A 142,727-nucleotide genomic window follows, 5' to 3' on the forward strand; every position below is an offset into this window, starting at 1 on the left:
ATATCAGACGGATTATCCAATTAATAAAACGATTACTAAGAGACTTGGCCTCTATTTTGTTTAATAGTTTGTGCCGTTGGGTGTTTTACAAGTAATTAACAATAATTTAGTCTTATCAGTAAAGCTTTGCTCAATTCACTTGATTCGGTTATATGAGGCAAACTTGATTCAAGCAGTTGATGTTGCATCAGCATCGAGTATTTGATGACATGCCTGATGCCCTGCAGACTTATTTACCATATTTACCTTTTGCTTCATTCAATTTGAACTTCAAAGCTGAACTTGACTGATAGAAATGTGTTTTTATTCCAAGACAATTGCTTATTTTTCTTTCCAGTGTGCATATCCATTTCCTCAAATCTATATTGATGATTGAATAGTACTAAACAAATTGTATTTGTTTTATTGCTTCTTATATTTTGAATTGAAGAAAGTCATTTGAATAGTCTTTCAATCATAAACCGCTCTTCCAGTCATGAATGAAGAGTAAAGTTGATCTATTTATTGACTTTGAACAAAATAAAACATTCATGCCAGTTCATGCATTTATAGTGATATAATATCCGGTGCCTGGCACACTTGATTGTTTGATTATCAATGCAAGGTTTCATGTTCTCATGATAAGACCCGACTAATCGAACGATGAAACGCTCCGGACTCCATTAGCCGTGCTAACCAGAGGCCACACAAGTCTGAGTGAGCGGAGTTCATTTTGTGTCAGTCGACGTTCGGGAAGTTCGAGCCAATCATTGTGATTATTTGTGAGGAAGACAATTCCTGGTGAGAACCAGCGGCTCTGCAGAGTGTAACTCGGGCCGATTAAGTTATGACAACAACCCCACTGCGTCCGAGCCGTCCGGACTTCAATGCCTGCAGAGCCGCGCGCCCTCTAACGGAGATAAACACCTCTTCAGAACCCGTCATCAATACAGAGACTCATAGAAAGTAGCACAGAAATCTACTCGGGTGAATTGGCTCCAGCTACTTCCTTTCCTGTCTGGGTGCTTAATGCACTTTATGTTTTTGCAGTATATAGTACACATTGTTCTGGATGAAGCCCTGTGCTACCATGAACCATGCAGGCCCTTCTATAACGTTGATCACCATGGTGATATCTATGTTATTGTCACAGAAAGCCGTTTCCTTTCACCTGCGGTTAACAATTATCGTTTAGTTGTCTTTCCCCAATTTTTCTGCGTGGGCCGAGTAGTGTGGCGCTCCGATGGCTGTGTGTGTTATCTCACACGTGCCATGCCGTCTTTGTGTGGCGTATAGTGCGCACGGGAGCTGTAGTGCTTGTGCGTGAGGGAAGGTGCGCACTGGTTTGTTGCGGTGATGTTCGCTTCCCTCTTCCCAGCACCTTGTGTTTGCACGTCCCTGCGCCTGTGTGGAAGTTGTGTGGGCACCCTCTGGATTGCCTCACCGCCGAAGCACGCCGGACCCTGTTATCCAACAATCCATCTGTGTTATTGATTTCTTATTTTTTTTTCCCCCCTCTTTGTAGAGTTTCATCTTTCCTCCACTTTTCTATGGAACGAGGGAGAGCGAGAGAGAAGGGAGGGGCGAGCGAGGGGGGAGAGCAGAGATCTGAGAGCTGGTAGAAGAGGGGGAGGAGGAGGAGGAGGAGGGATGGAGCAGCGGTGGGGCTTCTGAGGGTAGGGGTGTAAGAGGTGGGGGGGGGGGCACAGCCTGGACTATGGATGAGCAGAGAGAAAGCGGCGCTCTTGAAGTGTTGGAGCATTTTTTTTTTCCCTCTCTCTTCGTTTCTCTCCATTCTCTTGGGAGCGCCCCTTCCTCCTCCTCCTCCTCTCCTTCCTCCTCCATCCTGCTCCAAGGCGCCTCTGGTACACACACTCCACCCCCCCCTCCTCTTCCTCCTCCTCTGCCTCTCGTTCCGTCCGCCTGCCTGCCGTCTCTCCTTCCCGGGGGGGCTCGGGCAGTGCTGGCGGCGCAGCCGTGATTTGCAGGAGATTTGTCTAAGTGAGAAGCAATTAGTGCGCCTAAGCACTGCTAATGTATGCATGCTGGGGCCGCCGCGCCCCCTCCCCCCATGGTGGTGCCAGGCCAGACCAGGGCACCATTGGGGTTCTTTCTCACCGCCTTCCCTTGTCTCTTTTCATCTGCAGTCCGTCATCTGGCTCTCACTCTCCTTCAGATGACCCGGCCCTCCCTCTGATCAGCACCATGATTAGTAAACCAATAGCACCCAAGAGTTTGCTCTTCATTCTAAGTATTTCAATGTATGCCACGGTGTAAGTAGTTTCTTCCAGTCGAGAGGCTTCTCTAAAAATGTCTGGGTGAGAGTGGGGTTGTGAACCGTTTACCTTCTTAACTTCATTGAGGCAATTTCTGTCTCGACCTTCTCGTACATGTTCTTCCATTGTTGTTTTTGGAGGAGGCTCAAGTAAAGCGCGGAAATTCAAGTCCATCACACACCGATGGTGAGTGGTAGCACGTTTGAGTGCAATAATCCATACTTGAATACACACTCCAATGAGCACACGTGCACACCGCAAACACACTTGCACAACAAAGTGGAACAGTGGTGGGCGGCAGGATTCCCTTTGAAACCCGCGGCGTAGAAAGGCTTGTTTGCGAGCGTGAGGGGCGTTCTGCACGCTGCGACTACTTGAAGATGAACTTTGGCCTTTTCTACTCGTTCACTTTCTCTTACTTAGACAAAAACAAGATTAATTCTACTCATCTCCACGCCACATTGACTGCCTTCCAAGCGGGAGCCGACATGGACCGTGGGTGGTTTTGGAGCGGGATGCTCGTTAATTAAAGATAGGCTAATTACTGGCGCTTCTTAGCCTGGCTTTTGCGGGCGCCGATAAGAGGATAATCCTGGAGGGAAAGGCGGAGATCGAACAAGTTCCCGGCAGACCAGGCCTCCTGCTTAACTGGACTGGAAGAACCCCCACCCCTCCCTCCACACACACACACACACACACACACACACACTCCCCCCCGCAACGCCTCCAACCCCCCCCCCGCACTGCTTCTTTAAAGGAAAGGACTGATATAGAATATTCAAGCAGGCTGTACTCCACCAAGAGGAAGCCTACATAAAAAGCACTAGCCGTTGCTTGTTAGTGTTACTGAGGCTATTTTAAAGCCACATCCTCCGGTTTTAGCTGAAATTGGCAAAATAATCATTTCGTATTGCAATGTAACGATGACCTTTTGATTGGGGAAAAATGAAACCCAATGAGGAATGTCTTAAATTCAAAGTCTACGATATCCTCCCTCAGACATGTTTATTTAGCACATTGATACATTTGTCCGTTAAATTGGGTACTTGTTAATGGTTTTGTTGGCTTTTGTATCTGAGCCTTTGCCTTTCCCTCAGTATAAACAAACACGCATGCATGCATCGAAGTAATCACATTTACAATCCACCTTACACTCACACGACTCAAAGGTTGCAAGACCCCACTAGCACACGCATGTCTCTAACCCATATTTTGTCGTGGGGAGTTAGCCATTAGCACTTGCTGGGCTGTTCCCATATGCTGGGCCTCCACAGATCTATAATTCAGGGGTGGCAGATGTCCCCATGCATTATTCATCAGTGCCGTTCCATGCCGGGCTAGCAAGCGGGCCAGCGGCAGAACCGTCACACGGTCCTTGCGTCTAGGGGGTCTTTTCCATGTTGACCTGTGAGTGCACCTTCTTTACAAGTCCTCCTGCAAATGGACCACAGTGAGCCTTTCAGGGGCCGAGATCAGCAGGTTGCTCTCTCAGATGACAGAGCATCATGGGATTCGGAAGCCACATAAAGGCTGTTGATATTCTGTTTACTTCTTTAGAATTGTGAAGGAGTCGGGAGTTTTTTTCTTAAAGGGACACATCATCATTATGTTCGTCTGTCTAGTAGTTGTAAAATGTTTTCTGGGGCCCCTAGGGGAGCTTGGTCAATCTAAGAAAGTGTGTAGCATCCAGTATTTGGTGTTCTGGACATCTGGCCCATCGTTCTTTTTTTATTTGGATGATGAGCTTTGTGGAAGTATACTACCTCGGTGGAGGGGTGTTTTTTAAAGGGTTGGTTCCCCAAAATGAAACAAAGGAAAGCATATTTATCTCTTACATATTGTGATGTGAACTTGTGTCTCCACTGCACGGAAGATTAAAAAAAATAATCCTAGCAATGCAGATAATACATTTACGTTCAATGTCCCCGATGATCCACCAAAGTAGGGAGTAGAAAATAGTTTGGGGGACTGTTGGTGCTTGTTTTTTGTCATTTAGGTTTTAAACTCTCCATCTCTGCTTATTGAGCCTGAGACTGTGTAACACGGTATAGAACATTCTAGCTGCTTCTGAGCAGAGGTTGGATTTTGCGTATGTGCGTGAGGGAAGCATCTCCGTAAATCACACCTACATACCTACAGGAGACAGCGGTGTTGTGTGCTGATACCCTCAAAGAGTGGGAGATAAAACACACACGCCGCTCCACACACACACACACACACACACACACACAGGCCCCCAAGATCACAAGCTGCCGCCAGCGCCAAGCCTGGCCGGCGCTGATCCGGGAACCCGATACCTCCTCCGGAGCCGTGCGGAGGGGGGAGTGTTGCTGTGGGAGAGAGGCTTCCATAAAGTCTGTGCCGCCGGTCGGCCGTAACCTGAGCTCCAGCAGACAGCCGCGGTGCCCTGCAGTCAAGCACAGAGAGCGAGGTGTGTGTGTGAGGGAAGGGGTGACATGCTACCACACGCTTGCTACCACGCTTGGTGTAACACCTACGTGCATGCGTACATTGCAAACATCCTCGTTGACTTACGGTCTTTCTGCACACTATTACTCAAATACATAAAATTCTTCTTCCCGTTCGCGCTTCCTCTCCCTGAAGTTGATTCAGATAACTGGAACCTTTTGGCTTTAGACCCTTCTGCCAGTATCTTCTCCCTCTTTACCGCTGTGTGCTTCCAACGTGACCGTCATCCAAAACATCAGCGGGCAGAAAATTGCCGTCGGCGGCCATATTGGTTGCTGTCGCTGCCGGGGTGCTGCCAGGGTGCTGGCCTTTACGGATCTGAACGTGGGGTGAGCTGGATTGAAGGAGCAGTGTGTGTGTTTGGGGAGGTAGGTGGGTGGGGGGGGGTGCGTGTCTCTGGTCTGGCAGAGGGACACCAGCCTTTGGTGCGGTTGCAGTGGGTGAGGAGGTTAACTGAGCCACAGCAGAGCTGCCTGCTATATTGACAGGTTGGAACCTGAGGGCTCCTGCAGGATAGGAACTCACTGCCAGAGGCTTGGTTACCACCACTGCCTACAAGGGAGGGAGTCAGAGGGGCAGAGATGGAAAGACTGGGTGAAGAGAAGAATCTGAGATTTAGTCTGCCAAGATGACCATGGGAAGGAAATGACATGAAGGATTTGGTTGGTCTGTATAGTTAAAAATATCAAATTCATACAAAATCAAATCTTAAATATAACAAAATGGGATCATTAGAGTACGATGCTACTGAAAGTCACTTAACGACGGCATTTGCCCTAAAGAGTGATGCAGATATTTGGTGATTTTAAAGAGACAACATGGCTTAATTGAAGCGTGACAACTTAGTTATCAGCGTTTAGTGGAGGATTTGTTGTTGCTCCACCTTTGCTGCCTTCACGCGGTAAGAAGCGCACTTGGTCTGTGTGGTTCAGGGTCATTCGCCATGGTAACAGTGGACCAGGTCACAGAGTGATTGGCTCAGCTGAGGAGGGTGCTGGCGGCTGTTTGTTGATCCTCTGATAGGGGTGACCTACCCCTGACCTCCACACAAATCAATACTGCCTCCTTAAACTTTCATTTGTCCCGGTTTGCTCGTGCTCACCTCTGATTGGCTCTAATTAAAGTTGAGTCTTAAATAAACACGTTTTTAGCCTAAATGTGATACCGATAGGGAGGGTTTTGTTGGGAATAAATGCAAATTACTTGCATTCTTTTACATACATTTTGTATAGCTTCACTGTGTGTCAATATATCATACAGCACACCACACATACATTTAGACTGGAGCGGCCTTTGTATTGAGTTAGGTGAAGTTGGTAAATTTCCACTCGCACTATGATTTCAGAGAATGCTCTTTGTACTGTTTATAGAGAACCTGTGTGGTGTAGGGAGTCCCTCCAACGCAGGAAAGCCTTTGAGAAGCTCCTTCCTGTCTCTTCACCTCCTCCTCATTGCACTTTTTCTCCTCTCACCCCCTCGTTTCACTTTCACTACCTGTCAATCCCCGGTGATGCCTACGAGGTTACTGTGCTCCCCGGCTGAGCAGCAAGGCTGTGTGGGCTCATGATATTATGGGGCACCTCCGCTCCATTCTGGGGTCACCCTTTTCTACTCCTCCACACAGGGAATCCCCTCATCGAGAGGCATTGTGCCTGATTTGGTGGGTGGTTGCACGGAAACTTTACAGTCTTCCGCTGTGTGGAGGGGACATGCTGTGCTGTTAGCTCCCAAAACTGACAGGTCAAAATAGAGTTTAAACCCGAGAGCAGTGTTACTGTGGATCAAAATAAGGCTTCGGTACTTTACTGCCATGTCAACGGCGATAGCAGGAATTTACCTCGGTGCGTGAAGCAGACGGCAGCCGACAAGTCCACACGCAGCAACTGTCGTCCTCCCAACAGGCTCTCACAGTGGATTGTATGTCGAATAATCCTTTTGAGTGACAGCAAGTAAATGCTGTTTTTGTCACATTACTACAAACGTTTTTGAAATAAGTAAAATATCACAACATACGTTTACCTTGTGTTACACTGCTCCACGTTATCGGTTATTTTTCATACAAGGGTAGGTATTGAATTGGATCAGACAGGCAGTTCTTACAGATATAAACATTTGCTCCTAAGGAGTAGTTTACCAGTTTGTTGTTCACTTCCGTCTATAATAAATAAATATTTGAAAAACATATATATTTAAGAGGTAAGATAAGATAATCCTTCATTCTTCCAGCGGGGAAATATACAGCATCCCAAGTGCACACAGAGACAGTAAAAACAAGATACAAAGAGTTATGAATAGCAGTAATAAAAATAGATATAAAATAACTAAAAACAAATGAAATAGTATATATACAGTAGATTTATTGTTTTTACTGCGCAGTATTTCAGTTTCCTTTGGTCTTGGAGCAGAGCTTTTGTGCAGCAGGAAGGAAGGACCTTCTCACAGCGGGGGTGAAGCTGCCTGTAGCTGAAGCAGCTGAACGGAGCAGCCGGGGCGTCCTGCATGAGGGGAGGGATTGAGGGGGGGTCGTCCATCAAGGATTATCGCTTCACCATCATCCTCATGTCTCCCACCACCTCCACCGTATCCAGAGGACACCCCAGCACACTGCTCGCCTTCTCAAGAACCACAACTCTGTTGGATACAAACATGTAATATTGTTGACACGTATTTGGAAATCACAGATTAAGAGTAACTAGCTCTAGATATGATCCATCACTTCTCCTTGTCCTTTAGATCTGTAACATGCCGCCTTAGCAGGCCTCTGAAAATCTTTAGCAACATTGATCTGCATCACGTTATGAATAAATGCCAGGATCCAGCCTTCTGTGGCTGCTTTCAGTAGACGTGTTGTTGGTGTGGGTTGAAGGATCTCCAGGGAGTTTGGCTGTCGTGGCGTTGGAGGGCTGCGTCGTGGCCGTGGCTGCGTGGAGCAGCAGCAGCACAGGAAACGCGTCACACTGCCGAGAGCTAACTGGAACCAGATGTATGAGGCTGCCGGCCGGGGGATTCTCACCGTGGAACAAGAGCATCAGCGGGGGAAGTTCACTTCCTCCTCACTGTTCAGCTCGCCTCTATCGCCTCCCTCTCAGAACCTTTTGTCTTTGGGTTGTTCCTTTCCCCTCTGTCAAAACGACTCGACCGATCAGTAGTTTGAGGTTAAAGCGGGTGAGCGACTGCAGCAGGAGACGAGTAAAATACTGACGGGGGCCAAGAAAACCATATATTCTTTATTTCCTCTTTTTGCACGTCCTGCATAATCAAAAAAGCAACACCTTCCGTCCTCATTCAGAAACGAAATGCAGACATAGTTTCAAACATTACTGAAACTAGTTTTATCATTCAAAAAATACAAATATGCCGTTGTTTTCAAGATTCGGTGAGTGAGGCAGTTTTCATTTTCAATACCACACAGCGGATCATCTTGATTCAACCAGCAGTGCTCCACCATTTCTAGTTTTACTTCCCCGTGTCTTTGAAGCTCTCCGTAGTGGGAGATGGAGTTGGCCTGCTTTCTATGCCTGGGAGCGTTGCCTGCCCTCCTCCGCTTCACTGCCCCCTGACTTTCTCTCACACATACAGTTCAGACACACACACACGCACGCACGCACATTTGCGCACACGTGCACACACACACTCAGGCATACACTTATCTTATTCACCCATGCGCAGCAATCATACATGGCACGTGCACACACACATGGCGACCGATGCGCCGCCGAGGCTGCGTGTGCGAGACTCCAGCTGAGCCTCCAGTCCACCCGGGGCGGCCGGAGGCTCGCCTCGGTCCTCAGTGTCTCTGCCTTTGGCGGATCCCCTCGCACAGGCCACTAGGCAACGGGGACAACAACACACGCCCGCGCAAACTCCTGCGGTGACAAATGTTCCATAGGATCAACTCCCGACTGATGGGCTGACAAACAACATCAACCTGCGTGGCACGAAACAATTAGCGACCGTTAACGAAGGCCGGCGTGTTGCGCGTGTGCTTGTAGGTGCGTGTCCACCAGTGGCAGTGAGATCAATGATCCATCACTCTTTGGCGAGAGCCATTTTATTTTTCTGCGCCGCTCGGGGGGGGGGAATCGGCGCAGCCTTATGGTCGTGGATCGCTCCGGGTGAGAGCAACTTTCAGCAGGCTGTTAGTCTTATCATCACACACACGCACACAGACGCACACACAAAAACCACGCTGTCCCCTCTGACCCGGGCCGTTTCCTGCCCCTGGCTGATCTATTGGCGGATGCCTGGCCTGTGACTGTAGAGAGGGGAGGGGAAAGAATGTGTGTGTGTGTGTGTGTGTGTGTGTGTGTGCGCTTACGGCCTGTCCCAGCAAATCGATATCCGTCTCGTATCCGTGAGCTGTGCCTGACCCCTGGCCGACCTTGCTCAGCATTGGTGGTTTGAGTGTTTTTTTTTTTCTGATGGGGTCTGAAAATACAAGGTGCACGTGGAGTTTTACCCCTTTGCTAATAGAGGTCCGGGGGCCACGGAAGAGTGTGAAAAGTCTTGACCTAAAAGCGCCGGTCCGACGGGGCAGCATCTGACCAACGGTAAAATTACAGGAATTTCCATCATTTCAAAATATAGTACAAAGTGATCATGAACAACGATGAATATGAGTAACGTATCTCTGCGGAGACGTCGAGGTTTTAAAGCTAGCAGTGGAATATTTCTCACCTACATGTTGTAGATTTAGGAAAAAAAACAGAACAATTTACCTCGATTCTAACCTTAAATTTAATATATTGCTGTTTTGCTCAGGGTTGAGATACCAAAAGCCTCTCAGCTTGTGTGTGTGTGCGTGTGTGTGAACACGTGCCTGCATGTGTGCGGCCAACATAGAACTTGCCTTGACGTCAGTTCGCTAGTTGGACTCAGCCTTGCGTGTTGTTGGTGTGTGCTGATAGAGGCTCCGGCTCCCGGGCTGAGCGGGGCTGCGGGTGCTTGCCGCCGCCGGCACTAATTGAACCCTGCCGCTAAGGTAGGAAGGGGGGAGGGAGGGGGGGAGGCTGTCAGCGAGGGAGAGAAAAGAAAAAAGAGGGAAGGAAGGGAAAAAAAAAAGCGTGGCGAGGGCGAAGTGCCCCTGGGGGGTTTGGGTCCCTGCCTGCCTTTCGTTCTCCAGCTCCCCCCTCCTCCCCTCCTCCCCCCCCTCCCCGTCTAAATAGCCGTGCCGGCGCTGCAGGGCTTCCTGCGCCTTATCTGCTGATAATTGGGCACTGGAGCTCCACAGCTCGCTTATGAAATATAGATTCCTGACGGAGAGGAAGGATGGGGGGGGGGGGGGGGTAGGTTGGCGGAGGGAGTGTGCAGGCAGAGAAAGGCCCCCGGTCGTCTTGTAGGCTCCTCGGTGTTGCTCTGCCTCGTTTGCCACATCCCCAGCAGTGAGGGCGAAGGCCTCCGCGCCGAGCAGCCCACACTGTCACAGACAATTGAAAAACAACGCTTTGTTCCTATTGTTCGTTGCAGCCACAGGGTTCAAAGAGCTAGAAATTGCGGGGGCGAACGCTTGTTGTGTAGTTTGTCGCAGGGCGCGCGGAACCGTCTCAAGCGATTTCAAACGGCGGAGAATCGGCCCACGTGCAAAAACTCATCACCGCACAGTTCGTGCTGACAATTTGTACGGACACCTTCCGTGGTCCGCAGTGGGAGCGGTGTGTGTGTGACGCGTGGCCACGCTGTCGTTTGAATGCCCCGACGAGGGTACGGAGTGTTATGACACTTGGTATTCCTCTGCGCCTGAATGGAGGGGGATGTTTTGTTTTTTTCCTGCAGCGAGGTTTGGATGCTATTTGCAGTCTCATGGGGGAATGTTATTGGATCACAAAATGGAGACCGAGTCCCAGAGAGAGAAGCAGCAGAGGTGCTCAACACATGGATCCCTCTTCGGGACTGCTTTTGCTTTTTGCTTTGAACATGGTTGTTCATTTTCTAAGCGTTATCTATTCTAGAAATATATCGTGGCCTCAGACGATACACTTGGTCTGTAAAAATAAACCGCTTTGTGACTAGATGCCGGTGCTGTACTGTGCTGCTTGGCTATCGGCCGAAAAGCTCAGAACTGTGATGATTTACAGTTGTCATTTAAAAGGCTCTTTGTTTGGACTTTGCAGAATGTATTGAATCAAAAAACCATAGCAGCTTTTGGCCTTTTGTTCAGAACTATTGGACATATCCTCAAATTCAATTGATTTTGAATACACACCTGCGCTCACAGGTCCGTGCCCGTCCCAATTAGTTGGTGAGCGGCTGGGTTAATGAGGAGGGAGCTGCCTGCTCGCCTGTGGACGCAGGCTGGAAGGCTGACATCTCCACATTTTATGCATGACGATTTTCAGCACTACGTTTGACTAAATGCAGGTTGTGTAACTTTTCTCAACCTCACCAGGTAATGTTTCACACTTGTTTGTTTTGTGGCAGCAGAAGAAAAAAAAAAAATAGCCCGTGCCAAAGCAACCTCGGGATTGATTCCCCTCTGCAGCCGTGACTCAATTTAGCTCACGTCTAAACTGTGGCCAAAAGTCAAATGAGCCTGAACCCTGAATAACCGCTGCATTGTAACATTTGCCATGGTAACCAGGCGATTGTTATTTACCAAAACGCCTTTTATATTCACACAAACCCAAACCCCAGCCCCGTGGTACCGGTGATCCACGGACACGGCGCACTCTCGGTATCGTTTCCCTTGGATGACTTGGGCACTATTGGTCGATAGCAGTTGGAATCTGCTCTATGGGCCAGACAAATTCATTTCAATTACAATTAGCATAGAGGCCCGGTGGCTGATTTATCGGCTTGTTTTCCTTCCCGTTCGTTCCCCCGCGCATTAATCAGCCCCGCGCCGGCCCGTGTGATCCTCACTGTGCCGCCCTGCCGTGCATTCCTGGAGCCCCTCCCCACCTCCTCCCGGCCCCAAACCCGCCCCGGCTTCCCCGACAGTCGGTGTTCTTAAATTGCGCCTGACTCAGACCAGGGAGCAGGGCTGCATTTAAGCCGGGGCGTCTTACCGGCAGTCATTTATCACGCGCAGTGAACAGATGGTCCCTGGGAAAATTGCGTGAAAAGCAACAGTTTTATAAGAACACCAAAATAATCGTAATAAGTACAGTATAATTTTATTTTCCTGAATTTGACCCTGATGAATGCAGCATGAAATGTTTCTGCAGGAAACACACCTACATGAATGCATAAATCGATAAATAAAAGATAAACCAGAAGCTTGCTTGCTATCAGCTCATTAACATTTTCATTTGTATGTACTCTGGTCACGTGCCAGAACCCACGTTTAGAATTTTTTATGTCTCGACTGGGAAAATCCGTTCCGACCGCCTAACAGTCGCCTCCCTCACTTGACATTTGGTTGCCATCGGTTAGCGATTAACGGGCCTATTTCCGATAGTCTGGAGACTGTTTGGGACAGAGCACTGTCTCTCCACTCCTCCAGCGCTGAGTCATCTAAGGCGCGACAATGCGCCGATCCTCGGTGGCCGCACTCCTTTGTTTATTCGGCCTCCTACAGCAGCTCGCTTGCTTCCTACCTCCGTCCCCTTCCCTGCTCCTCCGCCCTTTGACGTTCTACCTCAAAGGCTTGGCGTGTGTGTTTTTGTGGGCCGGGACGTATTGACCAAGGCGGTGGTTTCTCTGTGGAAAGCCAGTGAATTCAGAGGGCCAATAAAAACATACGGCAGTGCGCCGCTCAGGGCAGACTAAACATCTGTTCGCACAACTTCCTGAGTGGAGCGTCGCCGGTGGGTGGGCCATGCGAAGGCGTGTGCGTTAACCCCAGGTAAGAATCAAGCATGGATCATCCATTCGTACGTTGTCACTGTATGTAGTTAAATAAGAAGTTAAAGTCTGTAAGGCTCCTTATTTAATCTGCAACTAACTGTGTCAAAGGGATGGATTTTTTTAGCTACCTTTTACTAAACTCAAGCTAAACCACTGCATCATGGGAACGCAGTTTAACACCATCAAACCCTTTATTCAACCAACGTAAGTTAACAAAGGTTTGCTCTGATATTATGTAATATTTATATCAGGTAGTTAACATAAGAGTTTTTTTTTCTTCTTTTTTGGTCATTTATCGTGGTTTCATTGTTTTTTGAAAAGACTTCTGTTATGAGCTCATTTTGTTAAATAGTGTCATAAAACTATTTTCTGTCCCGGGAGGTGTCGTGTTCACCTGACCTCTCTGTGACCTAAGCAGCCCCTCTTGTTTAACACCTGGGTGCTGAGTGAGGAAGTTCAGTCGCCCCCTCACAACAAAGAGCAGAGGAATCGGGTGGATAAGCAGAGAAGGGGGAGTTAAGACCCCCATTTCTCACCCATCACCGCAAGCTGTTGGATAAGCTGAGGAGAAAATTTAGAGTGAAATTAATGTTGCCTCTGCAGCGTTTGAAGTATTTACGAGGATGTTCCAACTTCTCTCTCCCATCAGCCCAGGTAAAATTATTTATATATTATTTCACCCAGCGGCCGACAGGTAATTTACCCATTAAATGAGCGTGGAGGATCTTCTCTGATTCAAGGCGTCCTTGCAGAGCAATTTTCATATTGCACGGATCAAACACAACCGCTTCCATCCCTCCCGTAGATGCCCGTCAAGGAAACCGTCTTTTGATTCGTTCGTGTTTCAACCCAAACAAAACCTTTTCCTTCTCTTACACCCACACATTCACAAACACATGTAGACAAGCACCGGCGCACACGCACTTTTCCCAGACGGAGAGAATAGAGGGAGTGCTGTATTGGGTTTTCTTCAGGAAGTGCGGCTCCTCCAAAGCTCTGGTCAGATGAAAGGCGAAGAGCTGTATTGATCGGGCCCGGAGGGGTGGGGGGGGTGGGGGGGGTGAAGCGAGTGGTGTGTCTGCCTGATGCAGGGCTGCCAGCCAGGCGAGGAGCAAGAGGCCGGAGAGGTGCTGTGGGCTGTGAGGGGGGGCGGCGAGTTGTCGCTGTGGCCCCGTGGCTTCACCATAACCCCCCTGGCCCCTCACTGGAGAAAGAACTGCGCACACACACACACACACACACACACACACACACACACACACACACACACACACACACACACACACACACACACACACACACACACTCTGCCAACGCGGGAGGGAGGGAGAGAGAGAGAGAGAGAACCAACTAACTTTGCCTGGATAACATTTGGATTTAACCAGGATTATGATGACAAATTTCAGCTCTCAATCCATATTTTTACCTTCTTGCCGCAATCATTAAACTTGTTAAGTTCCCAAAGAACCAACTTGCATGGGATTAGATGGGACACTCTGTACTCTTATGTCAAAGAATAAAAAGGTTCTTCATAAAAACGCTCTGAGGATCTAAAATATAGATTTAGTAAAGCAGCTGACAATGGAGATCCAGAAGTAGAGAACGTTAAGCACTGGATAGTCACTCCTCCTCTAGGCGATTGATGCTATCGCCACGGGAACACGTTTTCTGGAAGGGCTACTTGCATAAATATAAGTTAAACAGTTGGCGGACCACTATTTCTCATCTCAAAGTCATGTGAAGTGAGCGGTTTCTGGCTCCGGCTCGTCCGGCGGCTCCGCCTGTGTCTCCAGCGGAAACGACCCGTGTCAAACAAACTCTTTTAGAGGCTGCGGTTGGTTTGACCTCTCGATACATACTTTTTTTTTTTTTTTACTTTGAAAAGATGGAGAAAGTGGAGAAATGCTTGATTGTACAAATTTGCCCTCGTGTCTTATCAGATCCATCGAAGCCAACTCGGGACCATATGTGGGCTCGTGCTGGGCGTGCCCGACCCTCTGCACTTTGTGCCCCGGGGGAGAGATCGGCCAGGGCGGCTTGCTAATTGAAATGTGTTGGCGACTCATCGACGTCTCGGCTCCGGTTTCAGGGCTATTTTGAACCGCAGTGCTGATTGCTGGTTTCACATCACACAGGGAAAAAAAAAAATCAATAGTTGCTTGGAGAGCGAGGGTTTATTCTTTGCAAGCAGACGTTAATGCTTTGCAGAGGAGCTTTTTGATATTTATCATTTATAATTTCTTCTCTGCAAATTAACATGAACCGAATGTGTCTAAATAGCTGAAGGTTCCCAAAGAGATGTTGGTTTCAGTGGGTCTGGATCAGCTTTCTCAGTCATTGTGATTATTTATTTTACATTTTTTCTCAACTTTCCTAGCGCTTTGTTTTGTTTTTTCTACAGAGAGACCCACTCTTGGGCTTTGGCGATCACTAGAAGCGGCTCATGACGTCCAGGGACTTTGATCGTGCTTCTGGCGCGATTCAGAATGCACAATCTGTGTCTGTTGTCCTGTGAGTGAGCACGTAGGCAGCTCTTCGGTGTAGGTTGTTGGCTGTTGTTGGCTCTTTTTTAGAAAGGGATCATTTTTCATCAGTTCAATGCACGGAGCTTAGCTCATTTAAGATTTTTGAACTTCCTACAAAAGCTTTTTCACAAAAATAACAATGTAGTGGTAATTCTTTCAAATGTTGGCGCACACTGAGTCCGCTTTGATCCACTTTTAGAAACAATTGAATTTATCAAACCTAATTTAATCTTCAAGTCCTTCCCACTTTGATCATCAATTATTCTGCAATGCATTTGTTGGGTTCTAGTGGCCTAATTTGGTATTAAGTTATGGTCATTAACGATACTGCCCCTATCAATGAGTTAGGTTCTTGTTGAATTGCTTGAGATCACCAAGTCGGATCTCTTGGAGGCTAATGCAGCTCGCTATCTGGGCTCCGGCTGCTGGTGCTGCTACCCTTCAAACACCGAGTGAGGCCTTTGAAAAATGGATTGCGGAAGAGATAAGAAATAATTTATGTTCCTATCACTGCCTCGCACAAATATGGCGGGGAATACTGTGCCAATAACTCCCACAAACTCGGAGAGGCACGCTATCTTTTACTGCACAAATTATTAACGGCGCTGGGGAGGAAGGGGAGACGCTGTGCATTTTTTGCTAGACCTGGCTCATCGCTCGTGGAAGCTTTGAGTTCACCACGGTGCTTTATGACCAAAGATTAAGGACTACTGAAGTGAGCACTGAGTAAACAGTCATGAAGGATTTCTAATTTTCATTATTTCTCACCTCGGGTTTAATTTAGACAAAATGAGAAGCTGTGAAGTCCTTATTTTCGGTGTTTGTGTGTGTGTGTGCGTGTGTGTGCGCGTGCACTGGCCATGTGCTGTGCGTTTGTGTGTGAACAGGGAATAGAAGGAGGAGGAGGGGAAGGTCCAAAGGGGAGTGTTGAGGGAGGATACTCGGGGTCGGGTGTCCGCTCGCCTCTGTCGGCTGGCGTTGACAGCCACAGACGCTGGTCTAAAATGAGAATCCTCCTGGGCCGCCTGCCTGCCCATCCAGCAAGAAAATAAATCCCATGTGGAAGAGCCGCTGTGTGGGATCACAGACAGCCGCCTGACCCCCCCGGATCCGCCGGGGGAGGCCAAGGGCGCCGCCACGACAGCATAACACCCCCCCCCCCCCTTCCTCCCCCCCTCCTCCCCCTCCTCCTCCTCCTCCACGCCGTCGCCTCGACCCCCGGCTGCCTGCGCGCCCGCCAGGGTCTAATGTTACCCTTTCTGCTTGCCAACTCTGACATTTTGGAGTTAGAGGACCGCGTTGGTCCCACGCTAGTTCAGTTTTTAAAGGGTTTTTTTCTTTCTTGGTGGACATTTTTGGTCGGGTGCTTAGGTGAAGATTTAGCTTAAGGCCGAGGTCGTACCACATAAATAACACCCAGGTCTGTCTGCGCTTACAGGGCCGTACACTGAAAATGTTTTGAAACCTAAAACGAAGGGGAAATTTGACTTAAACCGTTTTGGAGAAAAAGGCAGTTGCTGGTGTTCAGCGACGGCACAGCTGAGACATTAGAGACACACACTACCAATGAAAAGTTTTGAAATACGATGTGGTGTTTAGCGCCTTCACCAGATGGAGGGAATTGAAATGCCGAAAGTAGTTGTTTCTCTCGTCAGAATTTCAGCTCTCTAATCTACATTTTCTACCCCTGCTAATGATGTTTCTCCGTGTCTGCTAACTGCTAAGCACACTCAAAGCCCACAGACTTTTGCGGATATTAAATTCCACAAATTCCAATTCAGGAGAGCTAATCCCCCGACCGGGACCCCTGAGAAGTATCATGTCCAGATAACACGGGAATGAGTCAGCAAAAGGCAGCAGGGGAGCGAATAGATTTAACGAGTTTTAATGACTACAAAAGGAGGTTGGCGTGAAACGAGAGGCGCCGTCTGCCTGTTTCTACTCTGATTTGATCAAACTGCAGAAATAATAAGTAGCGTGACGCCCAGCGAAGAAATGTGAAATGTAGCCACAGTAATGGGTTGGTTATGCGACATCTTCATCGTGACACAGATTTCGGGTACATTATATCCGTGCTGGAGAAGGTAATTGGGCCTTGACATGGTCGGGCAGAGGTGAGGTCGTGGAGGTCTGGGGTGTGCGAGGGCGGCGCTTACAATTCACACAGGAGACCGCAGTTTGTGTCACAGACCTGCTATTTTTTGTTTGGCTAATTGTTTGATTGTAACGTTAGAAACAAGTGTTTCTATTGCCATGACTAAACGATCGTGTTGCCTGACATGTCACACCGTAGTGGCCGTGTCATTTTTACCCAGCGATTCTCGTTCATCTCCAAACCTTCTTTACCTCCACATCGATACAACGGAAGTCAATTTTTCACAGTGTCTCCTTGTCAAACAGGTTCATGGATTATCTTCTGTGGATCCGCAAGAGCAATTTGCCATGTAAGCAAAATTAAATTCCGCTCTTCATTTGAGTGATGATAGAAGTCTAAAAAAAAAAAAAAACACGAGTCTTCAGACCCTACAAGCATTTTCAGAAGTGGAGCTCCGCTCGACGGTGGCCGCGCTGACGTCAGTACGTTGCTCCGTCGTTCAGAGGCTCGAAGTCTGACAATCAGCTTTGTGCACGTGTGAGCTGGTCTGAAGGGGACATCTCGGTCTAGCGACAGGCTGAACGTGCTGCAGGTCATTTGCGCCGCACGCTGTCATGATGTTCCAGATGGAGGCCAGAAAAAAAGAGGGCTACTTCCGGGTCCCGGCAATAGTTGTACACAAAGGTGAAAAGTTCAAAAAACATCTCGAGTCATTGGCTTCCTCCCCCGTGAACAAAAGTCAAACACACAGAAACAAAACATGGACCATAGTGATGGTATTGAAGGATAAAGGTCCTGCCTGCGATACTGTCACGCTAGAAGGAGTGTTTTCTTCACATCCTGCCCTTTTTTTCGGATTTGTGCGTGTTGTTCGAAGTACCGTGATTTGTAGGCTGCAGACTGAATTGTGTTTGAACCGACATACTAGTTGGCTAATAGGAACACATTTTAAAAGAGCGGCATTGTCAGTGACTAAACACAAAATCATTTCATGCAAAGGTATTTATAATTGAATATGCTAGTTTGTCATTTGGCTAAACTGGCTCCTGAAACTAGACTACGCTCTTGAAAAATCTATATAAGTTGAACTTGTGTCAATTGGCATGAACATAAACACTAAACACATTAATCAAAACATAAGTTTCCTTTTTCTTCAGGCCACTTCCTGCAGCGACTTTATCTGCTCTTGGCTTTATTTCTTTGGGGGAAATTGGAAGAGACGGACTGCGTAGGCCTCTTAAAGAAATTCATACTCTGCTTTAAATAGTTAATTACTCTCGCCGTGTCTCCGGCGGTGTCTGGGTGTGGATGGCGGGAAGGGGGGGAGGAAAGCGAAGGGAAGGGGGGGGGGAGACTGAGACGGAGACGCTTCTGTCCGTCTGTCTTCCTTTCTTTTTTTCCAGTAGGGGCAGGGGCCTATATATTTTGCAGCTCATGTCTGAAGGGCTGGCTCCAAGCGCCAGGGGTGGGCTCTCTCTCTCTGATGGTTTTCCAGTGAGTATTTGTCAGGTCAGACTGTGCACCGCCCGGCGGTCTCCGCTCCTCTCCCCGGGTTATTTATTACCTCTCTCCCCCGCCGGCAGCGCTGCGGCTCCGGGGCCGCCGCCAACAACGGCGCAGGGGCGGGGGCCGCGGCAGGGGGTTTCCCGACCGGCGGGCGGTGCAAAGGAATGGACGTTAAACGCGAGGTCGAGGACGGAGAGGATTTCAGCCGGAACTCGACATTTTTACTTTCTAGTTTTCAGACTGAGTTCGGAATGAGGGGTGAACTGGTCCGAATGGTTGGATTGTTTACCAAGTTCAGTCCTGTCGCTGTGCTTTTGTGACACCTACAAATGGTTTGAGATCCTCCATTGGTGCTCAATTAATATTAATTGATAAAGAATTCCCAACAGTGGTGATACCTCTATTGACAAAATGTGCTTTTCTTATATAAATCAGATATTGTTGTGTTTTGGACTGTTGTAAAATGACATACATTTGGAGTTGTGTTGCATGGACACTTTTAGACTCTGCCAACATTCTAAATGGGCTAAATGATATTAAGAACATACAGATTAATCAATAATGACAATAATCATCATAGTTGATCACCATACTTTGCCTGTGAATATTGTATCCATGCTACTGCAGTACAACGGATTTGCATTGCATTTGTAAACTGCCAATCACTATAAACAGTTCTAATTGTCAGTATGTTCTTAGAATGGGGAAATGTTCTTCCAGTGTGGAATAAAATGCCGAAAGCAAGACTCAAGAGGTCATCGTTACCATTCATTTTAGCGGTATCGTTTTCGTTTAACTTTCAGTTCACTTTTCCGCAACATGAAGTCCATTTCATTGAAAAGGTATATAAACATAAACTGTCAAAAAGACAGGTAAGTTCAATTAAATTATCTTGAGATATAGACTAAACACATTGTGATGTTGACGACAGTGTAACATCTGTATGTGAACATTAATGTAACATAATAAAATAATACACAATGGAAGGAACCAGCTAATCAAGTCTCTTAATATTTATTAGCCTCAGGTTTTTCATTTGAGTAAAAGGAAAACTTTTTCTTCCTAATTCATCAGTCTTTCTGTGGAATCTACACGTTGTATCACAGATATCACTAAAAGGACCTGATTGTTGGAATCAATGCTTGCAGGCTAATGTCTCTGCACTAAACTGGTCAACATGTTGGTATGTCTTTCAGGTGTGACATGTGAGGGACACATAATAACCAAAATAACAGTCATAACAAGGTGCGTGTGACTGTAACACGGTTACTGATATTTCCTAATTCGTTGTAAATTCACCAGATGTATGAGCAGGTTTAGTTTTATTTCTGTGCTTGGTTTTTGGTTTCTTTTTAGATACTCAGAACTGTGCCACACAATGGTGAAATAAGCAAGAAAAGGTTGAACCACATGTTAAATAAGGTTTCCACATTAGATCAATCGGTTTTATGAAAGCGATGATGGAAAAATGTGTTCAGCTGTGCGCCGCAACAATTGTGTCATTACTGTAGAAGTTTGGGGAACACCTCCGCGATGGTCCAATGAGTCAAAGCCGGCTGTGGGGGCGGGTGTCCCCTTTATGACCAGTTTCATCAGGGATCTCCCTGCGCTGCAGCCTCCGGCACCAACGCACACGTCCACGATGTTTCCATCGAGACATTTCGATGTGGCGAGGGCTGGTTTGATAAAGAGAGAATCAAACCGCTTCTCGTCTGTAGTGTTCCACTTCCTGGAAAACGGGTTTGTAAACACACGCCGTAAATGTCAGCAGCCCATGATTTATGTCCCTGCCGGTTGGAACACTCACCAACATCGCAAGAAGTGACATAATTGTTTGGTTGAAAAATGTTGCCTTTTTTTTTTTTTTTTTTTTTAAACAGTTCAACTTTAAAGCTTAGTTCTTGGATAAGTGATTCCAGGTCCCTTTTTTCCTTTACTTTTCTTTAGTAGTAAGTGTAAGACATGTCTTGGTGTCTTCCTGATCAACCAATTTCCATTACATTCCCTTGAGACATCACAAGTCCCAGCTTCATTCCCAGGAGGAATAATGTCCGTCTTCGGCCCGTCCCTGTCTCTGGGGAGGTAGCTGGCGTGTGTTTTTCTAAGTGTCTGCTGTGCCGGCTGCTGGCATCATACTGGTTCTGGCCAGGCTGTGGTCTCTCGCCTCCCCGTACTCTGCTTCCGCCTGCGGTGTGGCGGGCCTCCTTCCTGTGTGTGTGTCAGTGGCAGTTTGGCCTGATTTATAGGCCCCTGATCCACGGCGTTTTGGACCCCACCTCCGCTGCTGGAATGGCTATTCCGTGTGTCGGCGGTGGCTCCACCTGGGTGGTTCTCCACTGATGGGGGTCAGATGTGGTCCTGCTCACAAGCTCCAGGAGCTCAGGGGAACGTAACCTGCAGACCGTCTGGAGAGAAAGTGCTTTCAGAAAATGTGGTTCCAGGCTGAGGAGGTTTTACTTTTATTTAAAGCAACAAGCGCTTGCAATATAACGGTAGCCGATATTTGGTAACTTTCCTTTTGAAATATTCTTTATCTTGATTGAAACCCAACATTAAAACAAAATACATTGAAGTTCAGCTTTTACTAGAAAGAGTTCAACTTGTGAATATTATATCTCACCTGCAGAGAATTTCTTCAAATGGGGCGCAAATGGCCAACTTGTATCGAGGATGAACTGGTCCCATTTCACAGGTCAAAGGTCAAGGGCACTTTGACCTTCAAGTTTCTCTCATTCTCATGAATATTGCCGCAGCAAATATCAAATTTTGGACAAATGTCCACCCAAACTCAGGACTGAACTGGTTAGTATTTGTTTCATGGGTCACTCCAGTCATAAAACGCGTGTTGTGGTCTTAACGCTAATTAAGATCAAACCTTTATTAGCCCCAGAGTATAGAAAACATATAGTGAAAACTTAAAAGTATAATAAATTAAGTAAATCTTCAAAGATCAGCAATAGTTGAAAATAATATAGATTGAGTGGTTATGCCTGTTATTTTACATATGAGGTGGGGGATATAATAAATAATTATAATGTGTGTATTGATATCGCAAATGAATACATGTATGATCTCATATTGGGGGGGGGGGGGACTTTTAATAACTATTATGCTTTTATAACGAGTTTTGGATAAATTTGCAATATGACCGTTAACTTCCTCATGCTCTCGCAATGCCGTCCCTCCATTTTACGCACCGACGCGCCGCCCCTCGCAGTCCCCCCTCCTCTGCGCGGCTCCCGCCGAGCCTCCGCTGTTTAAATGGGCCAAGTTGAGAAGCGGCGGAGAGTGCAAATCTTGTTTGGTCGGGGTCTGTGAACTTCAGCGTGACTCCAACGACATACACAGGGGTTAAAAAACAACTCTTTGCAAACTTCCAACTGTATTAATGCCGAGCAAATACTACTTAAGAATATTGAGCCCGGTATGTTTGGCTTGTGGTTCTGGTTAACGATACATGCCACTCATTGTTTTGAGGAACAGTAGAAATGTATCATCAGTTTTTATTTTTATTGTCTTCACCGTCGTTGAATTTGGTTTTTGGCCACATGTAAACTCCCCATAACCGAATCCACGTGCTTGTTTTCGAAGACGGCACATTCGACTACAAATGTCGCATCCACTCGTTAAATATATATACGTTTAAAAAAAAAAATCTCCAGGCTACTTTTGATTTCCCCAAAGGCAAAAAGAAGAAGAACAAAAAAAAAGACGCGCCGCCTGCGATTGGTGACGGTCACCACAGGTAACACAATGTCCGGCGCGCAGGGCTCACCATGTCAGGTATTAACACACCGAGTGTGATTAAATGTGGGAGGTGGAAGCTGCGAGGCTGGCAGAGAGCGCTGCCGCCGCTGCGAGCTGGAAACTACTGAATGGGAATCTATCCGGCAACCTCACCAGACCGCTGTCTCACGGCGACGCGGGGTCTCTGCGTAAAACCAAGCGGCGCGTCTCCAAGTCTGGCTCAGCCCCACTCGCAGCCGGAGAGGACGCTGAAGTTGGATCGGGCGAGCAGCTCCTCACTTGTTACCGGCGCTCGGCACCCGCGAACATGCCCGCGATCAAGAAGGAGCGGCTGGACGGGGACGACATGGCGCTGACCGCGTTCAACCGGTCTGAATACCTGGCCCCTTTAAATGCCGCCGCCATGCCCGTGGTGACCCCGCACCCGCCGCCCTACGACCACATTTTCGCCCATCACCGCGCGTACTTGGGGCTCCACGACTCGGCGCTGCACCACCAGCACCTCCACCACCACACGGACGACTTGATGCTGGAGAGGTTCTCCTCCATCCCCGACTTTCAGCCCTTCTTCGACAACGGGGAGCCGTGCATCGAGGTGGAGTGCGGCGAAAACAAGGCTTTGCTTTATATCAACAAATTGTGTCAAGGCAGTAAGGGACCCTCGATCAAATACAGGGGCGAGTGGCTCACCCCCAACGAGTTCCAGTTTGTCAGTGGACGCGAGACCGCCAAGGACTGGAAACGCAGTATTAGACACAAAGGTAAGGACAGCCGTCGCCGTTCTCACGGCTCGTTTTTTTGTAGAACTTTTTTTCGGGCGCTGCTTATTGCGGACACAAAGTTGGGTTGCCGGGTTTCGGAGTGAAAGGGTTCCAGCGGTCGGTGCGCATGGTGACAGATCCTCCGCGGCTCGGACACAAGAGTTTTGGCCAAACCGGGCGCTTGGTTGAGGCTGCGCCGTGACCGAGGTGACACGTTAGACGAATAGACTTTGATGCGCGATAGTTGAGATGTGATTTACTTCATTATTGGATGAATCGTCCCGGTTGGTGCTGCGGCACTTTTACGCATCGCATGCCATGTTCCAGTATCCTGTATTTTTAAATTAACGCGTTAGTTTGTCAACTCAGCGACACTGTTTTGGATACATGTGAAGACGTGTTTTTCCGCAAACATTTCCATTTCTCAACTAAATATTTGGCTCATCTGTTTATCTGCGTTTATCCATGGAGGGGTTCTGTGGGTGTAACCTTGACAGCAGTAGTGATACTGTTCCGTTACTCTTATGTGTGGACATTTGCACATTATTTTTAAACCATAATTCCGCATGGTGCGCGCTGCTCACCCCCCCCCCCCCCCCCCCCCCTCGCCGCAAACCCACGCGCACACAAGGTTACTCAGGCAGAACTGACACGCGTTAAGACGTGTTGGGGGAGGGTGTCGCCCCCAGGTCAAAGATGGTAGCCTAATAGTTTAATGCACCGATTCCTATAGACAGATGACAGTAGGCTGCTGTCTCTCTGGCTCACTACACTACGACCGAGGCAAAGAACTCAACTTCAGGACCGAAAAGTTGAGGCATAACTAGACACCTTCAGAGAACATGTGACTTTTGAGTCCCGACAGTGTGGGATGAAGAAAAGGGGCCATTCTCAAGCGAGTTGATTGCCTGTCATGGAGGAGATGAGTTTGCTGGCTGTGGTTGATATTTACTCTTTTCTTCTTTGTTTTTCCAGGGAAAAGTCTCAAGACTCTCATGTCCAAAGGAATCTTACAGGTGCACCCGCCGATCTGTGATTGTCCAGGTTGTCGAATTTCATCTCCAGTGGTAAGAACATTGTATTGGTGTTACATGTGTGTACTTGTAGGGTTGATTTGTTTAGCTGTGTGGGAAACGAGTTTTAAAGTAACGTTGGGGACGACGTCTTTGTTCTGGATATTCATCACATAGAACATGGAAGAAATAATCAAGAATTTGCCTCATCGTTGGAGGATGCGAATGTCTTGTTTTGACTTGGCTGTGATGAATACCATAATAGTCTTTTTAATCTGTACTGTTTTTTCCTAAATGGCCCACATTTCCTATTCATTTAGAATAAGTTAAGAGGCGTACTTCATTCCTCTACGTGTTTGTGTTGTGTCACCCAGCTTTACGTACAAGTAACAGTGGGTGAGTGTGGATCGGAGCGCTGTCTTTGTCTGTAACCTTGGTGATCAAGACCCTAACGGGCACACACGCCAACTTTGATGGTAATCTTTCTCAGCATGAATATCAAATCCACTTTCAGCCTTTCACTGACGCTGAGTATCAAACCGCCTTTTAATCCGGAGCCATTGAGCCGCCCGGTGTGGCCGTTTGACGTTAGGCGCCGTTGGTCGGACTCTTCTGTCCCGTCGTATCCCGTTTCCTCACCTGGCGGCTGAACTTTTGTTTGCCTAGTGCGCCCTCCCCCCCCCGTCCGCGGGTCCCCGGGCCAGGGGCACAATGCCAAACCCTGCAGGCCTCGCAGGTGTGTCACGATTACAGCATCGCCTCCCTGTTTGTTTGTGTGTCAGCTTTGAGGGAGCGCGCCGCCGGCTCACCGTCGCTAAATCTGTTCACACAGGTGTGAGCGTGCACGTGCCTCCCGCGGGCGCGTGTGCTCTTATCGCCACGGAGCGCATCTGTCGTCGCTCCCAAGCACTAATCTTGAGGGAAGGGTGTAAGAGGCTTAGCGAGCTACTGAGCGTGGCTACTGCTGATTATTGTGGGCGAGGCACGCAAGGCGAAGGCGGTTTAGATAAGCCGGAGGTGTTTGAGTGATACAGGTAAACTGGTGACATTTCTCACAGCCACAGATGAAGACCTGCACCCTGACACACGCGGGGTTCCGCCGTCTGAGGGGAGGGAGGCTGTTAAACCAGCAGCTTGCATAGGTCTCCATTTTTTTACTGGAGGATTCGAGCGTGTTCGCTGAAGTTCAGGTTCATCGCAGATATCAAAGCGATTAGATTTTGGCTGCGGCTCCTGCAGCTGAGCTTCAATTACAGCTGTTACAGTAAAACTTAGTTATTTATTGACGTAAGCAGCGGTAGGAGAGCTTCAAGGTTGTTGTTGTTGTTGTAGCTCTCTCTCCCTTTCCTTGTCTGGGGCCGAAGCCCGTAGACTTACCCACCAAGTGAATACCAACATGACACTTTTGTATACGCGCGCGCGCGCGCACACACACACACACACACACACACACACACACACACACACACACACACACACACACACACACACACACACACACACACACACACACACACACACACACACAGGCTAAGTATGTTGGCAGCGAGGCGCTGAGGGTTAGGCGGAGGAGGGGGAGGGGGGGTTGGGGGCGGCAGAGGGGATTGTGTGGCCTGCACTGGCGTCTCCCTCTCTCCCCCGTGACTTCCCCTCAGGGCAGCCAGCACTCCCCCACTGATGAGCTCTCTCTCTCTCTCTCTCTCTCTCTCTCTCACTACCCCCTATATGCCGGCCTGCTTACACAAATCACCTCATGCAGTCATTGATTCTGAAAGTTTGATGGCTGAACTTTGAGTGATCCTGTTTCGCTGTAGGCCCGACGAAAGTGATCATGAAAAAGCAAAGCCGCTGATGGGAAGACTTCTCACCTGCCTCCTCCGAGCTCGTGGAAGTTAATGAGCTGCGTTGACCCCCGCTCGAGCTGTTTATAACGGAGTACAATTTAATGTGCCGATGACGCTGTTTATCCACTCTTATTGGCATGTGGATAACTACCTTTCGAAGCTATTAACCATGTTATGTGATAATCAAGTGCTTAAATGAGTTCTCAACTTAAACTGTTATCTAAGTGGCCCATTGGAATTGTTAGCTGTGGCGTATTTTGTGTGTTTTGGACCGGATGTCATTCTTTTGCACGAAAGAATACTCAATCTCGTATGTACTTTTTTGGTCTCGGCTCTGTATGTACACACTGTACATATGTGTTGCTTTGTTTCTGTGTCGCAATACGTGCATGCCGGTGATTATTCGTACACCCTCAACGGCTGGCTTGACTTGCCTGCTTGCTGTGTGTGTGCGCATGTGTGTGCTCGTGCGCGCGTCTCCTCCCGGGAGAGCTGGGCTTCCTCTGCTCTGTTATTTCAGCGGAACCGGCGGAGGCCGGGAGGAAATTACACTCCCCTCCTCCGGCTCGTAAAGACCTCTTTCAATCAAGGGCTCCTCTTGCAAAGTGGAATGAAATACACACACACACACACCCATACACAGACACACAAAGACACCCATATACACAATTCTTGCACAAAAGTATTTTCTATCATATTTTCTTCATTTTCATTTTAGTTTTCATGATGTTCATGTCTACCCCGTCTCTCGCCCGACTGGGCTTGGATTGACCCCTGCCCCCTCGCGACCCTGTATGAGGGATGAGCGGCGGCGGTGATGACTGACTGACATTTTCATGATGCCACTTCCAATGGTGTTAATGGGGAAAAAGAGAATTAAAATCAAAGTGCAAAATATTTATGGAAATAACAGAAGTTGAGCGGTTATGGGATTTGTTGAGTTGTCTTTCTAGATGAACTACCTACTGTACACTGCTTCTGTGTTGTGTATTTGTGCTTGCATGTGTGTTGCTGAGGTTATGTTGCTATGGTAACACTGGAAGCGGTCGTTGGCCCAGAAGTGCACAGAACTGTGCTCAGGTTGAGTACGTTTATGCATTTCTGCGTCTGTTTTTGAGTATTGGACACATTTGAGATGATATAAAATGATTATATAAAAACGCTAATGTTATGTGCACTGTAATGTTGCTTATAAAGATTAAGACAAATTGGAATATATTGGAATATAAAAAAAACTCACTAGCCAAAACTCTTGCAGTCTAGCTTGTCGTTCTATCCATGAATAACTCCATTAAAATAAACAGTTCAACAAGCCTTTAGCCGCTAGTGTCTATCAGCAAATGTCAGAACTCCATGTGTCTGCCTGTGTACATGAGCTTCTTCTTAAAGTGTCGCTCTCTATATGAGTGGATGTGTGTGTGTGTTTGGGTGCAGGTGCGTGTTAACAGGCAGCTAAATTAAGTTGGAGCATCTGTCTATTGGCTAAATGCGGCTTATCACCACAAAGCCAAAAGCAATATTTCTAAAACCCCTCCTCCTAACATCTTGTGTGTCTGTGTGTGTGTGTGTGTGTGTGTGTGTGTAACTGTAGGTCGCCATGGGATTTCCTGATAGTTAAATGCGTGTTCCGTCACATCAGGCCTTTGCAGACAGTGATGTTCTGTCGTATGTGTACTCGTACGTTGATAAGTACACTGGTTCACTACATTTTATGTGTGGTTTATTGGCGATATGTAGGTGTATTACAATTCTGAATGTGTTGATCGTCATATTTTGGATGTATGATGTGTATTTAAACCGTGGTAAACATATATAGCTTCCACCCTTAGTGTGTTGTTTTTGTCTGATACTAATGAGCTAAAAAGTCTGCACGAGAACAATTGAAGACTCATAAAGGGTACTTTTTAAAATGCTAGCATTAGTGAGGGTATTCTCAGTTTATCTTTGCTTTCCTTCCCCGGCGTAATTCATGCTCATTGTTCAAGTTGTGTATATGTTTGTGTATTTATGTTTCATAGATTGAGCCCTGATACATGTTAGACCGTACTTTGTACAACGTGCTAGTGGATTCAAAGAAGCTGTCTCAAGATTGTTGATCTTTTATGTGTCATACTAGTTATTGTCAGGATCAAATTGGGGCCCACGCAGGAGAACAGATGAGTTGAATTTACCAACCACGACCTCCACTTCCCCCGTGTTTGTCTGGGGGGAGGGTGGGGGGGGGACGGCTCAGTCGTTACCTGTCCATGAAGCGCTCCTGGGGAGGCGTCGGTGGGCCTCCCCAAACACAGCGAGACGAAGGGAGGAGGGAACAAGAGGGAAATGGGAGAGACAGAGGCGCGCTGCCACGCTTGACTGCACCGCCACTGACCTCCCAGCGCCGCCCGAGCAGCCCCCCCTCCTTCCTCCTCTCCGCCGCCACTCGCTCTCTGTGCACCGCCCTCCCCCCCACACACACTACCCCCTCCCCCCCAACCGCCCTGTGCCGCTCCACTGGGCTGCAACTGCCCGCTCTGCTCAGCGCGCGGGGGCCGAGGGTGCAGGAGTGTGTGTGTGTGTGTGTGTGTGTGTGTGTGTGTGTGTGTGTGTGTGTGTTTGGGGGGGGGGTTTAGTTGGGGTACTTGGTCGCATGCCTGTCTGCCCTACAGTGCTTTCTCAGTTTTCTTCCCCCTGTCTCTCACACAGCCTTGAACTGAATTTATTTTGTGTGCAAAGTGCGAAGTAAATTTGCAGTTAAAGGATTTTTACTTGATAATGTTCATTCTCGGTCTCAAGGCAAATTTATTGTGGTGGCGCTTTGTTCCTTGTGCAATATGTAAAGTATAATGTGCATATGGCTGCATGTGAAACCACTCAGGCGGTGCTGCGATATAAAAGAAATGATACACATCTACCGCCGCCGGAATTCTTCAAAGAATTTGACTGAACATATAAAAGCTAAGCGCTGCAGTGCGTTTTAGTTACAGGTGACCCATAGTAACATGGCACAAGACGCCCTGCACACAAAATGACCACTTTTAGGTTCTGAGTCACACTTGTTGATGTACCAAATGTTTAAGAAGATATAGTCTGTGTGTGTGTGTGTGTGTGTTTCTGAGAATATTGAACAGTATACTTTCTGAATGATGATGGTGGCTGTTCTAAAATGTTTGTGTGTTTTGGTAAGTGTGTGTTTGTGGTGGAAGAATGTGTTTATTCCTATACCCCCTGTAAATAGATATGCACGTTATATTCTAATGATAGTCTGTCTCTAATTACATAACAGCATTTTATTCACACCCGTTCGTGATACTTCCTGACCTGGCAGATATTGCGGTAAATGTGTTTTGGCGGATTATTAATTTGATTACAGCCAGATATGGCAGATTTAAGGCGTTCCGCTTTTCTTCGGCCTACACAGTATTGTGTGCCTTTGTCTGATTTTGTTCAGTGTTTTGAAGCTGAAAATGCACCAGCAAGGTCACAAAGGGCAGCGGATGCAAATGGGTGTTTATATAAACAAACATTGTAATAGATGGTAGTGAAGCAAAAGAAAACTGCTAAACTATTTTGGGATTATTCATATTATAACAACTATCTCAAGTAAAACATCTTGTATAAAGGCGCACGGTAAATTTAATCAAAGCAAAAAATAAACCCAGTCTCTCTGTCCTTGTTGTCCAGTTGAAACTTTTCTACCGGCGACTACAAATCCTCAGACATGCTTTGAAGCACATAATTTACACAACACAACTGTATTATTGGGCTGCTGAGTAAATCTGGTTACTACGAACCACGTAAACACTATAATTGATCTATTGCTCTAACCTGATTATCCACAGTAATCAGGTTTGCATACCGAGCGATCTCCATTTGACAAGTAGTAGCTAATCACCTTCTATGGGTGCACCTGTGAAGAGTTCAGCGCGCGAGTCAGAGGTGAGGAGACCGAACCAAGTGACGATGCGAGTCGCGTGAAGAACTTGATCTCAGGCGCGCGCAGGTCGCTTTGGCCTTGTTACGTGAGCACGGTAATGACTGCTTCGTCCCCCTCCGCCTCCCTCCTCGCGCTCATTCTTATTTTCTCTCGCTCCTTCTCTGTCGTCTGCTCGTCCCCCCTCCCCCCTTTCCCCCTAGTGTGCTCGCGCCAAGTCGGCCCGCCATCCCGCCTACACACACACACACACACACACACACACACACACACACACACACACACACACACACACACACACACACACACACACACACACGCTGCGAGGTAACGGCAGACAGGCGCGTGACTCATTAGGCATTCGTCCCCCGGGGAGATGGCTGGGGGGGCGCGTGCGAGGGAGAGAGAGCGCCGCAGCTGCAGGAATGTCACGGGCGGCTACCGCTGTGTTTGCGCGCGTGTGTGTGTGTGTGTGTGTTTGCATGTGTGTGCGCGCGTGTGTTTGTGTTCGCACGCTCGCTAATGCTCGTTGGAGCCAGCGGCAGGGCGCTGCACCTTTCAGGAAAGACGCAGAGAAGGAAGAGGAGGAAAAAAACACCTATTAGTCCGCTTTTTCCACCAAGAGCTCATTTGAAAGTCTGAAATAAATTTTAAAAGAAAACACTAATTTCCTTTTAATTCCTGCTTGAAATTAACGCCTTTGCTGGCCAACATGTAGCCCTTGAAATTATCCAGTATCGTTTTTCAGGACAAAATCGTTTTGCTGTTTTTAAAAGCAAAACCGTACCATTGAATAGCATGAAAGCATTCATTACGCCAACCTAATGACTAAAAGAGGCGTATATTGCTGTTCAAACACATTGCCCGGCATCGTTAATCACCAGATTGCTTTTATTCAAAATATGAGCCCTTTATTACCCATGTCTACCCCAAAGAATATATGCAGATTATGTCCCTCGAAAGACCATATTAAAGCGGTCTACGTCTCAGGCCTTTTCTCAAAACCATTTTCATAGGATTTAGTCAACCCAGATTAGTGTATCCAGTGCTTCAGTCTTCAATCCAACAGCATTCCGTGCCATCCTGTATGATAAGGTAATTTAATTTAAACTTCCAGTGTACAGAACATTCAGTGGATCAGTGTATTGCGTGAATATACGATGGGACGTGTTTCTGAATGTTTTTCGTGGCGGCCTTGTTGGTCAGTTTGTCCCGGTGCAGACGCATCGATAGGTACGTGCGTCGTCTTTTGGCTGTAAATGTGACGTCCAGATATATTTCTTGGCCGCCAGACTGCCAGAACGCGCGGGAGGTGATATTCATAGAGGTGCTTTTAGTGGGACGTTTATGAGAGACTTTTTTCCATGGCCGAAAAGGAGGTTGACCACACACAGTAAGGTTGCCTCAGCTCCAGTGCGCATGCTTGCGCGTGCGAGCGTGCCCGTACGTGCCTGAGCGCTCAGGCGCCCTTCCTCTGAGCGCCCTACGTGGGCTGCCAGGGGTGTGTTTTGCTTCGTGTTTTGTTTCGGAGAGCCCTCCCCCGTGCTGCGGAAGTGTTGCCGGAAGCAGTGGGAGCTCACCCCCGGTTCTGCGTCAGTGCCACTAAAGAAAGGATTGGGGCTTTCCGGGAGGAGGGAGGCGGTGTGGGGGGCGGCGGTGGGGGGCGGGGGGGGGCTGTCAGCCTGGGTACGTCACGGCCATGTGGGTGGTTGTCTGCACGCTCGCACACACTCGCTTCAGTCACGACTGGTCCATGAGGCAAACTATTCTTGTATACAGGGTTTTGCTGGCATGCTCCAAGTAAAATCCCCTGCTTTAGTTTGGAGGGGAACTCTAAGGAACAGCAACAGGTGTGTGTGTGTGTGTGTGTGTGTGTGTGTAGGTAGTGATAGTGTGTATGTGCCGTTTTATGTTTCCCTGACAATGTGAAGAGCGTCGTGCTTGAGTGTGCCTGACGGATGAAACGGCGGCGTTGTTCTGATGCGATGTCACGCTCTGGTCTCCTCACTCGGCCGCGTCCGGTTGGAGCTCCGGCGGTAACGTCCTGCAGCAGCGCCTTGTGGGAAAGTAACATAAGTATTAGAAAGGGATCCACTGTCCTTTTAAACGCTGCAGCAGAACTTAGAAAGCTCAGCGGCAAAAGGAGGGAAAACCTTTTTTTTTTCTGGCAGAGGCACGATAAAAAAAATAAAGGAGAGAAATGTGCAGAACTCTGTGACCTGCTCATCCTAGGGGATGTTTTCATCTTTCTCTTTCTTCCACCCCCCCCACACTCCTTTTAATGTCTGCCATTTGAGAGACTCCAGAGGGGCTGCACCTGTTTGCCTCTTGGCTAGGAGCCCCCACATCCCTGCTCCTGCCCCCGCCTGCCACTCATGCCGCCGCACTTCCTGGGATGGAAGGGGTGAGGGAGGGAGGGAGGGAGTGGGGTTGCGTGTGGTGGAAGGGATAGCTGGAGGGCTTAAAGGCGTACGGGAGGAAGAGATGTAAGCACAGAGAGGAGAGAGGGGGGGATGTAGTTTCAAATGTAAGTCCACTCCACACCGGGCAGGCCTTACTTCTGTGCAGCTTTCTCTCTCTCTCTCATGTTTGGATTTGAATATTGGTGTTTTCTCTCACCCACTCTCACCCGTTTGAGTCCACATCTGCTCGTTCCCTCTCTTCTCTGTTAACTTTTTCTCCTTCCCTTGCTCCAATTTCCTCCCCCGGCTCAATCTCTCCCTTCTTCATCTTGTGTCTCCACTCCTCTGCTTGGCGCTCCCTCTCCTATCTTCTGTAATAGGACCGTGTTAATCGGCAGTGACCTCTTCAGGTCACATTAAAGGTCGCCCAGCTTCGCTGCCTAATGCCCCCAAGGCACCTCTCTCCTCTTTGTCCTTTCTGTTCTCAGCTTTCTCCTGGCTGCTCGGGAGCAAAATTAACCAACTGACTTTTCTCCACTTCACTTTGGTTTTAGAGTAAAACCAAAAGTATGAAATACGGATTCATGTGGAAAATCCTTTTTTTTTTTTTTTTTTATTACATTGAAGTCTTGATTTGTCCTGTTTACATTTCCAGAGAACGCAATGTGCCGCTATAGAAAAAGGCTCTTTCAAATGGAGAAATGCTTTGTCACTAATACATATATATTATATTACATATATATTAGTCACTAATACTTTGAGGTTATACAAAAATGCTTTTTGCTGAAGTCTCCCTCTGCCGTGTGCCTTTCCGTGCAGAACCGAGGACGCTTGGCAGAGAAACGCACCATCCCCCTTCCCCCCAACCGGGTGCCCAAGAAGGAGCTGGCCTCCATCTTCAGCAGCGACGACAGTGAAGGCAGCGATCGAGCCAGTGGGGATCATACCCACATCAAACAAGAGGACGAGTTGCATTACAGTATCATGAGAAAGAGGTGAGGCCCCTGGGAACAAGGCGTGTTTAATGTTTGGGTCCCATGCCAGTATTTGGCCAGACACCAGTTTATATCCTAGACCGCTTAAATGTCTTTTTTAAACGGTCTGCTTCTTCAAAATAATACGAAACACTCTTTCCTCGCATGACAGGTCTCAAAAAGACTGAATATCTTTTTGAACACCTTTGTTCCTGTTTCTGTGTGTGTTCAGTGAACACTGATGCATGTTGCAATTGCGTTGGCTTTTATGGTGCCTGAAATGTGTGCGTTGTGTAGTAAAATAGCCACAGGAAGAAATGACAATGCTAGTCGCCTATTTAGTCAAAAAGTACTCAGCGCAATAATTCCCGTTTTGTCCAATTTTTTTTTTCCCCCCAAAGCAGGACCTTTTTTTTGACACTTCAGAAGTCACTAAAAGATATTTTTGGGATAATTTAGAGGTGTCGGGGACTCATTTTGAGTTGTGCAGATGAAGCGTGTTTCAAAAATAAACGTACAGCTTGTGATTTTGGACGACTTACGGAACGGTGCGTCCTCCAACGTGCTAATTGGTTCGTTGGTTTGCGTTCGTTGCCCCCACCGAGTCTCCATGTGTCTGTCTTGACACGAGTCTGTCTCGAGTCTGCTTCATTGCATATCGTGCTGTGCCGTATAAACATTTGAACATGTTTAGGAAATGGCTAGCGTTGGCGTGACAGACTAAAATGAATAGAGATATTATAATATTGCCTCAATATTCATTTGTAAAACCAAACCCTGCATTTGAGTGTGCATCAGTAAATGGCTGTTTGATCACAATGGATGAGGAAGAGTTCTCAGGCGTTGCAGTAGTGAGTTTGTCATAAAAATGTGAACTGCATTTAACTAAAGGCCAAAAATAGTAGTAGTTTTGAGAGGCGGCGCTCCCTCTTTCTGATGGCGTGCAAGCTGCTTCGCTACAAATCGGAAAATATAAGAATTCCCCAAAAAATGAATTTTCTCTCTTTACAATCGTTACTTTGATCCATTTTAAGTGACAGGAATTGAGACATTTTCAAAAATTGCATAAGCATCACATGGATTTGTGATAACTTGGTTTGTACATGGCAGACCACGGACAGATATGATGCAGAAGCTGTTCATTGATTAACCAGAGAAAGTCCCCAGCTGCATTATGAGCAGCTTGTGCAACCTCATTACAGACGGGGCGTTTTTTTTTTTTATGTCTTGAGACTTGGCGTGTGACACGGCGGACAGCACAGCAACTGTGAAGCTTTAAATGGATCTGCTAACCTCATTTGCAGGGCTTCCCCTCCCCCTGACACTTGTGCCCCTGGCGTGTTAAGATGATAATGAATTTAAAGAACACTTATGACTAATATGTCAGGCTTTTACCCTTTTGAAAGGCGACGGACTCGCTGGAGCCGCAGCTCCGGTCTGTCCTGGGCATCCGTCTCGGCCCTGCTTTATCCCCCCCCCATGCGCGAGTCTGGACGAACGGGATAATGGGATGTCCAATCACGGAAATGTGATTTCTATTGACCGCAGCTTCGTAAGTGAGTCGTAGAAGGGTCTTAACAAATTGGATTTGGCCAACGGATGTGAAAAATACAGGGCGTCTGTATGGATGTGTGAGTGTAACTGCGCTGTCTCATCCACACATCGTCGAGGCTGGCGGCAGCACAGAAATTGCCCTTTAATCTACATGGGCCCGTCAAAGCAGCAATCAGCATAATTCTTCAGCATATATAATTAGATATAAATATATGTATATGATGTTAGCTGTGCAGTAGATTGTTTGGTTGGGTCGGGGCGCTGGTTTTGCATTAAGAGGATCGGTCTGTCCGTGTCAACAAGTGCTGCTTCCGTTGCACGTTATTCTCATCCGGACGTCCTCTCAAGTTCATTACACACCGGCCCACCTTCTTAATTAACCAGATTAATGCTAATATTTGCTGGCTTTACAGAAAATTAGTTTACACGGTGCTCCATAGACCTGCGGTTGTCCTGCAGAACAAGCATCTACAGACTGAAATACTGCCATCTCACGGAGCCAAACCCATTATAATTGTTATCAAAATAACTTGTGCACAGAAGCTGCTTGGGGTGTCAGAACCAAAGTTTAATGGGGCTCCTGTGAAACCCAACAACGGAAATGTGAAAACTGTCTAGTTTTGTTATCACTTTTTGGGGTATTTCCCTGGTGTCAGTGCTGCAGATTGATTGCATCGGACTTTCATTAACACTCATATATGGATTCATCTCGGGGACTAAATATTTCATACGAGCTGCTGTCTTACTCAAGGGAAAGCATTACTTCAGTGTTGGTTCCAGTTGGCCGTAGATGAATAGGCTTTGATTGAAAAGTGCTGACTGCGTCTGGGTAATTGTCGGCAACCCGCATGGATTTTAAGGACATCTGTCTTTCAACTTTTGCCTCATAGAAAGATAAAGAAATCCACCATGCCCAGTTTTAGCATTCACCAAAACCGTCAAAGCAGTTTTTCAGTTTTTAAGTTGGTCACTTCCTCCGCTTCCTCCTACAAAAGCCGCGACATAGAATGACTGTCGACGGCAAACGCTGATGAACCCACATGGATGGTCCATCTCGTCCTGTGCTCTTGCAATTGGAAGGGAGTGAAGATGATTGAAACAAGCAACATACAGAATTCCACAAAACCTACTAACAACCCATCTCATCATTCTGTGTCTTAAGCAGAATGGAGTCTTTGTGGGCGTAATTTTGATGGACGCGGTTACACCCGTGAATAGTTGTCCGCTTGATTGCTTTACTTTAGTTTTACCCCAGTTAAAAGTTAAGGGTGAGCTTTGGTGCTCATTGAGAGAGAGGAACCACGGTGGGTCTGCTGCAGGTTTTCATGCTGATTGGAGGCTGATTTGTGAAATTAGAAGCAGCCGGAAGCTTAAATCCATAAAAATTAAACGGAATCTGATATTACTACTTAGCATCCCAGTGTTTTTCTAGTTTCACTTTACAGTCCATCTATCAGTGTGAAAATCTCTACTTTCAGGGAGCAGCATTGCATCCCATTTGTTAATAGTGCTCTGTACTTGCTAGCTGTGCAATAACATGCAAATACCTCAGAGAAAGAAAGGCCGCGATGCTCAGTTAGCTGCTGTTGCGTTTGACATTTTGTCCTCTGGCTTTATTGAACAACTGTGTCATTGCCTTGTGCCAGTCGGAGGTCAGGGGCAGTGTGAAATGACTGGAAATGACCCTCCCCTCCCCTAAAGCACTAATTAGTGAGCTCGGAGGTTTTATAGCTTGCTAGCGAAGCTTTCCGCTTCAAGACTTTTTGGTGGCGTTTACACGGGCGGGAACCATGGCAACAGAGTCACAGCAGTTTAGTAGTTGATTGGGCGTTGGCCAGCAGCTGACATTCGTTGTTTCCACGCGGGGAGCTAACAGACAAAACCCTGCTCTATCCAATCAACTAGAGGATGGTCAGCACAGTAATCCGTGGTTTGTCTTAGATATGGCAAAATAATAAGGATGAGAAAATCACCAGTCAAACCGGCAGCGCGTGCGAGGCTGATTGCAGGGGAACTTAAATGCAACATGGCAAACTTACCGAATTCTATTTCTATTGTACTTTTCTTTCCTCCCTTGGCTGCCTTATCGACTCATGTCAGCCTGTACAGCAGAAGAACAACAAGGAGAAGTGAAGCTTGGCTACTCTTAGTTATTTATGTATCTATTTCTCTATTTATTCATTACCCTCCTCTGCTTGCAGGGTTCCCAGTTGCCTTTCGATCCAGCTGTGAGCCGCATGACAATTGTGTTTCCGTTGCTTGTAGGAATCAGACAAAGCGTAAACCGTGTACGGAAAAGATTAATAATCCTTCAAGCTTTTAGGTATTTCCTAAATAAAATACTTTTTTATTAGGATTTCATTCCCGTCGGAGAAACTTGATTCCTTCTTTTTGTCAGCACTTCTCAGCACCATATTTTTGTGGTTGATGACTATTACATATTGCCTGGTACTATTTGAATGTCGCTGTGGGCCGACTGTGCAGGTTGGAGTTGGCTCCGTGTTTGTGCTGATGTCTTCAGAGCAGACGAGGGTACATTGTAAACCTGCGAGCACCAGATGTTACACAGCGCTTGCGACCTGTCTCTCTCTTTTCTCTCTCTTTCTCTCGCTCTCCCTCCCCCCTCCTCCACCTTCACCTCCCTGCTGTCTGTCTGTCAGCACTTTCCCAGTGGTGGTGTGAGACATGGCGTCAGGGTGCCTGGTCTGCCAGCTTCTGCCAGCTCACACTGTGACCTCAAGCGCCGCCACCTCAGCGCCGCGTGCCAAGGCCACAGCAGGCCGCCACTGGGCATTTATACCGAGGCGACAGCCTTTGCCAGAAGAACAGGGTTTTTTTTCATGTTGTTTGAACTATTTTGCAAAGAAACTGCAAAAGTAGAAGTAGAGCCCAACCTCTTTTTAACAAAAAAAAATCAAATCAATATTTGTTTCTTTTAAATGTTTTGAAGTAATACATGATTTATAAATTATTTAAACGTGATTCAGATACATTATTATTGTCTGAAATATATTGACAATCACACTTCCAAGCATTGAAGGCTTGTTCTGATAGTTAGCCATTTGCCTTCTTTGATCCGAATCCTAGAGCAGTTCCATTTAGAAGTTTAGACAACATATTCACTCTAATCAAATTTTACTTGAAAAAGGGCTTAACACATCTATTCCCCGAGCTCAGTTTATTAAAAATGGATTGTTTTGCCATCGCTACATAAACTATTCTTTTAATAATTGATAAGAAATTGATGGAGAATTAACCGCTAACCCTCGTAGGTGTCTGATAAGTTGCACAGGTTTTGGGGCGTCGTCTCAGTAAAACGGGTGTAAAGCATGACAGACGTTGAGGATTTTCACTTATTGATGATTCTCAGTATCTTCCCAGTGTCTCGTTCTGCGTGCCTCTTGCTGGAGATGAGAGGTGCGGCCCTGACCGGTTTAGGGATGAGCTGAGGATGAGATGATTGGCGTGCACCTGGCCGATAAGACGGCTCGTGTCCTCCTTTGGTATCACGCTGGACTGCCACAAAATATCCCCCACGCCGCCCCCATCCTCATCTCCATCCTCTCCGCCGCCCCCGTCCTTCCCTGCTAACCCCCGGCCTTAGGAGCTCCTTAGGGAGCGCTGACTCAGGTGACTGGGTTTTAAAATACGTCTACCCCACCCCCCACCTCCTGCCCTCATCTTCCAAGGCTTGAGAGTGACCTTGCCTCCACCCAGAGAAAGAGGGGGTGGAGGGGTTGAGGGAGGGCAGAGGTGGGCAGGGATAGGGCCAGGACCTCATTAGCCCGAGCCGAGGCGGGACGGCTCAGGAAAAAGTGTGCTAATCACCCGCGACTAACAATGTCCTTGCCGTTCGTGGCTTAGAGCGGCTACTTTGCCGCCGGGATAACAACCCCATCACCTCTCTGAGAAGTTCACGATGGCATTATCGTGATCACTTTAAATGACGGACAGAGGGTGGTGTTCGCAGCTAGCCGGTTGATGGATTCGGCTGCAGTTTCTTACAGTGGATAGAGTGGAACTGCAGTGTGTGTGATGTGTGCTGTGTTGTCACCACGTGACACAGATGCATTATTACATGACTTGCATCTCATTTTGTTTTTGTAAAAACTAAAAACATTGGCATCGCTTCTAATTTGAGTAAGTTCCACTCTAGAAACACAAAGTCACAGCCCAATCAAGCGTCTCCTTGCTTAGCAACAGGTAGTAGATTAGTCGTAGATTGTTTTGTCTGAGTCATTGGTTCTCTATGACTGAAAGGTGACCGGGGAAGCCAGCATTAAGGCCCTCCAGGCTTTCCTCCATCTTTTCTGTTAGCGTGTGGAAAACAGCTTAGTAACCGACAGCCTGACATTACAGCAGGAGCCTGTAATCATGGGACTGTAAAAACCCAAATCCAGCAGCCGCAAATGGTGTGGCCTCGTCATAGTGGTGGCAGCTAAGAACCCTTCACCGCTTCTGTCCCATAAACTGGGCTCGCTGTGTCATACCAGACCCCCATCGGAGATGATTCTGCGTTCAATAAAGTTGCTGGTTAAGCCTTGAAACAAAGTTCCCACTGACACGAGAGGATGCTGATACCAACTGAATTAAATTTCTGGTTCATTTGGGCTTCGGGATGTTCCTCTATGTGGTAAACAGTAAATTATATTTAGACACCCGAAACATATTCAACCCTGTATCTCTCCTACCACACAAGCTGTTTGCTATTACACTGTAACTTCACAGTTGCTGCACGGCTGCCATTCTGTATGCTTTCCATCCATTTGTAACCAGGATGGTAGTCAGATTACAATAAAATACCTCCATGACACAGTTGTTAGAGTCCACTGGTGTGGATGGAGGTAAGGAAGGCGGCTGGTGAAGCCTTCGTGAGGGCAGAGTGGCTCTTCCTGCTCTTTGTTTTGGTGATGAAGAACAGGAGACTCTTGGATGGACAGTTTTGTTGTGAAGGACCCCGGGTTGAAGTGCAGGCATGACAGTAGATAAGAAGACCAGAGCAGTGTCATGTAACAAAGGTTCATTGCTTCATGGATGCATGGATTATTCAATTGCCATTTATCTCTAAAACAACAGTCGGCGGCCTAAGTTAAAAAGAGCAAAGTCCGATTTTACGCTGCAAGTGAATATGTTCGTTAATACATCTTGGAGTGGAAGGTGAGCGGGGATGAGACCCAAAAGTGCTGGGTGCGGTAGTCTGTCAGAGTGTATTACACACCTCAGCGCTGATAGGACAGCCACTTGTAGCTGCTGAGTCTGTGGCTAGGTATGCATTTTAGAAAGTTTAGACTGTGCTGTCTGGATGGAGGATTTTTGTGGTAAATAGTGCCCGGAATGAGTATGAATTTATGCGCTGCTGATCTATCGCACACTGGTTTTGACTGCATTGTTGAATTAAGGTTGTTTGGGGCTGCTTTTAAGTGTGTTTATCCTCCCTTCTGTGTGTGTGTGTGTGTGTGTGTGTGTGTTACAGTCGTGACAGTGACCTCTCTACAATCATCTCCAACCTGCACCACACCAGACAGCACGGCATGCCCGAGGGCCAGTCAGCCTCCGACCACAACACCAGTACCGGACACACAGGTAGGACCCCCAGTGATGCTGCATGTGTGTTTAAAGGTTCGCCGGCATGTGGTCTTTTTTTGTTCTCTGCCTCTCTATTTTCATTTCCATTTAGACTGAAGATATGCCTTCCCTTTACATCTCCTCGTGTAAACATTTCATTATCCACTTCATTTACCCTAATTTGTTTGATTTGGGGGAATTTAACATAAGCGTATTACTCATTTCTGGGGGTCGCTCTCAATTTGATCACTTAATGGTCTTCCCACATTCTCTGCCACAATGCAGGATTTTTGTTAAACCCCCTGTTTTAAATTACTTCTGAATAAATACCATTGTTTGCCATTAATCCCATTTCTTACGAGCAGAGGAACCATGGTGTGCACATGCTAAGAGCTTTTCTGACGGCTTACATAGAGAACACAGACAGCCTTTAATCACAGCTATTTGTTAAGTAGCTTGCATGAGGGTATTGTTTCGCCTTCAAAGACATATGTTTGTAAAATCGCCTTGTGTTTAAGGATATTTTCAAGACAAATGTTCTTGTCGTGTACCTTATTTGAACAAGGTAAAATGCTTGCTTTAATTGCATATTTTATAATCCTCATACTTGACAATATGACAGATACAAAACAGATTTGAGCTAATATTTGAGTCATATTTAGGGTCTGAGTTTTGTGGATGATTATCAGCTTTGTCTCAACAAATGGCTAAAAATAGGCTCTTGTATAATTTCTTATTTAAAATGTGTGTCTAATTGTCTTTTCTCAACGCTCAACCTGAGGAAATCAGTTTCAAAACAATTAGAAAAAATATTATCACTATAATAGGTTATGTATTCTAATATTTGCTGACTTTTGCAAACAGGAAGCATGAAAAATACTGATCATTAATAAGAAAAACAGATTTGTTGTAAAGATCCCCTCATATTGTCCAAATGTTTTTTTGAAATTCACCCCTAATTAAATCAGTAAAGACCATACCTGGCTCCAATGTCGCCCCGGGATTCAACCTGTCCCTTATTATAACATTAGCCACAGGCACGGCGAGGACCATATTCAGTCCAGACCCGACACCTCCGTACCAACCCTATGTGCGCTCAGCTGCTCCGTCTGCCAGATTAATTGTCCATACGGTGCCTGTGATATCAGCCGAGGTGGGTGGAGGGTGGAGGGTATCAGACTGCTCAACAGCCGACCCCGCCAGTGTCTTAAACCCCGGGTTTGTGAAGGATTTCCACCCAAATACCTTCCTAATCAGCCACTGAACGTAATGGGGAATAAGAGCCCTGCGTAGTTATTGTAATGGCGGAAGACACAAGGGGATAGAGGTGGGTGGGTGGGTGGGGGTTGATGGAGGAAAAGGGGAGCACAGTGTGGCCAACGCTAAGGGGGTGTGCGACCCTAAAATCTCTGCATTTGAGCACCAAAGGGAGAATTAACAGGCTGCCTAAGCTGCTCGCAGCGCGTCTGTAAACAAGGCCAATCCGATCAGCCACTGGCTCCAACCCTGTCTGCCAGTGAAATTAGACGCACACACGTTCACAAACGCCCAATTACACACAAATAACACATAGTTATGCAGACGTGTGCCAACGCAAAAATCACCAAAGGTTTAAATTTGCATCCAAATAAAGGTGGGTGTAATGTGCCTGAAGTTTAAGAGCGGGGGATTATTTAACTTTGAGATAAATTAGACAGTAAACGCACAAGATTGTGTTTACTCTGTTCTGTCAGTCACTTCACCTCCACGAGTCGTTCTATAAACTGTGGAGAAAATGTGAGAGAAAGATAGGAGGGAAATTAAGGATAACCTAAAGGGAAATTCTGCAACGGAGGCTGAGATGCATTGATAGAGGAAACATTTGGGGAGAGAGAGAGAAATGGAGAGCGAGAGAGAGAGAGATGAATGCGGTGGTGGTATCAGGGGAGGGCAGGCGGCAGCTATGGCGGCGGACGTCTTTGTGTGTGTGTCTGTGTGTGTGTGGGTCAGGAGGAAAGGGAAGCAGGCTTGCCGGGTCGTCTCCGCGCCGTAGTGGGCCGTTAATTAAATCTGAGGGACAGACAGGAGGCCTGCCTCCCTCCTTCTCTCCTTCCCTCCCTCCCTCATTTGCTCTCTCACTCCCCAGCCGCTGGCTATACGGGGGGAGGGAGGGGGAGAGCAGGGGCGCCGACGCTGAGAGTCTGGCTGCCTGTGGAGACTGTAAACCGTGGCTCTGCGGTCAGACTGGAGACTCAAACGGGCAGATAAGGTGTTTTTGGGCCGCCGCTCTCTCCCCCCGCCCCCCTCCCCCCCGCCCCTCCGCTCCCTGCTCTCAGACTCCCGGAGGCAGTTACAGCTGGTCGGTGTGTGTGTGTGGTTGTAGCATTAGTTTGGGGCCTGAGCACATTTCTGTGTGTGCACCTTTCCATGTGTGGTTTTAAATGCCTGGTTTTAGATGTTTGCTCGCGTGTGAATCTGCAGCGCAGCGTGTTTGTGCAAGATCTGCTTTTTCAAACGGACTGAGAGTGAGGATCGCTCGTGAGATATTACCAGCTACTTACTCGATTAGCAATGTAAGGCAATTCTAAGTAAAAGTAAACACGCCGGGATTTCTACGGTTGTTAGCTCTGTCATACACAATCAAAAGCAAGATTTGAGAATATTTCTTAAATAATATTATAATAGATAATATTATTAGAAATGTAATTCCACTGCCATAACAAAATGCTTTTTCAGGTTTATTTATTGTTTTGTTCCTAAACACAATGCTAATGCTCCTGTCAAAAGACAAAATTCACAGGCGCCCAAATAAAGTGCTGAATAAATATTGAAAATACGAGTTTCTTCTTTTCAGAGCACAGAAGAGAAGTTAAAATACAGAACGTAATTTTCTTTGTTTGTTTCTTCCCTTTATTTGATACGTAACATAATTCTTTTATGGTACCTTTGGAATAAAAAAGAAAAATAATTGTAGGTAACACCAAATTACTCAATTTCCATCCCAAAAAATATTTTTCCTTCCTTTTCCTATATTTTCTTTGTATGTAAGCACGTTCAGTTTTGACAAACTCAAAAGGGGCTCGTGCTGCACAAATTTTAATCCCCTACAAACGTTACATTTTCAAAGTAACTATCAGAACTTTGGAAAACAAAACAATGATGCTGGAAATCATTTTTTCTTTAATCATCAGACCTTTACAGGAAATACGTACTGCTGCACCTGACCAAGGCCTATAGGGCGACAACAATAAAACCTTCTCTAAATAGCCAGTAGGTTTTAACTATCTGCTTTCAAAGGGGGACATTTATTTATATGACAATGTACTATATTTTCACTTTACGGTCACTCGTACTTTAGTCAGTTGACACAAATCTTTCTCCATGATTCTCTTTCTCCTTCTATATTTGTGTTCTTCTCTCCTCCTCTTTTGACTACTCTCTCCCTGTTGAAAAGACGTAGAACACGACAAACAGTGGATCAGTGTTACTGAGTGTGCACATTTGCACGTGTTGGAGGTGGCACATCCTCTCCTCAGCGTGAGCAGAAGCGCCTCTCTCCCCATCCACCACCCCCATTCCTCCCCCATCCTCCCCTCACTCTTCCCAGCTGCATCGGCCTGTAAGCCAATCAATGGCAGGGCTTTCAGGGCCGGCGGAGGCCCCGCCGCACGGAAGGGGGGGGGGGGGGGATCAATAAGTTATTAGCACCATTCTGTCAGCTGTAATGTGGAGATTGATCGGGGGGCTGCGGCTGGCGGCCCACCCTGCGTCCCCGCCTGTCACCCCCGCCCACCCCCACCGCCCCATCCCCACAGCCCCCCTCACCGGCCTGATAAAGATGACAGATTAACGGAGTAAGAGAGGAATTAAGGAGTCTGGCTGTCGGAGCTGTCGCCGCCCTGCATGGGATGGAGGGTGCAGAGGAAGACGACTAAAGTTTGAGGGAGGAGAGGAAATCCGAGAGTGAAGAGGAATGCTCGCGTGATGGTTCGCCCCGGTGGTGTCACATGAAAGACGGGGATTTAAGTCCCGCGGCTTCCTCTTTTCTCTATCCGCCCTTCTGTTTTCATCCCTCTGTTCGCCAAGTAGGAGGAACTGCAAATAGGGAGGAGGTTAACTAGCAACGGGGAACTAAGGGAAAGGCTAGAATACCGGGTGGTTGAAAAGGAGTCAACTCCATAACCATTAGTTCTCCAGCAGTATTAACAAGCAGGTGGTAGGTAAATGCCCGGGGTGGCAAACTTGACTAGTAAAAGTGTTAGCATAGACGCTAGCAGAGCTCAGGGTTCGGCGTCAAAAGGGAGCGGCGGTGCTCTAAGATCCCCATTTAATTGGCTTTAAAAGCTTTCCGCCCTCAAATGTCTGGCCCTCGGGCGCTCAGGAGACGAAGTGTCTTGAGTGAGGTCGGCTCATGAGACGCCTCAAGTGTATGCGTTTGATCATGAGAGGGTATGTGTGTGTATGTGGTGTGTTTGGGGGTTTAACTAATGGGATTCTCGCTTTCTTTGTTAATATCCCAGCAAAAAGACGGATGCCGTATTTTTTTGAGTTATTTTTTTTTAAAGAAAAGCAGTAGACGGGATTTGAAAATGAGAAGAAAAACAGAATGAGATGTAAAGGTTCTGACAGAAAAAGTAGATATACATTCAATAGGCGTGTGTATGTCCATTAGCGTCCCGCCTTCCCTGCACTGTCTCCTTAAGATGGTATATAGGGAGTGGATCTCCTCAGGACCTGAGAGGCAACATCAAACACTGGATCATTAGTGAAGCTCACTCTCTCCCTTTCTTGTGTGCTCGCTCGCCCTCTCATCAACACTGGGGTTCCTTCAGCAGCCAAACAAAATCCTAGGAGTCCCGTCTACATGTCTCTCTGCCTCGCTGTCCCGTCCTTGCCGATCCGTGTCTTGTCATAGTGAAGAAATAGCATGGGTTTGGGTGATAGGTTAGGGGTTAAAGGTCAGACTTCACTCCTCTGTCGATGACTGTCCGGGTGTTGCTAAGGTAGCAAGTAGACAGGAGTGGACACATGACAAAAACTGCCAACTCAGTGTGTTTACATGATGGTATAATTGGAATCTTTGCTTAGTCGGACTATGCTATCTTTCGGGGCAAGTGCTATTATCCCAATATACATGGCAGTGAATAAATTGAATCGTTGGCCGAAAGCAAAGACGCAAAGTCCAGTTCCTTATCCGATTCACCGTTACATGCCGCAATAGTCAAACTATCAACTGGTTCGGATGGAGTTATCCAGGGGTGTTAGTCGGATCGTAGTCGGACCGCACATAGTCGGACAAAGGTGTTTACATGAAACGGATAATTTGATTTCAGTCCGACTAAGCCAGTTATTGGAATCCATGTAACCACGCTGAATGTTTGATTGGGTATTGTAACAAAATTACCATATAAAAAAAAACAAAGGCTGTGTTCATTGTTTCTGTGCACTGTTTACACATGCTGTGCAAATGGTGAAAAATTGCTTTGTTGAAAAAGAGACTGAAAGAGACAGGATTTGTTCTCCGTGAGGGAGGGGGCAGTTGGGAGGGGGGGGGGGGGGGTCCTTATAAATACACACTGAGAAGTGAGAGAGAAAGTGTGAAAAAAGAGAAGGGAAGCAGTTGCTGCTGCGGCTTGGCCGTCTGTGTGGAGGAAGAAACCAATTCGGAGAAAAAAAAAAAAGTATCAGATTGAAAAAGAGAGCGCAATGACAAACAGCCTTTTCCTTCCTTCCGGCACTGCATGCAATGTGTTCTGCATCCCCTCTCTCCCTGATTAGGCCCGTATTGATTCGAGGTGTGTATGGGGGGGGGGGGGGGGTAGGAGGTGAGGCGATCGGGTGGGAGGGAAGAGAGGGATGAGAGGGGAGGAGGAGACGGCGGCGGCGGCAGTAGGGGGTGCCGTAATTGTACACTAGATGCTCCTCTTTGGCGGCAGGGGAGGAGGTAGGGGGAGGTGGGGGGTGGGGGTTGGGGGAAATGGGAGGAGGGAGAGAACTCCTAATGGGAGGAGGTTTCAAGCACACCAAGAGGGAGAGACAAAGAAATGAGAAATGAGGCAAGACGATCAGAAGTGTGTTTGTGAGGGGAGGGCAGCAACAGGAGAAAAGGGAGTATCTGTTGTGGAGGTAGAAAACCCCCCAAATAACACACGCTGCAGACGTGATGTAGGCTGAGAGTGATTTCTCAAGCAGCTGAGAGGCTCTCGCGCACTTAAGTCCAGTCAGACGGAGCTTTTTGTGCTAACATCTGGAAAAAGGGGAAGTGCCGAGAGGAGAGCGGCAGAATAGTGATAACACTTTAAGACGAGACGTTGAGGAGAAACAGAGAGACGGAGCCCTTCTTCAAACAGACGCACCCACGTGAATGAATGAGGCGGATCTGTCATCCACGGCGGTGCCGGCCCCCCCCCCCCTCACACCTGACCGAGCAAGCAAATCTCCAGACGCCAGTGGCATCCTTTACCTGCTCCCTTTCTCTCCGTCACGTTTCTCCCTCGTCTTTTGCTCTGTTTCACTCACTCACACGAGGAGGCATAGAGCGGAGCTTCAATGTCGAGCTTTTCCTTTGGTCATTTCACTTACTGCTCTTTCTCTCATTGTGTAGATGACCTTCTAGGAAAGAGAAGAAGCTTCTCCCCCAACAGTAGCAGCGAGTGTCCCTCTGACAGCAAGAAGTCGCGTAGCGTATCCCCCAAAGGTAAGACCATGCACGGTGTTTGTGACTTTACACGTGTGCTTTAATGAAAGTTCTGTGACAGAAAAGGGAAAATTGTGGGAAATGCGGACAGGACTGCTGGGTTAAAGATAAAGGATGGAAGCTACAGAGTGGAGAGGGAGACATGCAAGTTTTTACCTGCTGATCTTTGACTACTACATTCTGCTGCCACACCAACAGCCCTTCAAAAGGATCATTTGTGCTGCTGAAACAATGAGAAATGACAATAAAAACGCTGAAAATTTTCTGCAACTCACAATTCCTCTGGTCACTCAACAGGCCTGTGTGACTACATCAGCAGTGAAAGCAGAAAATAGTTCCAATGACAACCAATATTTTAACAAGAAAACATATTCTACAGGGTGGGGAAAGGCCTAGGGTAACTCCAAACACCGAACACACTAATATAGTATTTAAATGTTACAATAGGTTAGACAATGGCCCCTGTTGATGGAATATACTTTTTGCTATAAAATAGTTTGTTGTCTTTTCATCGGCTCTCTATATATGACATGGGAACAACATAAAGACATACGTTAGCAGGACAGTTCCCCGCTGTTGCGCTGCGATCCGGTCGCCATCCTCTATTATTCATATTTCCCTCATGCGGCGAGAAACCAGGCGCCCAGCGAGGAGCCGGCACAGCCGTCCCTCTGGGCTCCTGCGGAAGACTTCCTGACTGATGCATTATACAGCAGGCAAAACCGCGAAACCAAGGGCAGCTCACCGCACATCCAGCCTCATCTCCGGAGACAACGGAACAACGTTTACACACAAAGACACACACTCCCCAGAAGCACGTGTAAGCTTCACAAAAAAAAACAGTAACGTTATTTTATTTTGGTTAAATTCCGTGTAAAAATGAGATGGGTGATGGTAATTCTGTAAGTGCATATTTAAGTGTGCAGCCTAAGCCTGGAGTTAACCTTTGCCCCCTGAGTGACCTTTGACCAACATCAGCCCGCCCGTCTGTGGACTCTTTATCTGAGTAGGGGAGCACTCATTCCCGGCCATTATGGTCATATTTAGTTTCAACTCAGCTTCTGAAAGATGCATGGCTTCCTCTTAAGGCAAATGGGGCTTGTGTGTTGTGCTCCTTTGCCTGCATGGTTTGGTTTTGGGCTTTTAAAGAAAATAGCTGAATATGCCTTACATATCTCCTCAATTTTCTATATATTTAGGTAAGGGCTACTGAGGAAGTGTGTGTGTGTGCGCATTCTGCTGTCCAGAGAAGCTGTCCAAGTTTGACGACAGACACTATCCTTTAATGACTAATAGAGAGAGAGAGAATTGGATGCCGCTGTGTAAATGGTGTCTGTTTTTCTTTCTGTTGCAAAATCGCTACCCCATGCTGTGTTTAGAGAGCGAGAAAACTTCAGACAGTCACAGACTAGGTGTGTGTGTGCACACACGCATACACTTCAGGACCTTGGGTGAATTAGCTGAAGCTTGGCAGTGGAGACGGAGATGCTTGCGTGCCTGCCTTCTCCGCCGCCACCACCTCCAACCCACCTCCACGCCTTAGCGCCACTCCTGCTCGCCTGCCCGGGGCCAGGCTCAGGTTTCAATAAGAGGGAGGGTGGTAAAAATAACCCCTGCGTTCCTCTGCTTCTCCCTCCTCCTCATCCTATTTCTCCCTCCTCTAAGTCCCAAAACACCTCCTCATTGCCCCCACCACCCATACCTTAGATCATGTTACTATTGACAGAGAGAGGGAGGTCAGGGAGAGAGATTAAGTATGGGGACCGATCGCTGGATAGATACCATACACCGCATGAACACAGATATGATGGAAGAAGCAGGGCCTTTTATGTATTCTGCGTTAGGAAATAGTCAAAATACAGAAGATCCCAACTTAACGCCTTTCACAGCAACATTAATGTTGTTCTGTGCTTTCTGGTGAGTTCGTCCTGGGGTCAGGCGCCGACCATTAACAATGCATGGTTGCATGTGCACAGCTTCATCCAAAGGACTTTCCAGTCCATCAAGGCCGTCTTTGCTTCCTTCCTAGTGAATAATCTGTGTACAAGCACTGGCAGATTGAAGTATTAATAAAATGCCAGATAGAAATTGTATAAAATTCAGGTATATGAGGTTTACAATGGCAATTAGTGCATTTTGAATTTAAGAAATTCTTAAGTTACCAAATGTTCATCCTTCCTCCAAATCGCGAAGCCGTAGTTCTCAGAATGACTCAAAGGAAATTCTGGTGTTTAAATAAAAACTCTTGTAAGTGGAGTCAGGTCTCCAGCGGGTGTGTCTGCAATGACCAAACGATATTGTGTGATTAAATGAAAACAACCCACAATTCTCCAACCTTTAAACACACCACTCAAAATCAAACTGCAAGGAAAGCAGGGAATCCACTCAAAGTTGTCATACACGTTATATCCGATCTTGCAAAAACAAAATCAAACTCACCAAGCTGCATTCATTCACATTCAAAATTATGCAAAGTGCGGCAGCAGAATGCACGTTTAGCTGTGGACAGACACCGGTGTGTCACCGATAGCATCATCCCACTCAGCAAACTGGTAAATGAGCCGCAGTCTGTGAGCTCATTCAGACGAAAGTTAGACTCCTAGACTAGTGTTCTGTGTACTTCTTCAGCCTTCTTTTGGGGGTAAACTGAGACATATAGTGTGCAGGGGTGAACAGCAGTGTTCATTTCAGTGATGTCACGCAATGGGATTTTGGGTATTGAACTTAAATTGAGCAAATGAGTGACCTCTGGCCTTTGTCTGAAACTACGTAGTTTCACGTCAGCATCTGTCCCCTGATAATGTGGATATCGACAGCCGTTGATCGAAGTGTCCCTCCTCTCCTCAGAGACCTCCCGGAGCCCGGTGGTGGAGGCAGGCAGCAGCCACGGCCACATGAGCCCCGAGGAGCACTACAGGCGCATGATGTCAGCGCTCAGCGAGCAAGGGTCCTTTGAGGAGCAGCAGCAACGGCTCTACCAGCTGGCGAGCAGCATGGGTCTGCCTGGCCCCGGTCAGTCCACGGGCTCCGTGTTCGTAGGTGTGTGTACATGTCATCATCCTCACTGCCATTACGCAGGCTTTCAAAAACCTCTTGTCATTTTGTTACACCTCGGCGTATGTACGCGCTGGATTCAGAATCGTGGTTTAACTGATGAAAGATCTAGAGGTATTTTTCCTTTCACTCTTTTTCAAACTTTGAAATAACTCCAGTTAGTTTGAAGCATCTTGCGATTGAGTTCAAGCAAAAAGCGTTTCCTGTTGAAGCACTTCTGTAAAAACTTCTCTTCCGTCACCTGTCACCGAGTCGCTGTGATGCTCCGTGTTCAGGGGAACACGCTAAGGTGTGTGCCACGCCGCTGCCGTTGTAAAACCCCGCCCACGGAAACTGCTGACATTTCTATTTGCGCTGCTTGCCCACTCTGTGTCAGAATGTCACCCTCTGTGATTTCTGACTGCCCTGGCCCTCCGTTGTTAACGGCACCCACAAGGCTACGCAGGCATCAACGCTGCGATTGATGTAGGAGCTCTCATTGGCCGTCTGCCAACCCCTTTAAATCTCCCAAACCCCCGGAAACCAGCAGTGTGTCCCAGTTTTTCTCAATTTCAACAGTCACATTAAGGTTTCTAGTTTCAGCTAAAGAGCAATGTAGTTTGATTGGGGGGGAAAAGAAAATGAGAAAATTGGCCTTGTTTGAATTTGATAAGTTTGCCTAATGTTCATTTTCTGTGCCTGCCATTAAGATGAGCTCTTATGAGCTTGCAATAGCATAATTCCAATTGATGCCCCGGCCGAATTGTTGCTGATATTTAATTGCCGGCTGCAAATCTACGGGGCGAAGCCTTTGCGCGCCTTAATTGCCATTTCCCTGTATCTTCGAGGGTTAGTGGGTAGATGCAGTGTATTGTGGGGTCTTTATGGCCCAGGGTGCAGTCTAATCACTGGCTTCCATTCCCAGAAAACTTGTATGAGAAAGACGCAATATCGACACAGTCAATTCCTTTCTTCACTTCCACATTCCCAAGTATATAAGTTTATGTATACTAATGGTGGTCAGGTCACTCACTTCAATTTAAAGTCATTTAAAACACAACTTCATGTTAAGATGTGTGCGTTTACATTTGCTGTTGTGTTTCTGCCTGACAGCCGTGCCTTCTAGCGCCACTTCCTCTGCTGCTTACAAGTTTATGTAGAAAACGCAGTATATCACTACTTTGACTACCTTCCGCCAATTAACAGTTGGAACTTGTTAAGGAAGCAACCCTCTCCGACGCAAACAATCCAGGAGGTGGGACAGATGGACGGCTGTTTTGTCTCTTGAGAGGATGACGCAAATCACTTCAGCAAGAGCCCCTTAACGTTGACCTGGTCTCTCTGATGGGGCCCTGTAACCCCCTCCTGCCCCCCTCTTGGGCCCCCCAACACCACCACCTCTCCGACACGTCTCCATCTCCACCATTGCTTTCATGCCCTCTCCCCTCATCCTCCTTCTCCTTACCCCCACCTCCAACCTTCCCTTTAGCCTTGGTCCCCGCAGAGCATCCTTTCATGTGTTTGAAGTGTCGGGTACAGAAAATTAGTGTGTGTGCATGAAAGAGGCAGGGGTGAGGAGGAGGTCTGTCTTCATGGGTGTGGATGAATGCGCTGGTGTTGTTTGAGAGGTCCTCTCTGCACCTGATGGGCAAAAGAAGAGTAGGTAAGGGGAGTGGGGGGGCTGAAATTGGGGTTGGGGTGGAGAGTTGGCGGGATGATGGCCGGGAGGCCTTTCCCTCCATCTTCATATGATGAAAGGAGAGTGAGAAGAGAAAAAGAGAGGTGGGGGTAGATATCCAGATGAAAGTGAAGGGAGGGGTGAGATGGAAGGGTGTTTCTCTTTCGTGTTCTGTAGTTTATGTCTTTATCATCATGCCAAAGAGCCTAAAACTCCAGCATTTGACTGGTCAACGTCCTGGCGGTTAAAGATGTTCAGTACGACAAACTTATTAACAAACACATATTCACTGCTCGTTTTTAGCCCACGATATTGGAGTTTTTAGCGGATGGATTTCGGTCTTTGTGTACCGGCCAGTCAGCCAAATCCATCACGAGGCCGGCCAAGCTGCATCAGTGTGGCCCTCCCATGCATTCTTGCGCCGAGAAAAACCCGGCTTAACCAGGAATGATGGCGGGGAGAAAAATGGGATGGCACAAAAGAGGGATAAGCGGAATGGGTCCGAATGGTAAACTGGGACCTCCCAAAATAACTTGTGCAACAAAATATATATGTGAATATGCGTCCTCAGTTAGGACTGCAATTTGCAGACGGAGGGACTCTCCTCATGTGTTCCTGCAGCTGCAACACAAGATTTTTGGAGGGGAAATTCTAAATCTACTACCGACTCTGTGTATACACACACACACACACACACACACACACACACACACACACGGTTAGAGCCCCAGGTGACCCTGCTCTTCTCAGTTCACATGAAAGAGAATTATAGAACGGGAGAGGGGGGGGGGGGGGGGGGTGGATAGAGAGAGAGAAATTTACAGGGTTGGAGTGAAGCTTTACAAACACATATTGGATAAAAAGAGAATGAAACAAGGTGAGATCGGGCAGAAATATATTCAAATTATCGAGATGAATTTGTATTTCGTTTGTTTTATCCAGCTCTGTCTGTTTATTGAATAAGCACTCAACCTGTGGACATAGTTGTATGAAATATACAAAGTCCGTTTTACAGACGCGACAGGAAGCGTTTAAAAGACATGGATGTTTCCAAGGCAGGGAGAGTCAAGAGAAATATGGTGTTGCGTTGCATTATGGAAATTGCCGGTGTTTTGGAGCTAACTAATTAAGGTCTGCAGCCTAAAGTTAGGGTTTCTTCCCTGTTTCCATGTTGGCTGCTGTATAGACAAGATATATTTGGCTTTGCAGCATCGATCTCTGCAATCCTTTATAAATCTGCTGCTTGGAAGTACTAAACTTTATGAAAGTGCATTACTAGACCACCGGAGTATCCCTCTAACTGACCCAGTCATACTAAAATAATTGGTGAGGTGGGATTGTGACCACAGGAAACTCTTAGAGGTCAGCTCCTCCACCCTGTCGCCCCTGCACCACATATGCAAGCGCACAACAGTGTGTGTTTGTGTGTGTGCGCTCTGGGGCTCCAGCTCCTCTCCGGTCCCTCCCTTATCTCTCCCAACCCCCCCTTACCCACACACAAACCACACACACACAGACACACACACACACACACTCTTGTCTGCCGCCAGCCGATTCCCCTGTGGCCTGGCGCAGCAAACAGATCGATACACCGGAGCTAGGCCGCATTAATATCTGTCGCTTCACCCCCCCTCCCCGGCGCCCACTCAACTGCCTCAGCGCGCACACACACACACACACAACCGCAGCCCCACGCACCGAGTCAGGCACTCACATGCAAGCACCTAAATCACACAGACGCACACAAACACACGTCACACCCGTACCGGCGGCGGAAATGGCCCCTAGCTCCCGAGGGATCTGTCTAATTAAAAAAGAGGGGGAGGCGGGGAGGCGGAGAGAGAGAGAGGATAGATAGATTGAGGCAAGGAGAGGGAGCAGAATGGATTTTTCTCTCATTAGAAGCCATGTCTCCTGGTGTGGCCTGGCCTGGCTGATAATGATGAGGCCTCTTCTCCATCGAGAGCGAGAGAGAAACGGGGTTGCTGGGGGAGGGAGAGAGGAAGGGAGAGAGAGGGATAGAGAGAGAAAGAGAGGGAGGGAGAGAAAGAGAGGGAGAGAAGGAGAGGCAAGGAAAGCGATGAAATGAGGCGAGTGGTAAAGGGCAGAGGGTGGAGAGAGGGGGCGGGCAGAGAAGGAGAAGGTGCGATGGTGACGGAGGTGTGGAGCGGTAAAACACTTTGCCCCCGATGTGTGAAGTCATTGTTGCTCGATTTTACAAAAACACACCTTTTCATTTTTCTGATTCCTCCCCTGTTTTTCCCCCCTCACAGTTGCGCCAAACTGGTCAGCTCAGTCCTAAATTGTGACAGATGGACTTGAGCGCAATGTGCTAATATCGTACGTCTCTGCCAAGATGTCTGTTTTAGTTTATCCTTGTCTGCTTTTATGTAACGCCTGTCGTACGTGTACATGGTAGCGGCCGAGGAAAATAGGTAGAGCAGGGTCTCCGAATAATGACAGTGTGTCACCAAGCTTCAAGTGGTTAGAAGAGCAGAAAATGTACTGAGCAAGTGCATTGTCCTTTTACCATATATATATATATATATATGGGGGAGGGGAGCAAACATACCTATAACGGTTTGATGCACATTTAACGTAAGCGTCTGACTTTTTAAAGTTTCAATCCAGACCTGAGTTTCTAGTTATACCTTTGCCCAGACGTGGCCAGCTGGATATTACATTTGTTTTTAACCTTCTTTCTCTGTCTCCCACTCAATTCCCCCCCTCTCCCCTCTTCACTCCTTCACTTTTTTCCTCTTTTCTCTGTTTGTTTCATTGTTCCGTATTCAGATATGCTACGTGCTCGCCAGGAGGCGCTGGCTGCAGCGGTCAGGAATCCAGGGGCCTTAGAAGCTCACCTGCCCTCCGCGGGCAGCTCCTCTTCGTCCAGCCAGAGACGCAAGCAGGGTCTGCCGCAGCATCGGGACGCACATTACACTGACAGGTGAGAAAGGAATGCAAACACACTCCCTTGCAAACTAAATGTCTACGTCAGGCCGGCCATATCTTGCTATTGAAACGCCAACCTTGCCCTGCTTGCAATATGAGCGTTATTCATCATTAATAAAGTCCAACAACCTCATCCTCCACACACACACATGCACACCCATGTGCTGCATTGGTTGCCCACGTTGATGTGAGCACACATAAATGTGGAAATCACAAAATGAAACAATGTTTTGGTCTTTCTGAATAAAAGTTTGTCGATGGGAGATAATAGAAGTTAATCGACTGCCAGCTTGCATCACCAAACGCTGTACTTTTCTCATTCTCGCTCCAAGCTTTCTCCGGAAGACCTGATCTCATGTTTGGCTTTTTCATTGTGCTGCGGTGCACGTGTGTGCGTGTGTGCGTGTGTGCGTGTGTGTGTGTGTGTGTGTGTGTGTGTGTGTGTGTGCGCGTGTGTGTGCGTGCGCAGTCTCCACATACATAGTTAAACTAAGGATTCCATAACCTTTCGGGCTACCACTATGGAGCTGCACGCCTGCAACCCCGGCTATCCCTCCCCCCTCTCCCCCCAGCGCTGGCCCCTGCGCCTCCCAAACAAAGCCGGGGGCAGCGGGAGTGGGCGGGTAATTGCTTGTCGATTATTTATGTGGCGCGGGGAGAGGCGGGGGATCGATAATGGGCCGGCGGTGCGGCAGCAGGGGAGGGAGGGTGTTTGTGTGTGTGAGACATGGAAGGGGGGTGGTGAGGGGTCGGGGCGGGGATATAAGCAGGAAGCAGAGGCGCTGTGTGGCGCAGCTCTGGGAGGCTGTGGGGGTGTGTATGTATATATATCAGTGTGTGTGTGTGTGTGTGTGTGTGTGTCAAGGCGAGAAGGGGGCGGGGGGGGGCTTATTTTCTGCATGTGTTGGTTCCATCTTTCAAACTGGCATCCTGCATGTATGCTCATCTATGCGAATTTTGGTTTGTTTGTGGCTGTCTGCTCGTGTGTGTGTGTGTGTGTGTGCGTGCATGTGAGAGAGGCCAGTAGTATGTGAACGTAGTCAGTGAGCCGTGGCTCCTCCCCGACACCACCGAGTAATTAGCCACACAGGGCCAGGCAGAGTTAGGTAGGCCTCGCCCTTCCTCCATCATCTATCTATACCTCAATCCCCTTACCTCCACCTGCCTCCTCTTCAACACTTTTTGTCTTTGATTGAACAAAAAAGGGGGATTAATGAGGAAAACGGTCAAGTGCCCTTTCCATCACTAGTCCAACCGTTGTCTAAATGAGAGAATGCAGGAAGAAGGGACACGTACAAAGGGTGATGCAAAACATTCATCTTTCAAAATAACAGCCCCTCATTAAGAAAATCTATTTCTCAGTTTGGTGTGGAACAACTCGTTGGCCTTAATAGTACCCAATCCAACACCTTTGGAGTGAATTGCATTACAAAATATGCGCCAGTCTTTATCACCCAACATCAGAGCCTGACCTCACTGATTCTCTTGTGACTGAATGGGAGCAAATCCCCGAAGCCAGGATTCAAAATCTTGTTGAAAACCTTCCCAGAAGAGTAAAGCCTGTTGTACAAGCATACTAATGCTATAGATTTATGTGAGTGTGATGTCCACATACCTTTGGCCATGTAGTGTACATGTTTAAATACTATTCACAACCTCTGTGAAATATACAGAACCTGCAAAAACCTGAACCATTAGCTAGAGACTTTATAGAGGAATGAGTGTGAAGTCAGGAGAAAATGGAATTTCAGCTAATTGGTGGAAAAAACAGAGATGCTTTTTAACTGTATTAAAAAGCATGCCTGAAAATAGGAGGAAACAAGAGAACACCCCCCCCCCCCCCCCCTTTCTAACTCTCTCCATGGCTCACCTTTCCATCGACCCCTCATCATTGATTATCCGGGGCCCATTAGGGCCCATTGTTAAAAACAAATCATTAGGGTTGCTCGATGGGCTTAAAGCCTGGCGCTCCATTTGTCTGGCCTTAAATGGCAACGCTCACCAAGCATCTGCGAGGCAAATAGGGGGAAGATGGAGAAAAATAAAGAGTGAGAGCGGAAGTGGAAAACATGGGAGCTTAAAATGGGGATGAAGAGAAGGAAGCAAAGCAGAAGAAGGGAGGAGATGGCGAGAGAACGAAGTGACGGAGAGCGCGAGAGAGAGGGAGAGAGAGATAAGGGGAGGGAAGGAGGGAGCGAGAGAACGAACGAACGAGCGTGGAGGGAGCCTCATCCATTTTAATGAGCTTCCTGTGTAAATGTGTTCCTGCGGCGAAGGAGCCGAGGGCGGCCGCGCGGCGCTCCTAATCCCCCCACGCTCCCGTCATTAAGGGCAGCCCTGTCTCACACGCACACGCGCACACACACACACACACACACACACACATGCGCAGACACACACATGCGCAGACACACATACACACTCACATTGCCTGGGCTTTTGCGGGACGGGACTGCTGTCGCCACTCTGACAGGTCGTCACACACCGGTGAATTCCCCAGGAGCCCCTGGCCCCACTGCAGGGAGGGAGGGGGAGAGAAAGAGAGAGGGAGGAAGCGAGAGAGAGAATTGAGAGATATCATTTTGCGTGGTGAGCCCACATGGCATTTTGCAATCTGCCTATTTTCATCTTTAGATATTTATATATCTCGGGCAAAAAACAACTGTTTTCGCCTCATCTCTTTGGTACCGTTTTGCCAACAAAATGCAGATAAAAAGAAAATCACACAGATGTAGACACACACGAGCACAACGACTAATGTCTGCCACTCTCTTAAAATTGCCTCCTATAAAACGAGGGAGAGACGGAGGAAGGGAGTGGAGGGGAGTGTCAGACACACGCTCTTTTCTCCCCTTCTCTCTCTCTTTCTCCCTCACTCCCCGTGATTAGGCCTAATTATGGTGGCGCAGACGCCTGGCAGCCCCAGTCATGCAGCTTTAATTGACCGTTATTCATCTGCGAGCTAACGCTAGGCAAGGGTAGGCGGTGCGTGGTGAGGGAAGAAAGGGAGGAAGTAACAGAAGGGGGGGGGGGGGGTGGGGGCTTGGCATGCGGGAGCCATGGTGAGGTGGATGGGAGTTTTTTTGGGCGCCTTAGCGTAGCACGGTGGCGCTGCGCGTCGCAGGGCTAATTGCTAGCCCCGGGGGATTAGGCCAGGTGATTACACACTGGGCGGTGTAATTACATAAGCAGCGGCGAGCGGGGGCCCCGGCTAGCGGCTCCGGGGTCACGCGCCGTGGCCCTCACCCAAGATTAATTGGAGCTGCCACTGGAGTGCGAGGCACCGCCGGAGAGAGCGGTTATACGATTAGCATTAACATTTCAACGGCGGAGGCGATCGATGAATGGTCCCCCCCCCCCCCCCCCCCCCCTCTCCCCTCGCCCTCCCTGCCCCCACCATTCTTGTATGCGTGCCCTCCCTCTTTGCAGTTCTTCTCTCTCTCTTTTTCCCTCCCCATTTAGTGAGGCGAGAGACATGCAGGCGCTGGCTAATTTGAACACAGTTGCAAAACAATATTTGCAGCATACGTCCCAGTCTTGGTTTAGATTTAGTTGTTTTCTTCAGCTTGTTCCCTCTCTGTGCTTTTATGCCGCGGCAGTCACACACAGCTCAGCTTTGATTGGTGTGATGGCGGCGGCTCAGGAGGAGAGCAGGAGGGAAAGGAGAAGAAAGAGCAGAGGTGTGGGCAGCTACAGTGAGCTCAGGAAAGGTCCTGGAAACAGAACACAGCTGTGGTTCAAGACATAGAGCAGACGTAGAGCATCATCTTTCACACATGACACTTCCAAAGGTTCAGGGTGCAGATGCCTCACTCCTCTGAAAGCTTTTCATCTTCTTTCTCAAAACCATGTTCCTGTACCCATGAAGATCTGCATGAAATTGAGAGAAACTGCGATAGGGAAATAATAATAGAAAGGATTACAGTGAATAAAGGGGATGAAGAATCTGGAAGGACGACGTAGAGAGGAGACAACGTTGGGCTAACAAAACGGATGAGATGAAGTCAGGAAGCGGGAAAGTGCATAGGGAGAGGGAAAGAAATAAAACAAGAGGTAGTAAGTAAGTAAACAAGACCGATTTTCAGAGGTCACAGAAAAATAGAGGGAACTGAAAACGATGGTTGAGAAAGAACAAGAGACGGGGAGCGGGGGAGCAAGGTGAGAGGCGCTTTCCCCCCTCAAGGAGAACAAAAGACGAAGCCAATAATGGAGAGTCCTTTTCAGAGGCCGAGGTTGCAGGACGCTCCATCTTTTCACCAGTTTCAATGCAACCCAGAGAGCGCGAGGGGGAGAGGGAGGGAACTGGAGAGGAGGGCGCAGAAAAGGGAGAGAAGAGAGGAGGGATGAGTGTTAATTAGAAGGTCCTTCAGCCCGTGGCCCCGGTCAAGACGCAGGGGCCGCCCCAGCTGTCGGAGCATGACACACTGGCATTGTGCATTCAGCCCTCATTATGTGTGTGGGTCTCAAGTGTGTGTGTGTGTGTGTGTGTGTGTGTGTGTGTGTTCCGTGTGCGTGTGCGTGAGGCGGCAGGGGAAGAAAAGGCTGCAGTCCAGGGTACAGCAATGGCCAGCGGCGCTTGCTGCGGCGTGACAAGACTGATGAGGCACCGGGGCGACGTGGGGGCCCCTGGAGCTCCGCTGATAAAAATACATTGCATACATTTGCGCGGCAGAATCCACACACACTTACAAAGAAGGGATTGAGACGTAGTCGACAACTGTTCTTGTTACGTAGAGAATCACACATCATGCATCGCTCCACGCTCAATGCTTTTGTCATCGCAAAGATTCCAGCGAGATTCAAACTGAATCTAACAATGTCTTTTATTATATTTTTGTCTACAGAGAAATGTCCCACCCTCCACCCTTACTGTCCCCACCAACTGCCCCCCACATCGCCTTAGGAGCTCACCTGCGGCCCCCTTTTCTGGGCATGCCCTCTGCTCTTTGCCAGGCCCCCGGTGAGTCCTCCATCATGCTAATGGGGATGCTTATACAAATAAACATGCATACTTTCACGTTTTCAATGATCTGATCATAAAATACGAACTATTACTTTTAAACTAGCACTAGCATTAAACAGACAAACGATCTAGAATAGTTTTATGAGTTCTTTATTTTAAACCTTTCTTCACATATATTTTTTTGCTGTTTCTATTCACAGGTTATGGTTTCCTCCAACCGGCCCAAGCTGAGCTCTTTGCTCGGCAACAGGAGATGCTGCGGAAGCAAAACCTGGCCAGGTGTGTTTGATTGAAAGCAACAGTATGTGACAATAGAGTAACTATGGCCACGGGTTAAATAATAAAGGCTCAAATCTACGTTTTACGTTTTCGTTGTAACATTAAGAAGCTTCATGGTGGCCCGTTTTCTTTGAGAGGGCAAACATTTTGGGACTGTGATACTTCAGGTCTTACACATTTGGCCTGTGCGTTAAAGTCCCTGTGTCCTTCATTGTCTTAGACTTGAGATGTCGGCGGAGCTGCTGAGACAGAAAGAGTTGGAAAGTCTCCACCAGAGACAGCAGCAGCAGCAGCGTCTTCTGGGCTCTGAGCCTTTGGGGGCTCTGCCTCCTGGCCTGCCCCCCGACCATCCGGCCCTGCGGAGCCTCCACGACATCCCAGAGGGCCACCCGCTCCGCGAGGAGCTGGTCCGCCGCTCTAATGCAATGATGGTGCTCCGCCATGGGGCCGCCACACCCCTCCTGTCCCTCAGCCACCACCAGCACCAACAGCCGGGACCGCCCTCCGGACCCAAAGACAACCAGGCGCACAGACCTGCCGCCGGCCCGGATGCCGAATTCAGGAAGGCCCCCCGCAGGGCCCCCCAGGCGCAGCACCATGCTGGGGATCACGCAGAAGGGAGGGAGGACCGAGGAAGGCTGGGGGACAGGGAGGCGCATGATGAGGAGATGAAGGACTCGGACAGTGACACGGAGACGTGTGAGGAGAGGCAGGACGGTGTCGCTGCCAAGCCGAGCAGTAAAGCCAGGCAGAGAGAGCGCGGCGTCATAGAGTCTGCTGGCACGGCGGTTTGTGACGCTGTCAAGGAGACCGGAGAGAGCTCAGGCAGACTGAGCGTCCCTTGTAGTTCAACGGGTACGGAGTCCCCCGGGCGCCACCTCTTCACGCCTGGACTGGGCAAGGGTGACGTCAAGTACCACCTGCCCCCTGGGTTCATGCCCCCCCTGCCTGCCCTTCATGCCCAGTCACTGCCCTTTGGATTCCCCTACGCCAACCCCTACTTTCACACAGGTGAGAGACTCCGTCACACACAGAAATCACCAATAAAACCCATTAATGTATTTGTGAGTGTCTCCCTGCTGGTGGCCTTGCATCTGCCCTCCGTGTGATCCAAATCACACCAGCAGTAGCACAACCACCACAAGTGGTGCAGATTACAGTCTTTAATTATAGTGAAAGTATAGTTTGTTGAAGATACTCCTTAAAAAGTCATGTTGAGTAAGTGAACAAAAGTCATAGTATAGTAACAAGTCATGGTATGTTATATATGGTCGCAAGTCACAATTCAAGCGTTGTCGTAGTTGAGCACGCCACCATGTTTTATAGTGTAGTTAGTATGTCATAAATATGTTATAGTAAGAATAAAAAATGCCAATTCAAAGATATAGTATGTCTTAAAAAAATCACAAAAATGTATACAATTAAAAAGGAAATAAGTCAAACTGAAGTATCCTATAAAATGTCAGTTCATCATAAACGTATAACATTCAATGAATAAGTCTGGTAGTATGACTAATAGTGTGCCTTAATAATAATAATAACAGGTCAGTATAAGAATCAGAATCATTCTTTGAGCTTTATTGAGTATTTGTTTTTGTGTATTTGCATGTCTCTTAATGTACTTACACAAATTAACAAATACGCGCTAGTAATAAAATATTGACTAATAAATAAGAATAGAGAGAACTGTAACTCCAGTGTGTAGCCAGCAAAAATAACAACAGTAAATAAAATACAACAAAAAAGTTCTACGTACAAGGCAAGTTTTCTGTAAAGATAAAAAGTCAATCTTATTAAGTTAAGTAATGGATACACATGAACTAGGTGATTATGGACAGCATGTATATGTAAACATGTCTATATATTGAAATAGTTTATGGTTTATATTGAGGTCGTGGCGGCACCATTGATCCGATCTGAGGTTCTGGCGGTGCGTTGTCGTCGGGCTCGGTCCTGTTTGTGGGCCGATCAGCACACACTGATCTCTGTGCACAGAACAGACTGCAGACCTGCAGTGTAGAATTGTCCACTGCTTCTTAGGCAGGTTCCCCTTTTTCAGTTTGCTCAGCAAGTAAATCATCTGCGTGGTCTTTTTATGATGGAAGTCCACTTCAAGTGCAGGGAGATTTTTGAAAAAAGAAATTCCAATAAATTGTTATAGTTCTGTATGTCTTAAAAAGTCATAGTATAACATGACAATTACTAATATAATATGCAATATTATATTATATACAAAATAATAGCTTTGTATGTCATAAGTCATGGAACGGAATCCCATTTCTGTCATGAAATGCCATAAAAATGCAATACAAATGTTAAAGCAAAAATCCTAGAAGAAACTTCACTTGTACTTTAAAAAGTGATAGTATGGTGTTGAAACCTTATCAATATAATCATAGATAGATAGATTGATACTTTATTGATCCCTCAAGAGGGAAATTTTGGGGGGGACCTTAAACTCACGGCTGAATCCTCGCTACTGGATTAAATTCTGAGTTGCTGCCCTGTTCCTGCACTACTCCTCCCACTTTCCTACTGTTATATAATAATGATGATATGAGCTGTGTTTATATAGCACCTATATAGCGACACAAATTAAGAAATGAAGAGATTCCCTCAAGTTTTAGACATGTGTCTTGTCTGTTGTCACAAACTATTATACAATTATTCTTTTTTTAAAGGTCACCTTGACCATTGACCATCTCAGCAGTTCATGCTGAAGTCCAAGTGGATGTTTGGACCAAAATGAAATTCCTCCTACAGTAATTGCTGTCATGGAGGCATATACATATTTTGAGATGCATTTTTATTTTGTTTAAGTCCTGTTCTGCGTCACAAAGAAATGCTCCGTGATGATCCTCCGTCTTAATAGCCGCTTTGTACCCGGTTATATTGACACATCATTTTCACCCACTGCTGCTTCCAGGCTCTGTAGGAGGTCTTTTCATGGATGGGGAGGAATCAACCACAGCAAACCCTGTGGAGGATATCAGCAAGTGGAGTGTGGAGGACGTGTGTGGCTTCATAAGCAGCCTGGCTGGATGTGCAGAATACACACAGGTGAGGAAAGAGGACGGAGCGAGAGAGAGGAGGGGACGGAGGCCGCGGGCAGGCTGACTTCTAATCTCAGAGCAGTGACCAAGATATCATTCGTGCTGCAAACATTCTGGAGTCCTTTCAACGGCATCTCGTTGAGTTGAGCCACAGAACAGTTAGTTCCAGCGTCATTGTGAATGTGTGCGGATGCTCGAATGGCCGTGTTGTTGTTCCCGATAGAAGCCATGTCTGTGGGCTTTGTGTGACGGCGGCGGAGAGCCTTACATTGCTCATATTGTTCCAAAACGTTTCAGAATGAGAAAAATAAATCAATAGTTGTTAAATTAGTTGTTAAATTTGGAAAAAAATCTTTCTTGTTGAAAACATGAATCTTTGTTTTCAGATAACATTTATCTTACACTGACATATAACACAACACCCCACACACACTCAAAATGGGTGCATAACATTTTGGAACAGAGGTTGCGTGAATGGGTCTGCAGCTTGCGCGTCCTGTGTGTGTGTGTGTGTGTGTGTGTGTGTGTATATGTCGGGGCTCTGGCTGAAGCGGCTGTCTCTCCGCCAGGTGTTTCGGGAGCAGGCCATTGATGGAGAGACATTACCGCTGCTCACTGAGGAGCACCTGCTCAACACCATGGGACTAAAGCTGGGGCCTGCCCTCAAGATCCGCTCACAGGTACACACACCACGGACCTGCGTGTGGACTTGCGCGTGTGTGTGTGTGTGTCTGAATGTGTGTTTCTGTCCGTAGGCCCAAGTCAAACTGCCAGTGTAGCATAGATGGTTCCAGCCCCATTCTGCGGCCTCTCTTCTCTCTCTCCGTGTTTGAAATACAGCGTTAGTCGAGAACACAATACCCAACGGGCCACACTGACAGTCGTATGGTCTCCTCTCGTCTCCTCAGGTGGCGCGGCGCGTTGGCCGGCTTTTCTACATGACTGGATTCCCGCTGGCGTTCCCGTTTCCGCCTTCTGCCGCGCTGCGCCCCCCGGAACGCGATCGGGACCCCCTGACAACGCCATCTGACGCACTCCTGCCTCTCTCGCTGTCCCTGCCCCACAGACCCACTTCAACCAGCAGCAGTTCCTCCCCCTACAGCGGCCCCACCCCAGGGTGCTCCTCCCCCAAGCGGGAAAATGGTAACTGCTCCACGGTAGCCGGAAGATACGAGACCAAAACTCCATCGTAGAAAAGGACAGGCCGGGATGAGGAACCCAACCCACCGATGTTGACTCCCGGGGCCCTTTTGGACAGACTTTCCCCATTCCGGGACCTTAATGCTGGAATTCAGGGGCAAATATCGGACTGGAATAAAAGACGTATCCAGCGAAAACCGCTTAATAGTTCCTCTGCATTGGTTGTAGCCAAGCAGAATCTCAACAAACTGGGCTGGAAGGGAGTTACGTGAAGCGACAGAGGGGAAAAAAGGGAACGAACACAAAAATAGAGGATGAGGAGACAGCTGGTCACAGACAGCCTGCCAAAAAAAAAAAAAAGAAAAGGAGCGATGGCCTGCCACAAATGTGAAATTCTTGCAAGTCAGACGCTAGCGAATACTCTTCCTTCCTTCCTGGGCTGGAGGAAGCCCTGCTCACTCACTCTTTCTTCTCTGACTGCTCTCGCCACGAGCCCCGAAGAATCCGGGAATTAAAGAGAGACGTCCTCCCCTTCTTGTCATCTTCCTATTTTCCCCCCAGCTTGTTTCCCGAGGCCCAACAGCAGCATATGCTGAGCGCCAACAGATCCGAACAGCTCCCTCGTATCACTGCAACTATGCATTCCACTGTCCCGATACCAAAGATGACTGGATATGTGGAATTGGAAAAATGTTTCACGTGTCTTCATTTTTTTTTGTTTTGTTTTTTGCATTGATGGTCACACAGGGAAAGGCTAGTGCCTCACATGAGGTGGCACGGGAAGTTACTGGCATAGTGGAGAAGCCTTAATGGTGGCTATGGTGTTCGGCTTACGTCATTGTATGCTCGCATTGACTACTGTGGGAGGTAGAAAACATGCAAAATTGTACAGAATCATTAAGATGAAAATATCCTGAAGGTTACATACGTGGTACTTTTTTCTTTTTTTTACATAGTTGCACGAATAAGGTTTTCTTTAATGGAGAAAAATGTGACTTGGTGGTATTTTTGTTCATACTTTTGTTCTGCCATTAAAAAAAAAAGTAAGGCTCGCTCCGATTTTGAATGCTACTTCAGCATATAAATATGAGGAAAAATATTTATAGGACTTTTGATGTAGTAGATAAAGCAGATTATGACATGTATTATAATTAGCCCTCAAGATGGATTCCAAAGAAACTTTAACTTTGTTTTCTCTTGGTTGCAGGGAAAAGAAAGGCACAAAGCTCTTATTGCAAATGTTTGGAATTTGTTATGGAATTTTTTTTTTTTTTTACTACGCAAGCAATTAATTAAAAATGGTCTAGATTTCCCTTCTAAAGTTTTGTCTTCATCCTATTTTTCTATTTACCACAGGTAAAATAAATCCTAAACCAAGTTCTCTCTCTCGTTGTTTGTGGGTCTGAGTCAGACAACGTATATACGCTTTTTCCTCCTCCGGTGTTTGCGGTTCTTCTGTAAAAACATGCAAGAGGGAGGATGTGGTCTCCTGAAGCGCGTGTGAAGGGGAGGCGGTCCATGGGGTGGAGGGTCCCGGTTCTGGTCAACACCAGCTGTCAAGGGTGTGAGGTTCAGCCACAGGCCACGGCCTCTTTTGCCAGAGGGGGTAAACCTGACCCCACTCACTTACCTTCCACGTTCAAAGAGCTTCAGCCGAAGCAGTATCCTACACATCTCTACTGGGACTTCCCTTTGCTTCAGGCCGGGCCTCTGAACCACAAGGTTCTGTGTTCACTGAAAACAACTACAGGGGAAAAGTGACGGCACAGAAATGGTTCTCAATGTCAAACAGCTGTGCTGTTCTAGCGAACGCATGCGACGATCCCCCAACAAAGGCCTATACACCCTTTAATTTGGGGGTGAATAATGGCAGAAGGAAAAAAAAGTAGACTCTGAAAGTAGTGTAAGCATGTGAACACACACACACACACAGTGGCCCGGTTCGGGTGGGGGAGGGGCGAGGAGTTGGCACAGAAACAGACCAGCCTGTGTTGCTGCTCTACCACCTGGGCAGAGAGTCTTGGCACACCATCAGACGCCACCCTGCCAGCCTGGCAGAGCACTGCTGCCTCAGGGCTCAACACACGCATCTCTGAACCCCTCCTATTGGCCGGCCCGGCTCCTAGCTCGCTCCAAATAGCCCGTCCTCACTAAGGCCGGAGGCGGGCCACAGGTACGCACATGTAGAGAGAACACAAATGACCTGGTTCCAGGGAAACTTTTGCATCTACATGCACGTAAGCACTTTCAATTAGTTTATTTAAAAAGAAAAAAAAATGTTTTAACTCTCAAATCTTGATTACATTACATCATGAACATTTTACTGTACAGGGTAAAGTAATACAAAAGGTTTACTCTAAATATAGACGGTTGACACGTCGTCTCTCAGGTGAACATTAATGAACTTCAGTCATCATCAGATAGCTCCAGGTCCTCCACCAGATCCTCATCTCCTTCTGCCAGCTTTATCAGAGCAGAGGAGGACAGCGGCTGAGGAGCCTCTTCATCTACATCATCATCATCTAGAGTAAAGACGGGAAGCACAACGTCAGTCAGCGAAATGGGAATCTAAGAATAATGTCAAGCATCCACTTTTTGATAATCTGCACAAATGTTAATTCTATGCGAAGTATTTTTTCATGTGCTAAGTATATTCGTGCTGCTTTGGTGTATTGCACTCTGTCTTTTCATTGGGTCCATGAATGTGCTTCCTTGGTCCCACCAAACAGTGCAAACCCAAAGAAATAAAGATATGTTGCATCCAAATTGTTGATTAATCCTTGCAGCTACATCGTAATGACTGCATACATGCACATGATGTTGGGTAATACAGCCGTCTCTCAACACTACAAATTTCTTTGTGTATGCTTTAAAAAGAAATATTGTACTAACCAGAGTCTCCGCCCATCACTTCCTCATCATTGCTCATGTCAGACATATCTTCATCATAATCATCGTCATACCCCCGGCGGCCCGTTTTCCCTGAGGAGAGATGGTGAAAAACACTGTTGAATTGTGTGTACTGTTGTTTTCTTCAGACACGAGTTTGCGTTGGTGCACCGCTGACGTCTGAAGGCTTTGGAGACACCTATATGTGGGCCAGGCATCAGAGGCAGCTGGAAGCGTCGATTTCCTCATGAGATGGAACAGAGTCGATTACAGACGCCGCTGCTGCTGCTGCACAAACACCCATGACAGTTTACTGCCGGCAATTTCAGACATCTTATGCTCACAGGCTAAATATAGCAAATGGAGATAGCAGGCAGGTTGCACGGCGACCAGGATGACGGGAGAGGTGTGAGTGTGAGAGCGAATGAGCACTGGGGAGAAGTTGGGAGTTTGTTTGAATGCATGTTGTGGTATACTCAGGACTCAGGGTGTGTGTGCGCGCTGTCTATCCAAAGGGACAACTGGGGTCCACAGGCTTTGAAGTAGAGGTGTGATGAGATGCTCGGGGGGGGGTAAAGGAGAGAAGCAAAACGGAGCTACTTCCTCAGAACACAGTTATACAATACATGCTCACACATAGATTACATAAGGGCTATTAAAACATTAGCGACTTCCCTTCTTATCTGAAATTCTGTTGACAAATGTATAATCCCCATCTACTCTTTTTTTGACGGTTATATGCTACTTGCGGAGATCAGTGGTCCCCAAATGACCTGGAAGACATCTCGCTCACACACACGCTCAAACTACCTATTTTCCGGAAGTGTGTGCAACCACAAAGAGCTTTGGGGAGCTGCCCAAAAGCTTTTGACTCCTCTAGACTGGACGACAGGGGGGGTGTGGGTGTGCATGTCTTTGTGTGTGCACGTGTTGCGAGGACATGCGGGGGCAGCTGGTTGAAGCCCACAGAGCCAGAAAAAAAACAACAAAAAAAAAAAAAGAGACAGAGAGAGAGCGAGGGAGAGGGAGCGGCCACCTCTGGGCTGGTTTGAATTAGGAACCCCCGCTGGGATCTAAGCCTGTACTTCCTGTCGGGGGGGTTTCAGCTCGTATGTGTGTGCAATGGGTTGAGGAAAGACGAGCAAAAGGGAGGGAGGACGGAGGTGGGGGGTTTACTGAGCAAGAGGCGGGGGCTCGCCGCTTGCTGGCAGCTGCCCGTTCGTTTGTTGGGACTCTCTCTACAATGAAGTCCAGATGCATTTAGGGGAAAAAAATCCCCCCTTCCGCCTACTCCTTTCCTCCGTGACCTTGCGGAGGCCTTTGTGCTGCTTGGAGCGTGTCCGAGTGTAAAGCTGTAAAAGCCAGGTTGCAGCTGCCTGTGACCTGTGGACGACCCCGAGGGGACGAGTTCTGGGGCTGAAGAAAGATCAGACTGGAGACATAAAAATCATCTGATAAGCAGACATTTTCTCTGTGGTTTGATTTGAAATTTTACTTTTTACTAATTCCTGCCTCTGTGGATGTTTTAATCAGAATGCAATCTGCCTCATGCAGCCAAATCTTGATCAAGGCGGAACCATGAATGCAAAATAATCCGTCATCACCTCTTTGACTTTGCTTATGCGCTGTGGTAAACACGGCCGCCTGGAGGACGAGACATCGCCGCCTAATGTTCAACCAGGGAAATGTGGAAGTGTGAATGAGTGCACCAGCTTGCCTTTGATTTTTAGTTTTCCGTCATCTTCGTCCGATCCACTCTCATATTCAAACAGATCCTTGAATTCCTTCTTGTCCTCCACCTTCTTCTCCTGAACCTTCCTGCGTTTGATCTCAGGGAGATCCAGATCCTCCATCTTTACAGAACACAAAACCAGGAGGGTAAAATGCACTGTACTGCCCGTCAAATGATCCACAACATAGCATTACGGATTCATGGAACACATGGACACAATTGAGATAAAGTGGCATTCATAAAGGAACGCCAGACGAGATTCATGACTGGCAAAAGGCATAAGTCTGTGCTGTTTTTTTGGATAGTTACCCTTTCTTTGCCAGAGATTTCTAGCTGGATCTCCTTCTCCCTCAGCTTCTTCCACTGGCTGTAGTACCTGGAGAGGGGAGTCCCCTCCTCCTTGATCTGCTTCTCCCATGCCGCCTGGCAGAGAACACAATGAAAACAGTTTTGTTAAAGACTGTATACCAGTTATTTTTTAAGAATCTATTAAAGGACTTTCAGCCGTTTCATTCAGGTTTGGAAATTATCGTAATAATATGTGGCCTTCTATCTCAACTCTACATCAATTGACCAGGACAAAGTGATGAACAGAAGGGTCACTGGTGGGAAAGACTGATGGGAGGTGCCTGCAAACTGGGGACTTGAAGATCTCCATCCCCTGAGAAGGTCTGTGTGGATGATATTGATTAGGCCCAATCACATTATCTCACCAACAAATCCAATAGAGAAAACAGGCTGCATCCACTTGCGCCTGTTAGCTTAACACATTTACCGTGCTGCTATTAAGATAGGTGTGCACACACAAAATCTAACTAGCAAGGCTTCTGAATTTAGCCTCAACTCACAAACAGAAGAAATATATTTCCACACAGAGGCAGCAGAGCAACATGTGTGACGTGGATGGAGGCAGGGAATCTCTAATTAGGCGAGCTCTCGGTTTGTGTGACATCAGCAGCGGGCCTGTGGCCGGAGGGAGGCCGTGGCCTTTTCCAAAGCAGCAGCAAGGCCTCTCCTTCGCCTGCGGTGACACCTACTACTGCCGCCGTGCCAGGGAGTGGATGCCATGGCGACCGCCTCGGCTGAGAGGAGAGCCATGGCGACAGGAGCTGACGCGGTGCCGTGCTGTTGTACTTTAACACACACACACCCTCCACCTCTTTCATTTAATCTTTAAACACTCAAATATGAATCAGCCATACATGTCAGGACTGTCCGGAGCAACAGCGTCAGATAGAAGCATGTTTGTGTGGACAGTACAGAGAGAGTAAGTCAACACAGACAACACACTAATAGCTGCTCATTAAGGCTTAGGAGGCGCTGGTTCAAAAACACATAAGAGCTTCCGATAACCACAGGGTCGTCCTTAACAGGAAAGTGGTCTCCATTATCAGTCGCCGACCGTGAGGTTCGAAAGTCAGCTGCCAACTGGACAGGAACCCAAAAAAGGAATGCAACTGGATGAGATTGAACTTTTCTTTGATAACTCTTATTTATAAAATATATGCACTAAACATGAACTACTAGGTTAAGTCTTATATTAACACTAGCAGTTCATGTTTAGTGAAGAAGAACATTTTACAAGAGTGAGGCTGAATAATCCAAATAAGTTGTATTGTTGGGTCAATAATTAGTATTAAGACATCGTTGATTGAAATTTGCATTAATGAGTTCTTATTTCATATAGAATGCCATAAATGTTCTACAAGTCATAGGGTCAAAAGTTTCTCAAAGGGTCCCACTTTCTCATTGAATTAGAAGAGAAAATGTGTTCAAACTTCTGACGGGTACTATATACATTGAGTCATAGTCCAATATAGAAAATAAAGATATACAGTCAATAGTATGTCTTAAGTCATTGTATAATGTGTCATAAATAGTTGCATAGTAGTAAGTTGTAAAAATGAAGACTCAAGAACCACCTCAGAGAGGGATAACAATATTTAGGATGCAGCTAAAAAAAACGTTGTCTTGCACTACACAAAGGGAGGCTGGCACCAAGCTCTCGTGCCTAATGCAATCATGACGTCAATAAATCGAGACAAACGAGAAGCGTCAATCGCACAAGTGCTTTTCAATATATGTTATGCATCTTTAGTTCCTGCACAATGAGCGTACATCTAAAATTCCAATATATAATACATATACTTCAGGTTCTTACAGAGGGGAACACTAAGTACAAACTGTTAACAATATTGTTCATAGTTTGAAGTTAAAACCTTTGCTGTGGTTTGAAGCCAAGTGTTTGGTTTTCATATTTAAACAGTTGATATATTGTTCAATTTGAAGAAAACATTTGCCTCGGTAATAAATAAAAATGAATCTAATTCTTTAATGTTGTCAATCATTGTTTTGTGTTTCTTTTTTAAAAAGGTTTAGCACCGATATCGGAAAAAACCCAAACGATACCATTGACTGATACTCACTGTCAAACTTTGTTTGTGGACGAGCACCTGTGAGCATTTACAACTCATTTTAAATTTTTTAAAACAGCCTTTAAAAAAAAAAAAGGTTCAGAAAAGCGTGTTGTTTACTTATAGTCATTAGCAAACCGAAGAGCCAAGCTGAAAGTAAATACAAACGTGCAGAAAAGGTTAAATAAGGACGATCCGAAAGCAGCCTGTGAAATCACAACCCCCCCCCCCCGCCCTTCACACACACTCACCACAGCAGCGGCATCGGCCACTCCGAAGGCCGCCTTCTGTCTCCGTCCTGTGATGTGGCTGCTGTTCTCCTGTACCTTTTCCAGCAGCTGGCGCATTGGCTTGCAGTAATTGGGCACTTTGCATTCCTTCAGGAACGCTTTCAGCTGCAGGGACGTGGAGGGGAGACGCGTGAGCAAAGAGGAACGCGGGTAAACGCAAACCCAAAAGCATCCAGTCCGCCCTTACAGGCACAGCAGAGGACTGCATCAGTGTATTTCTGCATTACCCGAGTGATGTGTGTACAATTGAAGGTGGAGATTAAAACAGAACAAGGACCTTTGAGGCCCATTCCGGGATCAGTTTAAAAGGTGATTGTTACCTGGATGACGGTGGGCAGGGCGAGCTCTGGGTACCCGATGGAGCTGGACTGAGTGTGGAAGTATTCCAGTATGAGGTCATACAGCTGGTCAATCAACCCGTCCTAAAATGCAACAGAATTGCAAGCAAAAGCCATCTTTAAGACATGCATAAAAAACTAGTTACTGAAAAGCACAGATGAGACACATTGCTGCTGTAGCAGTGACCATGAGTCCAAACCGAAGAAAAACCTCCATCCACATAAGAGCGTGAACAGTCAATGAAGGCTCCTAGACGTCGCTAGCACAGCATCCATTTGTGAAACAGCCGGTTATGTAACTCACAATTGTATCGTCAGTGCAGAACAAAATAACCTGCCTCCTCGAAAGACAAACCAGACATCAGACCGAATGATTGAATGTAGTGAAATTAAACGGCAATTCAATTACCAGGCTACATTAATGGGTCCAATACATATTCATGACGCCATAAAACATGCTGGACGTTGAAAAGATTGAATCAAATGTAACTGAATAACCGAGTGGCTGTCTTTGTTAAGCCCGATTTTGTCTAACACGGGTTCAGGTTCAGACGGATCGGTTCTTGTGTAGTCAGGTCTGCTACGCGACTACGAGGCAGCGGTTCGTGGCAGACGCCCAGGTGACGGCAGGGGAAATAGCCCAGGTGAGCAGAGTGTGAGGGATAATCCCAGAGGGCCGCGCTGCAATCCTCTCAATCCCCTAACGTACGGCGCTGAACACGCAGGGGAAGGGAACAACGGGGAAATCTCATTGTCTAAGAATTGAACCACTCGTTAACACCAACACAGACCAGGAGCACCGGTGGTGGATCAAACCTTATAGGCTTTCTCCGTCAGGTTGACGTTGCTCAGCTTCAGGGTGACTGCAAAGTTGATGGGTTTCTTGCTCATTCGCCCCGGTTTCTTGTTGAAGTCCACCTGCTGGAGCATCTGTAAAAAAGAAAATGTTTAGTTCAGACCCAAATATTTTCAGAGATGTTTGGTAGCACAGTGAAGTGCACAACGTAGCGCCAAACATAGCAACACGTTGCCCGACAACCGTAGTTCACGTTTGTGATTATTGGGTCTTTTAATCCTTGTTTGCCATCGCTCATTTGGTTTAAATTTCACAAAATAAATGTAAAGTATAAACTATCTTAGCGTCAATGTACATTTAAAAAAAGCTACATTTGCTTCTTCATTGGAAACCTCTTTTTCAAGGTTAACTTAAATGAACAACCACAGGTGAACTGTACGTTGAGGTGTTTTTCATGTGACAATCATTCTTGCAATGTTCATTTTACATCACAGTACGTCAAAGTAAATTTTAGCCACTGAGTGGGCTTTTGTCTACAAGCGTCAGCTTTCACATCTGCCCACGATGCGCAAGTGAATTTTGGTCTTGTGTTGGTACTTGTGTATCAGGCTATTTCTACCTCCCCGTATCTCAGTGCGTTTGTGTGTGTGGTCGTTACTGTGCTCAGTGTGCGAAGCAGAGCAACGCTCCTGGCCGGTGCTGTCTGTACAAACATAGGATGTGGTGGCGGTCTGCGGGGGAGCCAGAGGGAAGTGGGAAGGCATGGGCCAACCCGGGTGCATGCACGTATACACAGCGCGATGCACGCGCACACGCACAGCTAGTGAAGCAGGAAGCTCCAAATCATACACCCCCCATGGAGATGCGAGAACACACACAGGCACAGAGACACACACACAGGAGGAAAGGGCTGCTTCTACTGCTCTAATTAAAACAGTAGCAGCGTACCTCCGCCCGCCGTTAACTGTGCTTTAACAAGGGGAACAGTAAGGCAGAAAAGGCACAGGAAATATCGTGCGTCACAAATAAACACGGTTTGCTGTAGGGGGGGGGGGGCGGGGGGGGGCTCTGAGTATGCGTTCGGGGAGGGGGGGCATAAGCAGGGAGGATGTGGTCTGCACAGCGCGTTAGGACCAGCGTGTGAACCACAAACGAGCCTTTATTGCTTTGGTCAAACTGCCGCATGCACACACGCACACGCTTACAGAGAAAAGGAAAAAAGGACGAGCAATCCAGGCGGGCCGAGCTAGTCACTGTCGCCAGCCCCTCCGCTCTCTGGCACATGACAACACCGACCCACCGCACGCTTGCACACACTCGCTCACAGAAGACACACAAACCGCACGATCACCTGACCCGGAGAAAATGTTGTCAGTTGGTGACCCGTGATTGGTCTGATAAAAAGATGTCTCTCCCTCTCTCGCTCTCAGTTTTATCTTTTGATGCGTTTCCCCCTGAACTTCTTCAGTTGTGGCCGTTGAGACCAAAATCCATTCAGACGCCACTGGTGTTTTCCACAGCAAACCACTGACGGAACATTTCATCACATCTACTTTTTTATTGTTTCCGCTTGAGATGAAGACAACCAACTGACTAACTATTCTGCATAATTCAAACGCATTTGAGATCTCTCAGTTGAGTATAATGGTTAGAGAAACTATTTAAACGGCTGCAAACTTGACACAAGCTGTATTAATCCCATCAGTCCCTTCAGTTTATGCACTTTGACTAGTGGTTATTGGATATGACATGACGTCCTACCTCCAGGAGGAAGGGCAGCACAGGTACAAACGTGTTGGTGCTGCTGGACAGCAGGGTGAGGGCTCTGCAACAGTGCATCCTCAGTGGGTAGTATCTCGATGAGGGCACCAGTCTGTTCGGTAAAAGAAAACCGAGGTCAATGTCTCCACCTGCTGTTGGCAAATTGTACAGTGACACTCACCCGAAAAATCAGATCAGCGTTTTAAACAGAATATATGATATCAGACTTTGGGATGAAATCCCAAACGCTACTTGTGAATCAGAAATGATAATTGTGTTCAATACTATTCTTACATACACTTGTATTGAGTTATCAAGCAGTAGAGATAAAGATATGTACTCAGGGCTGTGTATTTCACAGTTGAAAAATAAACTCATGATTACATTGTTGTATTACCTAAAGTCAGCAATCACATTTCCCTCCATGCAGGAGTTTTCATCCTCATTGCAGCACTTTTTTTTTTGCAGCACAATGTTGCAGCTATATTAAGATTCAAAAGTAGCCCTGAGTGATCAGTTTGAAAGGTCCATGAGTTTAAGGATTTGGCAGACATCAAAAGAGCAGATTTAATTTTAGTACTTTTTGTGGGCAACAAGGACGGAACAGATTTTATCAGAAATACCTGAATAATCAACTACAGAGAGAAGAATTTTTCTAACTTGTCAGTAGCTGAGATTTTGTTGGGATGAAACTCATATCTGCAATTGTTTAAATCATCACTCAAGCAAAAATTGGGTTGAAGTGGATTGGGTAGGTTTTTCCACCCAGAGGCGTGACAGACTAACGCAACAAAGACTAACAACTAATAATATTACAATCAGCAAAAATCTAAATCAACTATTAACAGTGTAATTATTGGTAGTGCACAGTTAAACGTCTAATGCTGAATAATGTTCAGGGGAGGAGGGAGAGAGGCACTGACAGCACTTTAAATGACTTAACCGCAAACTCATACGGGATGAAACAGGTCTTATGTCTAATTGCCTACTTTGCATAATCGCTGTAGAGATCACAACACTAATCGGTCAAAGCTCGTCGCGTCAAATATTTTTTACTGCCAAGATCGCAACATCAGCTTCTGTCATTGCAATCTCAATCTCTTTGCCCCTCCGCGATTCACGTGGATGATTATTGCACCCACATTATTTGGGATAAACGCTACTATTGCAATTTTCAGACCATTTTATGCTACTGATAACATAATGACAATAGTACACTCTTTCAAAGAACGTTTTATTCATCAGAATATTTAGAATCAGAATGTGAAAAATATATCCTAAATAAATAAAACGCATTTCCTTCACCTGCCGGCGTGTGAAGCTGCTGCCTAAGCCCCGCCTCCGACAATGAAAGCAGACTAGAGGGCAGCACGATCGACCGAAAATGTTGGTTCATTTATATGCACAATGAATATCGCACTACCAAAAATGATCGCACTCATGTAAAATGTTGTGCAATAAGTCAATATATTGCATATCGCGAGAGGCCTATGAATGACACATTTTCAGAAAAGCGGCAGGGTTGCCGGTATGATGGTAATTGACCATTTAATAATCTGCATCATAACCAGTAACATTTCTCCGTCCGGCCCGTTCCGAATAGGCGCGTTTGATCATAAAGGTGAAAACAAACAGCTGACTACTTCATTTCAGACAATAATATATTATTAATTTACGATGATACAAGTATCTCCGCAAAACGTTTTGCATATTTTATGTCATATTGTCTAAAATGCAGAAGTAAGTTAATAACAACTGTAAATAATAATAGTGTATATAAATATACTCACTTGATGGTGCCGAGTATGACCTGGCATAGTGGATAGATCAGAGGCTGGAGGACATCACTTGGGTGCAAGGTGCTGAGGACCCGACACCAGAGGAACAGACAGTGGATATACTGCCAGTTGTAAACCGACTGGTACGTTTCCTACAGAACACACACAACAAAAGACTTATTAGAGGTGCTTAAATGTCTATGAACCTCCAAAATATCTGAACTCGTCACTTAATTATGTTGTTTCTGATGCGTCATGAGGATGTGCTTGTTTAGGGGATGATAATAAGCAACTGCTGTGTGATAGTGTATGTGGGCATTCACATAGAAACAAGTAAAGAACGTGCCGCTGGTATTGAACCTTTTGAGTGAGGAGCACAAAGACGGCAATTTTATATCAAATCGAAAATTATCTGCAGAGGAAGTGGCTGAAAAACAGACACATAATAATAATTTTGGTGAGCTGGCTTCACTTTCTCTCTAACACGTTCCTGCTTTAAATCAAGCTAAATAACCGTTATTGGTGAGAAACGATTTGATACCAGAAATAAAAATAGACATTATAGAGGGAATTATGACAAACATAATTAACGAACATCAGCACTAGGCAGTTGATGCTAGTTACGTACCGTATTTTCCGCGCTATACGGCGCACCGGATTAAAAGGCGCACCTTCAATGAATGACCTATTTTAGAACATTTTTCATACATAGGGCGCACCGGATTATAAGACGCATAAAATACTTCAGTCAAACGTTTTACCTGGGTTTGCGTTATGGTAGGGTGACCAGACGTCCTCTTTTCCCCGGACATGTCCTCTTTTTGAGACCTAACAGTCGTCCGTGTTGCCAGATTGGAAATGTTCACCATTTCCAGCAATACTGAGCACCTATTGTACCAAAGGCTCAAAATGGTCGTATTTGGAGGATAATTCTTGTGTATCTGGCAACATTGAGATCGGTCGACCAATGACTGTTCTCTCTACAGTCAGAGCTCGCGCAAGAAGGTGGAACAAGGGTGGAATAACTAGTTTGTGAAAGACCCAGAGAAACACAAATATCCGACGAAGCCAAATCCCGGACGTCTTTGGAATCCCTGCCGGACGCATTTTTAAGGTCTCAAAAAGAGGACATGTCCGGGGAAAAGAGGACATCTGGTCATCCTAACTGTAAGTGAGCACAGTATTGGTGGTTACTGACTACGGTAGCCGTAATGCTGCAAGCGGTGCGGCTTTGTAGTTTACCAGTCGTACCGAAATATATTTATTATTATTGGTTTTTCATACTGAAACATTTTGACAGAGCGCCTTGAGCGCCGTGTACAACCAGTGTGGATCAACCAATTGATCCATATATAAGGCGCTCCGGACTATAAGACGCACTGTCGTTTTTTGAGAAAATTAAAGGCTTTTAAGTGCGTCTTATAGTGCGGAAAATACGGTAATTAAAACTACAAATGTCAACGTGTTATATAAATCAAAGAATCTGTTAAAATGAACATAAAACCACGTAATTCTTAATCATTGGAATTGCGTGTCTCTATTTGAACAATAGATAAAAATAACCAAAAGGATGAGATTTAGAATTTGAAAGCAAAACGTGCCATTCTAAGAATAATCCTTTAATTATTCAAAAAGAAAGTAAAGAGTGATTCAATAACTTTATCTCAGTAATCTAAGAGCATTTCAAATATGTCTGTATATGTCGAATTACGTGTCTTTAAAAGTTTTCATAACCACAAAACACAGTCGAAAACCAACCTTTTTCTTCATGGTCATGGCGTTCCTGAGGTGGATGGCCAACTGCCGGATGTAGATGAAGGCGTGCTGGTAAGAGGCCTGCGTGTCCAGGGCGTACATCTCCGTAAGGGTCCGCTGCATGAAGTTGATCATGGGCAGCGCGTTGGGAGAGGTGAACTTACAGTTTTGTACATAGGAAATGTACATTTGCTGCAAAGAGAAATAAAAACACAACCAAGACAAATTAAAATACTTTCTGCTTCTATTACGAAGTCTTTCAAGAAACCACTCAGTGAATTCTGGTCCACTGCTAATCCAGTTTAGCTGTAAGCGCTTTTCTTTCTGTATCAATTTGCGTTCAGCTCACCTTGAGAATAGGGTTAAGATACGTTTCCTGCTTGTGTCTGCACATCTTGTTGAGTGCCAGGAAGGAGAGAACGCGACTGGTCTCCTCCCCTGTGCTCCACTGCTTCATCAATTGCTGTAAACAAAAAGATCATGAGCTGGCACAAGATAAGCAAAAGATGACGCGAAAAACACAATTAGCGGCTTTGAATTGAGGATGACTTTTCACGCCATCCTACAATGATTTAAGTGTTACCTTCACCAGGTGACGACACTGTTTGGGTAGGCAAAGGAAATAAGGTACGAGCTGGTTGGTGTGCTGCAGGACTGCACTGATGACTGTAGACTCTGTCAGACAGGATAACAGCTAAAGGAGGAGATACAAAAGAGACGTTAGAGGAAAACAGAGAAGTTTTTACAGCTGGCTTATGAATAGATTATTTTGTGTCACAGAAAAACATTCATCTGCATTTTCTCTCCATATCCTTACGTCTACCCCCCAAGAACACAAGAGGCAGAACTCAAAGGGGAGAAAGCTCAAACGGACGCAGAGGAGAGACTAAACAAACCTGAATTACTCCACTGAGATACATCTTGATGTCAATCTGATTCTTCTGCCACCTTGGACTAGACGAAGGGAGCACTAACCTGGAAAACAACAAAATTAAGAAATGATCCATCTTCCCGTAGCTAAATTACGACTATAAGAGGAAGTAGCTTTAAAAAGGTGACATCAACTTCATACTTTTTCTGGTCTTTTTCTGGCTTCAAGTTGAGCATCCTCTGCAGGGCCCCATAAATATCTCTGATACAGAACAAGACCAGGGCATTGAACACTGCAGACAGTAAAAGGAAAGAGATATTTATACACATTTTGGGGACAACGCATGTTGAATTGTTTTGTGGCATTCTCCCAATTCCACACATTCAAATATGTCATTAGGTTAAAAATTCTACAATACGTGCAATGTTGAGCTTGTGCAGCTGAAACAAGTGCCTCAATTTTTACCACCATGTGTTTTTTTAGTTACTGATGAACCCACTGCTGTTTTGTATTATTCTGACTTTTATGGAAAGTTTATATTATGCTTTTTTTTTAAAGTTGCATGTTGCATTCAGCAAATATCTAAAAATACTTACCTATACTTTAGCATCAATATCAATAAAATGCTAGTGCTGTTTTTCAAAACTGCATCCCAACACCAATAATATTAAATTAATAATACAATTATAGCTGTTTTTTGGGTGGGGGCGTGGGGTGGGGTTGACCCTCAATGACCAAATGAGTCTGATGATTCAACTTTGATCAGCTCATAGACAACAAAAGATGGCACCAAACATGTGATATATTCATTTGTGTTGCAAGAATTTCTAAATTAAAATGTTCTGAGTTTGTAATGCATTTCAATTAAAGCTGTTATACAAATATATAAACGTGATATCCTACCTGAGCTGTCATCAACTTTGTATCGACACTGAATCCCTCCTTCACCCTTGGTTGTAGACACAGCAGCCTTAAAGGCCTGAGTGACTTCTCTGAAGAGATGGGGGTTGGAGTCCTTCTTCATTAAAGTTTTCCAGTCTTTAATCATTTTGTCGGTGACTTTGGTGACCTCCACTGCCTTCTTGGATTTCTTCGAAGCTTTCAGACCCTCTTCGTCTTCCTCATCATCATCATCATCAGAGCTGGCCGCCTGTACAAACCACCACAGGATGAAAACCTTTTCCCCCCACAAATTAACTCAATCGTGAACTGACACACACAAAGGCCAGCCTACCTCCAGTGCGGCTGGCAATCTGTGATACTTTCTCTCTTCCTCATCGTCAGAGCTGTCTGTGTCATCGAAGTTTAGGAGCTTTTGGTCATTTGCTTGCAGAAACTTGTAGAACTCTGGATCTTTGTCCTGCAACCTGGACAGTTGCTTCTTGTGCTCAGTGGCGTTACCCAGCTTCCCAGCATCCCTGTCCGAAAAAGACACCCACAAAAAACACATGTCAGTTGCTTTTTTGTACTTAATAGGTGTTATATTGTTATTACCATCACAACACAAAGGTCATAGTGTAACGGTGTGCACAAATAAATTACACCAAATCAAAAGACCCACGTCGTGAGGGCGTTGGATTCCAGCACTTTCGGCTTGTTGCTTCTTTTGAGTCCATTCTGCTGTTCAGGCTCTTCATCAGCTTCACTGTCACTGCCAGAGTCCAAACCTGACAGCATGAACTCGTCCACACTGAGGTCTTGTAACTTCCTACAAAAACAAACCGTTTCAACAGGTTAACGTTACATAATTTGGCCACCATGTGGGGGTAACTGTATGATACGTTACTAGTAGTAACGTTTGCTTTTTTCAATGTTGCCAGCTTGTCAGTAACAAGTAAGATCTCCTTAAACTTCCGTGAACGTTATATTTTCCTCGAGGAGACAAGACTGAACATGTGGCTGATGTTTGATTTGAGCTAACGTTGCCTGCTTCCACGAGCGCCTAAGCTAGCGCTAACAGCATGTGAGGCTAACACACTGTTAATGTTAGCTAAAACAAGTATTTGAAACTCCACAAATACCAGAACTAGACAGACAACACTTACTTCTAAAAGAAACCCACATTGTAACCATTTAAACATCAAATTACACCGCACACAGTAAAGAAAATATCTACATGCCTCTTCTGCTTCGCTGCCATGCTGGATCCGAAACGTGACCACCTCAAACATCAATACCCACAATGCACCACTGCAAAACCAAGCGGTTGGTTTTAGGTTTCACGGGCGAAACACCGCGAAACAGTTTACAAATGAAATAAAATAAGCATTTTTCGTTTGATCCGACACTGTAGGGGAGTTTTGTTTTAGTATTTGGTGACGTTGATATACTACATCATATAACGTGGTACACTATAAACACTTAGTCGTTCACACTTATTCCAACAATACATTAAAAACAAAACAAAGGCGGGCACTGCAACCTCGATATTTCACGGTTACAACTGGGTCCAAGAACAAGCAGTGTTTTGATGCCACACGTCACGTATGTTTAAATTAAATGACCGGTTGCTTTCACGGGGTCCGGGTTGCCGAAGATTAGCAGAGCAGAGGTTTCTCTTTAGTTCATGGATCCTTGCGTTACGCAGCCACAACGCTGGGTAACCATAGGAACAGGAAGAAATCATCGCTGTCATATCGACACCGACGACGGCTAGTGGTGAGTTTTCTCCTTTCAACCGTTTCAACGGTGCGGCAGAGCTAACGGTAGCACGCCAGCTATTGGATTATACATTTAACAGTTTACTTAAATTGAATCATCGTACTAAACTATCACATTCACGCCATGAATTGCCATGCAAACTAGAAAGGAGCATTACAATAAGTGATTATTCTGTTACACCGAGTCAGTGGGTTTTGCTTGGTGTTGGCTTGATTTGCTGACCGGGCTTGCCGAGACGGGAAGTGGTTCGGGTTCTGGCCAATCATGGCGCTTGTATGTAGAACTCCGCCTCTCGCGTTCGCCGAAGACTCATTTATTGAACGTACTTCCTGACTCCTGCCAGACAAAAGATGGCACTTAAGGTCGTTTATGTCTCGTCAAACAGTAAACAAACATCCACTGCAGATGTTCAACGTGTGCGCTTAAGAAATAGCTTCTTGTGCATTTTCTAACGTGCAGCCTGCGTCTGTCGTCTTCATATTGCAGCAGCATGACAGAGTTGCTGCTTTCATTTCCAGCAGTTCCAGCTCCACCTTAAACACACGATGTCAGTTTTCGTGCAGTTTTTTTTTTTTTTGCATTGACGTCAACCACATATAACACGAAAAAGAGGATTTCTTCATATTTCGTTTGCTTGAGTCGAAATATGGACAGATAGTCAGCCACAGGGGCCAGTTTTAAACCAATCTGACCGCGACCGTGGCTGATTTATCTCCCATCCCTCTGAGGAAGACACTGCGTCCAAGGATAACCGCGACACAACCACTGGTAAAGAAATGACACGTTCATTCTCTCTATTGCTTATGCAGCAGCTGTTATTCTAGATGGAGTGGGGGTTGGGGGGGGGGTTCTTCAAAGCACACAAGGAGCCTGTCAATGAACAGAAACATCCTTCAGGTGTCCAACGAGATTTTGCATGTTTCTCCAGGAGCCACATAGTCATTTGTTTGGCTGTCAGTTAAGATTTTGAGCCAGAAAGAGGAGATGCGATTCTACGAGACGAGCCTGGGATGAAAAGGACAAGTGCTTAAGTCTGTTAGTTTAGCTGTAGAATTCGGTTTCACTTCTGTCTCAACCTCCTGTCTCAATGTGCATCATTGTTCCACAGTACTCCCTTGGGCATGACAGCAGATTGTCCTCTCATAGACCAACATGGTTGGTGTGTTGTTGTTTTTTTGTGGTCCATTGTGTTTTGGAAAATGGGACCTGAAACTAGTCGCCAGGCAGCTGTGCTGACATTTGAGATGTTCCTCATTGGCACAATACGGAGTACTTTGAGTGCCTCCGGACAGATGACCACATAATTATGATGCGTTTGCTTACAGTGCATCAGGTATTTGGTCGGAAAGACCCAGTTTATCAGAATAGATCTGTGGTTTGGTTTTAGACTTCATCATTACATGACTCTGACTTCCAAATGATGAATATTCTTGACTATTTCTTCTCATAAGTGTCATTGTCACAAACAACCCTTGATATTTTCAGATTCGAAAAATTCATTTAAAATAAACCATCACTAGAGGATAAGGATGTTTCAAAATACACATTTTGTGGAAGCTCTGCATCAGAGCAGTTCAGAGAACACTGAAAACCACTTCTGCTTCTGCTTGTACACATATTCTCCGTCCTTATAATGTATCACAGCATCCAATTCAGTGTATCTAAGGGGAAATATTCTGTTCTAGGCCGAGCATGGTTCTGATTAAATTAATGTTGCGTTATTTTTGATTCAGTGGTTTGCCTTAGTGCATCCTAAATATCTATCAGACACAACTTGTAAGATACTGCGTGCGGATGGTTATGCAACATTCTGAAGTGTGTTCTCCATCCGAGAGCAGGGCAGATGAGAGTACTAACTCAGGCTCCATCCTCCTCTACTCCCACCCTGCATACCGAGGCTGCAACTGGGGTAAGGTGGGCGGGGGATCCACAGCTAATTCTGGCGCAATTAAACTGGCCCGTCAGGAGTCATTGTAATAAGATAAGCCAAGACTGCCCTGCAGATGAGAAGCCAGCATTGATTTATTCCATACGTTTTAATAATGTCTGTTCTCTATTGTCATAATGTGATTATTGTCTTGACACTGAATGTCAAATGATTAGGCCAGCTAACCTACACTGTGTAATTGTACCAAGATTTCTGTTATGCTGGTAGGCTTCCTGTCATAGCTGTCAGGTCGGGTACTATGCCAGTAAAAATAGGTACAATCATTGCCCGGGACACCTGTCATAACACCTGCCCCCCCCCAATCCCCCAAGATCAACTAAGTTCTCGCATGTGACATTTATTTGTGACGACAAGCCATTTTTATAAGTGAACATGAAAGTGGTTTTCTGCACGTTTCAGTTGCCCAGAGTGCGGCCCAGGCAAGAGCCAGCGACCGCCGCATCAGGCACCATGATGGAGGGGGGCATGCAGCTGCTCAACCGCGATGGCCACAGCATCTCGCACAACTCGAAACGCCACTACCACGACTCCTTCGTGTCCATGAACAGGATGCGACAGCGGGGCCTGCTCTGTGACATTGTGCTTCATGTCTCCAACAAAGAAATCAAGGCACACAAAGTGGTGCTGGCATCCTGCAGCCCCTACTTCCACGCAATGTTTACCAGTAAGTTCAGTCCACACACACAGTGTGTGTGTGCACGGGGCCCAGCATGCTGCTTCTCCTTTACACCTTACGCTCCGACATCAAACTGCGCATCATTTTGCTCTGTTGCTGCGAGTTCGCTTCCTTTCCCCTCTTCCCGTCTGGGGCACTTGTTGCCAGATGAGGTGTGTGTGTGTGTGTGTGTGAGGGTACAATGTGCCTCCAGACATTCAGTTGTCTGGCTGCAAGTTACTAATTGTCCCATTTTAACAGAGTCTGCAGATTGTTCATGATCATCCAAAGAGCAAAGGCACAGATAAAACATTTGATTGGTGAAGTGTAACCAACCGTTACCCGCGCCGTTAATGACATAACTATGTTAAAACAACAGATTAAACGACAGCAACAGACTTCAACAGCGGCGCTGTAGAAGTCAGGAAGCTGTGTCAGCATGACTGAACTGGGAGGCAACTATATTGTCCAGAGCTGTAGTAGTAATTGACACTGTAACAGCTCTCGTTCTGCGCCGTTATGTAGACGAGATGTCGGAGAGTCGGCAGACCCATGTGACCCTTCATGACATTGACTGTCAGGCTTTGGAGCAGCTGGTCCAGTATGCCTACACAGCAGAGATAGTGGTCGGAGAAGGCAACGTGCAGGTACGATTTCAGATTTATAGACAAGATTGTTAAAACAGCCCATTCATTACACTGACTCAGTGTCTGTCCACCTGTAATTGCACTCTTTTCTAGACGCTGCTCCCGGCAGCGAGCCTGCTGCAGCTCAACGGGGTGCGGGACGCCTGTTGTAAGTTCCTCCTCAGCCAGCTGGACCCCTCCAACTGCCTGGGCATCCGAGGCTTCGCTGACACGCACTCCTGCAGCGACCTGCTCAAATCAGCACACAAGTATGTCCTGCAGCACTTTGTGGAGGTGTCCAAGACCGAGGAGTTCATGCTGTTGCCACTTAAACAGGTAACGGCGATGCTCTCTCTGTCTCCTGCTGTGTATTACAAAGTAAAGGTGGCATATTCATAGGAAAAGTTGTAATTGCTCCAAGTTAGACAACACAGCTTACAAGTTAAATTGTCTAGTTGTATTATTTTAATGGTTTTGTTGCTTCCTTTCATTTTTTGCTTTTTATAGTTTTTTGGCCCCAAAATATCGGACTGTATCTAAAAGCGCAGAATGTAATACATTCCTCCTGTCAGGTGCTGGATGTGTTTGTGGTGATACCTAAATCAATAAGAGACTTGAATCATCTTTGCTGGTAAATGTTGTCTGTTTGTTCGGCCTAGCTCGGTGGCTAAGCTTCAGTCTCTGTCCGCGGCCTTCAAAGCCCTGAGACGGAATCTGCATTGGTAGTGTGAATGGGCCGTTCCTTACAACAGTTAAGCTGCATAAAGTCACGTAACAAATGTAAAAACATTTGCGTCAAATCTCACTTTATGAACTGGCTGCTCTAAAGGACTCTTATCTCTGAGAGCTGTGGAATATGTCCCATATTTCTGTCCATGCTCTGCATTGGAAGCGGCATGGCAAGGGTGTGATTGGCCCTGGGGATGCTTCTCCAACGTGGCATCACATGCGTGACGTTGTAAAGACAACAAAGCATGCATCCTAATTAGTGTGTGTCGTGGTGTATAAAGATATCTCAAGTATCTTGACGCAGCCCACAAAACCCAATCCCCTTAGCATACACAGACATCTGCCTCAATGTGATGCAGTGTGCACGCAAATATAACTCCCTTACCTCGGCATGCACTGCACCGCCTAACTGCAGGGTGGGGCAGTAGCAGTGGCAGTATTGTTCTGTGGATTAGGTCAAGCGGTTTCCTGGTAGGCTTCTAACTGTTGCGCTGATCCAGCCAGGCTAGACAGCTGCAGCAGCTGGCCGCTCTGGCCCCGCCCGGCCCGGCCGGCGTTGGGTTGATCTGGGAACAGTGCCAGCCAGCCACTCAGACTGCAGCACTCAGTGTGCCACGCGTAGCGTTTAGCTTGAATATATCACTGACCACTACCCATGCAGGCATGTTGAATTGAGGGAAGGCAAAAAGCAGCGGTGCATTTACCTTTCAAATATCACTCTTGAAAAAAAAAAAAAAATCTTATGCCAGCACTTTGTTCAAACTGATATAAATATAGTTGAAAAGCAGAAGTTGTCTTTTGAGTATTTCATTTCTGTGCAGAGAACCATTGCGAAAAATGCAAATACAGCCTCAGAAAGGAAGAATTTCTTTATACAGAAAGAGAGCAAGTGCAGGGGCAAATGGTCCAGACATCGAGATACTGACTGTAAGGAAGCCAAAACAATCTGCAAAACTGCCCAGACAAGGGACCTTTTTCATATAACACAGTCACATCAGCCTTGTGCAGGCAAGAGTGATGTGACTTCTTCTTTTGCAATAACAGCAAGATACACTTGAGCATGTACGCTAACACAATGGGGCTCGTTGGAGTTCAGAGCAAAACTACAAACTTGCACTTTACTAAGTAGAAAAGTTGTGTAACAGATTTCATCACACAAAGTCGGGTACAGTTTGCAGGAACTGAGGCTTGGCAAACACAATTTACAATTTACTGTTTTTGGTCAGAGAGCTTTTACTGTCACTTTTTTTCAAAAGCAAATTCTGCAAGGGCTTATCCAACGATCAGAGTTCAATTAAAAGAACAAGGAGTTTGAAGTTGCGGTCATAATATATCTGCCCATCTGCTGTGTCTTGTCTGCCCAGGTCCTGGATTTGATCTCCAGTGACAATCTCAACGTGCCATCTGAAGAAGAAGTGTACCGGGCAGTGTTGAGCTGGGTGAAACATGACGTAGATGGACGCAGGCAACATGTACCCTGGGTAGGACTTTCTTTCATATTTCTATATTTTCTGAAACACTCCTATCACAACTCCTCTTTTACCTTCGCCCATGTTAGCTAATGAAGTGCGTGCGGCTGCCGCTGCTGAGGCGAGACTTTCTGATGAGCAACGTGGACACAGAGCTGCTGGTCCGACACCACTCGGAGTGCAAGGACCTTCTCATCGAGGCTCTTAAGTACCACCTGATGCCTGAGCAGAGGGGGGTCCTCAGCAACAGCCGGACGCGCCTGCGACGCTGTGAGGGTGCAAGCCCTGTGCTCTTCGCCGTTGGTCAGTGTGCCCCCGAAGGTACCCAGTAGGGTAACCCTCGGTCACACTTCACCTCAGTGCAAACATACCCATTGTTACGCATGGAGATGAAAAAACGTATTAAACAACATCACATGCGATGTTGTCAGGGATCTGACTATAGTTTTGAGATCTTTAGAATGTGATATGCAGAAAACCTCGTCCTCTACCTGTGTTTGTTCTCTTGGAGTGAACCCTGCTGCATCCAAGCCAGAAGTAAACGAGTCCTGGCTAAACAAGAAAAACATGCCAAAAAAGTCATGTGAAATCATGGCACACATTGGCCAAAGTCATTATGTTCCTTTTTTTAAATGATAGATTTCCATATTTACTTCACAGCTTGATGTTATAACATGTTTTTTTTTACCATATTGTGTGTGTGTGTGTCTGTGTCTGCAGGTGGCGGCAGCTTGTTTGCCATCCATGGAGACTGCGAAGCCTATGACACCAGGACGGATCGCTGGCACATGGTGGCTTCCATGTCCACCCGGCGGGCCCGGGTGGGCGTGGCAGCCATTGGGAACAGACTCTATGCCGTTGGAGGGTGAGTGTAGCAGCTAGAGTTTTGACCTTTTGAGCTAAAACCAGATAAAACCCTCCACGTCTTACTCAAACACTGCATGATATGTGAACTAAACACGATCATTAAAAGGAAGCTTTGGCGCGGGTAAAATGTGGATGATTTACATGGAAAATAATAATCAGCCTCCTTATTGTCCTCTTGATAAGCTGTTAAGTGCTTTCCTCAATGCGAATGCCTCTGAAACTTGCTTGCTTTCCCGCAGCCTTGGACAGAGGAATTATGTTTTCGGGTTGTCAGTCTGCTGTCTGGTCCATTCTCGTCAATGCGATATCTCAGGAAGGCCTCGAGTGAATGGAAGAGCTGATTAGCACTTAGTGGTCAAAGCTCCCTCTGACTTCACGGAACCGGTTTTGAAAGTATATTGTGATGATTTCTAACAGGATTAGATGATGATCCCATCAATAATCATCATTAATGATGAAGCAATGTCATTTTGGACAGAGATGGATCTCAACTCGCCCCGTGCTTCCACATCAATCATCAAAAACGTCATTACTGATTAATCCATATGCACACTTCCTCAGGTATGACGGCACCTCAGACCTGGCAACTGTGGAGTCCTACGACCCCATCACCAACTCCTGGCAGCCAGAGGTTTCTATGGGCACACGGAGGAGCTGTTTGGGTGTAGCCGTCCTTCATGGCCTGCTGTACGCTGCTGGTGGTTATGATGGAGCCTCCTGCCTCAATAGGTGTGAACACTTTTTGGTGACCAATGCTAAACATCGAGATTTGCTGCATTCGCTAAAAAAATGCTCTCTTGTTTCTGTTTTTTGTGGTCTTGATGCTGTTTTCGGTGTCATTATTATGATCGTCTTTCTCTTTCAGTGCAGAGCGTTACGACCCGCTGACCAGCACATGGACCTCAATTGCTGCCATGAGCACCCGAAGGAGATATGTCCGAGTAGCAACTCTGGGTAAGAACGTGCCAAAAAAACCCTTGGTATTCAACCACAAATAATTACATTCTGAGTGTTCACTCCCTTTTCCCCTCCAGATGGCAGCCTGTATGCAGTGGGAGGTTATGACAGCTCTTCACATCTAGCAACAGTGGAGAAATATGAGCCCCAGGTAGATGGCGTGCTGTTCGATTGATCATGTAACTTGTCTGTTGCTGGGATTAACTGAGTGTGGAGGCAGAACCAGTCTCTACGAATGCATCAACCCACCTGTGACCAATGCTCAGTCTATTTATGTAACAAACAGAGCAACACGTGGACCGCCATCGCCAACATGCTGAGCCGGCGCAGCAGCGCCGGGGTGGCCGTGCTGGACGGCATGCTGTATGTCGCCGGGGGCAACGACGGCACAAGTTGCCTGAACTCTGTGGAGCGGTTCAACCCCAAGGCCAACACCTGGGAGGGAGTGGCTCCCATGAACATACGCAGGTAAGCCTGCGAACATACGCACCCAGTATTCACATTGGTAGACACAGAATAGTTGAGTTCAGGTCCAGTGACAACGGGTGTATTTCAAAATAGCTACAGTATGGTTAGGAAATTGGTTAAATCCACTCTTCCAACCGTGAAAAAAGGGACATATCCAAAATGTGTCACATTCTAAAAGAGAATATAAATAAATGTGCTAAAATCAGACACCCCTCAGCCTCCTCCTCCTGGTTCTGCTATTCCAACTGCACAAGGCAAAGTCACGGTAATTAAATGCAGAAGTGCATTGGCCTCAGATGCACTCACCGTTTCGTCTCCCACCTTCTATCCTGCTTTTCCACCTTTTTAACAATCATGTGAGAACTTCTGGTCTGTTTCTAAAATCACTTTGAAACTCCAGTTGTTCTTTAAAACCTTTTGGAAAAGCTGTCTGTGTTGAACTTGTATAAAAGGTACACATGCTGCGAACACTTACCTCAGTAAAACATTTTTACTCTTCCATGGTTCCCATTTGGAGCATTTTGATGTCCCCCTTCCTGAACCGACTTAGAGCATAAACATCAAATGACCTATTTTACAAAACACTCTTCTCTTTCTTATTGGGAAGAGTGAACTTGTCCTGCGGGTGATAATCAAAGCAGCCGTGGAGGCCCACGCTCGCAGCATCCTTCTGATTCAAGACGTGCATCAGAGCGAGGGTGATTTACGGATGTAGCAGTCTTGCATTGAACACGCATCAGCGGATTCATTTTTGTGGTCCCTTGACACACACTCTGAGACACAATTTGTGTGTTTGTGAGTCAGTATAACCTGACAACAGTATACTATGCGGCCCCATGAATGTTGGTTTAGCACTCTGTCGTAAATGTAGCATAGAGCACCTTAAACATGGCATATAAAAAAATCTAGCTGTACAATAAACGTTGAATTTCTGTACTGAATTGTTTATGTTTACAAATGACTTCCTCATTCCAGGAGCACCCATGACCTGGTGGCTATGGATGGCTGGTTGTACGCAGTGGGAGGTAACGACGGCAGCTCGAGTCTCAACTCCATCGAGAAGTACAACCCGCGCAGCAACAAATGGGTCGCTGCCTCCTGCATGTTCACCCGTCGCAGCAGTGTGGGCGTGGCCGTGTTGGAGCTGCTGAACTTCCCACCGCCCTCCTCACCCACCCTCTCGGTTTCCTCAACCAGCCTTTGACACGGGGTCACCACATGGCTGACCTCGGCCTCTGCTGCTACGGCCCAGACGGGCTCTGGGAAGAAACGCAACTGCTCGGTTTGAGACTGTGAGGAGGGGGAGGAGGGGGAGGGGGTACAGGTAAATGGATGCATGGGGAGAGGAGGAAGAGGGAAGGTGAGTACAAGGCACCTGGCTTTATAAACCACAGTACCCTCCTTAATTAGTGGCAATCCTGGTAAAGTTTGGACAACTACGGTTAAAAAACGAATTAAAACATAAAGAAGTGAATGTGTAGTATCCTGTAATCCCCCCCAAAGCATATCCCACAGGTGACTAACTCTCAATTATCATGAACAGTTATGATTATTATGATAAACTTATGATTCCCGATCAAACAACCATAGTTATAGCATTTTGATGGTCATACCAATCTGGCTGCGCTACACCGTGTTTGCCATTAATTCAGAACTGCACAGTTTCTTGTTTGGAAGCCTGAAACTCCGCTGTACAGCTCCACCCTACACGCAAGCTCCCAGTTCAAGAGTATAAAGATGTGCCTGGATGTGTTAACATGTCGTCGAGCTTCTGCTCTTTTTCTCCCGCGTCGCTGTTTGACACACTTCTGGACTGTCACATGTGATGTAGATGGTTTTTGGTTTGATATTGTTGTCCTCTGCGATATTTTTATTTATATTTTAAAAAAAAAGTAAGAGAGAAACAGAATCATTTTTCTTTATGGTATGTAGCTTGTGACCCAGTATAACATGCATGTTTACGGATTGACAGTGACTCCCGACAGGAGGATAAAGTGTTGTAGTGCCGCAGTGCCACACTAGGTGGCAGCAACAGGAAATGTGATACACCCTTTTCCACACTGCAGGACAGCATGGATACAAACACAAGTCTGCCCCTCAGAAGTCTGTATGAGTTGGATCCTTTTTTATAAAATAGAGAAGAATTGTGTTATAGTGGAACTATATGTATTTATAAAAATATAAATTATAATATATTCTGTTTTTAAAGGTAAAAAAACAGATCAGACCCATTGTTTAAGAGTGTTTTTAATATATTTATTTAAGAGTGTGATTTCAATATCGTCAATTAAATGACAAAGAGAATGTTTTAGAGAAAGAGAGGTTGTTGTTGTTGTTCAGTTTGTGTGCTTTTTGAAGTTTTGGACTGATTTTCTTAGCATTTTGTGCAACATTTGATTTCCATTTGTTAATGTTTGTTCCCGGACACAAGCATGATTTTACATGAAATTGTATTGTCTGCCGACTAGATCTGTGGAAAAAGGCTTTTGTTGAGTTAATGAAAGGATTTGTTTTCAGTACTTCAATTACTTTCAAGTGGACATAGTGATATGTAGGGATATCATTCTTGGACACATGACGGGTTTAAAATTAAATTAGAGCAGCAAGTACTAGTTAACACACCGTATACTAACACCTGATTCAAATAAGTAATGCTGTCACATCTTCCATACATAATCAAGTGTGGCGTCTTGTTGAATTACCTCATTGTTGAACTGGATCAAACTCTATTAAAACAAAGTTGAAGAAACAGCTTTAAGATTATCTGCAGAAATGCCGGCTACTTAAATTGTGGTGTATGACTTAAGTAATCACTGAATTTTCATTGTGTAAAATAAATGGGTTACCTCGAGTCTACACGAGTCAATTAAAAGCCAGTTCAGATTTTCTGTAGCGCGATGATATGAATCCAAACTTCTGAGAAGTTGTTTTTTTTCCTTTTTTGAAGGATTTTTTTAAGGGATTTTCTTGATTGAGTTCTGTTTATCTCTAACTACTGTACTTTTTTTTTTTTTGTCACAGCGGACCTGGTAGTACAGTGAGTGTGATGGTCTTATGAAAATGCTATTATTCTGTAAAGTCGCCACCATGAGTCACACTTTAAGAGATGTGCACAAAAAAACAAGACTTTTGCCTCTTTTCCGCTGAACTGTAAATACAAGAATGGTTATTCAAATCCATTTGTGCAATTCTGATGTGACTAAATATTTTTTGTTTATTTTCAATGTTGTGATATTTATTTATTTTATTTATTATATGTTTGTTATTTATGAGGAACTTTAAAATATTGAATCTTCAAAATGGAGCAATACACTGTAAAATATAAATCAAATAAAGTTGTTTTCAGATGTGGTAACTGCCTTGACAAGTTTGAACATATGCATGAACATGTAAGATATACCCTGGAGGGAATATCCCTGCAACTGCAAAAATGCCTCAATGTGCTCTCAGTGTCACTCTGGATCTGAGATACAGCTAAATGCCCAATAAAAACACATGCAAACACACACTTGAGGCTGTGTTAGCACTGGTGGTTGCTAGGCTCACTATACACTGTTGCTCGGTACCTTCCCAACCGACTTCTCTTTCATAGTGATCTCAGCAGACAGCTGAACACTCTCACTTTACCCTTCTGACCTCAGTCACATGGCATTCACACCTGTGGCTGCCTCTGCTCACATTCAAACCCCAGCTCTCCCAAAACACATAGACAGGCCAAACATACACAATGCAGGACACTTGGAGTGGAGTGGGGAAAGGCTATATGGGAATATCTCAACATACAGTTGATTTAACACTTTGGTACAACACAGGAAGACCCATATGTGCATGTGTGTTGCAGAGACATCATACATGTCTTAACTGTAGATTCATATCTGTTATTAACATTTATTGTCTCACTCAAATATAACTCAAAAGACTGAGGGTGCAGTACCTCATGTATGTAAGTGGACGTTGGTTGTGTGTGTGTGGACGTTTATGTGTCTCTGACTGCTGTGACAGTGAGTCACCGCCGCTGCTATGAAGATGCTAATGAGTTCTCAACCTGTCTGGAGAAACGCACTCTCTGGAATAGCGGCCGTCCATCCAAGCATTCCTACCGATGGAGCCTCTCCTCTTTCCACTGGTATCGGCCAGCCCTTAATGGAGATGTTGTCACCCTCTGTGGAAAAACTCCAGACACCAGGACCGCAGAGAGCCTTCACATCTTCCGCCGCAAACTAAAGACACACCTCTTCAGACTCTACCTCGACTAAAGACTAACAAATTGTAGCACTTAAATTGTACTTGTAACGTCACTCATCTATAGCAAATTGTAAATTGGCTTATTTGAGGAAATTGCACTTTCTTGTTTCTTGTTCTCTTGAGTTTGTACCCTATGGTTGAATGCACTTATTGTACGTCGCTTTGGATAAAAGCGTCCGCTAAATGACATGTAATGTAATGTAATGTAACTCAAGTGTCGATTGGACCACTACAACGACTCTTAAGAAGCCATACACCTTTTTGACTGACCACTCCTGATAAGACTGGGTCTGAAATGGGAAAACTCTCAACCTCACAAAAACTAATCATGAATGTACAGCTCATGGATGTATGTTTTTAGTAAAAATAATGCGGAAGGCCATCGTGCTCAAGAAAGGACAAGAACGACAGAGATTTTCCCATCAGAAGACCTACAGAGGAGGGACATAACAACAGCAGAAAGGCCATTAAGTAGCAACTGGTAAAGATCACAATTCCAAAGGAAGTTGCTCAAGTGAGTTATTGTAAACAAGTGTTCATCAAGCATCATCAACAGAGTGTGAAGATGTTACAGTGTTAATGTCCTGTCCTGTATAGTGAGTCACTGTAGCGTCCACTCTGCCCCGAGGGCTTGTCAATGATGTCTCCGTAGTACTTTTTGGATTATATTAAAAGTAGTCCAAATGAAAAAAGACTTAATCCCATTAACAAACTCTAATCAAAATGCACAGACACCAAAGAGCCCCGGTTAGTGGCACACAAAGACAGCTCGCATAGGCCGACACCACACATAAAGACTGGAAGATTGCATTGAGTTATTTTGAATAGGGTAGATTTATATACTTTACATAATCCAAATATTTATTTATATTATATATGTAACGGATCCCGCATATAAAGAGACATGGCACTTACTGCTGGTGAAATTACTCCTTTATTTTCTTCCTTTCCATGCAATACCATCCTTGAACGTCAGCGTAAAAACACCACCATAAGAGCTTTTTGCCATTATTGTTACGGGTCCATTAAACGAATAGTTTTAAATAAAATTCACATTTGTCAGTAACAAGTTCCGTTAAGCTCACATTCAAAACGCAGAAACATCCTCTTTTTACCCTTTCAAAATAAAGGTACACTTTCCTTTTACCAGAAGATCTGCAGAGTTACTTACACTCCCACCAAATTAGTGTTTTTACAAAATAGAAACCTTAAAACACTCAATTTCAAATTACAGAATAACCTTTCAAAGGTATGGGCTAAAACTACACAGAAAACAATATAGCATTTCTTAACTGCAATAGTGCTTAAACAGCCTCTAACAATAGAACTAATTTCTGGACAGGGCGCTCCAAAACAGGCCTGTTGGTGCGCTCTCCTTTGTGATTCAGCTCCTTCTCTCCAAACAAGATTTTGGCCCGTCTCACAAGTCCATCTTTGCCTTTAATGACGTCTGAGACTGTCCCGAGTTTCCATTTGCTTCGTGGTAAAGTGTCCTCAGCATCCAGTACAATGTCACCAACCTGCAGGTTCCTTTTAGTGCTATGCCAGCATTGTCTTGTTGTGATATTGTGTAGATATTCCCTTTTCCATCTACTCCAAAACTGCTCTGTCAGGTACTGCACCTGACGCCATCTCTTTCGTCCATAGAGATCCTCTCTTTCAAACTTGCCAGGTGGAGGCAAGGCTGTGGTGGATTTCATCGTGATCAAGTGGTTAGGAGTGAGTGGCTCCAAACTGTTGTGGCTGTCCAAGGTATCAGCTGTGAGCGGACGACTGTTCACTATAGCCATGGTTTCATAAAAGAAGGTGCGCAATGATGCATCATTTAGCCTACCAGAGGCAAGTAACAGAGTGGCATTAAGAACACTTCTGACAGTTCTGATTTGCCTTTCCCACACACCACCTGCATGGCTGGCATGAGGTGCATTCATTACAAAGTCACACTGCTTTTCTGTGAGGAATACGTTCAATCTATTCGTGTCCAACTCCTTTAATGTAGCACTCAGCTCATTTTTTGCACCCATGAAGTTGGTGCCTTGATCACATTGAATTTGTCGTACAGCACCTCTTAAAGCAATAAAGCATCTCAATCCATTAATGAATGTGTCTGTGGACAAGTCCTCCAACATTTCAATATGAATGGCTCTAGAGCAGAAGCAGGTAAGGAGCAATCCATACCTTTTTTCTTGTTTTCTCCCTTGTTTTGTCCAAAAGGGGCCGAAACAGTCCATCCCACAATAAGTGAAGGGTGGGGTGGGTTCTGTTCTTTCAACAGGCAGGTCACTCATCCTTTGGCTTTCAGCTGGTCTTCTCAACCTTCGACATGTCACACAGTGGCGGATGTGTGTTGCGACTGCTCTGCTGAGTCCACAGATCCAATAGCCATTGGACCTAATTTCATTCATGGTGAAGCCTTTGCCCTGATGTTTTACTGTTTCATGATGGTGGGCGATGATCAGATTAGTCATGTGATGTCCTGGAGGAATGACTGTTGGATGTTTAAAAGAGTTAGGAAAAGGTGAGCGACTGAGCCTACCTCCCACCTTGAGCACACCCTCTGCATCCAGGAAAGCATCGAGGTGATACAGCTTGCTGTGTCTTGGAAGCTGATGTCTCTTTTTTAATAGTTTAATCTCTTCTCCGTACGCTTGGCTTTGTATGTCCTTGATGATAAGTCGTTCTGCACTTTGTCTTTCGCTGACTGTTGAAAGGTCACACGATTTGACCTTTCTAGCACGCCGCAAGAGACGCGCCACTGCCCCGACGGCCCGAGACCAGCATGAAAACTTCTTTAATCTTCCTACAAGATCAACTTGCTCTGAGGTCTTTGTCTGGAATGTCTGAGCCCTTTTAACTTCTGGGTCACCAACAGGTAGCTCCAAAAGCACCTCTGTTGGCACTTCTATTTCTCCTTTCCACAGAAAGCTAGGGCCGGTGAACCAATCAGAAGAGAGCAACTCATCTACTGTTTTCCCTCTTGATGCATAGTCTGCTGGGTTTTCATCAGTTGGTACATAGAACCATTGCTTCGGGTCTGAGCCACGACGGATTTTCTGCACTCGATTTGCTACAAAGGTGTGGAAACGGCGAGCATCATTATTAATGTAGCCTAATACAACCTTTGAGTCTGTCCAAAAGAACTCTTCTACATTACAGTAGCCTAATTCTTCTTTGAGCATATTGCTCACTGTGACTGAGACAACTGCTGCGGCAAGTTCTAACCTTGGAATAGTTGTGACCTTTAGCGGCGAGACTCGCGCTTTTCCCATTAGAAGAACACAGTGAATGTCTCCTCTTTCATTCTTCAGTCTCAGGTATGTGCATTGGCCGTAGCCCGTGGTGCTGGCATCTGAAAAGTGATGTAATTCAGTTTTCATCACCTTTCCAAAGCCAGGAGGCTGATAGCAGCGAGCTACCTGTATTCCTTCCATCTTAACAAGATCATCTTCCCATTTCTCCCACCGTGGCTTCAACCGCTCTGGAATTGGATCATCCCATCCTGTTCCTTGATGACACATTTCTTGGAGAATTTTCTTTCCCTTGAGGAGGAAGGGAGCTACGAAGCCCAGCGGGTCGTATATGGAGGCGACAGATGACAGGATGCCGCGACGTGTTGCGGGCTGGTTCTTTGGAGAGACTTTGAAAGTGAAACAATCGCTCTCGATGTTCCAATATATCCCCAATGCTCTCTCTAAAGCTGGATCATTGAATCTGAGATCTTTTGTTTTGATGTCCATGGCGTGTTCTGTTGCGGGGATGCTTTGCAAAACGGCAATGTTGTTGGACACAAATTTGTGAAGGCGTAAACCTCTATTTGCACACATTTCGCGTGCCTCCTTTGCTATTTGAATGGCTTTTTCAGCAGACTCTACACTAATGATGCCGTCGTCCACATAAAAGTCTCTGGCAATGAACTGTGACCCTAATGGGTGTGTGTGACTGTGTTCTTTGGCGAGCTGCTTCAATCCATAATTTGCACACCCCGGTGAAGATACAGCTCCAAAAAGATGGACCTTCATCCTGAATTCCTGGGGAGGTGTGCTTAGGTCTCTGTTTTTCCACCATAAGAAGCGTAGATAATCACGGTCGTTTTCTGAGACATGGAACTGATGAAACATCTTTTCTATGTCACACATCAGAGCAATGCGATGCTGTCGGAAGCGAATGAGAACACCTGTCAGACTGTTTATCATATCTGGGCCAGGGAGAAGATGTTCATTGAGGCTACTTCCCTTGTACTTTGCAGAACAGTCAAAAACCACTCTCAGCTTTTCAGGTTTTTTGGGGTGATAAACACCATGGTGAGGTATGTACCATTTTTCTCCATAAGTGCCCACATCGCATACCTCCTCGACATCACCTCTCTCAATGATGTCCTTCATGTAGTTCATGTAGTCATTCTTGTAGCTTTCATTTAAAATGAACTTCCTTTTCAGGTGGCTTAATCTTACAGCAGCAAGTTGCTTGTTATCAGGAAGGAAGGGCCTCTCTCTGAAAGGGAGGGGCATTTCGTAATGTCCCTGCTTGTTTGTTTTTATGCTTTCCTTTAATTTGTCAAGAAAAATCAAATCTTCTTGACTGACTGTTTTGTCATCTCCTTGAGTGTCTCTGAAATCAGTCTCGAGCATTCTTATTGCATCCAATGGAGTCACTGCGGGCAGCTCCTTCACAGTTACTCTGTGACAGTGACCGTTTGACAATTGTGCATCAGAGTGAGTTGCTGAACAGCCGACAATACTCCACCCTAAGTCTGTGAGAATAGCAAAGGGTTCGTTATCCTTTCCTGTTATGACACGCCTGGGTATGAGAGCTCCTGGACAATTGTATCCTATGAGTAACCCCACTTCACAGTTAAGAAGAGGCGGCATTTGATCTGCAATTGCTTGGAGATGCTGCCATCCTTTTGCCGTTTCGTGCGTTGGTATGTGTTGTCTGTTTACAGGAATGCAGTCCTTGGTGTATGCAGGAGGCAGTTTGATGTGCACAGTAGAATTGAAACCTCTCACACGCAGACCAGATGTCCGTTCACTTTTAAAGACCATATTTTCACCCATCATCGTAGTGAGTTTCAGTTTAACAGGGAAAGTAGTCAGCTGAAGTTCATTACTTACATCATTTTCAATGAATGTTGTGTCACTTTGTGTATCCAGCAGGGCATACACAAGTTTTTCTCTGGATGGATTATTGTCGCTTGACACCCACACTGGCACTATCATTGAGGTGTTTTCTGACTGACCTTGACTGGTGACATTGAGAGAAACGGCAGACGTTGGTTCCGTTTCCCTGTGTTGCGCTGACATTTCCCTATTTGTCCATTCTTTGATTTCAACTTTTCCGTAGCCATCATCGTGGAGACATGTAGGATGCCGTCCTCTGCATGAGTCACATGTGTGCCGATGTCGGCATTCCTTCGCGCTGTGACCGTGTTTTAGACATCCATAACACAGTCTGTTATCTTTGACATATGCCCTTCTGTATTCCAGTTTTCTTTGCATGAAGTCTGGACATTTGCAAAGCTGATGACTGATATCCTTACAAAGCATACAAGGGGCCTTGACCTTTTCCTTTGTTGTGGTCTGCTTACTGTTTTCAACCACAATTTGTGTGTTAAAGGTGCTGGCTTTGTTTCTTTTGCTTACCCTTGTGCTCCACTTTTCTTGACCAGAACCATCAGGTGGATGGAGAGCGAGGAAAGAGGTGACTGGATTGCAGGCGGTTTCGGCCTCCACAGACATAAACTTGGCAAAGTCCTTGAAGCTAGGGAAATCCTTTCCCTCCGTGAGACGCAATGTTACTTGCCGGTTCCATCGTGAGGCTAGCCACTCTGGCAGTTTCCGCACCAACTTCTGATTTTCCTCACAATCGTTTAGGATGTTTAAACCTTTTACATGGGGCATGGCCTGCAGACAGGCATTTAAGAAATCTGAGAAGTCTCTCAATCCTTCAGCATCCTTTGACTGTATTTTTGACCAGTTGGATAACTTTTCTCTAAAAGCCTTTTGAATGATAAATGGCTGGCCGTACCTCTGATTGAGCTTTTTCCAAGCGTCGCTGTAAGCTTCACTGTCACTACGATAGAATGTCCCTTCTAGGCATTTGTGAGCTGAGCCACCTACATATCTCCTTAGGTAGTGCAGCTTGTCGGTAGTGGGAATGTTCATTCTATCTATAAGTGAAATAAAAGAAGCCTTCCACTCAACAAAGTCAATGGGATTGCCATTAAACACTGGGGGCTCTGGCATTGGAAGTCTGTTAATAGCGATGCTGTCCTGAACAGCTTGTGCTAGGCCGGATACATCAATGGGAGCAGATGGAGTGACAATTGTAGGAGGAGGACAATTTATTGCGACAGGCAGAATGTTCCGAATAGGGTTCTGAAATGACTGAAAGGACTGAGCATCAGATTCCTCTTTCACTTCTCTGTCATATACTTCAAGTCTGGCTTGGGCAGCCTTTAAGTCCTTTTCAGCTTGTAACCGTTCTAATTCTGCTTTGTGTTTTTCTAATTCCCTCCTGTGCTCTTCCTCTAAAACTCGGATCTTTTCCCGTTGACTCTCTTCCTCCGTTAGCATTTTATATTCAGCCTCCTTAGCAGCTAACTCCGCCGCTGCTTCTGCTCGCTTGGCTGCTACACTTGAACGTGTGGAGCGATGACTGCCAGTTAGCGCTGAGGCAGAGGAGCCGTAAATGGACCGGGCATAGTCAGGCTCGAGTAGCTCGTGCAAGCGCTGTCCTTCATATTCTGCATCATATTCTCCATTTACGCCAGTTAGCCTCTCGTTCAGGATTTTAATAATGTCACCTGTTACTGCAGCACAAGCATCAACTTTGCGCCTTAGCTCAGTGTCGGGCGGGCCGCACCCTCTCAATTCTTCATACACTTTCATGATTTCGATTTTCCTTATTTCCAGATTGTCTGCGAGACATGCCAATCGACTTTCTGTTAGTTCAGATTTTAGTTCTTGCCGTGTTTGTCGAGCTTGGGCTTTCCACTGTTCATAAAGGCTATCAAGTCTTTTAGCACGTTTGCTCTGCTCTTGTTTACGATAAGCTAGCATCTTTTCCGTGGGAGCTCGCGCGCGTTCCGAACGTCTAACGTTAGCTAAATCTGTAGCATTTTCATCGTCATCGTTCAACAGTTCAGCAAGCATTTCCTTTTTGTTAAGCAAAGACTCTTTTAGTTCTTGTCTAACAGCACCTTGTTCGGTTTCCTTTTCTATCATTTCCTTGTATTCCTGAATTACCTTTTGAAGGATTTCGATCTGTTGCTCTTTATCCTTGCTGCGCCGAGTAGTCTCGTTTCCCTCCATTTTGCTAGCCTTACTCCTCTTCTTGCTCTTTCCTACTACGTCGCCGTCTTCCTTTCACCGCTGCCCTTCTCCATTCTTCCGTACGAGCGTTCTTTTATATCCGTGAAAAATGTCCTTAAAGTCCGTTATAGTCCGTTGATGCAGCAGGTTAGCTGGCGAGGTAAAGCTCTTACTGTAACGGATCCCGCATATAAAGAGACATGGCACTTACTGCTGGTGAAATTACTCCTTTATTTTCTTCCTTTCCATGCAATACCATCCTTGAACGTCAGCGTAAAAACACCACCATAAGAGCTTTTTGCCATTATTGTTACGGGTCCATTAAACGAATAGTTTTAAATAAAATTCACATTTGTCAGTAACAAGTTCCGTTAAGCTCACATTCAAAACGCAGAAACATCCTCTTTTTACCCTTTCAAAATAAAGGTACACTTTCCTTTTACCAGAAGATCTGCAGAGTTACTTACATATATATATATATATATTTATATATTTATTCATATTATATATATATATATATATTTATGTTTGTGCTTATGCTCTGAAGGTTTTAGTGTGTAACAATTCATCAACATGTATTTTTGCCACGTCTCTGTCAACATCATCAGCCCTTGTGTATTTCTTTTCATGTGGGTTTTATGAGCCTCTGTGTTGCACGTCTTATTAGCACTTGCCAATGTAGCATAAGAATGTCTTGAAGGGTGTTTCTATTTCTATTAACTTTCAGTCTTCATTTAATATTGTTAGTTCATGCTCATGAAAGGATAAATGATGAATAACCATGGATGAAAAATAGCCTCTTGGATATCTCTGCCCCTACAAAATAAACAAATACATTTGAAAAAATGAAAATGATGGTGTGGTTCATGTCTGCAACTATTATCACAGCACAAAAGAGCAGCTCTGTTTGTTAAATTGTGAAAGTGTGTCCTTACACACAACCGAGTCTAAGAAACGAGTAGTGATTTGAATTAACACCTCTGAAAGGCCCCACAATGCTGAACCCAGTATACAATCATTTTTGGTTTGAATTAGTAGGACTTATTTACAAAAATATATGTATACACCCCTATGATATATGAATTTATCCAGAATATAAAAAGTACAACTCAATATATGCAGTTAATGTTTTACTTTAGCATAGTTCCAATGCAACAATATCTCCCCTAAGTTTAAACTATTATTTATTACAATAAATAAAAAAGACAATAAATTCCCATCTCATCATAATTCTTCATTATTCATTGTGGTTAAAATGGGAAACGTGACCTCCATATACTACACTGTGTGTGCTTATGTGTGTTGTAGTATTCAAAAATGAGGAAAACTCCGGACGAACAAAGGATACCGCAAATCGAAAAAGTTAGATCGAAAGAGTTTAATAAAAGAATAAGCGTTGCGCTAAAAAGTTAACACCTCGATCGAGGATTCGCAGGCTTCCCCAGTCCACAGGCCACAGAGAGTCCTTTGACTGCGACGCGGTTAACTGTCTACCGGTTTCACTCACGATTCCTTAACGAAGGGACACGTACATATATAGACAATCAGAAAGGTGTGAAAACCATTCTATTGGTTTACAGAGTTCTTCTATGATGATTGGGTTAAAGTTGGTGCGGTAGGCAGTGTCCACGCCTCTGGGCACATTCTGATGCGTTCAATGTAACCTGGGTTTTTTAGTGTCTCTGTCAATGTAAATGGTTTTATTACATTTTCCTGCATGCACATTATATTTAATACAATGATATTTTAGCATAGTGACTCAGTTGATTTGTCTCAGAATTACAGTTATACATTGTCATTACATTGTTCTCATTTCTTTTTTGATTACATAAATCCATAGGAAATCCAAATGTTCACTAGTGTTTCACAATATGCATTTCTTTATTCATTACATAATTCCAGAAGGAGGATTGAGTTTTTAATAACCTACAGTGTATTTGTTTCCTCAAAATTAAATAAATCTTATAAGGTTGTTTCAGGGATTTACTGAAATGAGCAGTTGAAATAGTTAATCTGACTTTGACTGATCTCACCTTCAAAGGAGGACCGGGGTCCAATTAAGGTTCCTTTATGGACGTCCCGCGTGAGAACTTTGGCGCCTCAGGTCCTCGGTTGGACACCTGATGTCGGGGGCCTCGTACCCAGACAGACGTTTTAGTGGCCTGAGGTGTGACTGTGACGCCGCTGCTCTCTCCAGCTGAGTCTGGGTAAACAAAAGCGAGCCACAGTTCAACCTACCACACATGGAGGGAAGGACATTATGAAAATGGCCCCTACGTCTCTTCCTTTCAACAAATAATAAAAAGACACCGGCCGGTTAAATTTGAAGGAAAACCCAGAGGAGTATAATGCACATTCAATAGGTATAAATACATAGGGTCTACATTTAAAATATTATTGTGGTGACTGAAAAACTGAAACATACCAACTAGTAAAGTCATTTGCCTCTTTAGAGGGAAACTATGTGGGCCGAACGGTGACCCACACAATATGAAATACAGTAGAAAAGAAAAGAAAGGGCCGCCGGTATTTCCCCTTCCTGCTGAGCAGTGTGACTCAAAGCTTCAGCAGAGGAGGGAGATGTACGGAAGTTAATCAAACTAACCCACAAAGTGAGTTATCCATACACACGCACATGATCACAGTGTAGTCCTGCACAGAGCCCTTTGAAATAAGCAGGCTGAAAATACCACATATGTTTGCACCACCATCCTAAACAGCTTCTGTTTAAAGCTGGATCAATAAACCGGTAATATAGAGGGGAAAGACAAGATGCTTAATCAAACGGGGTAAGCAGTTCTTTATCTTTATCACAGTCAGTCAGTCAGTCAGTGAAAGTTGTTTGTGAACACACAAAATATGATTGAAGGTGCAAATAAAAATTGTGCGAGAAGTTCCCTTCCACGTCTTAGTGAAGGTGTGTTTGTGGGATTATGGTTTCAGAGAATTAGACTCGAGAGTCGTTTCAGACGGAGCAGGTTTGAAGCCCACTGACCTCATAGCCTCATAGACCGTAACTGGAATCGTTGAAAGTTTAGTATTAAGTATTTGAAGCCAATGAGGGGGGACATCAAATAAGTGGAGAAAATGATATCATTCGGTTTAAGGTTTTTATTTGTATTTTTCTAGCACAGTTATATCCGTCAACCCACTCTGGGATTCTACCTGATAAACTGCATAGACATAGTTTCATTTTATCAGGTAATTATAATCTTGGGTGAGAGTGAATGATACATCACACCTGGGAAACTGAACCGAAACCTTTTGAGGAAGAAATCCCAGATTTAATTTTCCAGGGAAGTGAGTCAACGTGTCAGCTGCAAGTTTGCTCCAGTTCATCTTGATGATGCAAGACCGGGAAAGAAATGTTTTTCTCTGGAATAACAAAACAAAAAAGTAGTGATCATTCTGTCACTGGATTCTGCTGGAATATGCAGCAATCTTTTGGGTTCATAGCGACAGTTTTTAATAATCTCCGTTTTGTTAAGAAAGAAATCAGGTTGTTGCTTTAAATTGACCACATTGTAGTGTTTTTAAATGTTGTAGAACGGGCTTGTTTAAGATAAGAGACGAGAACATCTATGAAGATCTGTGAGATTAAGTGATTGATTCAACTACTAATCTGCTTTAAAATCTCTCTGAGCCCGCTGTATCTACATGATTGATGTCTGCCACTCTCACAAGCGGCAGACACCAACTTTTGCAAATGGAGGAAAAATTGCAGGTCAGGTAAATTCATTAGAATCTAATCTGATGATGTGATAACAGACATCTGAAGCGGCGTTTATATATTGTCAGTCTCTTACCTACATTTACATTTAGTCTCACCACATGCAGTTCAATTAGTCTTCTCCGTTGATTTAATTACTGGATCTATTTATGGGCTCTACGGCCCATCGGACTGAGTTTTAATGCACAACAATGAGCTTTACAAGGATCGAAGGTGTCAACGACTGCTCTTCAGTCGGCTTCAACAAGCAGACGACTGTTGGTGCCTGAGGCGAATCTGTTTAAACAATCCGGATAAACGGGTTGGCCTTACGTGGCAGCCAGCAGCCCCCCCTTCACTTTCCGACTACAGCAGCTCACCACAGTCATGACCTAATTATTAAGCGGTAAAACGAGCGTGAGGGTTTGACTTCCTCGTCTGATAGATACCACCTCACGTCACGGAAAGACGGTTGCATGTATGATGAGTTAACAAGTATCATAAAACCAGTAATAATTAACTGAATTCCTAAAAGGTCTACAAGTTAAAAAAAAGACTACTTTGATTCTCATGGAGAATTAACATAATAAATTTAAAAAATGTGAAATACAGAAGCTGATTGTGACTATTAGAACAGCAAGAAGAATGTGTTTTATGTGGTGGATCACACCTCCTTTAGAGGAACAAACTCCTTACAAGGCAAGAGGTGTGTCACCTCTTATCAAAACAAGAGCCGTACATAAAATTCCTTTTCTGACATACAAAAGGTTTAATGAAAATATCCCATACATTAGATGAATCTAAACTGATGCCACATTACCTCAGTTAGAATATAAAATTAATGATTTCTCGATTCTTTAAATGTACACTTGGAAATGTGTAGAAGAAGGAAAAACAACAAGGGAGCCGACCGTAATCAACTACTTGAGGTTCTAAATCAGACTGATGTGTTTAAAGTGTCTTGATCAACAACGAATAGGCTGCTGAAGTGGTCAGAGATGTTTTATGTCTGGGCATGCCAGTGGAAGCTCCCACCTTCCCCTTGATTGACAAACACCATCTAGAGTGTTTCGTGACCAGCAACGTAGCTCCATTTGGCTCCTGGAAGGTGTGAAATGGCACACTCCCCCCCCTGAACCCCTGTCTTTGTTGTTGGATTTGATTCAGCAGACACAGGCCACTCACAGAAGGTGTGACTCCCACTGGATACCCCCCTCCCACCCACACACACACACACACACACAGTCTGTGACACAGACCCAGACTCCACCCCTTACGCACACACACCCTCTCCCCAGCCTTGCTACACAGCCCTCAGCCTGCCCACTTCTCCCTCAGTACAAGTCTGGCTGCAGCAGGGAGCACACTGCAGTCTTGGATAACAATCGTTCATCACAGAGGTATTCAGGTCCATCTCCAGAGCAGCGTGAGAGACCTTCAGAGCAGCGCAGCATGGGGAGCAGCACGTCATGTGTCCCTGAGCACAACTTCAGATTCTCCAGCAAGAGTTTCATACGCAGAAACAGGTAAGATGAAGCCACCTTCTGCTGTTCTTACTGTGCTGATCCGGCCGGTGTGCCGTGCCTCTGGCTGCCGTTTGTTATTCCAGTGGTACAGTTGGAAGGAGTTCTAGGTGTTTCTCAGGGCCCTGGCAGTGGGTTAAAAACAGAGGTTGGGTATTCTGTGAGGCCCGGGTCACGATCATATGGTCATACAGAGTCAGGCCTGTCTGGCCAACCGTGTCATTGACCCAGTTACCATTTGCCACTTCTTTGCATCTTTGTGAAGTTACTCTACCAGCTGTCACTGAAATTCGGTTTTGACCCCCAAATCAGAACGTGACCCTGTTCATTACCATGTTCATTACCATGAACATATAAGCCATTATGGTTAATAACATCTGGTTAATGACGCATGATATACACCCTTTTGCCGAGTGGTGATCTAAACTAAAGGGGTTTGAACATGAATGTAGGAGCTGAGGGACATTGATGGGTTATTATACTTGTTATTTTATCTTGTTTTCTTTAATCCTGGTGGATTACATGCCCAGGCATGTTACCAATAGTAGAGCCCACTCTGCTGGACACCACACCTGATTGTTGTTAGCCTCTGCTCCTCGGTGCTGTGGGATGATTCAGTGTCTCGTCTTTTCAAATAAGCCGTAGACACTAGCATTTTCAAATAAAAGCAGAGGCGCGACCACCCTCTAAAACCCAACGTCTCATGCCCGAACACTGATACACCTTTCAATTTGGTTACGTGGTTCAGCGTGGACAATACGTTCAGTGTTCAAGTTTCCCGGGTGCCCCACTGGCTCATTGTGTTCGTGAACAGGCTCAGGTATTCCCCACGGAGGGAAAGGAGTGAATGCCACAGAGGTGACGTTGGGTGTGCAAATCCACTACATGTCGATTATCTACATTCCTCTTTTACTTTGCAACTGCGGACCGCATCGCTATGTATTGTTTTCAATTGTTTCTCTATGTGTGAGTACATTGTACTACGGGTGTAGTGGAACGGCATCAATCACCGAGCCCTAATCAATGATTGTTGCTTGACATGGCCTCCCTGATTAGACAGGCCTTGGTTCCCCGCGTGCAGACAAAAGCCTGCGTTGTTGCAACAAGGACACTGGCCCATGTATATGCAGATAAACTACAGGCTGGTATTGTAAAAGCACTGCAAGGGGCTTATCATTTCAGTGAGGGAGCTTCCTCACTAGGATGTGACACTAATGGTAATAGATGGGGGGAGCATGCAAAACAAAGAAGAGGATTGATTATTGAGTTGCCTATGCATATCCTTACTATCAGAAACACTAGACCTGATTGTGGATGGAGTGAGGACAAAGGACGGGCAACCGGACAAATTATGAGACATGAGACACCAATTATCCTTCAACAATCTGGTGTGAAAATTGAACTCTATCAGTGGTTCAAGATTCAGTGTGTGACTTGATGACTAAAGAAATAATTTTATAATGCAACACAATAGAAAAGAAAAACGCTATTTAGGTCAACTTTCTATCTGACATCAGTAAACAACAGGGAACGCCAACAAACAGGAAATGTTCTTTGTTGACACTAAACTCGAAAGGTAACTGAACAGCGAATTGTAGAATGGATGGTAAACATTGGAGAGTGACTGGTAACACGTGGTTCTCCTCTCTCTCTCTCTCGCAGCAGTCGCCTGTTTCGGAAGAAGAATCCCCAAGAGGGACAGGAGAAGTGTAACAGCATCATTAATATCTTGAGTGCCGTCACCCCCAGGAAGGTAAAAACCTCACTCGTCTGCATACCAAACAAAACTGCACTCCTATAAATGTCAATCTGGGTGCAATTTTATATTCATTTGTGTCGGATTTTGATAGTAGGTTTGCCCAGTTTATTTATGTATATGGACTAAGACTATGACCGTTTGCAGGAAATGTCCCATAAAGATCTGTACACGATAGACAACACAAAATGGGACCCTCCGTTCCCTTATGACCCGGCCAGCGGCTGGAAGAAGAGCAGCATCAATGTGAAGAATTACGGACGGATGATTCACAGCGCCAAAGTTCGCTTCCGCTTCATCCACTGCCAGGTGAGTGGAACAAAAGCCCCTTTTAATGACTAAGTTGAAATATCGGGACTGAAACTATGAACGAAAATGGAACTAATGCTGCACAATCCTTATTGCGGTTCACGGCGTCTTAAAAAATGACCAAGCCTACAATGACACATCATTGCCAGTCACCAGTGTGAACAATGTCCAAAAACAAACAAACCAGGAGGTGGAGAATAACAGGATGTTCCTCCGCAGCCCAAAACTACTGTGAAAATTAAAGCGGTGGCTTGCTATGAATAATCCACTCAGTTTTGCACAGAGAGGACCGGAGCCTGTGTTTGGACACGCTCGCTTCTGCGACGGTTGTGCAACATTAGCGAAACCTCAGGGTACGGAGAGAGTTCCTCTGATCCCACAGGCTGATAGAGGAGGCGCTCGCTCCTCACTGTGGGAATCGCACATTTTCAAGGCTGTGACACAACAGCTTTGACAAAAACGATTGATTGGATGCACAACGTCATTACAGCAAAAGAACACATTGTTTCGTAACAGAAAACACTACCACACAGGAAGGAATAAGGTATTACTAAGACGTACATGAATCACTGAAGAAAGAAAAATAAATGACATATAATTGCATTTTGTGGTCAGTGAAGAATCCTTACCCAATCTACCGATCCAGGACTTGGCAGATGATAAAAGGACACCATGTTTCAATTTTGAAATAGATAATTAGATATAACCTGGGCCAAGGACTGAGAGAATAATCAATTATCTCGGACAGACATGGGCTTGAAAACATGTTTGCATAATAGGTTTAATCAACACTGTATCAGCTGATTTTTATTACTCCGTAAACAGGGATCGTAAAGTTCTTATAAGACAGTCATTTCCACAATAATTGCAATTCTTGATAACGATATGTATCCAGATATAGCAGACATAGTTGTCTGGCAATTCAAAAGATATATAGTCTATATGAAACAGACGTATGTTATCTTTTATTTACTTCTGTGTGAATTAAATGGTGGTCAAATGAAAAGTATAGCAGAATCATTATCATTTCTTCCCAGCTATACGCTGACTGGGTATTCTCTTCTAACTTGGTTTTATCATCTCTACAGGATGTACATGATTGCTACCTGGACCTCTTCCAGACACACCTTCATTTCCTCTCCAACAACACAACTGGACTGACATACCAGGTAGGTTGTTTTTTTAAATGTAGGTTGAATGGTCCTAATACACAGTAAAAAATGTTAATTACTAATTAAATGCTAATTCCTCTGGGTTGAGTTTTATATTATGTGATCAGACCGTATGACATGTGTAGACTAACCTGTCAACCGGCGTTGTGTTGGTAAACATGACAAGGCTTCTTCAGCCGTCTCATAGCGCATTACTCATGGTTTCAGTGTGTCTGTTGAGAGTTCAACTCCGTGTCAGAAAGAGACTGATAGCAGTATTAGTCAGAATATAGATGATGGCTGTTGTCAGGCAGACATGAACGAATCATCGCCTTACAAGGTTGACCTCGGCATCCAGGTGATTAATACATTTTTAAAAATGAAGAGTTGGTTAGAAGAAAAAAAAGAGCACGGGAGAAGTTGTCTAGACTTGTTATAAGAATGAGATTTTCTTTTCGCTTTACAAAGACGCGTGATTGAGCTTTTTATTGTTTTGTGTGCAGGGAACTCTTCCGTTGAAAGAAATCACCATCTGTAATCTGCAACAGAACTGCAACCACAGCCGACCCCAGGAGTTCGCCTTTCAGATAAATGGTAAGTTTGACCGCGCACGTGAGGACACAAGCACTGTTGGCATAGAGCCCTGGAATGTTGTTATCATCACTTTGGGGTTTATTGGTTGCGTTGAATCAATCACTAAAAGTATCTGACTTCAACATTCAAAGAAAGAAGAGAGAAGATGAACCAGAGCTGGAGTGAATATTTGCTCTTATTTATTTAACTATAACTCTTTAACGCGCTATCTTCAAACTGCAGCATTTCCTATGTATCACATTCCAGTGATTCAACGGTGCCTCGACCCTCTTCACCTCCACTCAACCCCAAGACTAACTAGGGCTGCGCCCCCTTCACCCTCGGTCAGGGGGCAAACCGGCCTTAAAGACCCCCCCCTTGTTAGACAACAGGTGCACTTCAGTCAGTCCAGCTGTTGCACAGAAAGGCCCGGCTACCGCTCTGAACCGTGTCACCGCATTTAATCTAGGGCACATTCCAAAAAGGGCTCAGGTTAATGTCCAGTTAACCAACACCACAATAAACAAAAACAACCTGAAACGTGACCTCTTTTCATTAAGGAGGACTAAGCTGCGCTAGTGAGGTCGTGGGTCGTGCCTGGGAAACATTAACATGGAATTACGCGTGAAAAAAATTCAGTCAATCTCGCTCATGAAGGGTGTAATGTTTCTTTGTTCATATTTTTTTTAACATTACTATCAGACAGAAATCTGAACACGCCTCGGTTGTCATAACAATTTTTCAAAATGTTACTTTGCAATTTCCCGATGGGTGAGCTTCTTATTCTGTGGTATTGTGTTGCCGTTATTTTCACTGTTCAGCGTGAACCTTATTTACTTTACGGGAGGCGTCACTGACAGGAAACTTATGGTGGAAGCGTGAACAAATTCTGAGTCAAGCTCAAGATCTCAGAGGGATTTCCTCCCGCTCAGCTGAGAATATGAATCAGCTTTATCGTAAAGCGGTGTTGGTGTGTTTCGGAGCACGCGCAGAGTGAGGCGGGCTGTAAAATATTCCCGTAAGCCTTCAGATGTTTTGAGTTATTGTGGCCGTGAGATAATAAGACAAACTGAAAGTTTTCATTCAAAAGTACTTGAGGTGCTTCCAGTCCCAACACCTTTTGCTTCACTCACATGCTTGAAATGTGGAAAACGGGAAAGATTCCCGAAGAGTCCAGGGTGGCACCTGATTGAGGAGCAGACAGCGGCCTACAGTTCCTGACCATTACAGTACAAAGCCACGGGCGATCTGTGCTGTTTATCTCTGCTATGTGGGGGACTGGTAGATAGAGAAAGAATGCAGCTCTTTTCATCCCACGACCTCCTCATTCCTCCAGCATTTATGTGGGAGGAAGAGTCTGCTATGATTTTCGAATACCAAACGAAGCAGATGATGGGGGAGGGGGGGATCTTCCACGAGAGGTCTTATGTGTGGTTTACAGTGTTGAACATGTTAATATGTATTGTACTTATTGCACAGTGCGTTCTAAACTGTCAAGATTGTGAACGCCATTAATGATTCACCAGCACGGTGAACAGGCTCAGGAAGCAAAGCCTCGGTGACACTTTCCCTGCCTGAACTTGTGACCTTTGCCCCCGGCAGGTGTCAGCCTTAACCCCATCATCGTGTACTGTGCCGAACAAAAGGAAATGGACCTGTGGTTTGGCTTGCTTAAAGAAAACATTGAGGCGAATGGGGGCACTCCAATTGTACATGATAACCACACCAGAGTGAAAGTAAGTATCTTTTTTGGCACTTGCTTTTTGACTTGCTCCAAACAGACCTTGAGTTGCATAATAACCTGTGATGCAGAACATCCATTTTTAAAAATTAAGTATTGTAAGTATTTAAGTGTGGGCATTTTTTTAATCTTCCTGGGGGAACCCTGGGGGAAACAATGCACTGATTTCCACCACTTGTGATAAAAAAAGCGTGTGTGTGAGTCAGCTAGGCCACTGCTCGCTGTGAAGCCGGGATACTAGGGAGCGGCATTGACCGCATCCCAGCCTGCACAGAAAAACAAACCCACATCTGCAAAGGGCTAAAGCGCTGACTCCACACCCGCAGGTGGGGAAATGGCTGATGAAACACATGACCCTGGATGTGTCACAACAGCAGGAACTAACGATGCACTCATAAGCCTGACGCGTGTCATGATGAGACGAGAAACAAACAAACAATGTGTTTAAATGTACTCTGCTGATGATCCTCACCTGTGTATCTATTGCAGCTGAAGCAGCACGTGTCGTCCGAGGGCCGGGAGGAGCTGAGGAACTCCGTAAACCGGGAGCCCATCTACGAGTGGGAGGGCTCTCAGAGGGACAGCCTGGGCACCATCGCCTATGTCACGAAAGTCAGATTGCAGCACCTGCCCTGTCAGGTGAGCCATCAACTGCTGCTTATCAAGAGTGAATCACTCAGACCGGTCAGCCAAAGTTAAACACAGCATTTCCGCTGTTGCCTGTTTATGGAAATGTACAGTACGGCTCACGCTAACTCGTCATACATACATGTATTCAAGCATGGGAATTTTTCCCATGATGAATAAAATAAGCCCAGTGACTCACGTAGTTTTGTAACATTACCTCAGAGGAACGGGTGGAGTCTGTATTCTAGAAAATGATACCTCTCCTGCCAATTTAACACTATTATCTTTATTTTCCTGCCACGGTGTAAGACGGCGTCAAACACCTGCAACCAGCTGTTTAAAAACGTGACTTCTTGCCAACCTAATCACCGACAGATAACGCTGACGCGGCTTCACATAACGGTCAATAAAAACAGCAGTCATGACCCAGCTTGCGCGGATATCCGTAGTTAATTCCCTGTGGGAAATTGCGGCTCCCCGATTGAAGTGTGTGAGATTCAGGGTCTGGGTGTGTGAGAGGCATCTGCCCGGCTCACGCAGTGACTCGACTCACCTCACAGCTGGAATGTCAGCTGTTTGTCCGGACACACCCTCTGCGAGGGAGAGGAAACATACACCGCCGCACCTTTAAATGCCCCACTGACTGCTCCCACTAACTGAGCCTCGCAACTGACTACCAAAGGGTGATTCTGGTGTTTATTGTGTCCTTCAAGAGAAAGCATTTGGTGCAATTCTTTTACACTATCGAAAAGAGAATACGTTTGCAGAGGAGGAGGAATTCAACTTCATCACGCCACACGTGTAAAAATGTCAGAAATTGATAATGATTTAATGCTGCCAAAGGAACAACAATAACTGTTAAATGACTGTAAGCTTCATTAGCAGGTGTAATCTTGCGTCCACAGGAACAGAGCGACAGACTGCTGGTGTTGTACCCATCAACGCTGATCATTCTATCAGAGGAGAGCGATCAACTCTTCTATAAGGTACCACTGACCTCGCTCACCTTTCACTTCACAGAATGAATCAAAGTTGTTTGCATACGGCATGTCTGCATTAAAGATGTGTGTGTTAAAGCGTCATTGTGATTACAGGGGAAACTCCCACTCAACATGATTACTGTGACCACGCCCTGCCAGGACGTCAAGCCCAACACCTTTATGATCGAAGGTAAATAAACTACACCGGCGAGCGGTTCTACTGCGGTTTCTTGGGCACAATTGCAATTTGAAATGCCACAAATAAAAAGGAATTTAAATGAGTGTACATTCTTATGCATGCTTTTACGCCGCGTGGCCTTTTCAGTGAATCCGCTAGCGTCACAGAACCATCCATCCATGAATGAGCTGGTTTCATCCCCAGTGAATGACAATCTGATTGTAGCACATTCCAGTGGCCGAACGGACCGAATGACACGCTTTGTGCCCCCCATTTCCCCCTCCTCCTCCCCAGGGAAGCTGATCAACCCCATAGTGGTGTCGTGTCTGGATAGGACAGAGTTCTGCGACTGGATCCAACATTTCAAAAGTGCTGACGTGCCGGTTGTTTGCCCCCCGCCACCTGTGTATGACATCATCTACACCCCGACGCACAGAGAGGTAAGCCCCGCCCTCTTTCCTTTCAACGATGTCGTGACTCAAGTACCGGGACAAGCAGAGCCCTGCCTCTCTTCACATTCAACATGATATAGGTCTAAAGACATAAGCCTGATGGCAATTGGTTCCCAGTCTAATTGTTTTAACTAGTATTTTTATTTTTATTATAGGTTCCACAGTTTGACAGGTGGAGTGGAAACAGCCATGGACGCACTGAGTCTCTTAAGTTCAACCATTCACAGAGTGGATGTGGGTCCCACAACCTTCACGTACCCATTCATAAAGACAACCCTCTCTCCCAGGAATACTCGGAACCCCTCTGCGTGAGTCACCCGCGTGCTACCTATCAAACTAATCACCAGAAGCAAACATGCCAACTGTACGATATTTACACAGATATAAATGTTTCTGGAGTCTGCTGTTCATTGCCAAAGAACACATTTTGTTTGTTTTGGTGGAGCAGAGCAGCAACACCTTTTTTTAGTTAATTATCAAGCAAAGTCTGGACACCAAACCGCTCCTGTTACAAATGTTCAGGCGATGATCCTCAGATCATTGAAAACAAAGTCATTAAGTTCTCACAAAAAATATAAAAACTACTTTTCAATGGAGGGAAATGACAGGCTTTTTCTTTGGTTAATTAAGCAGCAAAAGCTTTTCTTGTAACCTTCAGTCTCTCTAAGAAGTACTGAAGCACTTTGCTTTATCACGACTCCCACGGAAGAGGGGCTCTGTAGGCCGACTGCCCGTCCAATTAGCTTGAAGCGGAGCCATCTTCCTTTAAACACCACAACACCCTGCTGAACTCTGCCCTGCGTTTGTCTGTTGTCTTCCACAGTACAGCTCCAGTCGTCCCTCCTCAATCGAGACGGCCCGCCTGGGCAGCCGGACCAACAGCGTGTCGTCACACACCAGGCCGGAGAACCAGCGACCCTCGTCGGGGCGCTACTCCTCCCCCCAGCGCGGCTCCTACCTCCAGCCAGCCGAGCCGAGCGCCGTGCGCTCTCCGCTCTACAGCACGCCGTACTCGGCCCTGCAGCGGGCCAGTCCGCAGCGGCTGGAGAAAGCGCCGCTAGTCAAGGTAATTCGGCCTGGCGTCTCACTCGATAACCAAATATTCCCCCTGAGACTGTGGGCTCGTGAGCCCTGTGAGCGGTTACTAAAATAGACGCACCAAGCCGTCGGCTGACAGGGGTCATACGAATGGCGTTAAGAAAAGGGGAAACAGATGCATGTGGGCGGAAACGAAGGTGAAAGATCACTCTTCTTGATGGGGCTGTGATGAAAGCTCAATTATAGTTGCTAAACGAAATTTAAGCCTCCAATCAGACAACCTTTGCTTATCCCTATCATCACCACGGCGGTTAGGAGCTCAGGTTTTAATCCAATCACTGAGTGGCCAAGCAGATTTTGGAGAAAGCATCCTGCCGTCACACCGGCTGCTGCAGATCGGTGTCGGCAACAGCTGTATTTTTGTATTCTGATCCTTACAGTGGCTCGTGCTTGCCTGCTTTGAACCGAGCGAGGTGGAGAGAGAGAGAGAGAGAGAGAGAGATGCCAATATGAGACGAAAAGAGACAGAGGGAAACGTGGCAATTGATTTTCCTCTCACTGTTTGGTGTTTTAAACTAACTGTTTTTCTGATTTTTTTTCCTGATCAGTCCAACAGCTGGAGCACCCCGCAGACGTCCCTGAACTACTCCCATAATACCCCGCAGCGCCACTCGGACATGTGCGCCCCCCGACAGCCCTTGTCGCCTCTGTACGATGAGCCCAACAGCCCTGAAATCTACTCGCTGCATGACGCCAGGCCATTGGTAAGTGGGTCAACGATCCTGGATCCATTGGTTGTATTTACACCTGTGCAGCCTCGTTTGATATCAAACGGTGCACACATGCACACGTTCAGCAAAAAAATAAGAAAGATTAGATAATGCAGAGGCTTGTAGTGGGCTCCTTCCCATGCATTCAAAAGATTGAACTATTACTAAACGAAAATCCATAAAGGACTGGTTTCACCGCTGCTGGTTATGTCATTTCCTTTACATTTTGATTCAGTAAAACGTATTTATTTCAGCTTTACTCTTTTCTAAGATCTATTTGACTTGATCATCTCGGCTCCAGTATTACATGTTTATAGCTTTCCTTCTCTGACACATCTCCCTCGGTCCTTTAGCAGCAGCTCTGGCAAGAGCGGATTCATCCCCGCCACCAACAGCACCACCCCCAGCAGGGGGCCCAGCCCCTACCCTCGTCTTTCCAGCTCCGCACCCCTCCCATGGGGAGGCGCTATCGGAGAAGCCTGGTCCTGACCAACTCCCAGGGGAAAGCTCTGGGCCTGGAGATGGACGAGGCCCAGAGGCAGGAGGCACAGAGAGCCGAGGCCGTGTCGAGGCTGAAGCTGCTGCCCGCGCCGATCCAAGCGGACGAGCAGGTGAGGAGCCCAGAGACGCTCATCTCCCGGGACACTCCGGCTTCTGGAATGCTGTTGTTCAAAGTGCAACAGATATGGTGTATGATAGCAGAGCTTGTGTATATACCTGTCCTGCAGGGGATATTTGAACAGATGCCACGGATTAAAACAGATATTTTTGGAAACGCAGGAATGTTTGTTGTAGCTGATCACGGGAAGTAACTGTGGTATGTTTTCACATCTTTCCATAGATCCTCCTCTCGCTGAACGGTGTGACAACCAACCCTCCAATGCCTTACGGTTATTCTCCAGGTAAGAAAAGAAAAAAGAAAAAAAGGCTAAATATGAATTGTTTCTATCGAGAATCCATGGTCACTGCTTTAAATTGTAGCATGGCAACATCATATCTCCTCACAAGTATGAGCTAACGTAATACCCACAAGGACACGGGCCATTGCTCACACTGCACTACACCTTAAATTCAACACTACACACACTTGTTCCGATTGTTCAAACCTGTCAGCGGCCAGACAGAAGGCTAAAGCAGGAAATGCGTAGATGTGCCAATGAAACGGAGCTTAGCGCAGCTCTAAATGTCGCTTGTGCGGATGCCCCGTGTCGGGGGGGGGGGAAAGCCCAGTGTAAGACAACACTGTTTCACAGACAGGGCTTATCCCTGACCCGTGATTGACAGCACACAACTGTGCAAGCCAGCACAAGTATCTGGAGGCTCTTTCATCACAAATGAAAACCTGAGAATTAACCCGGCAGTTGCACGTCACTGCGATTCACAGTTGAGTTCTTACATGTGCAATGACGGCATTATTTCAACTGACCAGTTCCACTTTGCTGCACCACGAGAAAGAAGACACGAATACAACATTTGTGTAGTGGCATGTTGCACTGCTTGTTTTACAGTAAGGTTAAATGTTGGTACACAGCCAATCACACCATATGTATGTTGGGACTGTGTCGAAGTTTATTCAGTCAGGGCGAGGTTTGTCTTCCATTGTTTCAAACTAAACGCCTGGGAATCTTCTCTCGCTCTCACAGATCACAACTCGTACCTCGAACCCACAGAACCAGATGACCAGGAAATGGACTATGACAACATTTGGCCGTACGACTGTGATACTGGGGTGATTCCGCCGGCGTCTGGAATTTCGACACACCGGACAGGATTAGACTTTGTGGCCAGAGGCCTCGGCGGCATGGCAACCGGGCAGAGATGGTCATAAAACAAAACAATGGGCCGGCACTCGTCTGGACGTGTGCAAACAACAGATCTCTATCAGAGGGATAATAAAAAGCCGCCCATGCAGGCCTGTGTTGCTCCTGATGCATACAGTATGAACCGTCAAATCACACAAACTGCATTGTTAGATTGTTCGGTAGTCAAGCAAAGGAGCAGGAATAAAGAGGGGCGGCCTAAACACTATGACAGTAACAACTGACTTATTCCCTTTAATATGTAGCATTCAGCCGAGAGGACAGCAAAGAGATCATACTGTGTAGTTACCTTTTAATATATTTTGAAATTGCACTGAAGGCTTCATTTGTAGGGCTTAGCAGACGTTTGTAACATGCTGTTCAGTTTACTTGTATTTGTTTTTGTTTTTATTTATAGCTTTAAACAACATTCCATCAGGGCTTTATTCAGTAGCAGAAGTATATTTTTGTAAATGTTGTAAATTCTTTTTTATTATGCTGCATTATAAAAGCAATTAGATGTGGCTTTAGCTGACTGCCTTAAAAGGTGCTATTACCTACCAACTACTGCAATACTGTACTGAAACCTGTGTGGCTGCGTTTATTATTTTATTAGAAGTGTTTATTTATATTTGGAAATAAAACTGAAAAAAAGTATTTCATCTCTATCACTCCTTTGTCTTATTCTACTCATACTTTTAAAATCGCTATATCAATAATGTTTTATCAAAAATCAATTTGCGAAAACAGAATCAACCAACAGATCTAATACCTGAAAGTGAAACTCAGCAGCAGCTGCTGTTTTCGCTGGAAAAACTCGACATGTCCTGAACACTACCGCCTCGTCACAAATAACCAGCAGATACAGTTTGCCACCAGCCGGTGAACCCAGTGGAGGATTTAGCAGCTTAGACTCCAGACATACAGTAGATTTCATCTCATTTTAGAGACTAAAAACATTTCATTATAGATTTTGAATTTCAAAATAAAGGTGATTGTATACCAGAAAATTACCCCAAAAATTATGTATTTTATGCTCTTCACATCTGATATTCAGGATTATATTAGGAAATAAAGTCTCTTGTAGAGCGATCATTCCACGAGTGTGTCTCTGAATCAGTGAAATTTTAAAATGCTTAACAAAGAGCAGTTTCTAAAATATCTGAAAAATCGAATCTGTGCTGTAAGTAGAGTACACGTTGTATTCTATGTTTCAACATTAACAGCTGCTGGCAAAAATATGTGTGATTCTTGAACATAACAAGATCTCCTATTTATACTTTGCAATTGTGGTGAATAAGCACATTATAAGCACCATACTTTGAAATAATAGTTTTATTCAAAATCCAGTATTATATTATCCAGTATAATCCAGTATAATAACTTCAAAAGCTTGAAAACTGCAGCTGACCCAGCTGGGACTTTCCAGCTTCTTTTATGGCCCTGAGGTGCCCTCTAGTGTTTAAACGTTTCACCTTCAGGTCCATGTGGTTTTGGAAAAACTAAACTGAAAATGTTACAGACATAAAAAAAAAGATCTCAGAGAGAAACTTATACAAATCACAAGAAAATCTTTGGGAACAAAATACCCTCCATTAAATGCAAAATAGATACTGGCACAAAATAGAATCCCTCCAACGATGATATACTTTTGTCTAGTTTCATATGAATGCTTTCAAAAGTTAAAGACCAAAATATCTAGAAAAAAAAACAAATTGCTGTAACCTCCATTTAATGGAAAGATCGATGAAACTTGTAATAAAACACAATTTCAGTGCATAACTTGCCAAATTCCATGACGGCCTGAAGTCTTGCACTGGCTTGTATCAGGTGTTCAAAGAAGAATGTTCCACTTTAAGCGTGATGTAACTGGAGGCGGAGACCTCAAGGATCAGACGGGGCGGTGTTACTCCCGTCCTTCTCACTGGCGGCTGCCTCCATCTTGACGTATTTACGCAGGTATCGGATGGCTGACAGAGCGCTTACATTCGCCAGCAGAACTGTGTGAGAATGGATATTAAAAGTGAGTCATCGTGCAGCACTGAATTCATCTCTCCACATAACGTTAACTTTTTCTTAAAGTTGATTTTATCTAAGGGCTTGGTTGATTTTACCTCCATATTTACTGGCAGACATTATATAATTATTAATATTAATATTAATATTGATAACAGTCCTTAGAAAGATGAAATAAACTGATTCCAGTATGAAAGTCAAATGTAATACAGTCCTACAACTGATTAGTTATTTTAGTTCCGTAAACAAATGTTTAAATAGAGCGGACCTGCAAATCCAGCTTTTCAAAATGAGATTAAAACTGCATACGCATACCAGCCTTCCAGGTGTCTCCAACTTGTGGGTTGGCAGTCTTCAGTACCCACGAAGCAAACGCAATACAAACCAGACACATGTCTGACTGCCTGAGAGGCAGCAGGGAGGCATCCAGCCCTTCAAAGAAAGTTATAGAAAAACATATTAAATCCTTAAGTGTGTCACATTCAATGACATTACCGATCCACGGTGAGGTCCCATGAGAGATCACGGGTTCTATAATTGGCAATAACACATCAACAGCTGAGCACAAGCATCAGTATGTTGGCGCTTCCTGTTCAGTCCCACTGTGACCCGGTCAAGTTCCAGGCGCTGCACAGATTAGTGCAAAAGCTCAAGGCCGCTTGATGCTACTGATATTTAAAATGATGCCTTGGAGATAATCCTAAAGAGATAACTGCTGAAGGTCAGGTGGTATATTAGAAGCTCCAGTTAATGCCTTTTTTTCCATTTCCTTCGTAGCCAAATAAACAAGAGCTATCGAGCGGGAGCTTGGCGAGGACCCTCGTTAAGTGGAGTCAAGTTATCACGTCCAAGCGGTCCTGCAGGTTCTCGCCCCGTGTGGCTGCTGCAGAATCGGTAGCCGAGGTGAGAAAGTCTGTCCCAGCTGAGCGAGTGGATGATAAATGCAAACAACTGTCCACGAGGGAGGAAAACACAGAGCTTAACTCACTAGGATTAATATTAAGGAGCAATATTTTTACACTGGAGTGAAATTTGAACATGGGTTGATTTTAAAATGAATAGAAATAGTCAAAGCTATCTGTGTCGGCTTTGTGGTGACTGGCAGACGCTGGTTCAGATTTTGTCGCAGCGATTTCATTAGTTTGTAACAGTAATAACTTTTTGATTGAATAATAAATTATTTCTGGTAAGTAGTTTCACTTTGAGGCAGCATGAAAACATTTTACAGCACTTAATTCAGTGACAGAACAAGCATACGTTAAAAATGTATTGTGACATTTAATGACACATCATTGGGTGTGAAGCTGGACTTACTTGGATTTGAGACAACCGCCTGCACGTCCTCGCATCTGAAAGGCCGCTGGTACAAAAGCTTCTCGGGAAACGTGCCGTGCTGATTTCCCACAGCGTGTAGAGGATGAAGAGTCCTTGCAGGGGATCTGCCACGTTTCCTCACAGCTGCACGGGACGGAGGGTTTGAGAGAGTCTGCTTCGGGACCGCAGACCCGGTTAAAGTCATGTTCCTGAAGGAGAGGCTGGCGTTCCAAAAGAAATTCTGCCTGAGGTCGCTGTCCGTGAAGAAATCCTCATATACGTCTGTAGAAGTCGGAGGTGCGCTTGATGCGTGGTCAAACCGGGTCACCACCCTCACAGGACCGCCGCCGTCTTCTGCATCAGATTCCACAGAGGACTCATCAGAGGAAGAGGAGGCAAAGAAGTGTTCGTACGCCTCAGGGAACTGTAGATTCCTGTTAGCTGAGCGAGAATGATCCTCTGCAGGGACGAGAGGGAAGAAGAAGCTTTCCGTATCAAAGTCTGAGAAGAAATGGTCATAAGTTTCAGGCACAGAATTTCCGTCAGTGAAGAACGCGGTTATGTTTTCTGTGACCGACTGGCTGGGAGCTGATTGTTTTCCACGAAAGAGATACTGAAATATGTCTGTGAGAGATATTCCATAGCTTTCTGTTGATAATGAAGCCTTTTCTTGCTCCGGCATGTGTACTTCAGTGAAATGCTCTTCTCTTTGTAATCCTCCCTCATCCAAGGTTTGTAAAGTTTGGACTTTCCTTGCGTATTTCGCAGACTCAGATTGCAGGGCGTGTAGATTGCGCACGCTTACGTTTTTGGAAATCTTCGTTTGAGCCCCTTCGGGTTGAGAAATGTTCTCCCACACAACACCACTTGAAGAGGAAGAATTGGCTGCGACAACAGAACCCGAACGTGTTTCTGTGAAGTTGGGATCGCTCTGTGGGTCTTTGTGGGGGAGTTCAAGCATGGACCCGTCCAGTTGAGTGAAAAAGCCAGAGTCCGTTATAGCAAACCTGCGGGTCTCCTCGCTTTCCTGCGTGGGCACGAGAGAGCTCGGCGGTGCAGCTTTGCTGATCATTCGTAAACCCAGAATGTCATTTATCGTCAGCATCTCCATCTCTCTCCAGAAAGAGGACATTGCGAACACTGAATGCTTTGAATCTGGTGCCTTTTGAGGTTCGCAATCTGCTTTAGGTGCTGTGACGACGTCTTCACATTTGTGATCGGTTGGTGGTGTTTGCCTTCTATCTCCATGGTAATTTTGCTTGACGGATAAAAAAGAACTTCCTGACACGTCTGTGGTACTTTCAGAGATTGACAGGGCGGATCCCGTGTCCGTGGTGCAGCAGGGCGATACAGGTGTAATATCTGAAGGATGTGTTGGCAAGTCTTCAGACGCGGAAGGTCTGGTTTCTCTCCGGCTCTCAGCTATGCTTTCGCCAGATCGAAGGGGATTCCCGCTTTGAGAAGACATTTGAGATGCTGCCAATCCAGCTCCATCAGCGGTTGTGTTTTTCTCTGAAGGAACCTGGAGTTTGGATAACGTGTGAGACACCAGGGAAAGATTTGTCTGCTGTGGTGTGAAATCTATAGCGAAACGGTTGGGACTTTTAGCCCAAAAGTGTCTATTAGGCAATGCATAGCTGGTGTCCGATGGGGATTTAGCGCAGCTCACTTTACTGGAAATCTCCAACACTGGACAGAATCTAGTTTTGAATTCCTTGGGTTTTGTGTCATCGGAGCTGCTTGCAGACGGAGGACGCGGAGGACTTTCCCGTGCAGAACCATACCGGCGTTTGTCTTCACTGTCAATTTCCAGCTGTTGTTGGGGCTCAGCTCCTCTTCCCCGCAGCATGTGCTCGTCTCTGCCAGAATGTCCAGCCTCCACAGCAAGGACCGACTTAGCAGCGGATACTCTGTCATTTTGGCGGACTTCCACCGGATCATTGGACTCTGCGCTTGACAGGATACGTATGGATTTGACCTCCGCCGCGCACGATTCTGGATTTCGTTCATCTTCGCAGCAAATGACGGACTGACTGGTTTTGTGCTGGAGGCTCCCGGCATGAGAGTCATTACTTCCCCGCGGTGCCGTTTCTGTTTTACCTGTTACGGCGTCAGTGATCACGACTGGCCACTCAGTTGTCTCTTCAATGTGTAGCTTAATGTTCTGCTGCAAATTTTTATCCACTTTCCCAGTGTTGCGTGGCGCTGACGTGGCACTGTTGTCAGTTTGACTCGAGGGGTTTAATGACCCATCATTAGTTACATTATTTGTTTCTTTAGGCCTTTCCTTCGTTACTATGCGCTCTGGTAAATATTGGTATTGACTGTATTGATCGAGATGATCTATTTTGATGTTCTTCAAATTTGGTTTCACTGGGAGAACTGAAATGCATTCTTTTTGTGGTGTGATTAAATAAGATAGTTTCAAATCCTCAGACAAACACAGACCTGTTGCTCGTCTCCAGGCAGAGCGTTCTTCCTCTGAGTCACTGTGCTTGGCTGAAGCCTGCCGCTCATATTCATGCACACTCTCAGCTGACTCAACGCTCAGCCGCCTCTTTTTCCTTCTCTTTCGTCTGACGGAGGCAGATGGGGGCGACTCTCGGCTTGAGGTTTTGCAGGTACGCGTTGCTTCCATCTGTACGACATCAGCGTTTTGGTTTCCCTTCCCTTTGACGTGCTTCACCATCTCTAGATTACTCAATGAATCGGTGAAACCTTTTTTAGAGATGCTCAACTGACTTTTCGACAAATCTTCCCGATCAACATCTTGCAGAGGTGCGCGCGTTTCCACTGGCGTTGTTTCTGAGCAGATGACCCCCTCTGGTGAGTCATGGCACCGGTTCGGAAGCGTCGTCTCATTCACTCTGGTTTCTGAACGTAATTCCTCTCCGCTGAATAACCTTGTTTCAGCTGATTTGTGAGTCTGGAGCGCGGAGTTACTGGCTGCCGATTCGGGAGAAATCTCAGCGCCAAGCACATACTTTTTCACAGTGTTTATCTTGCTGACGGTTTCGACAGGCGCTGTGGTCTCTTTGCTAACTGCTGTTCCACCGCTGGCAGAGAGAGACTTTAACTTGGGGATGTTTTTTGGCCAAGAACTGCGGCTGGCTTGTTTCCCATCACTAACCCTCCTCCGCTCCTCCTCCTCCTCCTTCTCCTCCGCTGCCTCTCTGTGTTTCACATCCCTCGCTCGGCTTGGCTCTGTACAACGATTCAGCCTTTCAAAGAATACATTGACCGACTGCAGGTGTATGTCCTCCTCGCTGCCGGAGAGCACGCTCTCCATTCCAGCGACAGCGTGTTTGCCGAGGTAACGCTCCGTGGGAGAGCCCTCGCAGTCGGGGGGGCCATCGATGGAGCGGTCAGCCGCCAGGAGGCCGGCTGTTTGGTCAATTTTCAGGAGCCTCGTAGTGAGATGGGAACCGGTCTCATCGATGTCGCTCATCCCCGAGTCGTCCACGCCCGCTAATGAAGGAGGAAGCAGGTTGGAGTCTTCGCACTGTGCAAAGAAGCAGTCCCAGTCCCGGTCACAGATCTCCACGCTGTATTCAAAGTCGTCCATTTTGACTTTGCAATATAACCTGCAAAAAAACAATAAAATGAGCTATTAAATCACATGATCAGAGTTCAAAATAATGCTAAAGAACCATAATGCCAGCAAGATCATAAACAAAAGAAATCTAAGCTGTCACACAATAACTAATCAAACCAACAAAGTAATTTATGAAATAAAAAGTCTAGTAAATTCAATGTAAACCAGGTTTTGCAGCTCAATTTTTCATATTTTATTATTTAAATAATATTACTAAAATGCAACAAGATTATCTACTAAAATCGACCTTAAATAATAATATTTTCAAGAATGCACTTAAAACTAGCTAGTGAACCAATCTATCATCTTTTAATTAAATGTGAAGTATGACAAGAAAAAGTAGGACTTTTCTCTGCAATTGCAGCTGTCTGCATGTGTACTCGTTTATCCATGAGAGTTTCCTACCCGTCTTGCTCCAGCTGTGACCCTGGTCTACAGGAGGTGAAGGTCTAGGAGGTCTGGAGTCTCAGCAGCGCCATGTTGTGTGTCCTCTGGTGAGCTCCATGTGATTTGATAAATATAGAGCGCCGCTTCTGATCACGTATTAGGCGGGAGGTTGTTACAGCCGCCATCTCCAACAGAGGCATAATGTTTCAGGACTCTAAATAGACTTTCAAACAGCAAACTGCTTGACCGGTTACGCAGTACTTTAGGTGCTACTATTGTTTCATTTGGTGCACGTATCTGTAATGGATCCGATCTAAATGATTCAGCAGATACAGATTTATAAATTCTATATAAGCTGATTCAATCAACAAGGCTGCTGCCCCCCCCCCCCCTTCAGCCTTCAGCAGGTCATGTGAAGTGTGTGCCAGTCAGCTGATACCTCACTGCTGTGATGTCATGGGGTGATACTGGAGCTCAATGTTCCCAGTCCCTGCAGGGGGAGACGGGGAGGGTTCAACCCTCAGATGGTTCCTACTCAGATGGTCCCGCCAAAACTATTCCCTCTATCTGCGTCAAGCAGCAGATTGTTATTGTGACGAAACTTTTACAAGTTTGAATGAATGACTTCATTAATATAAGACAAAACATGTGTTTAGAACTGAAGCTTTACCTTTATGGCACTTTATTACATTCCATATGGTTGAGCTTCACATGCTCTGCAGGACGTTTCTATGTGCTCATCTCAAATGTCCGAGATGTTTGAGGGTCTAACACACGAACATGCGAGCAGAAGGCTCTGGTTCACTTATGAATCTCTGTGAAAGAGCGAAAGCCTCGTCTGTCCCTTGGACTCTTGAATAAAGATATATTAGCTCATTCGTTTCAAAACTCGCTAAGGCTCATGAATTTTTTATAGTCAAACATTTGTTCTGCAACTGTAAGTGTTGGTACGTCACTAAGCCGCCATCCACGAGAGCAAGACACCATATTTGTGAATGTAAATATTTAGAAGTTGTTAAATTTTTGGATTACGGACGGCCTGCAGCTCTTAAGGTAAGTGGTCCATTTACATCTAATGACAACAGAAGCTATGCCAGAGGATATACAACCACTCAAATTACTTTTTACTGCTACTACTTTGGTTCCCCCTCCGCAATCTTTAATTTTTGCTGATTTATACAGCATCGATAGATGATTGAAGATGATTTACTAACCAAGGTGTTGTTGAGCCTCTAAAACTCTTTATATTAGAAGGACCAGCAACCAGTCGGAGGGTGAACTGAATATTATAAAACGTCCTTTATGTTGCCTTTTAGAAAATTAACGTTTCTTTTATTTTTTACAATATGGTCGAACAAGATTTGACTTATATAGTAAATCAATTATATATTAATAGTCTTTTTCTCCAGCGTCTGCTTTGCATTTGATGCATGGAATCTTATGTTGATCTATCTTCCTGAAACACAGCCTACATTTACTTTATCACAATTCACAAAGAAAAATTCTGGTGAGCTTTAAGAGACACTTTAGTAGCTGCAATTATGGCACAGAAGTCGGGACAGTAGAAGGCTTACTTTCTACCTGAATGTGGCATCTGCCATTAGGGAGGACGGCTTGTCTGAGGAGGTTTGGAGCCTTCGTTTACAGCTGTCCGTAAGACTTAGCAAAGACAATGTGATTACGGGTCCATCTCTGCCGTCAAAATGTCCCTAAAAGATAGGAAGATAACCTATCAGTCCTGATCTCATTATCAGCTGTTAAACTGGACTTAACAGAAGCCTAATGAGTCTTCATTGTAGTTGAAAGTATTGAACAATGAAGGGTTTCCATTTAGAACAAAAAACTAGATATACACACTACTGATAGATGACGCTGCCGTTATGGGAGTTAGCTATATGAAAAGTGTTGAGCTTGTAAAAGTTTCCATATTTTTCCTTCATGTTGAGCAACATCACAGAACTCAACATGATGAAATCTGGTTAGTCCAATTGTTGCATTTGTAAAAGACACACATTGTCCGCTTTGCCTTCACAGTTTGCATCCCACACTTTCACAGGCCTTTAACTATAGCCTTTATGTGCCTAATTTTCATCACTATAGATATTTATGAGAAAACAGGCCGTCTAATTAGCCAACCCCCGTCCTGGGCGGTGCGCCCAAGAGCCCTCTCAATTCATCAGCTACGATAAAGGGAGACAAGCCAGAGCCTGTGTGGCTTCTGCACCTGGGGCAGCGGGCCGTTTTGACACGGGTGGGATTCTGTTTCCATCAACAGGATTAAGCTCTCATGAGTCAGCTCTCGGGAGTAAAGATTGGAATCTGTTTGGGATGCTTCAGAGTGGCTTTAAGCAACATCATTTCACCCTAATTGTTTGCCACGTCGGCCGTGGCGATTCAGCGTGAATTAAACAAACCCCAGTAAACAGACGCATTCAGCAGCAGCTCGGCGACGTGGCGTTTAAATAGGGTTTGTGTACGGTCCGGTTACCAAGCATCCCAAGTTGTAAATCGGTGGCATCTTATGTGTCAAAAAGGAGGGTGAAGTCTCAATGATGTAAAAGTAAACAGTAGAAAAACAGAAAAACGAAAGACAAAGGAGGACTTTTTCAGGACGTTTTTGAAAGCATTCTGCCTGTTCCTCCATTTACAAATGCCACACAGGTTGATGTGGAATATTTGCAGAAGGGCTTAACTGCTATACGAGTGAGAAGAGAGCTCCAAACAATGTGAGACAATAAGAGGGAAAAAAAGTTTCCTATTACACAACATTAAGGTGTAAAAGAATGAACAATGTATTATCTAATCATAAAATTATTAGATAATATATTCACTCATTATTAGTCTTGATTGAAAGGTAATTTGTGACATTAATTTCGGTGGAAATGTGGAGCAGTATCTGGGACTTAATGGAGTAAGGAATGTGTGTTATGACATACGAAATATAAATCAAGCAAATAATAATGTACTTGCATTTTTACATTTTAGAATGTCCTCATCATGCCTTCTTTCGATATAAATTCTTTCCTGAGTATTTGATTTCTGGAGCCTACATTTAGCTTTTAGTTAATTGTGTCGATGTGTTGCTAATCTCTTGCTCTTTATCCTTTGTTCTAATTGAGTCCTACACGTTTGAGCTTCTGTTAAACGGCCCCATTATAATACAAATCGGCATCAAATGGGAGTCGACGCATATATTAAGAACGCGCTATTCTTTCAGAAACATTTCCCACGCATAAACTACTTTTGCACGGAAAGGTGAGCGGAAACATGGCAGTATAGGTGCTCATGCTACCTTATTATCAAAATTCACAAAGCCTGAACTGCAGCAGTGCACCACCTGGTCACTGTGAGGCCTCAACAGAGGAGACACGCCTGGTTTCAAGATTATAACAAACGAGCTCATGTTTCGTGTTTTGGCACAATATATTACGTTGTATTACAGGATATTATGAATAAGGCAAATAGTTTGTCTGTAAATATTCAAATATTTGGTACTTACTGAGTCTTCCGCCTTCTTGTCCGCCTTCTTGGTACGCGCAGTACTTCATGTCCGCCACCAGGTGGCGACAACGGACTATCAAAAACACGCCTCCATGAACCGCTGGCGTCCTTCAAGCACATTTGAAGCCTAATAAAACGATCACACGTAACACTAAGTTGTTAAATACTCAATTACAAGTTACGCACACGTAGAAGTAGGCCACTCACCGACAGTGACTGTATCTGCTCGGCCGGAGCAAATATTTAACGACGTTATTCATCAATAAGTCGATTCATTCTCTAGCACGTTTGATCTCGAAGCCGCGCAGCCATGACACAAGCACGCACGTGTTTTCACTGCTTTCAATGATTAAGTGACGTAGTGCAGAGTTGTGGGATTGACTCACCTGAGTGTTGAATTTGACCTGCAATCATTTTGTCAGTGCATGAGGGGAATAGTTGCACCCTACAGTTAAAACAGCCCGAAAGAGCTCCTGTGATTGCAGGACGTTCTGCAAATCTGCAAAAATAATATAATCTGTAAGAAGTGCTGTATAGAACCTAGCATAGCATGGGAGCAAGCTAGCTAAATTTAGCCTCTGTAGGCTACATTTCCTGCAGCGCGTGAAACAAATGGAGGACATTTAAAACATTTTAATGACTGCATACTTCGATTTAAGAAGGAAATAGTAAGATTGTAAAACCATTTTACAACAGGCAAATATGTGTTTTTCTGTTTAATCTCCATTTAAAGGTTTAAACTGAGAATGATATCCTTTGAAAACAATGTAATATTATCGACGGTAATGTGATTTATATAATGTATTGAAATTGAAATGCAGTATCGCCGTCAATGCTGTCAAGTCATAAACAACATTTTGGGATGCTATTAATTTAACATTTAAACATTAAGCCTACTATCATTATTATTAAGATATTAACCAAAAATCAATGTGCTCTGTGAAGATCAATATTCTTTTTTCCCCTGCACAGAGTTTTTGATAGGAAGCCGCCTTTGAGCTTCTAGCTGCACAAAAGATTTGTTCATATTGTGCAGAGTCTACAGATCCACTCCTGTAGTCAGTTCCATATTTATTCCTTTCCCTTCACCATTATACAACCACTTAAATACACATTAGCTAGTGTCAGACTATCTTTAGACCTCCACATACCGAGTCAAATTGTTCTTACGGTTTCCAGGCTTAAGGCTGTCTGACTCTTAACACATAAAACAATTTAGCTCATTATCACCCCTCCGTCCCTTGAAGTGAAACAGCTGAAGTGATTACGAAGCGAGACGACTCAGACCTGCACATTAGCGGAGCTGAACAGAGCCCAATTCAGGCAGCAGACGGGTGACATCAGCTATGTGCCCGAGGTGTGTGGTGACCCCGGCCGACTCGGGTCCCTCTGTGGTCTCTGTCTGTCCGCCAACACTATTCCCTCTGTCTGCTTCAAGCAGCGGATTGTTATTGTTATAGCGGCGATATACTGGAGAACCAGATTCATTGAATCAATGTTAACATGTATTGTAACATGTAGATTTAGTCTCAAGGACAGGACATCTTCACATCCTCACATCATCACAAAGGGCATGAGTCTTCCAAAAATGCCGTTTCAAACCCTGAACCTTTCTCTATATTATAATCCCATGCAGGATTTTGTTGTGTTAATCCTAACTTCTAACGCCTTGACTTACTTTTACGATTTTCACACAAGTGTTTGTAAAAATGTAATTAATCTAAAACCAGATATAAATGTAGCTTCAACCGTCCTACTCGTCATCCCGTCAATTTCAGTTATTTCTGAATGGAAATAAAATTGATTTCCTCCTGGCAGGCTTGTGCTCGCTCCACTCCTCGGAGATCAAATAGTACCCTTCCTTCCTTTCCTCTGCCTCCCTCGCTGTTTACTCTGGGTTAACCATACGGCGAGCCGTGTGAGAAATCATTCTTTTCTCGGCGGACTTGTTAAGTTAATAAGTTTTCTGAGGACAAAGAGCTGACAAGCCTGCCTCCACAATCCGAGCTGCGGCCTTCCTTCCTTTTGCCCGGGTCACTGGGGGTTATCAGCGACAGGGGAACAATAGGAAGTGGAAAGACCAATCACCTGGTAGCATCGTCACTCACCTGCTGCATGCCTCCACACAAGGCAACGCAGCGCTGCCGCGCGGGACACAGAGCCGTCTGTCCACCGCTCAGAACACGTGACGCGCTCAGGCGGCCGTGCTGTCACCGCTTCAACCAGCGTGTCACATAGCATGAAACAGCCCTTTGACCTCCCATTCATCACTGCTTCTCGCTGCGTGAGGCTGACAACTGTGGCCTGATATGACCTGTCCGAGCCCACGACCCGTCAACAGATGTTAAAATCTACTGAAAGTAAATGAAAATAAAAGAATGTCTCCATTTATTTTTATGTTTGACGGTGTGGACCGATGCACCTTGCAGAACCTTTGCTTGTTAGCAAACGGCAGAGGTAAAAAGTATCTTGAGTGGCGCATTCCAGAGGTCAGCGTCGCACTGGACAGAAATACGATTTTCCATTGGATTACTGCAGAAAATAATACAAACAAGCAACATAATCTTCACCAATTAACACCATTCTTATGATTTTGATATGATTAGCTGTTGCAGACTAAACACACTACAATACATTTGGGTGACACTACGTACTGCTTTCTGCACCACGAGGTCCTTCACTTCTGTTACTTGCATTTGAATTACTTCTTACTTCCTTCGTTTCAGCGAAAAAGTTGAAAAAAACCTGCAGACTTAACTTGCAGGACACTAAATGGCAGACATTATGAAGCATTTAGCATTTAGAACGAATTTTTGATCTGAAAAGATGAGCCGTGTCTTGTTTTATCTGTGAAATGATTTTAATGTCATTTTTCAGGACAACGAGAGATTGTAACGGGCTCAAATAGGCACCTCGGCCCTTGCAGCATCATCTTTTGACACCCTGAGAAGTAACTTCTCAGACTGTCTCCTCACCATTTAGGAAAAAGGTGCATTGGACAGGTTGCAACCTTGTCAAAAGCAGCCTGTAAATCCCAGGTGAAGTGCGCGGCCCTGCAGTGCACACGCATGAGGCCTGCAGTCGACACACACCGAGCCCAAAGAGTCAAAAGCCCCTTTGCCCGAAGCTGATCTCTGGCTGCCCTCTGGATATGACTCGGTCCGGCTGGTGAGACTGGCTGTTGAGGGCATGAGCCGTTCTTCTGAGTAACCTCAGCCTGAGCTTTACTGAGTAAAATGACTGAGAAAGGGCACAAGTCCCCCCCCCTCCCTCCCCACCCACAGTAAGGATGCTGCAATAACCTTGTGGTTTAACAGCCACGGCCTCCATATCTGCTGCTTGTTTGCTTCCTGTTGATGTGGATCACCCACCTTGTTAAAACGACTCTCCCCTGAATCCACTCAATGCGCAAGGCTATCAATGGCTGACACCAGAGCCTCGGCGAGCTGTATAGCTTACCTCCCTGGTTTGTTTAACCACAGCTGGTAGTTTGCGGGCTGACATTTGTTAATGGTGCGTTGCTTCCAGTCTGAATGGCACATTCTTGCGCTGACACTTCAGATGTTTTTTAATCTATTTCCATTGAGGTCCAGAAGACTGTGGATCAAGTAGGAGTGAAAGGCAGCTAAATTAACACAACCAGTCAGTCAATGCTGGCCTTTGCCGCCTGAGAGTGTGGAAGAATTTGCATTGAGGCCGCACCATTCACGTTGTAATGCTGCAGGTCTCCGACAAGTGCTCCAGTGCTGGCCTGGGCCTCGGGGAGTGCACTTCTCCAAGGAAAGAGACTCTTCACTTGTATGATGCCAGAGGCCAAGCGGGGAGCTTAGGTAACAAGAGGCGAGTCCAAGCCTATTTGCTTGGTAGTTGCCACAACAGAAAGGCTAATAAGTAGTATTGGCTGATGTGTTCCTGCTGCCTAATGAGGCACAACAAAAGCCAGCAGTCAGAGGTCAGCGTTGCCAATGCTGTCAGCTCCAAAAAGGAACCTTCGCACTGCAGAGTAATGAACACAGACCAACACACCGCCAGAAGCAGCTATCTTGTTGTGCTACGTATTATAGACTTCTCATTTTTAATTATATAAATCAGTCAACATGCTATTTGTTTTAGATGTGAGTGAAGCCAGGGCGTGGTTAAATGTATCTCAGTAAAAGTTCTGTTGAATGCAATAATAAAATGCATAACTGTGACATTTTAAATGTTCCACTGTATTCTTTCTTATTAATGAGCGTAACAGCACGGAGTGAAAACAGTGCACCCGACAAGTCTCATCCACTTCAATTCAATTCAATGTATTTTGTGCAGCCCAAATACAAAATTTGCCTCAGAGGGCTTTACAGTCTGTACACATGTGATACCCTCTGTACCGAAACACTCACATCAGCACACGTCCAGATAGAACCTCATGCGAGGTGAGAAAGTACTAATACACCGTGGAAAAAACAAAGTTAGTGATGTGCATTAATGTTGACAAAGATTATCAAGGACATTCATTTATTTTTATACAAGGCCACATTTTAAAGAGTATCCAAATAAATCATTGATACAATCCAATAAAAGTTGGATAAATATTAATGTGTCGGTGCAACAGTGCGGTTCACTGATGTGTTCTTAGTGGAGCTCTAAGAGAAAAACAGGACAACAACCGAAAATATTCCTCTGAAATCTACCGGAGACAACGATCTCTTCATCGACGTAATTGTCATCCCCATTAGAGGAAGGGAATCTTGGAAACTGTCGTCATGGAGCAAACAGGCAAGAAAAGCCCTATAAAACACAGCTGGCCAAACCGAGCAGGACACCCAAAAGACCTGAACAGAGAACGCCAGACAACAATTAGGGATAAAACATTAAACATCTGTGATTTCCTTCAAGGCCGCGGTTGATGGTGATGTCAGTACTCTGCTTGGGTTCACTGCAAGCTCTCACTTAATCTAGTACGATTGCTGAGCCTCAGTGGGCCGAGCAGAGTGGTAACAGACTGGCCAACGCCTGTGCACCAGGGGAAAACCTTCCGGTCGGGACTTCTTTTGCAATCTATAGTCTTTGTTTCTGTGTGTTGTCGCAAGACAAAAATACTCGATTTTATTTCAATCTCCTTTATTTCATCATAGAACAAATTAACCCGACGTACCGTCCCACCGTGCGGCGCGGCGTTTCCCCACAAACACAATTCTACTCACAAAGGGTCTCAAGGGTCAGAGACATTTTTTTTCTTCCTGTGGTTGGCAACTTCTAAATGGGGTGACGGGTAGTTGGAGGAAATGGGCCAACGGGACCATGTACTTGAGCAACTCTGTGTACTTAAATTTTAATGAAACCGCAGCGAGCATGGCATGCTGGGAGAAGGAGCCGCAGCCTGGGAAAAAGCCAGCTCGTCTTGAGAACCAAACAATCACTCCTTCCCCTCCTCTGCTTGCTCCGAGCTCCCGCTGTGTTGTAATATAACCTCAGAAGGGGGTACCGGCGCTGTGAGAGGTTAGTGCTGTCACTGGGTACATTATGGTAGGAGCTGCTGGACTGCCACACAATATTACTAAATACTGGCTGCTGCTTGGAGGTTGCTGAGGTGAACCGCTCGGTTTTGGCAGGTGGGGAGCCGGGTGGGGTTCGGGCTTTCACAGTAGGTGCTGGTTGATTAAAAGTGTTTCAGCACAGTGGTGACCGGTGGTGCCCAACAGCTCACCGTGAGGAAACTAACAGCATTGTATATCGCTATGGTCGGTGTGGGCTCAGGAGCGTTCCCAACACAATCTGAACACGAGACCGAGAGCATGTGGAGACTGAGATTTAAAAGAGTGAGTTATTTTTAATATTGTCCCACTAAAAGAAACGAGTCATACGGTGGCAGCCGTCTAACACACAGCTTTTAGGTGCATGAGCTCATAGCTTGGTTACTCCACCGAGGTTTGGTAGTCGATGCTGGGCACGATGTTTGGATGCAAACATTCTCCACTCAGCAGGACTACAACACCTTTGGTTAAGTTTAGAATAAGCACTTGGTTAAGGTTCAGAAATATGGAGCCGCGATTCTCACATTTTTGAGACCTCATCTGGGATTTTTAGATGGAGCATCTTGTAGTTTAATAAAAATAAAATGATTGCCTTAGTGTAACAACATTTACCCTAATGTCGATGTAATCAAGCAATGCACAGTTTTTGCAAAGTTAATGCGGTTTACCTGCCTTTGTAGTAACAAGAGCTCTTCCTCGACGTGACCTTCCTCCATCATATTTCACCAACAGCATCCGCAGCCCCCCAATCACAACGGCATGCATTTTTTTATTCCAACATGCCATTGTTTGAATGTGCCTGTAAAACAATTTGAGCTATGATTACCGTGTAACAAAAGGGGAGTAGTCGTGGGGGAGTAGTCCCTCCAATTGGCTCACTCCTGTTATGATGACTTTTTTCAAACACACAGTTTGTATGCCGGCAGATGTAGAAGAAAATGTACTACTGGAAATTTGCTTTCACTTACACTTACACCGTGGCTTACACCGCCACTAAACCCTCAGGCAAGAATGTCGCTTTTACTCTTTTAGTCCTCTGCTGTTTCACCTTCCCTTATATGACCACCCCTGGTCCTCCTGCTGTGCAGCAAACTGATCTGTAGAGAACCTTCCCCCGTGGAGAGAAGGGCTCCCCAGGTAAGAGCTCACCCTGCTCTTTCCCTGAAAACTAATATCTTTCTTTGACATTGCATTGCATTTATTTGCCAGAAGCGTTTGTCCAAGGCCACTTACCGCTTGATAGAAAGAAGAATGCAAGAAAGAAGAATGCCACCTGTTGAGCGGCATTCCTTTAATTAGTTTGCTGCTTCTGCGTGTGCTCTGAGTCACAGGTCACCTGCTAGTATGAGCTCTATCAGCATGGCCAAATGGCTAAAGGAAGAATCCATGGAAGTAAAAAGTGTCATGCAGATACGGAGATCGGTTTTAGAGTAACATGTTGTGTTGCCATGCGTTCCCTCTCTCTGCCTTCCGTCATGGCGCGACGCGGCCGGGTTGGAGGAAGGGGGGCGAGGCAGGACTCACATATAGACGGCCACGCACTCAGACGCATCCCGCTGCGTCTTGCTTTCAGTCCGGAGCTATTTCAGAGGTTATTGATGTGTTCGCCAACTGGGAGGTTTCTAAACAACTACGCTGTGCAACAGGTTACAAGTCCAGCTTCCCGCTCATTACGCTCTAATTGATTGTAATCTGGCCTTTGAGAAGTACTGGCCCGCTATGGGGGTTGTTCTGCACATGTGAGGGCCCCCACTGGCCCTTCTACTTGTTCATCTCGCTCACCAGCAGGGTCTGGAGTACAGACACAATCGGCCCACTCAGATGTAATCATTAAAGCGGGTGGGATAGCATGAGTTCTTTCATACATCAGGCCCTGTGGACCAGCTTGAGACCAGGGACAGTGGCCACTCTGCCTGCCTGGTGGGAGAGCCCCATCCTGGGTTGGCTATTGTTGGGCCCACCTCTCGACTGGCTGCCTGTGGTTCCGGCTGCATTGGCTTGATTTGTATGCCAAGGTCCTGGACCAAAGACAGCCATGCAGGGGAGCTGGGTCAATATTGGTTTTGAGAGCTGAAGGAAAAATGTCAAAATGTTAAATTCTATTGACTTCCCCCTACTGTTATTTGTTTCTGCGGCAAAAGGGCCTTGTGGGCCGTTAGTGTAAACAGGGCTTTGTTTTAGGGATCAGCTTCCAGCAGGAGGCTCGTGGAAGTGAACCCAGGGATGGTCTGGCTTAAAAATGGCTGAGCTGTGGGGCTGAAGAGAAACCTTAAAATGACAAAGACAGAGATACTGAAAACCTGTTTTCCCAAGGGGATCCGATTTAATTAAGTACCCATGAAAGTGCCTTTTGGCATTTGGAAAGACGCAAACGTGTTATAACGCTTCCAGCGGATTAATAACATTCTTTAGTAGACTTGAAAAGAATGCATAACATGGCTTTTTGTAGAATCAGATTTTGTATTTTTCAGGGGTCATATGTTCATGTTTAACGTGTCTGTTCCTGAATGCATGTCGTGAGCTTTTCAGTACTATATGTGTATAATGTCTTTTCCACTGTATTTGTTCAGAAGTCCACGGGGTAAAAGTGAGGAGCAGCTTTTTACCAGCAGTGCATCCCTCTCCCTTTTGTCCTCAGCTCTCTCCGGTCTTCCCTCAAGAATATGGGATTCTTTTTTAAACTACACTTCAATTAACACACAGCCATAAAACAGCACCTTCTTGAGTGTTTTCACACCCTTGTTCCCTTGTTTCTCTTTTTCCTCTGGTACTCTCTGCTTTCTTTTACTAATTCCCCCCTAACTTTATTATGTGGCTTTTGTGCTGCTGCAACAAGTCACTTCCTCTGTGGGCAGACAGGGTGGGAACATGGAAATACTGAGGAAAAGGCACATTACGGCTCGGGGGCAACTCTTTTGCTGCAAACTGTGAAGGGTGTTTTTGTAAAAGGTTAACTTTGGGCTGTGACTCAGAAGTCCGTGCCTCAAATGTATTTACCTTTTTGGAATGTGTATCTACTCATTTGTATTTTACATATCTACTTGTCTCTTTTGTGTATGCATTCAGTCATACTGGAAACAATTCAGTATGTGCTAAATCGCATATTATTGCAATGTATTTCTCTTATTTAGTAGAGTAATCACATGTTCATTGTTTTTTTGTGTGACTTGGCCGAATCTCCAACTTTAAGTTCACCTATGAAGATCAGGGTTTGACTATTAAACCGATCGAGTGAAGGAGCAGCAGCAGTGGCGATAAAGACTATTACATCGTCACCTTTAAGTCCAGATGGAATACCTGTTTGTGCAACTTGTCTTAAATGCTTCGTCCCACTCCGCCATGCACAGTCAGCACCAAGGATACCCAGAAGTACAAAGAAGGTAATTCAACCTTCATAGATTAAACATTGTCCAGAATTCTGTTTGATCAGCGTTTCATTCAGAGTTTTGTTATTGCTGATTATAACTATTGGGCTCTGCTTACTACAGTGTGAATCAGTCTCAAAGTAAATGATCCCTGAAAAACCGGACGCGTAGACCCCATTATCACACCAGCATGTCCAAGCTGTATTCAGTTTGTGCTGCATCTTCAGCCACAGGGACATGTTTGCAAAGCAGTTTTGATAAAATCGTGAAAAAATTACACAGCTAAACAGAGCCTGGCTTGCAAAACATCAAGAGTTTAAAGATTCAAACATTAGTTTTGTACTGAAATAGCAAATATCTCGTAATATCTGGACACAACTGACACAATGCCGTGCATTGCACGAAGACGTAACTGTACATCAGTATGTTTTTTCACTTTAGTGACCTGCATTGGCCTGCTCTATATTTTGCAGGACACTGGACAGACGCTGCTTCCCCCGGCGGTGCAGAGAGGTGGCGGTGGGTGTGACCAGCGCCTGTTTGACTCGAGGCAGCCGTCACCTCCGTGAGTTTGCACATGTGAAAGGAATATAACAGCTGTAAAATCAGGGCCCATCGGTCACGGCACGTCCTCCAGCTCCTCGTCTCGCATACGCCAACAAACAGTCCGCAAACCCCCTCGGCAGGAGTGAGTTTGCATGAACATATTTGCTCATTGTGATTGCCAGCTTTCTTGCCAGCCCCTTCTGGTGAGAGAGTGAGCAAACATGTCCCTCTCCCCTGTAGACCTGCTGTAAACCGAGGACTGAAAGGCGCGTAACAAAGGGACGGGAGAAGAGCAGTCAGAAAGGTAAAGAAAAGCAAGGTTTGAGTTTGAAAGCATCACAGTTGAAACAGAAAAGACTGAATAGAATCGACTGTGTTTGACTCCACTGCTACTGATGTCTTTGGTATATTTTTTTAGTAAAAAAAGGCCTTCAATGACCTCATAAACCCAGTAAATGCGGGAACAATTATTCTAATATTGAACAGATTAAAATGGATTAAAATATCCAAGCATCTATTGTCAGACATGTATGTTCAGGCGCTACGGTTGATGACTGTAAGTGAAAGGGACTTCAATGTTATTTAAATACCAACTAGCCTATTCAAAATAATGGTCGCTGTTGGTTTGTTGGTCGCTGGCTTCAGGTGTTTCTTCGCTCTCTTCAGTTACACAGATTCAAAGCAGTGAAAAGCCAGCTAGCATGTGGGACGACGTCATGGCCCACTGTGAGCATTGCTCCGGGGAATTGTTGGACAAACCTGACTCTAACACCTGACACCTCTGTGTGAATGACCCTCTAAAGAGCGCACATCCTCCTCACCCGGGTCAAATCAACTCAGCCATTTACTCACTAAGCTCTGAGGTGATTTTAAAGGCTCTTCCAACCTGTATTCCTTTCTGATCAATCAAATTTGACAAGCACAGCAATTGAAAGATTGCGTCATTCAGTCACCTGGCAACTCAAGCTGCGTCCCACAAGATGACATAAAGCACCTTCTTGTAGGACACTAAACACACAGCATGTCCAGGAAACAGCTGCTCATCTATTGTTGTCTGGTGTCTTAGTTTATGGACATGAAGCTCTCAACAGAGCCAAGTCCCTGCAGATGACCATTGTCTAGGTAGGAGGCAGAGTGAAGGGCATGCGGTGTTAAATGAAGTGCAATGTCAGCCTTTTGCTTGTTTTTATTGGCCAGTCAAGTGGATGCTGCAGCTCTGTCGGGGGGCTGCAGTAAAAGAGGATGGAAGATTCTTTCACACGTAGGTGTCTATCTTGTTAATAGGCTGATTTGTAATTGAACTCATACATTCACATGCAAGTACACACACACGCACGCACACACACACATACACGCACGCACGCACGCACGCACACACGCACACACACACACACGCACACACACACACACACACACACACACACACACACACACACACACACACCTAACACCAAACACCTCTCTGCTTGGGCACCGAGCAGTGTTTGGTCTGGTGAAAGTCCCTTTGGGTATTGTGATAATGGGCGATGGGCTCTTGCCTTTAGGTTCATGTACTACAAACGTATAGTTTATAAAGCATATACCATGTTTTGAAGAGGATCTAATGCCCATCAGCAACCATAAAAACCTCCCTTCAAATTCCATGTGCTATAAAGATGCAATTTACATTGTATAATTGTATCTTTGGGGAAAATTAAAAGAAAATAACAGACACATGAGCATCTTTCATGTGTGCCTATGCAAATCAAGCATAGGATTCAAAAATAGATGCTGTCATGCAAAGATTACGTCTAATGACAATAAGTTGATCTCCATTAGAGGGGGGATGAAGAGAGCTCATGTGTCCTGTCCACATATATCAGCTACTAAAGCATGAATCAATCAGCTGATGCAAGATAAACTGCAGCATTGTTGCTGTTCAGTGAAGAGAACCTAAGTCTTATTTAGATTTCGGAGAAACGCACTGCCTCCACTTTAATCCAGCATCAGAGATTACTGGCGGTCTAGTGAAATGCATGTATTGTCTATTTAACACATTTGGTATGATTGTTGTTGTACTGGTGATCCAAGCCGATTTGGTCAAGAATCCTTTATGCATCCCAAAACTGTGCAAACAGAGAAAAGCCTATTCTTCCCTGTGCTTGCTATATAACTACTTAAATTACACTTACGAGATGAACATTCATTTACATTCAGTGGACTCAAAAATTGACAGTACAACAACGATTTCAGCTCTACTAGTAAATGATTGATGTTTTGTTTTCTTTCACATAAAAGCCTCTAAACTCTCCTTTTTAAAACAGATCATGCTGGGTAAAAAGGCCAGATGTTTCATTAAGGCATTACTCGTGTCTGTACTGAGGGAGGCACTGTTGGATTTGTTGGTTTGTCAAGAGGCATTTCCAAAATAGTCATTCAGCTAAGGGAAGAAACGGATGTCCTTACAGCTGGCAGCATAACTCATATTGTCATATGTTTGAATATGAAAACTTCAGAAACACTTGCAGTGGGACTTGCATCAGCAGTCTTCTACCTAGACGTTCACTTCGAAAAGTGTTTATAACTATTCAGCACAGGATTAAATGCCTTTCTCTCAGAAACCTGGAATTAAAAATAACTCACAGTGCTTATTTTTGCACACAAAGAAGAAGCTGATCCATTAATCCTGTGCCACAGGTGCACAAATACCGGTGTAAGCAGAGTTAATTCTGATAAAAGATCTCGGAAGAAGAAAAAGGAACATGGAAAAGTTCCCACACTTTGATTGTTTTGTTTCTTTCTCTTTCTCTGTCCTTTCTTTTTTCATTCCTGCCAAAAAAATAAAGCAGTGTGCCAGCCATGAATGGGAATAATTGATGGGGAAGGGAAAATAATAGACTTCAGAAAAACCAACATTGACTCGTGTAACTCACCTGTTGGTGAGAGTTTTTGTTTGGTGTTTCATTCAGACAGCGGGCGGCTCGGGGGCCCCTCCCTGAGGCAGCGCTGGTTCCCAGGTACAGCGAGGAGCGATGGGAGGAGAGTTCCCACCACACTCCCTAACCGTTCTCACCGTAGCTCATTGGTCGGATGTTGCGTCACCGCTGAAATTCGAGACTCTCGCAGCGGTGCAGGGCAGGTGTATGAGGCTGCAGCGCCAAAGGAGCTGGTAAGTGTGTGCCAGACGTGAGGACAAAGAGACGTGCGAGGAGGAGGAGGAGGAGGAGGGTGATGAGCAAGTTTCCCGCAAGCTTTGTCATACCTTCACACTCAAATTATCATGCATGTGTGCAGCATCGCCGAGCTCGTCTCGTTTGCAGGCGTTCACCTCCCCTTTTGTGTTTAACAGCTGCTCCACCGACCTGAGGACAGGTGTACACAAACAATGGGTCTGGTTAATGTATGCAAATAAATCTCCCTAATCAAATGAGGACGGTTCCCACACAACGTTTCACAATCACTGTTGCCTTAGCGGCGAGTTGGGAAAGAATTTTCCGTTTATCCTTTTTCTGGCTTAATGACTCGATTTTGAAATGTCCAGGTCACAAGTTCACAAATCCAATCTCAACTCTCCCTTTTTGTTCTGTATAAGTCATAAAGGGTGGAAAAAATAGTTTTAAGAAAATGGCATTCAAGTAGTCAGAGCAGTCTTTTCCTGTGTTTTCCTTTATCTTTTGCCATCTAAATGTGGACAGTAAATAGTTTGAAAATGGTTCGAAAATACCAGCACGGTCGGAATTTTCTGTCCCAACCGCAGAAGGATGGAAAGGAGATAAACAATGAATTGGATTGACAAGGAGAGACCTGCTTGTCAAGGTTTTTAGTTTTATTGTTGATCACAATCATTCTAAAGCCACTCAGTGTCATTTTGTGTTAGGTGAGAAATGACTCTGGCATTGATCAAAATTAAAGTTATGTTTGTTTAGCAAACATAACTTTAAACTGTGTGTGGCAAGTTGTGAGGTTCAACAGTTCAGTCATGCATTATCTCAGTTGAGGCTGGTGTTTCTTTCTGAATGAGGTACAGGAACAGGTAGACGAAGATATGAGTGAACTTGCTCTGCACCTGGGAACCTCATGTATTACTAGGTAGCTTCCTGAAGCCGGCTCTTATCTCATCAGCAGCGCACACTGACTTCCTGGTGTGGGTTTCAACGAGACAATGCATCTTGTGCTTGGCACCGGCATTTCCCCACCTGGAGACGTGTTGACTGTCACCCCAGTAACAGGCGAATGCTTAATTATTCACTCTTTCTGCTTCCCTCAGTCAAGTTAAATGTGTCTTTGCCGCACTGACCAATGTGTCTGTCACTGAATAGCAGTTCAATCTGTTTAACCGACCGAGGAGCATGTTTATAGTTGTACATGCTGCTTAGTGGGGAGGGATTGATTGCCCCAAGTGATGTCTGCATCAGAAAGAGGTGTGATCTCAAATTTATGCCCAACACCTAAAAACTCAATAAATAAATTAAATGATTTGAATTTCTTTGCTTAAATTGAAAAGGAGTCCAACAAATGCTTCCCAGAACATTAGTTATTTTGTCATTTAATATCCACGGTGAGTAAACAAGCGTACAAGCTAAAACCCAAAATGGGTATGCTGGGGTGTAACATATATTTCCTGAAGACAAAAGCGACCAAAACTGTTGAGAAATAGTGAACTTCACTGTTTGTTTTTCAAAGGACTTAAATAATCAGGAGTATGTGAGGTGTGTGTGTGTGCGTGTGTGCGGGAGGCCGCCTGCCTCTGGCTTCTGCCCCTGGCTGTTAATGTGTGTCAGTCTGCAAGCGAGGCAGTGAGCCCGGCTGTGTGCCGGCTAGAGCTGCGCGTGTGTGTGTGCAGGCATGTGTGTCTGAGGTGTGTGTGAGTGTGTGTGTGTGTGTGGGAGGCTGCTGACGGGACCTGTCACTATCAGGCGCACACATCTCTGGCACTGTCTGTGTTGACACTCTGCCCGAAGGGGAACGAGTCTGCAGAGGTTGAGGAGAGCAGCGGTTTCCCACGGCTACAGCTCTCCGCCTGGGCCCTGCCTCTGCATTCCACGGCTGCCAGCGCTCTGTAAATGTTTGGACAGCCTTGAACAAATAACACACCTTGAAAGGCACAAGCACAGGCCTTCTCTCCCTCTCTGCTGCACCCCTTCTCTTCATCCGCCTTCCT

General features: G+C 45.6%; 5 protein-coding genes and 1 long non-coding RNA gene across 18 annotated transcripts; 3 read left to right on the forward strand and 3 right to left on the reverse strand.

Annotated features, from left to right (window-relative positions):
- Positions 1-19,633: 19,633 nt before the first annotated feature.
- Positions 19,634-21,462, reverse strand: LOC120828706 (uncharacterized). The gene is made up of 2 exons (XR_005713575.2): positions 21,256-21,462; positions 19,634-21,040 (listed from the first exon to the last, which is right to left on the reverse strand). It is a non-coding gene; the product is annotated as an uncharacterized LOC120828706 (long non-coding RNA).
- Positions 21,457-65,560, forward strand: samd11 (sterile alpha motif domain containing 11). Of its 5 annotated transcripts, none has more exons than XM_040192214.2 (13): positions 21,457-23,143; positions 24,119-24,210; positions 33,135-33,310; positions 40,317-40,426; positions 46,992-47,084; positions 49,932-50,123; positions 54,589-54,742; positions 59,592-59,707; positions 59,911-59,989; positions 60,210-61,000; positions 62,916-63,049; positions 63,612-63,722; positions 63,951-65,560. In XM_040192214.2, exons 1-13 carry the CDS (start codon positions 22,444-22,446, stop codon positions 64,233-64,235), a joined length of 3,033 nt encoding a protein of 1,010 aa, XP_040048148.1. In that variant the 5' UTR covers positions 21,457-22,443; the 3' UTR covers positions 64,236-65,560. The 5 variants fall into 5 exon arrangements, with proteins under 5 accessions (XP_040048148.1, XP_077949212.1, XP_040048149.1 ...); XM_078093086.1 differs by having other exon boundaries at positions 62,925-63,049; XM_040192215.2 differs by having other exon boundaries at positions 49,932-50,096.
- Positions 65,561-66,401: 841 nt separating this feature from the next.
- On the reverse strand, positions 66,402-81,245 carry noc2l (NOC2-like nucleolar associated transcriptional repressor). Its single transcript, XM_040192217.2, has 18 exons — positions 80,927-81,245; positions 80,368-80,514; positions 80,041-80,224; positions 79,710-79,956; positions 79,008-79,098; positions 78,832-78,910; positions 78,519-78,629; positions 78,285-78,398; positions 77,939-78,127; positions 76,193-76,332; positions 74,403-74,514; positions 72,662-72,775; positions 71,828-71,929; positions 71,469-71,612; positions 69,113-69,226; positions 68,789-68,924; positions 67,075-67,164; positions 66,402-66,704 (listed from the first exon to the last, which is right to left on the reverse strand). The coding sequence occupies exons 1-18, from the start codon at positions 80,944-80,946 to the stop codon at positions 66,589-66,591; spliced, it is 2,250 nt and encodes a 749-aa protein (XP_040048151.2). The 5' UTR covers positions 80,947-81,245; the 3' UTR covers positions 66,402-66,588.
- Positions 81,246-81,280: 35 nt separating this feature from the next.
- klhl17 (kelch-like family member 17) lies at positions 81,281-92,538 on the forward strand. Of its 8 annotated transcripts, none has more exons than XM_040192221.2 (13): positions 81,327-81,464; positions 83,306-83,376; positions 83,815-84,079; positions 84,596-84,717; positions 84,811-85,032; positions 86,790-86,906; positions 86,984-87,215; positions 87,615-87,759; positions 88,323-88,490; positions 88,627-88,715; positions 88,796-88,869; positions 89,005-89,186; positions 90,162-92,538. In XM_040192221.2, exons 2-13 carry the CDS (start codon positions 83,311-83,313, stop codon positions 90,388-90,390), a joined length of 1,911 nt encoding a protein of 636 aa, XP_040048155.1. In that variant the 5' UTR covers positions 81,327-81,464; positions 83,306-83,310; the 3' UTR covers positions 90,391-92,538. The 8 variants fall into 8 exon arrangements, with proteins under 8 accessions (XP_077949243.1, XP_040048158.1, XP_040048155.1 ...); XM_078093112.1 differs by having other exon boundaries at positions 86,984-87,197; XM_040192222.2 differs by lacking the exon at positions 81,327-81,464 and adding an exon at positions 81,475-82,235 and having other exon boundaries at positions 86,984-87,197.
- A 13,202-nt stretch (positions 92,539-105,740) lies between these two features.
- plekhn1 (pleckstrin homology domain containing, family N member 1) lies at positions 105,741-118,015 on the forward strand. Of its 2 annotated transcripts, none has more exons than XM_040194104.2 (16): positions 105,741-105,976; positions 107,636-107,726; positions 107,877-108,038; positions 109,127-109,207; positions 109,693-109,783; positions 111,365-111,498; positions 111,993-112,142; positions 113,036-113,116; positions 113,225-113,300; positions 113,583-113,728; positions 113,896-114,048; positions 114,564-114,806; positions 115,387-115,542; positions 115,902-116,159; positions 116,390-116,450; positions 117,192-118,015. In XM_040194104.2, the coding sequence occupies exons 1-16, from the start codon at positions 105,903-105,905 to the stop codon at positions 117,374-117,376; spliced, it is 2,142 nt and encodes a 713-aa protein (XP_040050038.2). In that variant the 5' UTR covers positions 105,741-105,902; the 3' UTR covers positions 117,377-118,015. The 2 variants fall into 2 exon arrangements, with proteins under 2 accessions (XP_040050038.2, XP_077949263.1); XM_078093137.1 differs by having other exon boundaries at positions 105,742-105,976; positions 115,905-116,159.
- A 649-nt stretch (positions 118,016-118,664) lies between these two features.
- perm1a (PPARGC1 and ESRR induced regulator, muscle 1a) lies at positions 118,665-124,875 on the reverse strand. The gene is made up of 4 exons (XM_040194103.2): positions 124,678-124,875; positions 120,678-124,261; positions 119,679-119,795; positions 118,665-119,347 (listed from the first exon to the last, which is right to left on the reverse strand). Exons 2-4 carry the CDS (start codon positions 124,240-124,242, stop codon positions 119,232-119,234), a joined length of 3,798 nt encoding a protein of 1,265 aa, XP_040050037.2. The 5' UTR covers positions 124,243-124,261; positions 124,678-124,875; the 3' UTR covers positions 118,665-119,231.
- Between the last annotated feature and the right edge of the window lie 17,852 nt (positions 124,876-142,727).

Source organism: Gasterosteus aculeatus, chromosome 2 (assembly GCF_964276395.1).
Source record: "Gasterosteus aculeatus chromosome 2, fGasAcu3.hap1.1, whole genome shotgun sequence".
Lineage (NCBI taxonomy): Eukaryota > Metazoa > Chordata > Actinopteri > Perciformes > Gasterosteidae > Gasterosteus > Gasterosteus aculeatus.

What these genes read in the sequence shown, in the direction of transcription:
- klhl17 (XM_040192221.2), top strand. Translation starts at nt 83,311, where the DNA reads ATGAGAGTACTAACTCAGGCTCCATCCTCCTCTACTCCCACCCTGCAT. An exon ending in TCGGAGAAGGCAACGTGCAG is followed by an intron (nt 84,718 to 84,810) that starts GTACGATTTCAG and finishes ACTCTTTTCTAG; the next exon opens with ACGCTGCTCCCGGCAGCGAG. An exon ending in GCTCCCATGAACATACGCAG is followed by an intron (nt 89,187 to 90,161) that starts GTAAGCCTGCGA and finishes TCCTCATTCCAG; the next exon opens with GAGCACCCATGACCTGGTGG.
- plekhn1 (XM_040194104.2), top strand. Translation starts at nt 105,903, where the DNA reads ATGGGGAGCAGCACGTCATGTGTCCCTGAGCACAACTTCAGATTCTCC. An exon ending in CAACACCTTTATGATCGAAG is followed by an intron (nt 113,301 to 113,582) that starts GTAAATAAACTA and finishes CCTCCTCCCCAG; the next exon opens with GGAAGCTGATCAACCCCATA. An exon ending in GCCTTACGGTTATTCTCCAG is followed by an intron (nt 116,451 to 117,191) that starts GTAAGAAAAGAA and finishes TCGCTCTCACAG; the next exon opens with ATCACAACTCGTACCTCGAA.
- samd11 (XM_040192214.2), top strand. Translation starts at nt 22,444, where the DNA reads ATGTGGGAGGTGGAAGCTGCGAGGCTGGCAGAGAGCGCTGCCGCCGCT. An exon ending in TACAGTATCATGAGAAAGAG is followed by an intron (nt 33,311 to 40,316) that starts GTGAGGCCCCTG and finishes TGTGTGTTACAG; the next exon opens with TCGTGACAGTGACCTCTCTA. An exon ending in GCGTAGCGTATCCCCCAAAG is followed by an intron (nt 47,085 to 49,931) that starts GTAAGACCATGC and finishes TCCTCTCCTCAG; the next exon opens with AGACCTCCCGGAGCCCGGTG.
- perm1a (XM_040194103.2), bottom strand. Translation starts at nt 124,242, where the DNA reads ATGGACGACTTTGAATACAGCGTGGAGATCTGTGACCGGGACTGGGAC. An exon ending in GGCGGTTGTCTCAAATCCAA is followed by an intron (nt 119,796 to 120,677) that starts GTAAGTCCAGCT and finishes CTTTCTTTGAAG; the next exon opens with GGCTGGATGCCTCCCTGCTG. An exon ending in TGGAGACACCTGGAAGGCTG is followed by an intron (nt 119,348 to 119,678) that starts GTATGCGTATGC and finishes ATTCTCACACAG; the next exon opens with TTCTGCTGGCGAATGTAAGC.
- noc2l (XM_040192217.2), bottom strand. Translation starts at nt 80,946, where the DNA reads ATGGCAGCGAAGCAGAAGAG. An exon ending in CCAGAAAAAGACCAGAAAAA is followed by an intron (nt 78,911 to 79,007) that starts GTATGAAGTTGA and finishes GTTGTTTTCCAG; the next exon opens with GTTAGTGCTCCCTTCGTCTA. An exon ending in CCATGACCATGAAGAAAAAG is followed by an intron (nt 76,333 to 77,938) that starts GTTGGTTTTCGA and finishes TGTGTTCTGTAG; the next exon opens with GAAACGTACCAGTCGGTTTA.